This window comes from Salvelinus namaycush, chromosome 30, assembly GCF_016432855.1.
Source record: "Salvelinus namaycush isolate Seneca chromosome 30, SaNama_1.0, whole genome shotgun sequence".
NCBI lineage: Eukaryota > Metazoa > Chordata > Actinopteri > Salmoniformes > Salmonidae > Salvelinus > Salvelinus namaycush.
The window spans coordinates 31,184,086-31,328,264 of NC_052336.1; the positions used below are offsets into that span (position 1 = coordinate 31,184,086).

Below are 144,179 nucleotides of genomic sequence, written 5' to 3' on the forward strand. Positions count from 1 at the left end.
TGATAACTTCATTCATTAACAGATACTGAGAAGATCGATTATGTTACTAGTTATTGGTGTCAGATATTTCCATTTTGGTATAGTTGTCCACTGAATTGCTAGCACTAGTTGCTTACGCTGCTACAGTGGCTGCACTCTGGGGAATGCAAATTAATTTTCACGTGATGCTGCCTTCGAATCGTTGCATGAGATGCATACCCCCCCCCCCCACACACACACACACACACCGTACCCTGTTGCTTTCTGGGACAGTGATTGAGTGTTGGGCTGTCATAAGAGTAGAGTTTTATGATGAGCAGGCAAGAAGAGAACCCTGCCGCTGCCCAAATGTTACCCTAGGACCAGTGTGTGTGTGTCCGTGTGTTTGTGCCTGTTTGTTTTAGTTGGGCCCTTCATGTGCGCATATGGGTTACTCCTCGCCGCTCCAGGCTTGGCTTGACATGAGATGGGTAAATTAGTAGGGGGATGAGAGGGAAGGAGGGAGAGCAGAGAAGATGCGGTATTGGCATCTTTGTTGCAAACCACCGTAACCGGGAGCAACTGTAACCACTGTGACCGTGCCTTGAGAGGTTTTAAGGGCTTCCATATGTGGCGGTTTAGAGAAAGGGGTGTAGCGGAGGGAGAGAGATCGAGAAAGAGAGAGATTTCTAGAGAGATGTGGAGAGGGATAGAGTGAGAGCATAGGACGTATAGTAAACACAAAAACATGACACACAGACCTATCTAGGCCTACCGTTTTCCTACTCTCTATGGCCCTAACAACCAATGGAAAAATGCCACTAAAATACCAAGATGACCATCAGATATGGAGGTGGTAAAATACTGGTGTTGGGGGGAGGTTATGGACACACACAAACCTTTTTAGTCCTGTCTCATTGAACAGCGTTGTGTGACTCTTCTGGGTTTTTAAGAGGGAACATAACTCAGGAAGGATGGTCTGGCCACAACATGCTGAGATGCAGCTGTCCAGCTCTAACAAACACTTTCACAAGCTTTACAGGGTGAGGAAAGAGATGGAGGGGAGAGAAGGATGTATAGAGATAGGAGCTATGGGTGGCATAGTGGAGAAGAAAAGGGAGAGGAATGGACATTGTCAAGATATCTGGAGAGCAACAATGGAAAGACAGGTGAGGGAAGACTGGGAAAGAGAGAGGGAATGTAGGAAAATACATGAGTGCAGGGAAAGTATGTGTGTGTGTGTCCTGTTCCATCTCCCAAATGCAAATCCACACACACACACACACACACACACACACACACACACACACACACACACACACACACACACACACACACACACACACACACACACACACACACACACACACTTGTCTGTGAGCGAGGTGGTTCATTTTCTTCCTATGTTCTGTACCACTATACATTTCGCAGGGTACTGTTTTCTCAGTGACTGAACACACACACACACACATACACACACATACACACACACACACACTGCCCTCCACAGAGTCACTTGGGAGGTCCAGCCCAAATTAACAGTCAACCTTTTGACATTATTCACAAGATGTGACCACCACTCCTGGGGGGTTGGGTTATTGTTTGTGTGTTGACCCTATATTACAATAATTAGCCTTCCAAAGTCCTGTGTGGTTTTTGGTGTGCGGGCGCTGGCTATGCTGTAATTTCCCCATACATGCGCTCATTTATAGTAGTAAATTCGAAAGTAAGTGAGTTAACATTGGGTGCTGGTGAAAGAAAACAGGCGCTAGTGGAAATAACTTTTTTCTTGACTTGCAGTCCCACCATAGATGAAATAGCCTAGCCTGGAATAGCTCACCGTGTGTTAGTAGACTGCTGTAGGTAGTGGTGGATTGTGAGATGGGTTGTGTTTTCCCTGGAGGACCACCTGTCTAGCTCTGGCCATGCCGAGGTTCCTGTGGGGTTCTACACTCATATTCACGCCACGTACAAAGGTGTGGACAAAGCTGTGTGTGGTCAGTGGTCTGTTTTCTCTTTGCAGAAGAGAACACACACACACACACACACACACACACACACACACACACACACACACACACACACCAGTATTTGGCAGCAAAGGTAAAATGTTATACCAGGAAGTAAGTGAGGGTTTGGCTTACCCCCCCCCCCCCCCCCCTCCAGAGGTACCTGGAGAGGTTTCCGTCTTTTTAGCAGTCATCTAGTCTGTTATTTCAGGTATTGACCTTACAATCACCTCTAAAGATGGAGTCCGCATTAGGGGAAACGGCGCCACTGTTCGCCCAGCACCTTTATTTTTGTTTTGTGGGCGAAACAGAGGTGAGGTGTCGAGCAGCGAAAAAAATGTTAAATTGCAGTGTATTTTCTGCTGTTCTATTGTGCGTGCAATGATGTCCGGGAAAAAAAACCATTGTTAATAACGCTGTTGTTGTAATAGCCTATCCCAAACGGATGTGGCAGTTTCCCTATTAAGGATTATAGTTTAGACACTTTTTTTAGTTCGATCCCCCAAAAAAGTATGTTATTGAAGTACAGATAACTGCCCAAATAATGGAAACACTTAAGTAAATGAGGGGGGAAAAAGTCTATTGATAGCAGGTGCTTCCACACAGGCAATTGACTTAAAGATATTGACTTAAAGATATAGATGGCCGTATCATTTCTTACATCCGACAACTTTTGAACATCTGAACATACCGGATTCAACCTCGACTTTGACTCATCTGGCCTTGGCTCTTTCTGTAATTCCGACCCAATTTCCGTGCTACCCAAGACGTTACAGAGGCAAGAGAGGGGGGATCCTATCGAGATTAATGCAAAGGGAGAACTGGCCATTCTCTTCCCTCCATCTTCCCTCCATTCACTTAATAATAAAATGATTGATCGTGAATTTGCTACCAACGGGACTCTCGAAACTTAAATATTCTCTGCTTTTCCGAAACATGGCTCTCGTACAAGATATGCCCCATGGCTATCCAAGTCTATGGACTCTCCATTCACCGTGCCGACAAGACAATGGAGTCAGGGAAATTGAGTGCGCTGACTTCCATGGAAGTATCGACCCATTGTTCATCTGCCTTGAATGCCAACCCTTTTACCTCCCAGTGGAGTTTTCAGCTGTTATTGTTACTCTTTAATAAATTCTACCAGGACTTGAAAAATAACAAGCTGGCACTTAACGAACTGTACGAGGCTATAACCAAGCAGGAAAACTTGCATCCAGAGGCTTCTTTTCTGGTTGCTGGTGATATTAATTCTGCGTCATTAAGACACATGATGCCCGAACTTCCATCAACACGTCTCCCTCGACACTAGGGGCGATAAAGTCCTAGACCTCTGTTATTCTACCCACAAGCAAGCATAAAAGACCTTCCCTCATCCGCCATTCAGCAAATCAGATCAAGACTCCGTACTCCTGCTTCCTGTTTACAATTAGAAGCTCAAACAGAAATTACTCATGACTCGCTTTGTTGAGAAATGGTCTCCAGATCAGAGATTATGCTAAAGGACTGCTTTGTTAGCGCTGATTGGAATATGTTTCGGGACTCCGCAGATAACATCGACAAGCTAACCACCTCAGTCACCAGCTTCATTAGGAATTGCATCGGCGACGTTATCCCCTACGTTAAGGTTTGCTGCTTCCCCAATCAAAAGTCCTGGATTAACACTGAGGTTGGCGCTAAACTAAAGGATATGGCTACCACACACAGGGCTATCATATTACACATGCTCCGATGCCTGCCGCATGTGGCAGGGGCTACAGTCCATTACGGATTACAAAGGAATACCCTGCCATTATCTGCCCAACAATGCCGCTCGACCAGACAAACTCAATGCATTTTATGCACACTTTAAAAATAACGTGCTGGGTGTGAGACCCAGAAGATTGGGTGATCTCGCTCTCCGAGTCCGATGTGAGTAAAGTCTTTAATCAGGTCAACACTTGCATGGCCGTGGGGCCTGATGGTATTCCAGGGTGTGTTCGCAGAGCTTGCGCAGAATAGCTGGCTGGTATATTCACAGTCACGTTCAACCTCTCCTTGTCCCAGTCTGTAATCCCAACATTTTAAGATGACCACCATCATTCCTGTTCCCAAGAACTCTAAAGCTTCATGCCACAATGACTACTGCTCTGGAGCACTCATCTGTAATCATGAAGTGCTTTGAGAGGCTGGTTATGGTACACATTAACTCCACCATCCCAGACACTAGACCCATTACAATTTGCATACCGCCACAACTACGCAATCTCAATTGCACTGCCCTCACCCACCTAGATAAGAGGAATAACTATGCTGCTCATTAACTACAGCTCAGCGTTCAATACCATTGTCCCCTTCAAGCTCGTCACCAAGCTTAGGACCCTGGGACTGAACACCTCCCTCTGCAACTTGATCTAGAGATTGCGCCAGAGGGGATAGCTGCCGTTTTACCAATTGTGCTATTGTGTGTGTTTTTTTGCGTTATTTGTAACTTATTTTTATTTTTTATTTTTTTATTTAACCTTTATTTACAGACATGTCAGTTAAGAACAACTTCTTATTTACACTGACGACGACGCTGGGCCAATTGTGTGCTGCCCTATGGGACTCCCAATCACGGCCGGTTGTGATACAGCCTGGAATCGAACCAGGGTATGTAGTGACGCCTCTAGCACTGAGACGCATTGTGTTAGACCCGAGTGGCGTAATGTTTATGCCACAGTCTCTTATGACCGAAAAGAGCTTCTGGATATCAGGACAGCGATTACTCACCTCGTACTGGACAAAGATTTTTTATTTAACAAGTCTAACGCGAAGGATTTAGTTCAGACACCCGACAAGGCCCAAATCCCTGTCATTTGCATGAAGAAGAGTAAGAGATATCGGGGACGTAGGTCTGGGTGCCTTGTAAGGATCCAACGGCGAGTGAGTAATCCGCCTCTACCATCAGTCCTATTAGCCAACATGCAATCATTGGATAATAAAATGGATGAGCTCCGATCAAGACTATCCTACCAACGGGACATTAAAAACTGTAATATCTCATGTTTCAACGAGTCGTGGCTGAACTACGACATGGATAACATACAGCTGGCTGGGTTTTCGGTCTATCGGCAAGATAGAACAGCTGCTTCCGGGTAAGACAAGGGGTGGCGGTCTGTGTTTATTTGTAAATAACAGCTGGTGCACAAATTATAATATTAAGGAAGTCTCAAGGTTTTTCTCGCCTGAGGTAGGGTATCTCATGATAAGCTGTAGACCACACTATTTACCAAGAGAGTTTTCATCTAGATTTTTTGGAGCTGTCTATTCACCACTGCAAACCGATGCTGGCACGAAGACCGCACTTAACAAGCTGTATAAGGCCATAAGCAAACAGGAAAATTCTCACTCAGAGGCGGCGCTCCTAGTGTCCAGGGTCTTTAATGCAGGGAAAATTAAATCAATTTTACCTCATTTCTACCAGCATGTTACATGTGCAACTAGAGGAAAAAAACTCTAGACCACATTTACTCCACACACAGAGACACGTACAAAGCTCTCCCTCGCCTTCTCTTTGTCAAATCTAAACATAACTCTATCTGCCTGATTCCTGCTTACAAGAAAAAACTAAAGCAGGAAGTACCAGTGACTCACTCAATACGGAAGTGGTCAGATGACGCAGATGCTAAGCTACAGGACTGTTTTGCTAGCACAGACTGGAATATTTTCCGGGATTCTTCCGATGGCATTGAGGAGTACACCACATCAGTCACTGGCTTCATCAATAAGTGCATCGATGACCTCATCCCCACAGTGACCGTACGTACATACCCCAACCAGATCCATGGATTACAGGCAACATCCGCACTGCGCTAAAGGGTAGAGCTACCGCTTTCAAGGAATGGAACTCTAACTCAGACGATTATAAGAAATCCCGCTATGCTTTCCGATGAACCATCAAACAGGCAAAGCGTCAATACAGGACTAAGATTGAATCCAACACTCATCGGATGTGACAGGGCTTGCAAACTATTACGGACTACAAAGGGAAGCACAGCCGCGAGCTGCCTAGTGACACAAGTTTACCAGACGAGCTAAATTACTTCTATGCTTGCTTAGAGAGCACCGGCTGTTCCGGACGACTGTGTGATCACGCTCGCATTAGCCAATGTGAGTAAGACCTTTCAATGCAACCGCTGTGTCAGATTTCAAAAAAGCTTTACGGAAAAAGGACACCATGCAATAATCTGAGTACAGCGCTCAGAGACCAAAACAAGCCATACAGATACCCGCCATGTTGTGGAGTCAACAGAAGTCAGAAATAGCATTATAAATATTCACTTACCTTTGATGATCTTCATCAGAATGCACTCCCAGGAATCCCAGTTCCACCGTAAATGTTTGTTTTGTTCGATAAAGTCCATCATGTACAGTGGGGCAAAAAAGTATTTAGTCAGCCACCAATTGTGCAAGTTCTCCCACTTAACCCTTTCACACGTACCATCACACGGGTGTGATCGTTCTACAGTGGTCCCTGAAGCGTACGATCACACCCGTGTGATTAGAACACTCATTTAGAACGCTCGTTTAGAACGGCCAGTTTCGAATGACGCAACAATCAGCGTTTGAGCTGGCCACACTTTTTTCAGAAACTATTTACACAAACACAGTCCTTACAAAGTTATGTCCAGAATGTGAGCAGTTTATTTTGGGATGCAATGTTCAGATATTCACAGAAGTATATATAGCATAACACAATCATCCTAACCGGAAAAATGTAGGCTACATTTGTCCAAGCGCTAACTGAGGAAAGATTGACCCAACACAAGCAGTAATATTTTCTAACTCTCGGCTGACATAAACTACAATATGAATTAGCTAATAGCAATTATTATGTATAATTAATCACATCACGGGTGAGCTCACCATTGATCGAAATAATTAGGTAAAACACTTTTGAAATCGAAAGTAATCCGACGATTAGTTTCAGCGCGCAGCCATGCATTTGTTCCTCATAGAAACCGAAGATAATAAGAGAAGACAAGATGAGTTTGGTCTGTTTATAGTATGCATGTTGAAGGGGTGTGTCAATCACTGTCGTTCACATCCCACCCTTCATTTCCGGAAGTCCTCAAAAAATGAGTGAACTCTTACTCACCTCCTTTTGTTATAACATCTTTGGTCAAACAGACGAATACGTGAAACCCAGAATGCATTGTATGTCAACAAACATGGCTACACAGCTGGAATTAGCTTAGCTCATCATAATCAGTACAACCTTCAAAAAAGCATTTTACACACATAATATGTGCCCATTACAATCTGTGCAAGAATCGGAATGCATGATTTGTCACATAGAATTGAAAACATGTGAATAAAACAGTAAATACACAAATAATTGCCACACAAAACATTTTCTGATAGTGATTTATTGAGACAAGTGGCGCGTGCCGGCAGTCAACCACGTACCCTCTCACTCTAAACCATTCAGTGTTGTTGTTTATGTATGTAGATAGTGAGCTAAGCTGTAGCATTAGCAATAACTTTCAAAAGGAGACAACTCACAAATGTGGAAATTCTGGAGATTTTGAGTCTGAGTATGAAAGTCAGGAATCAGATTCTGACAGTGAGGAGCTGCCCCCCAACCTTGTAGCCATTGAGAACCCTGAATCTGAGGACCCCTTGTCCACTGACAAAGTCCCAGTTCCATTAGAAGATGCTGGTGGTGATGGTGGCAGACTGACAGTGGATGAAGTACAGGAGTTCTGTGGTAGCTGGAAGGCTGCCAGCCATTTCACCCCTCCTGATTGTGTTGATGAGTTCCAGTCTGGAGTGCAACGCCCCTTGCCATTTCCATCTGAGGCAGAGTGCTTCAAGTTGTTTCTGACAGAGGAGCTGGTGGGAGACATAGTAGAGACCAATCGCTATGCCTTGGAGCTACAGGATAAGAGAGAGCCAGTGTAACGGATGTGAAATGGCTAGCTAGTTAGCGGGTACGCGCTAATAGCGTTTCAATCAGTTACGTCACTTGCTCTGAAACCTTGAAGTAGTGGTTCCCCTTGCTCAGCAAGGGCCGCGGCTTTTGTGGAGCGATGGGTAACAATGCTTCGTCGGTGACTGTTGTTGATGTGTGCAGAGGGTCCCTGGTTCGCGCCCGGGTATGGGCGAGGGGACGGACGTAAAGTTATACTGTTACACCAGGAGTGGGGGGACAACCACAATTAGTGAAATGTATACATTCCTGGTGACAGTAAAGAAGAACTCCCTAAGAGAATACTGGAGCAGAGATCCTATGTTTGCAACTCCCTTCTTTGCCACCCTCTTTTCCCAAGACTGCTTTCTAGTTCTGCTGCTATGACTGCATTTCATAATCAACGCTACTGCCATCCTAAATGACCCGTTATACAAAACAAGAGATGTCAACAGCTGGCAGTAAAGTGCCATGACAAACGAGACGTCCATGTCCTCTCCACTGTCCATACAGCAACCAGGTCGGCCACAGGGAAGGTGAACCACCTGACGGGAGAGAGAAACAAACCAGACAGAGAAACATCAAACCAGACTGCGTGCTTGACTATTACCTCAAAATGGGGGCAGTGGATAAGGCCGACATGATAAACAGCTTTGTGGAATGAATTCAGAAAACGACCAAGTGGTATAAGATATTTTTCCAGGGTAGCGTCAAAATACAACATGCCAATACTTCTGACGCATTTAGCATTGTTTTACAGAGCTAATAGAATAATGTAACTAGCTACATAAGCACGATTGAATATAACATCATAAAAGGTGAGTAACATGAGTAACGTTGTCCGCGGTTATAAGGAATATACACAAATATATTATGCTCTATACACACAGTGAGCTACAGTAGAAACGGTAAAACACGACACAGAAACTATTATAACGTAATTAGGCACTTACTTTGATAGAAACGCAGTCTGGATTTGAAGATGGGTGTCTGTAGTGACGCCTCTAGCACTGAGACGCTGTGCCACTTGGGAGTCAAAAGGCCAGGGTAGCTTCAACATACAACACATGCTAATACATCCGTGACACAATTAGCATTGTTTTCCAGAGCTAATAAGACTGTAGCTAGATACCTAAGCATTGAGTATAACACCATACATGTTATGAAATGAGTAACGTTACATCGCATGTCCGCGGTTATAAGGAATATACACAAAAACATGATGCTACAGTAGAAACGACATAACACGACATGCAGAAACTATTATAACGTAATAAGGCACTTTGATAGAAACGCACTCATTTCCAAAGTTATTATTGGTAACGAAAACAACTTTGATTGCGATGCAGGCGACAGGTGGAAAATATGAACACGTGTATGCAGGACGGCAGATGAGTAAATGTCTGCAGACTTGAACTGCACAAACAATTGAGAAGTGTTTGGGGAATTTTGTCCGGGTCAGAAATGTCAAAAAAATTAATTGGTCCGCAAAAGTAAAAATGACTACTTTTATGTGAATGAATGAGGCGGAACACACCTCATTTCAAACTGTTATTATAAAATAAAAAACTGTTTAGAAAATCATTTAAAATTGACAAATAAAACAGGCGGCGTGCTTTGGTTTGAGGGCAGCGCAGATTAAATGTACTGTTACATAACAATCACATTCTGGAATTGGAGAGAACGTTCTAACATCACGTGCATAAAACAACTCACGCTGGGGCGACCGTTAGAGATATTTGGAACTCACGCATGAAAGGGTTAAATAGAGGAGAGAGGCCTGTAATTTTCATCATAGGTACACTTCAACTATGACAGAAAAAATGAGAAAAAAAATCCAGAAAATCACATTGTAGGATTTTTTATGAATTTATTTGCAAATTATGGTGGAAAATAAGTATTTGGTCAATAACAAAAGTTTATCTCAATACTTTGTTATATACCCTTTGTTGGCAATGACAGAGGTCAAACGTTTTCTGTAAGTCTTCACAAGGTTTTCACACACTGTTGCTGGTATTTTGGCCCATTCCTCCATGCAGATCTCCTCTAGAGCAGTGATGTTTTGGGGCTGTTGCTGGACAACACGGACTTTCAACTCCCTCCAAAGATTTTCTATAGGGTTGAGATCTGGAGACTGGCTAGGCCACTCCAGGACCTTGAAATGCTTCTTACGAAGCCACTCCTTCGTTGCCCGGGCGGTGTGTTTGGGATCATTGTCATGCTGAAAGACCCAGCAACGTTTCATCTTCAATGCCCTTGCTGATGGAAGGAGGTTTTCACTGAAAATCTCACGATACATGGCCACATTCATTCTGTCCTTTACACGGATCAGTCGTCCTGGTCCTTTTGCAGAAAAACAGCCCCAAAGCATGATATTTCCACCCCCATGCTTCACAGTAGGTATGGTGTTCTTTGGATGCAACTCAGCATTCTTTGTCCTCCAAACACGACGAGTTGAGTTTTTATCAAAAAGTTATATTTTGGTTTCATCTGACCATATGACATTCCCCCAATCTTCTTCTGGATCATCCAAATGCTCTCTAGCAAACTTCAGACGGGCCTGGACATGTACTGGCTTAAGCAGGGGGACACGTCTGGCACTGCAGGATTTGAGTCCCTGGCGGCGTAGTGTGTTACTGATGGTAGGCTTTGTTACTTTGGTCCCAGCTGATTTCTTCCCAGTTGATTTCTTCAAACCAAGCTGCTTACCTATTGCAGATGCAGTCTTCCCAGCCTGGTGCAGGTCTACAATTTTGTTTCTGGTGTCCTTTGACAGCTCTTTGGTCTTGGCCATAGTGGAGTTTGGAGTGTGACTGTTTGAGGTTGTGGACAGGTGTCTTTTATACTGATAACAAGTTCAAACAGGTGCCATTAATACAGGTAACGAGTAGAGGACAGAGGAGCCTCTTAAAGAAGAAGTTACAGGTCTGTGAGAGCCAGAAATCTTGCTTGTTTGTAGGTGACCAAATACTTATTTTCCACCATAATTTGCAAATAAATTCATTAAAAATCCTACAATGTGATTTTCTGGATTTTCTTTTCTCATTTTGTCTGTCATAGTTGAAGTGTACCTATGATGAAAATTACAGGCCTCTCTCATCTTTTTAAGTGGGAGAACTTGCACAATTGGTGGCTGACTAAATACTTTTTTGCCCCACTGTATGTCCAAATACCTCCTTTTTGTTCGTGTTTAGTTCACAAATCCAAATTCACACGGCGCAGGCACTTAGTTCAGACGACAGTTCCATTACAGTTCCTATAAACATGTCAAACGATGTATAGAATCAATCTTTAGGATGTTTTTATCATAAATCTTCAATAATATTCCAACCGGACAATGCCTTTGTAAAGGTAAAGGAACGCAGCTAACTCTTATGGGCGCGCGCCTGACTGAGCTCATGGCCTTCTGCCAGACCCCTTAGTCAAACAGCTCTTATTCTCTCCCCCTTAAGGTTCTAAAGACTCTTGACATCTAGTGGAAGCCTTAGGAAGTGTAATCGGACCAAACTTTACACTGTATATTGGATAGGCAAAAACCTACAAACCTCAGATTTCCCACTTCTTGGTTGGATTTTTCTCAGGTTTTTGCCTGCCATATGATTTATGTTATACTCACAGACATCATTCAAACAGTTTTAGAAACTCCAAATATACTAATAATATGCATATCTTAGCTTCTGGGACTGAGTAGTAGGCAGTTTACTCTGGGCACCTTATTCATCCAAGCTACTCAATACTGCCCCCCAGCCATAAGAAGTGTTTTAACAGGTCAACATTCACAAGGCCGCAGGGCCAGACGGATTACCAGGACGACCACTCAGAGCATGCGCTGACCAACTGGCAAGTGTCTTCACTGATATTTTCAACCTGTCCCTGACCAAGTCTGTAATACCAACATGTTTCAAGCAGACCACCCTGTCACCAAGGTAACCTGCCTAAATGACTACCGACCCGTAGCACTCACGTCTGTAGCCATGAAGTGCTTTGAAAGGCTGGTTATGGCTCACATTAACAGCATCCTCCGAGAAACCCTAGACCCACTCCAATTTGCATACCCCCCCAACAGATCCACAGATGACGCAGTCTCTATTGCACTCCACATTGCCCTTTCCCACTTGCACAACTAACTTGAAACATTGAAACAATTAACATTCCATAATGCTTAGAGTCATATAAAAAAAATGCTGGGCAGGCCATTATTTAGTCTAACATGGCTATGCCCCCATAGGATGACAATGCCCCATCCACATGGCACGAGGGGTCACTGAATGGTTTGATGAGTATGAAATTGATGTTGGTGAACCAAATGCCATGGCCGTCTCTGTCACCAGATCTCAACCCAATTGAACACCTATGGGAGATTTTGGAGCAGCGCCTGAGACAGTGATTTAAAATAAACCACCTAATTATGACATTTCTCGTGGAAGAATGGTGTCGCATCCCTCCAATAGAGTTCCAGAGACTTGTAGAATCTATGCCAAGGTGCATTGAAGCTGTTCTGGCACCCTATTAATACACTTTATGTTGGTGTTTTCTTTATTTTGGCAGTTACCTGTGTATCTATCCACAGCTACACGGTTCACTCATATGGTCTCCAGTTTTATGAATTCCCTCAACTTGTGGTTTCATTTTCTGTGTGTGTTTTCGAGTTCACACACACGCATGCGTTTGTGTGTTTTGTATATAACCCTGTCATTTTCTAGGTATTCTCAGTGCAAGTGGCCTGTGCTGTTTAAAGCATGTTTAACAAATGCAGCCTCTCATGTGGCATGACTGCTCTGCCAACTCTAGACACAAGGCTCTAATTTAGTCCAACATAAACCCACACTTAGAAAACCATTCATATAGACCTGCATATACAACCCTGCTCATGGAAACCCATACACACTCATGTAGATTTAGCATATATTCAATTGTTGATCAGCATGCACCAACCCGAATGAACAGTATTAGTTAGCAGTATTAGACCAAGTCTAAGAGGAGTAGTGTCTGTGTGTGTCGTGTGCGCATGTGTGAGTGTGTGCGTGAGCATAAGCGTGCGTGTGTGTGTGTGTGTCTGTATGATGCTACAGATCATTTCTTGTCTGATCTAGATTGTTGGTGGTAAGAAAGGAACAGTGGTTTCAGGCTTTCTGTCTTTGTCATTAGGTCCTTAGTTTTAGCCTGGTCCCTTGTTCTATGTGTCTTAAAGGGACAGGGACTGGCGACACTAAGGAGGGACCACACGCCTCAGGGGAGAGATTAGAAAGAGAAGGAGCAAAAAGGGGAGAAAAATTATGACTGAGCTGGAATTTTTTGGTCTTTGTCGTGTTAGAAGCTTTTGAGAAGAGAGAGCGGGAGAGCAAGGCCAAGAATGAAGGAAAAGAAAACAGAACAGGAGGGTAAGCAAATGAAGGGAAGAGAGAGAGAGAAAAAAAGAAGGAAATGAAAAGAGGCCATTAATTTAGTGCTGTGCTGTGGGAGGTTTCTGAAGGTTAGTGTGTGTTTGGTGCCAGGCACTCCTGGGTTGACTGATGCCTTTGTGAAGAGGCCAGGAACCAACCAACCACATACACAGTCTTTAACTGAGTTGAAAGAGAGCGAGAAATGGGAGGCTTTTTTCACTCCCCGTAATGGACCTGATTTGCTGAGATTCAAATTGGGGTATTTATTTTTTGCTTAATATTGTTTAGTGCAGCCTACAACACACTCTCTCGAAGGATCTCAGTGAAAAACATCTCACACACACACTTCACCCCTTACTCATTGAAGCCGTCAGCCTCTTTCAAAGGGGCTAAATGCATCTGAGTCATCATCGCAGCCTCACTCTTCATGTCCATACGCAAGCATGCGCGCACACACACACACACACACGCACAAAACTGATAGGTACACACTCACTTGCATACAGTGATCCCACTGAACACCTTAACATAATGTAAGCCAGTGAAATTAAGGCCAGATATATTTATAGTACTACTTTAACTGTGGTTCAGCCCCAGCTGAAAACATATCCATCTCGCGCACACACACACACACACACACACACACACACACACACACACACACACACACACACATCCCCCTCTGGTATGCGTAATATCATTATTCGGTGTGTGTTCAGGATAGCCAATCTTGGCTACCAGGCTTATAACATACAGCTCATTGGGTTTATGACAGTCAGACTACATAAGTGGATGAGGCTTTTTCTGTATTTTTATTTAACCTTTATTTAACGAGGCAAGTCAGTTAAGAACAAATTGTTATTTACAATGACGGTCTACCAAAAGGCAAAATGCCTCCTGTGGGGATGGGGGCCTGGGATATTTTTTAAAATAAATAAATATATTGTCACGCCCTGACCTTAGTTCCTTTTTTTATGTCTCTATTTTGGTTTAGTCAGGGCGTGAGTTGGGGTGGGCATTCTATGTTTTGTGTTCTATGTTTTCTATTTCTGTGTGTTTGGCCAGGTGTGGTTCTCAGAGGCAGCTGTCTATCGTTGTCTCTGATTGAGAACCATACTTACGTAGCCTTTTCCCCCTTGTGTTTTGTGGGTAGTTGTTTTCTGTCTTTGTGTCTGTACCAGACAGGACTGTTTCGCTTCGTTTCATTCTCTTTGTTATTTTGTTTAGTGTTCTGTTTTAATAAATTAACATGAACACTTACCACGCTGCGCTTTGGTCCGATGATTCCTCATCTTCAGACGACGATCGTTACATATATACAGTTGAAGTGGAAAGTTTACACCTTAGCTAAATACATTTAAACTCAGTTTTTCACAATTCCTGACATTTAATCCTAGTAAAAATTCCGTCTTAGTATCACCACTTTATTTTAAGAATGTGAAATGTCAGAATAATAGTAGAGGGAATGATTTATTTCAGCTTAAATTTCACATTCCCAGTGGGTCAGAAGTTTACATACACTCAATTAGTATTTGGTAGCATTGCCTTTAAATTGTTTAACTTGGGTCAAACGTTTTGGGTTGCCTTCCACAAGCTTCCCACAATAAGTTGAGTGAATTTCGGCCCATTCCTCCTGACAGAGCTGGTGTAACTGAGTCGGGTTTGTATGCCTCCTTGCTCGCACACGCTTTTTCAGTTCTGCCCACACATTTTCTATAGGATTGAGGTCAGGGCTTTGTGATGGCCACTCCAATACCTTGACTTTGTTGTCCTTAAGCCATTTTGCCACAACTTTGGAAGTATGCTTGGGGTCATTGTCCATTTGGAAGACCCATTTGCGACCAAGCTTTAACTTCCTGACTGATTTCTTGAGATGTTGCTTCAATATATCCACATAATTTTCCTACCTCATGATGCCATCTATTTTGTGAAGTGCACCAGTCCCTCCTGTAGCAAAGCACCCCTACAACATGATGCTTCCACCCCCGTGCTTCATGGTTGGGATGGTGTTCTTCGGCTTGCAAGCCTCCCCCTTTTTCCTCCAAACATAACGATGGTCATCATGGCCAAACAGTTATTTTTTTGTTTCATCAGACCAGAGGACATTTCTCCAAAAAGTATGATCTTTGTCTCTATGTGCAGTTGCAAACCATAGTCTGGCTTTTTTATGGAGGTTTTGGAGCAGTGGCTTCTTCCTTGTTGAGCGGCCTTTCAGGTTATGTCGATATAGGACTCGTTTTACTGTGGATATAGATACTTTTGTACCAGTTTCCTCCAGCATCTTCACAATGTCCTTTGCTGTTGTTCTGGGATTGATTTGCACTTTTCGCACCAAAGTACGTTCATCTCTAGGAGACAGAATGCGTCTCCTTCCTGAGCGGTATCATGGCTGCGTCGTCCCATGGTGTTTATACTTGCGTACTATTGTTTGTACAGATGAACGTGGTACCTTCAGGCATTTGGAAAATGCCCCCAAGGATGAACCAGACTTGTGGAGGTCTACAATTTTCTTTCTGATTTCTTTTGATTTTCCCATGATGTCAAGCAAAGAGGCACTGAGTTTGACGGTAGGTCTTCAAATACATCCACAGGTCCACCTCCAATTGACTCAAATGATGTCAATTAGCCTATCAGAAGCTCCTAAAGCTATGACGTAATTTTCTGACATTTTTCCAAGCTGTTTAAAGGAACAGTCATCTTAGTGTATGTAAACTTCTGACCCACTGGAATTGTGATACAGTGAATTATAAGTGAAATAATCTGTAAACAATTGTTGGAAAAATGACTTGTGTCATGCACAAAGTAGATGTCCTAACCAACTTGCCAAAACTATAGTTTGTTAACAAGAAATGTATGGAGTACAAACTAAGTGTATGTAAACTTCCGACTTCAACTGTAAATAGAAGAGAAAACACACATCACAACAAGAGAGACAACACGACGTAAAGAGAGACCTAAGACAACAACATAGCAAGGCTGCAACGTATGACAACACAGCATGGTAGCAACACAACATGGTAGCAGCACTAAACATGGTACAAACATTATTGGGCACAGACAACAGCACAAAGGGCAAGAAGGTAGAGACAACAATACATCAAGCAAAGCAGCCACAACTGTCAGTAAGAGTGTCCATGATTGAGTCTTTGAATGAAGAGATTGAGATAAAACTATCCAGTTTGAGTATTTGTTGCAGCTTGTTCCAGTTGCTAGCTGCAGCAAACTGAAAAGAGGAGAGACCCAGGGATGTGTGTGCTTTGGGGACATTTAACAAAATGTGTCTGTCAGAACGGGTGTTGTATGTGGAAGATGAGGGCTGCATTAGATATCTCAGATAGGGGGGAGCGAGGCCTAGGAAGATTTTATAAATAAGCATCACTTGCGACGGGTATACAGAGATGACCAGTTTACAGAGAAGTATAGAGTGCAATGATGTGTCCTATAAGGAGCATTGATAGCAAATCTGATGGCTGAATGGTAAAGAACATCTAGCCGCTCGAGAGCACCCTTACCTGCCGATCTGGCATGGGTAGGATGGTCATCTGAAGCAGTGTTAGTTTGGCAGCTGGGGTGAAAGAAGAGTGATTACGATAAAAGAAACCAAGTATAGATTTAACTTTAGCCTGCAGCTTTGATATGTGGTGAGAGAAGGACAGTGCACGGTCTAGACATACTCCCAAGTACTTTTATAAAGTGACTACCTCAAGCTCTAACCCTCAAAGATACTAATAACACCTGTGGGAGGAGGGGCATTCTTCTTACCAAACCACATGACCTTTGTTTTAGAGGTGTTCAGAAAAAGGTTAAGGGTAGAGAAAGCTTGTTGGACACTAAGAAAATGTTTTTGTAGAGCACAAAATCTGGGGAGGGGCCAGCTGAGTATAAGACTGTATCATCAGCAAATAAATGGATGAGAGAGCTTCCTACTGCCTGAGCTATGTTATTTTTGTAAATTGAGAAGAGCGTGGGGCCTAGGATTGAGTCTTGGGGTTCTCCCTTGGAGACAGGCAGTGGCTGAGACAGCAGATTTTCTGACTTTATACACTGTGCTTTTTGAGAGAGGTATTTAGCAAACCAGGCCAAAGACCCGCAGACACACTAATACTCCTTAGCCGGCCCACAAGAATGGAATGGTCCACCGTATCAAAAGCTTTGGCCAAGTCAATAAAAATAGCAGCACAATATTGCTTAGAATCAAGGCCAACGTTGACGTCATTGAGGACCTTTAAGGTTGCAGTGACACATCTATAACCTGAGCGGAAACCAGATTGCATACCAGAGAGAATACTATAGACATCAAGAAACCAGTCAGTTGATTATTCACAAGTTTTTCCAACAATTTTGATAAACAGGGCAAAATATAAATAGTAAAGTAATATACAGATACCCCCCACACACTCTATGGATTACCTAAATACTCATCATAAAACATTTATGAAAAATACATAACTACATTATGATGTTTTTAACACCTATATCGAATAAAATCAGAGCCGGATATATCTAAGGCCTATAACGAGAGCTTTTCAGAATGCCATCTTGAGGTCTGTCTTGCGTCATGACGAACGTTGAAAAGAGTGCACCCCCGGTTCCAAGAGCTTTTATACGGCCTCAGATCTACCTAGCAACCCCATTCCAATTCTCACTGCTTACTGACATCTAGGGGAAATCGTATGCAGTGCATGTCGACTCATAGATTACATGCAAATTAATAAACTGACCCTGGAACAGAGTGCCCGATTTCAGATTTCTCACTTCCTGACAGGAAGTTTGCTGCAACTTGAGTTCTGTTTTACTCACAGATATAATTCAAACGGTTTTAGAAACTAGAGAGTGTTTTCTATCCAATAGTAATAATAATATGCATATTGTACGAGCAAGAATTGAGTACAAGGCAGTTTAATTTGGGAACAAATTTTTACAAAGTGAAAACAGCGCCCCCATATTGACAAGAAGCTAGCTAGCTAAAACATTTACTATAACCCCAATCTAAAAGTGAACAATAATCCCTGCCGGGGCGGCAGGTAGCCTAGTGGTTAGAGCGTTGGACTAGTAACCGAAAGGTTGCAAGATCGAATCCCTGAGCTGACAAGGTGAAAATCTGCCATTCTGCCCCTGAACAAGGCAGTTAACCCGCTGTTCCTAGGCCGTCATTGAAAATAAGAATTTGTTCTTAACTGACTTGCCTAGTTAAATAAAGGTAAAACATATATTTTTTTTATCCATAGAGTAACAATACTAGCAATACAAACCGGTTGTCATAGCTAGCTAAAGTTAACCAAATAGGTTCAATGTTAGCTAGCAAGCCAGCCATCGAACTCCAGCTGGCTATCTAACAGCAAGCTTTAATTTGCAATGAAAACAACTTTCTGACAAAATTAGAAATGTATCATATCTGAAACTGTAGCTAGATTCTTACCCGTAAACATGGATGAAAGCTTCACGGCAGAATGCAACCGTTTTTTATTAAAAAAGACATCCTGTGTCGTTTGCGTTTAGTTTGCACAGCTTATTTGTCCTGTTGTTGTGTTCCACTGATTTCAAAACTCTGTCAACTTTTCCGTGAGAGAGAGTCCGGATGGCACGATACACTGACGATAGCGCCTGATAAATTCAGGGCAGCAATGTTATTGAGAGTAGTAGCAACAAATTTGCAGTCCTCTGGCTAACGTTATGTCTTTCGAAAAAACTGCAGTAGAAAGGATTATCTACGCATAACGAGCAGCTCATTTTATAGACACAAGATGCTACACCGCAGACCAATCTGAAACTCATCTCTCGGCATGACTCATTATCTCAGCCAATCATGGCTAGCGGGAAGGTTCCTGACTTTTTCTTTGGCGAAACCAACTAGGCTCGTAATTGAACAACTGTATTCGTATTTACAGTTGGCATAAACGTTTGTTATTAAGGCACATGAAAGTTCACATGTTCGAGAAGGCATTTCTGCCAAAAAACGCATTTTGATTAAAACAAAATTCAGGTTCAAACGGCTCTCCTGTGAAGTCGTGATTTGCGACATACGCCTAGTTTCCTGAATCAGGTCACATATCTCACAGCTTTGCTATGGCCTAGAGCGAAATGCCTCAAATTAACATTTTCCCCCCTGTATGGGTAGAGATGAGACACGATATATTGTTCTTGATATGGTCTGTGCTCATAGGTGCAGTAGGTAACTGATTTTTTTTATGGCTAAAGCAGGGCTGGGCATACTTTTGGCTCGAGGGCCACATCGGGATTTAGAAATTCAAATTATTTTGGGACCAATTTGTTTGTTAAAATCAATTTGCCGGCCAGAAAAAAAGCAGATAGCTAACATCTCTTAGGGCTGGTTTCTCGGACAAAGATTAAGCCTATTCCCAGACAAAAAAGTTATTTCAATGGAGATTCTCCTTTGAGTATATTTTTTAACCTAGGATTAGGCTTAATCTGTACGTGGGAAACCAGACCTCAGGCAAGGTTACTCATCACAAAAGGATAGTTCAGCAAACCACCTCTGCTATACAAGCATGTTCTCTAAGTGTATTGTTTTAGCATTTTCCTAACCTGGTTTCCTCTTCTCTCTGTCTCTTTCCAGGTGTGTTGGGCAGTGCGGAGTGTTCATGCGGGCGCAGCCACTTCACGTGTGCAGTGAGCGCTTTTGGGGAGTGTACATGTATCCCGGCCCAGTGGCAGTGTGACGGGGACAATGACTGTGGAGATCATAGTGACGAGGATGGATGCAGTGAGTTACACCTAAATATCTCCATTTGTCTCTTTCTCTCTCGCTTGACGTCCGTTACTATATCGGGTACAATATCGAAATGTGCCAGAGTAAATGAAATTTGGTGTCAGCACAGCTAGTACAAGTGGCTATACAGGCCTTATTTAAATTGTATGATTGTCATAGAATAGGCAACTCCAGTGTCAAAGTTTTAAAAGAACAAAGGAACAAGGATTTTTTTGGAGGATTTCATAAATATAAATGTGTTTTGTAAAAGCATATAAATGTTCTATAACTGAATTTTTTTATTTTGGAAGTTGTTCAAAGAAATGCAGCGCTATGTAAACTACAGCAGTATGTGAGCTATCTCCATATTGTACCTTTTATGTTTTGGTTGGTTGTATTTGTATTTGTATTTATTATGGATTCCCATTAGCTGCCAAAGCAGCAGCTACTCTTCCTGGGGTCCAGCAAAATGAAGGCAGTTTATACAATTTTAAAAACATTACAATACATTCCCAGATTTCACAACACACTGTGTGCCCTACTCCACCACTACCATATATCTACAGTACTAAAACTGTGTGTGTGTGTGTGTGTGTGTGTGTGTGTGTGTGTGTGTGTGTGTGTGTGTGTGTGTGTGTGTGTGTGTGTGTGTGTGTGTGTGTGTGTGTGTGTGTGTGCGTGCGTGCGTGCGTGCGTGCGTGCGTGCGTGCGTGCGTGCGTGCGTGCGTGCGTGCGTGCGTGCGTGCGTGCGTGCGTGCGTGCGTGCGTGCGTGCGTGCGTGCGTGCGTGCGTGCGTGCGTGCGTCTGTGCCATTGTTTGTGTTGCTTCACAGTCCCCGCTGTTCCATAAGGTGTTTTTGTATGTTTTTTAAATCAAATTTTACTTCTTGCGTCAGTGAATATACCTCTTGTGGCATGTCTTGTGGGGTATGCATGGGTGTCTGAGCTGTGTGCCAGTCGTTTAGACAGACAGCTCGGTGCATTCAACATGTCAATAACTCTCGAAAATAAAAGTAGTGATGAAGTCAATCTCTAATGCATATTATTAATATGAGCTCTCTGTGTACATCCAAGGGCCAGCCATGCTGCCCTGTTCTGAGCCAATTGCAATTTTCCTAAGTCCTAAGGGGGGCTTTACTATTCTTGGGTAGCGGAATGACTTTAGCTTCCATCCGGGCCTGAGGGCACACGCTCTCTAGTAGGTTTAAATTGAAGATGTGGCAAATAGGAGTGGCAATATTATTTGCTATTATCCTCAGTAATTTTCCATCCAGATTGTCAGACCCTGGGACATTGTTGATAGACAACAATAATTTATTCACCTCTTCCACACTGACTTCATCTGATTCAATGAATGAAGGAGCCAAGTTGGCCTTTTTCCCAAAAATGTAATTTAAGGTGCCCCAAAGCTTTTTACTATCATTCTTTATATCATTTATTTTTGTTTCATAGTGTAGTTTATTTTTATTTAGTTTAGTCACATGATTACTTAATTTGCAGTACGTTTGCCAATCAGTTGGGCCTCCCATTAATCAGACTTAATTGCCATACCTTTTGCGTCATCCCTCTCAACCATACCATTTTTCAATTCCTCATCAATCCAAGGGGATTTAACAGTTTTTACAGTAATTTTCTTAATGGGTTTATGCTTATTAGTAACTGGAATAAGTAGTTTCATAAATGCGTCAAGTGCAGCGTCTGGTTGCTCCTCATTACACACCACAGACCAGCAAATATTCTTTACATCATCAACATATGAATCACTACAAAACTTCTTGTATGAACTCTTATACACTATATTAGGCCCAGCCTTTGGAACTTTGGTTTTCCTAGATATGGCTATTATATTGTGATCACTACATCCTATGGATTTGGATACTGCTTTAAAGCAAATTTCTGCAGCATTAGTAAAGATGTGATAAATACATGTTGATAATTTCATTCCTGTGCTGTTTTTAACTACCCTGGTAGGTTGACTGACAACCTAATCCAGGTTGCAGACACTGGTTAGAGTTTGACATTTTTCCTAATTGGGCAGCTTGATGATAGCCAGTCAATATTTAAATCACCCAGAAAATATACTTCTATGTTGATATCACATACATTATCAAGCATTTCACACACATTATCCAGATACTGACTGTTTGCACTTGGTGGTCTATAGCAGCTTCCCACAAGAATGGGCTTTAGGTGAGGCAGATGAAACTGTAGCCATATTACTTCAACAGTATTTAACATTTAATCGTCTCTAAGCTTTACAGGAATGTGGTTCTGAATATAGACCGCAACACTGCCTCCGTTGGCATTTCAGTCTTTTTGGTAGATGTATTAACCATGTATTGCTACCACTGTATCATCAAAGGTATTATATGTGTGAGTTTCAGAGATAGTCAGAATATGAATGTAATCTGATACTGACTTCATGGACCTTGTTTCTTAGGCTACATAGAATTTTAATATGGGCTTTTTTTTAGCACTTTTCTGGGTTGCTTGATTGTTTTTAATGCTTTACTGGGAAGCTTATCGGAGGTAGACTTACTCATGTTCTTTACATTGGAGCTGATAGTGCAGGGTGAGCTGCATAAAGGGGTCTTCCTACTATTGCACACTGCCTCAGTGCTAACCGTGTAACTCTGGTTTATAGGCTCATGATTACTGCTTACAGTAGCTGTAGGATAAACAGATGTATTCGGTGCAATGTGTGTGCGTGTGTCCAATAGACGTTTCTTATAGTTTGATTGGGATGACTATGATGGCGCCGGAGGAGATGGCTGCCGTTTTACGTGCTCCTAACCAATTGTGCGTGTTTTTTTCACGTTATTTGTAACTTATTTTCTACATAATGTTTCTGCCACTGTCTCTTATGACTGAAAAGAGCTTCTGGATATCAGGACAGCAATTACACACCTCGTACTGATTTTTTATTTAACGAGTCGGATGCGAAGGATTTACTTCAGAACCCGCCGTTCGCATGAAGAAGAGACGGAGATATCGGGGATGTAGGTTGAGTGAGTAATCCCCATCTACCATCAGTCCTATTAGCCAACATGCAATCATTGGATAACATAATGGATGAGATCTGATCAAGACTATCCTACCTACAGGACATTAAAAACTGTAATATCTTATGTTTCACTGAGTCGTGGCTGAAAGACGACATGGATAACATACAGCTGGCTGGGTTTTCGGTCCATCGGCAAGATAGAACAGCTGCTTCCGGGTAAGACAAGGGGTGGCGGTCTGTGTTTATTTGTAAATAACAGCTGGTGCACAAAATCTAATATTCAGGATTTCTCAAGGTTTTTCTTGCCTGAGGTTGAGTATCTTATGATAAGCTGTAGACCACACGATTTACCAAGAGAGTTTTCATGTATATTTTTTGTAGCTGTCTATTTACCACCACAAGCCGATGCTGGCACGAAGACCGCACTCAATGAGCTGTAAAACAAGAAAATGCTCATCCAGAGGTGGCACTCCTAGTGACCTTGCCTTTAATGCAGGGAAACTTAAACCCATTTTACCTCATTTCTACCAGCATATTAAATGTGCCAGAGGAAAAAAAAATCTACACCACCTTTACTCCACACACAGAGACGCGTACAAAGCTTACCCTCCATTCTGATTCCTGCTTACAAGCAAAAACTAAAGCAGGAAGTACCAGGGACTCGCTCAATAAGGAAGTGTTCAGATGACGCAGATGCTAAGCTACAGGACTGTTTTGCTAGCACAGACTGGAATGTTCCGGGATTCTTCCGATGGCATTGAGGAGTACACCATATTAGTCACTGGCTTCATCAATAAGTGCATCGATGACGTCGTCCCCACAGTGACTGTATGTATATACCTCAACCTGAAGCTATGGATTACAGGCAACATCCGCACTGAGCTAAAGGATAGAGGATGCCGCTTTCAAGGAGCGGGACTCTAACCCGGACGCTTATAAGAAATCATGCTATGCCCTCTGACGAACCATCAAACAGTCAAAGCGTCAATACAGGACTAATATTGAATCGTACTACACCAGCTCCGATGCTCGTTGGTTGTGGCAGGGCTTGTAAACTATTACGGACTACAAAGGGAAGCACAGCCATGCGCTGCCCAGTGACACGAGCCTACCAGACGAGCTGATGATGCAATCTCTATTGCACTACACACTGTCCTTGCCCATCTGGACAAAAGGAACACCTATGTGAGATTGCTATTCATTTACTACAGCTCAGCATAGTCGTACTAAATTCGAGAGGACACTATATCCGTACTTTAGGGCCCATAATGTAATTCTTAAGGAAATGGGCGTGGCTTCACATTGTTTTCAGATTTGAAGAAATGGCGGAAAATTTGCAGCCGGAGTACAACGAGATCGGATACAAATTAATTGATTTAACTAATTATGACAAATGTTAAGAAAATATTGAGCAATGTAATAACGTAAAGACTTTTCAAATAAGTTACCTTACACGTTATGTTGGCTATCAATTTGTTAGCTACTCTGTCCTTACGAACCACATAGCATATCATTACAGCAGTATGTTAGCTAGCTACCTAACGTGTTAGTTGGCTACTTATACATCAACCTTGCCAGTATATTAACTATATGCTATCATACGAACTACCCAACGTTTATTGACTTGATTATTCCCGCCATTCTTAGCTTAGCTAAATGGTTTAGTCTTTGTGCGTTCTCAATGGACATTCGGGGGCTTTTGTAAATTCGCTCTGGCTATCTACTCTGATTTCAGAGCACTCTCGTCTTAGTGTACCAGAGTGCAGAATAATGAATTTACGAGCGCTCAACACCCGTTGAATATGACCGGTGTCAGTAAACATCAGCAAAAAAGTGTAATTAAATTGTATTGCTAGCAGTACAGTTACAGTCGCCAATGCTCTGGATAACATGAAAACTGCCTAACCAGCTCTGCTAGGGCAAGTAAAATGGTCAGAGTGGTCTCATTTGTGTCTGGAAGTAGCTAGCAAGCTAGCCAACGTTAGCTTGAGTGCTTTACTGCCGTTGAATGTCCAGAAGGCTCAAATAAACCCTTCTCCTCTGCCTTAGCGTCCAGTGTGTGCTCCGAGAGCGAAACGCTCAATATTTACAAATGGACAATCTGACAACGCTCTGAATTTACGAGCGCACTCTGGCACTACAGATTGAATTTAAGAACACACCCAAAGTTGTAAAATGTGTAACTAGGAATTTGTTATGCTAACTACATAGCAAGAGGTTTCATTGCAACAGCATCAACTTCCGGTAGACAGGCGAAGAGCTAGTACGCTCAACTGAAACGATACCGTTTGTTTACAGTATACTAAAATTAACTAACAGTATATAGTATACAGTATGTTAGAATGGGTATTCGAACACAGCTCTGGACTTCCTGACGGGCCGCCCCCAGGTGGTAAGGGTAGGTAACAACACATCCTCAACACGGGGGCCCCTCAGGGGTGCGTGCTCAGTCCCCTCCTGTACTCACTTTTCACCCATGACTGCACGGCCAAGCACGACTCCCACACCATCATTAAGTTTCCCGACGACACAACAGTGGTAGGCTTGATCACCGACAACGATCAGACAGCCTATAGGGAGGAGGTCAGAGACCTGGCAGTGTTGTGCCAGAATAACAACCTCTCCCTCAACGTGATCAAGACAAAGGAAATTATTGTGGACTACAGAAAAAGGAGGACTGAGCACGGCCCCATTCTCAACAACGGGGCTGTAGTGGAGCAGCACCAATTTCCTTGGTGTCCACATCACCAACAAACTATCATGGTCCAAACACACCAAGACGGTCTTGAAGAGGGCACAACAACGCCTATTCCCCCTCAGGAGACTGAAAAGATTTTGTATGGGTCCTCAGATCCTCAAAAAGTTATACAGGTGCACCATCGAGAGCATCCTGACTGGTTGCATCACCGCCTGGTATGGCAATTGCTCGGCCTCCGACCGCAAGGCACTACAGATGGTAGTGTGTGCAGCCCACTACATCACTGGGGCCAAGCTTCCTGCCGTCCAGGAACTCTATACCAGGCGGTGTCAGAAGAAGGCCCCAAAAAATTGCCAAAGACTCCAGTCACCCTAGTCATAGATTGTGCTCTCTGCTACCGCACGGCAAGTGGTACCAGAGTCTAGGTCCAAAAGGCTCCAGCTTCTACCCTCAAGCCGTAAGACTCCTGAACATCTAATTAAATGGCTACCCAGACTTTTTGCATTGTCCCCACCCCCGCTGCTGCTACTCTCTGTTTATTATCCACTCATAGTCACTTTACGTCTACCTACATGTACATATTACCTCAATTAACTCGACTAACTGGTGCCCCCACACATTGACTCTGTACCGGTACCACACTTATTTTCTTAAAACTGCATTGTTGGTTAAGGGCTTGTAAGTAAGCGTTTCACTGTAAGGTCTACACCTGTTGTATTCGGCATATGTGAGATATACAATTTGATTTGATTTTTATACCTAGCTCTCTGGCAACTCAAGACAGAGAGTAAATAACCCACCCCGGGACTTCCCCATGACCCAACTCCCATGTCATGACTGTGGAGTAGCTCTATTCAACCGCCCCCATTCCTCTGTGTCTCCTATGGGCTTTGAATACTAAGTCCCTGTCGAGATAGGATTCAATATTTTCCATATTTCTCACATTTGAGCTACATTGGGGCATTGGGAAAACAGTAGTTTTTTTACCTGCTACAATGGACGCATGAGACACTTTATCCTATTGTTCTGGTGCGTCGAAATCTTGAAAACCAACCAGGTGAGTAGAGTTCTTAACTAATCAGTGACCTTAATTTAATGGACAAATCAAGTACAAGGGAAGAATGAAAAGCCGCAGACATCCGGTCATCCATGGAATGAGTTTGACACCTGTGCTCTAGTAAAGCCTTGTTCACAGGGCAGGACTTAATGCTCAAATCAGTTTTGTTTTTTGAATCCGTTTTGGACTAATGACTGTCCAAACAGCAAGTTACAAGTGACCAAATGGTATGTGTGTGTGTGTTCAGATACAGTGGTTCCTCCTTTAAGTCCAGCGGTGTAAGCTCGCAACTTTTAGAGGTACCCAGTGTCACGGCTTCATTGCTCCAGACCACCACAAGGGGGAGTTAGAGCACTCATTTTTCATTATGCATTTGGGTCCAGAGGTTTTTATGTGACCAATCATATCGAGTGGTTCTAATGACGAATTTGACGCAAGCCACCTGTCCCTGGTGACTTTCTTCAGCAAAGATGTCTGACAAAAACATTACGGAGGAAGCAAATCTAAGTAGTTATAATGTCATAACGAGTCAAGCAAAAAAATTACAATTGAGAGGAATATCTTAGTTATTGTAGAGACAAACGATTGTCCCAATTTTTTTGTCATAAAGTTAATTTATTAAATTTGCTATTTAGCAAGGTTTTATTCAGTCATATCCAATACCAGGTGTATCAAACTCCATTATTTGAATGATGCTGTTTCTGCATGTATGTATTACATCAATTATTACTCATTGTAACTATGCAAATAACTATGCAATGATTTAAGTAAAGGCTGATTTGTAATTCATATATACAGAATAAAAAACAGTACATCCTGCCACCATGCCCAAAAGCGTGCTGAATGACGAGTGGAAGAGAGCGAGGAACAATCCAGGTTATTTGCTCTGAGACCGGCATAATAATGTAATGAAACAAGCAAGGAGCAGGTTTGGAACCCTCAACATTCTAGCCTGATGTCCAGCACGCTATCAACTGTGCCCAAATCTATTAATTGGGGTTGGGGCCAATTGTGGCTAAAAACATTTTATCAATTGAAATCTTTAACGTGTGGAAAGGGGGAAAAGTATTATTATTAGTTATTCACAAGCGTAGCAGGATGGGCCATTTGCTGAACAATAGACTATTCAACTTTTACTAAAGAATTGTGTAATAGCCGAGCTAGGTGTGAACCCCCCCCCCCCCCCCCCCCCAGCTAAGACCTCAGAAAAAATTGTAGACCTCCACAAGTCTGGTTCATCCTTGGGAGCAATTTCCAAACACTTGAAGGTACCACGTTCATCTGTACAAACAATAGTACCCAAGTATAAACACCATGGGACCACGCAGCCATCATAGCGCTCAGGAAGGAGACGCGTTCTGTCTCCTAGTGATGAATGTACTTTGGTGCGAAAAGTGCAAATCAATCCCAGAACAACAGCAAAGAACCCTGTGAAGATGGAGGAAACAGGTACAAAAGTATCTTTATCCACAGTAAAACAAGTCCTATATCGACATAACCTGAAAGGCCGCTCAGCAAGGAAGAAGCCACTGCTCCAAAACCACCTTCAAAAAGCCAGACTACGGTTTGCAACTGCACATTGGGACAAAGATCATACTTTTTGGAGAAATGTCCTTTTGTCTGATGAAAAAAAAATAGGACTGTTTGGCCATAATGACCATCGTTATGTTTGGAGGAAAAAGGGGGATGCTCTCAAGCCGAAGAACACCATCCCAACCGTGAAGCACGGGGTGGTAGCATCATGGTGTGGGGGTGCTTTTCTGCAGGAGGGACTGGTGCACTTCACAAAATAGATGGCATCATGAGGTAGGAAAATTATGTGGATATATTGAAGCAACATCTCAAGACATCAGTCAGGAAGTTAATGTTTGGTTGCAAATGGGTCTTCCAAATGGACAATGACCCCAAGTATACTTCCAAAGTTGTGGCAAAATGGCTTAAGGACAACAAAGTCAAGGTACTGGAGTGACCATTACAAAGCCCTGACCTCAATCCTATAGAAAATTTGTGAGCAGAACTGAAAAAGAGTGTGCGAGTAAGGAGGCCCACAAACCTGACTCAGTTACACCAGCTCTGTCAGGAGGAATGGGCCAAAATTCACCCAACTTATTGTGGGAAGCTTGTGGAAGGCTACCCGGAATGTTTGACCCACGTTAAACAATTTAAAGGCAATGCTACGAAATACTAATTGAGTGTATGTACATTTCTGACCCACTGGGAATGTGATGAAAGAAATAAAAGCTGAAATAAATCCTTCTCTCTACTATTATTCTGACATTTCACATTCTTTAAATAAGTGGTTATCCTAACTGACCTAAAACAGGGATTTTTTACTGGGATTAAATGTCAGGAATTGTGAAAAACTGAGTTTAAATGTATTTGGCTAAGGTGTATGTGAACTTCCGACTTCAACTGTATGTGCGTGTGTGAGAATGCATACAGGCGTGTGCTTGTGCACGTTTCTTCTCATCTGTCCACTTCTTTTCCAGTAAGGAAGGGGAAGGAGGGGTGCGATCAAAGGTAGGAGGGAAGCAATTGGTGATGCCTTGCCCCAGGCACTAAGAATTATTGATCCCGGGCCAGTAGATTCTGTGTTTATCTGATCGCTACCTATTGATCGCTGGTACTGATATAATTTAAGCAGACACATGTAAGCAGGCAGTAGACATTAGCCTTTTCAATTAGCCCTCTTCAATCCATTAGTCCTGTCTGATCCCAGCCAAATCGCTCATTGTGATCACTTTGTGAGGCTGGCTTGAGGTAAAGCTGCCCATAACCACAGTTCTAGCATAAGTTTACTCCTATCCAACACTGAATCTATGTGCCCCGTTTCTGACAATGCATACAGGAGTTCCTCCTTTTTAAAGTTGCAGCGTACTGCAAAGTTTTTTAAGTGTGAACCACTGGTACCATGAATGCTAGTTAGTGCTAGTTTGACCACCAGCGGGCATCTTTGAGAACCATTTGATAACCTTCAATAATGGCTGTACTAGAGAATGCGGGCATACGGGAGACCGGGGTTCAATCCCCCGACGGGGAGGAAGGAGTAGGCTGTCCTTGTAAATAATAATTAGTTCTTAACTGACTACCCTAGGTAAATAAATGTTACACTAAGAGCATAACATTTCTACACCCTAATTTTCTAATTCTAGTCTAACCAATACCCAAACGGAGAATCAGTGAAAATGAAAATCTCATTGATTTATCAAGACCAGTCTCCATGCTTGTCTCAGAGCAGCCCGAAACGATGCTAAAATAGTTGTAGGCTATTGCTTTAAATCCTATTGTTTCTAACTTCAATATGCTCTTTAAATATATAAGACCTGCACCACTTTTAACAGCACATTACTCAACACTAGTGAGACTCATGTTGCCTACGGTAGGCCTACCGTATATCGAAAAATATGACGTGACTCTCTTCCAATAATTACATATAGAGGATTGGAGGATATTTCTGTAATTCAGTGATATTTATTCCCATTTAAATTCGTAATGGATCCATCACTAAATAAACATCGGCATTTTGAAGGAGTATTTTTATCATTATTTTATTAATGGAAGTATAAAGATGCCATTATTGGTTACATTGTTTTAGTTTGAACATGCAGACTGGCACTAAGAACACTAAATATTTTGGAGATTATTTGGTTCTCAAATAACGTAAAATGAGCGAGAAAAAGGCCATTCTTGAACATGGGGTGAGACATTGTTACTAATTTGTAAAAAAAGCCAGTTTGTTATTTAGAATTATTTATTTCTGTTTTTAGAGGGAGAAAAATCAAAAACCTACAGACTGGGTCTCCCAGTCGAGGCCGGCACGGGTATTGAACCAGCATCTGTAGCAACACAGCTTGCACTGCTATGGAGTGTCTTAGACCATTGCACCACTCAGGCGCTCTACAGCGTGACTGGTCAGGAGTGGCCTACAGTACTCAAGTAAGAGCAAAATAATCCTAACAAAATAAATAATAAAAACCTTTTAATAAGTAATACTGAAGTCTTGCACAATTATCAGTTTCTATGTAGGTTTATGTCGCCAATTCATTGTCATTTAGAGACACAGTAGGACTCAAAAGCATAATCAGTGCTCTAACTCCCCCTTGCGCTGGTCTGGAGCAATGAAGTGGTGACGCAGGGTACCGTACTAAACCACAAATTACCTCTAAGTCCTGCGACGTAAACTAGCAACATTTAAAAGAGTAACCACTGTATCTGTAGCGTTCCAAACTCACCCTAATAAAGTAGGTACTGAAGTTTGTCTTTCACAAACATATAGGGTAAGGTATGTCCCTGTCCAGAAACAACTCCTAGGCATGTGTAGATATGAATTAAATAGATGGGTATACAGTGGGGCAAAAAAGTATTTAGTCAGTCACCAATTGTGCAAGTTCTCCCACTTAAAAAGATGAGAGAGGCCTGTAATTTTCATCATAGGTACACCTCAACTATGACAGACAAAATGAGAAAAAAAAATCCAGAAAATCACATTGTAGGATTTTTAATGATTTTATTTGCAAATTATGGTGGAAAATAAGTATTTGGTCACCTACAAACAAGCAAGATTTCTGGCTCTCACAGACCTGTAACTTCTTCTTTAAGAGGCTCCTCTGTCCTCCACTTGTTACCTGTATTAATGGCACCTGTTTGAACTTGTTATCAGTATAAAAGACACCTGTCCACAACCTCAAACAGTCACAATCCAAACTCCTCTATGGCCAAGATCAAAGAGCTGTCAAAGGACACCAGAAACAAAATTGTATACCTGCACCAGGCTGGGAAGACTGAATCTGCAATAGGTAAGCAGCTTGGTTTGAAGAAATCAACTGTGGAAGCAATTATTAGGACATGGAAGACATACAAGACCACTGATAATCTCCCTCGATCTGGGGCTCCACGCAAGATCTCACCCCGTGGGGTCAAAATGATCACAAGACCGGTGAGCAAAAATCCCAGAACCACACGGGGGGGACCTAGTGAATGACTTGCAGAGAGCTGGGACCAAAGTAACAAACCCTACCAACAGTAACACACTACGCCGCCAGGGACTCAAATCCTGCAGTGCCAGACGTGTCCCCCTGCTTAAGCCAGTACATGTCCAGGCCCGTCTGAAGTTTGCTAGAGAGCATTTGGATGATCCAGAAGAAGATTGGGAGAATGTCATATGGTCAGATGAAACCAAAATATAACTTTTTGGTAAATCTCAACTCGTCGTGTTTGGAGGACAAAGAATGCTGAGTTGCATCCAAAGAACACCATACCTACTGTGAAGCATGGGGGTGGAAACATCATGCTTTGGGGCTGTTTTTCTGCAAAGGGACCAGGACGACTGATCCGTGTAAAGGAAAGAATGAATGGGGCCATGTATCGTGAGATTTTGAGTGAAAACCTCCTTCCATCAGCAAGGGCATTGAAGATGAAACGTGGCTGGGTCTTTCAGCATGACAATGATCCCAAACACACCGCCCGGGCAATGAAGGAGTGGCTTCGTAAGAAGCATTTCAAGGTCCTGGAGTGGCCTAGCCAGTCTCCAGATCTCAACCCCATAGAAAATCTTTGGAGGGAGTTGAAAGTCCGTGTTGCCCAGCAACAGCCCCAAAACATCACTGCCTTAGAGGAGATCTGCATGGAGAAATGGGCCAAAATACCAGCAACAGTGTGTGAAAACCTTGTGAAGACTTACAGAAAACGTTTGACCTCTGTCATTGCCAACAAAGGGTATATAACAAAGTATTGAGATAAACTTTTGTTATTGACCAAATACTTATTTTCCACCATAATTTGCAAATAAATTCATTAAAAATCCTACAATGTGATTTTCTGGATTTTGTTTTCTCATTTTGTCTGTCATAGTTGAAGTGTACCTATGATGAAAATTACAGGCCTCTCTCATCTTAAGTGGGAGAACTTGCACAATTGGTGGCTGACTAAATACTTTTTTGCCCCACTGTATACGCAATATGGAAATAATGCATTAAAAAATACAACTAAAATGCTACAACCACATTGCTTACATTTTCCCATTATCCAAGGAAGTAAGGGCTATGGGTTGTTTCTGGACATGCCAATAATTACAGTACCAGTCAAAGGTTTTCTACGTTGTAGAATAATAGTGAAGACATCAAACTATGAAATAGCACATATGGAATCATGTAGTAACCAAAAAAGTGTTGAAATGAAAATATATTTTATATTTGAGATAATTCAAAGTAACCACCCTTTGCCTTGATGACAGTGTGCACACTCTTGGCATTCTCTCAACCAGCTTCACATGGAATGCTTTTCCAACAGTCTTGAAGGAGTTCCCACATATGCTGAGCACTTGTTTGCTACTTTTCCTTCACTCTGTTGTTTTGTTGTTTTTCCAAAAATCTGAGAAATGTATATTTTTGGTGTAGTAACCCTTTAATTCAGGTGTGCACCAATCAGACTGTTGTGTTTGGCTAGTGGTGTTTCAGTAGCGCACTTGTGATGGAGTTTTCAAAACAAGTTGCCACTGGATTGATGCAAATAATCATGATTCTTATGCCACTTCCAGCATTTCTCTCATGTTCTCTGGCTTTCAAATCAGCTTTCTTTCATTGACCAGTAGCCAAAGGCACAACAGTCATATTAGCAACCCATGCTAGTTGTTGCATCTTTAGATCTCCCCTCTTTCAAAATTTCTACGGGATATTTTCATCTCTCACATGAAACCGCTCGCATTTGTGTGGTGTGCTTTTGAGAACTGTGTTTTTCTGCTAATTGCATTTCGAAACATTTGAGTGTATGGCCTACTGTCGTGTGAGCATTGCTGCCAATATAATGTGAAGAAATAGTTTAGCAACATATTAAGCTAAACCATCTGATCAGTTGCATCAGCCTCATTTGTATTTTTTGGAGGCTAGTGGTTGTATGAATTTGGGATCTATCATCGCACAACTGTACCCAGAGTCTGTTTGTAATATTTATTTCTTGCACAGAACAACAAACTGACAAATAGAATAGGTACACTTTTCTACAATGGGGTATGGTAGATTGACATAAGCTAGTGATTCTGCTGTTCATTACTCATGTTGTTGGCTGAGGAAAAGAAAATGTGGACAGTTCTTCTAACATCTTCAAAGTGCGCCTCGGAATTCGATTAGGGACTCATGTCGTTACATCCCCGATGTGTCTGTCTTCACTTGTACTTCGGACCTGCGAGGCCTGTGAGAAGGACCCGATCACGTGATGGGCATTGGTTAATAAGAATTTAGATATCTGAGAGAGCCATGTGAGTGAGAGATTCTTCGGAGCATGACGATTGGAAGGGAATTTTAATGATTATATTCAGCCCAAGAGCACAACGGCCACAAGTGAAGACAGCCACTTACATAAATGTATATATACACTGCTCAAAAAATAAAGGGAACACTAAAATAACACATCCTAGATCTGAATGAATGAAATATTCTTATTAAATACTTTTTTCTTTACATAGCTGAATGTGCTGACAACAAAATCACACAAAAATTATCAATGGAAATCAAATTTATCAACCCATGGAGGTCTGGATGTCACGATCGTTATAAGACGAATGAGTGGACCAAGGCGCAGCGTGAAAGAAAGACATCTTCTTTTAATGAAGACAAACAAAACACTTATAAACGAACAAAAACAACAAACGTGAAGCTAAAACAAACTACGTGCACACATGCAACATAGACATAGACAATAACCCACAATCACCTAAAGCCTATGGCTGCCTTAAATATGGCTCCCAATCAGAGACAACAATAAACAGCTGTCTCTGATTGAGAACCAAACCAGGCAACCATAGACTTTCCTAAACCTCTCCACTGAACACAATCCCATACACTATACACAAACCCCTAAACAATACACACACCCTAAACTAGACAAAACACACAAACATCCCATGTCACACCCTGACCTAACTAAACTAATAAAGAAAATCAATATAACAGAGGCCAGGGTGTGACACTGGATTTGAAGTCACACTCAAAATTAAAGTGGAAAACCACACTACAGGCTGATCCAACTTTGATGTAATGTCCTTAAAACAAGTCAAAATGAGGCTCAGTAGTGCGTGTGGCCTCCACGTGCCTGTATGACCTCCCTACAACGCCTGGGCATGCTCCTGATGAGGTGGCGGATGGTCTCCTGAGGGATCTCCTCCCAGACCTGGACTAAAGCATCCGCCAACTCCTGGACAGTCTGTGGTGCAACGTGGCGTTGGTGGATGGAGCGAGACATGATGTCCCAGATGTGCTCAATTGGATTCAGGTCTGGGGAACGGGCGGGCCAGTCCATAGCATCAATGCCTTCCTCTTGCAGGAACTGCTGAAACACTCCAGCCACATGAGGTCTAGCATTGTCTTGCATTAGGAGGATCCCAGGGCCAACCGCACCAGCATATGGTCTCACAAGGGGTCTGAGGATCTCATCTCGGTACCTAATGGCAGTCAGGCTACCTCTGGCGAGCACATGGAGGGTTGTGCGGCCCCCCAAAGAAATGCCACCCCACACCATGACTGACCCACCGCCAAACCGGTCATGCTGGAGGATGTTGCAGGCAGCAGAACGTTCTCCACGGCGTCTCCAGACTCTGTCACGTCTGTCACGTGCTCAGTGTGAACCTGCTTTCATCTGTGAAGAGCACAGGGCGCCAGTGGCAAATTTGCCAATCTTGGTGTTCTCTGGCAAATGCCAAACGTCCTGCACAGTGTTGGGCTGTAAGCACAACCCCCACCTGTAGACGTCGGGCCCTCATACCACCCTCATGGAGTCTGTTTCTGACCGTTTGAGCAGACACATGCACATTTGTGGCCTGCTGGAGGTCATTTTGCAGGGCTCTGGCAGTGCTCCTCCTGCTCCTCCTTGCACAAAGGCGGAGGTAGCGGTCCTGCTGCTGGGTTGTTGACCTCCTACGGCCTCCTCCACGTCTCCTGATGTACTGGCCTGTCTCCTGGTAGCGCCTCCATGCTCTGGACACTACGCTGACAGACACAGCAAACCTTTTTGCCACAGCTCGCATTGATGTGCCATCCTGGATGAGCTGCACTACCTGAGCCACTTGTGTGGGTTGTAGACTCCGTCTCATGCTACCACTAGAGTGAAAGCACCGCCAGCATTCAAAAGTGACCAAAACATCAGCCAGGAAGCATAGGAACTGAGAAGTGGTCTGTGGTCACCACCTGCAGAACCACTCCTTTATTGGGGGTGTCTTGCTAATTGCCTATAATTTCCACCTGTTGTCTATTCCATTTGCACAACAGCATGTGAAATGTATTGTCAATCAGTGTTGCTTCCTAAGTGGACAGTTTGATTTCACAGAAGTGTGATTGACTTGGAGTTACATTGTGTTGTTTAAGTGTTTCCTTTATTTTTTTGAGCAGTGTATATTAAATTACAAATACACAGTCATGGGAAGCAAACATAAAACATCACAAATCACCCAGAAAAACAGTTACATTCCTCCTCAAATAAGTCCCCAATCAATACTTTAAATTCCCTGAACATAACATCAAATTTTGTTCCAGAAATACGGTGTATTAAAGCTAAGAGCAAATGTCCCTAGCTCGATGGAGACCGTAGGAACCTGAAGAGTTAACCAATCCTGTGAACAGGTTAGGCAACTAAGGTGTCTATACTTCAACAGCAACGTTAGATAAGATGCAAGTTTATGGAAGTAGGGTCAAAAAGGGAGTAATGTAGAGATCTACCTTTCTTTAGCAAAGTCCAGCCAACCTTTTGATACTATAACGACACAAGGCGAGACCCGGATGCATACACAGGAGGCAGATGGTTTGAGCTCTGATATTTATTATAGTCCAAGGGGTAGGCAAAAGGCAGGCCGGGGACAGGCAGGAGTTCATATCCAGGCCAGAGTCCAAGACGGTACAGGGCGGCAGGCAGGCTCGAGGTCAGGGGCAGGCAGAGTGGTCAGGCAGGCAGGCTCAGAGTCAGGACAGGCAAGGGTCTGAACCAGGAGGACGAGAAAAAGAGAGACTGGGAAAAACAGGAGCTAAGAGAAAAATGCTGGTTGACATGGCAAACAAGACGAACTGGCACAGACAGACAGAAAACACAGGTATAAATACACAGGGGATAATGGGAAAGATGGGCGACACCTGGAGGGGGTAGAGACAAGCACAAGGACAGGTGAAACAGATCAGGGTGTGACAGATACAGGATACAGTATCAAAACTGTCACCTGTAACAAAACGAAGGGTATGTCATAACTGGCCTGCGAGTATCAGGTTACCGTGGATCAACTCTACAGAGCTCTCTCCTGAATATGGGGTTGATGGGTTTTTTATGACACCTCACACACTTCGTGAATTTTAAGGCAGCAGACGAATCCTTTTTCCTTTAGTGTTGGGGATTGGAATGCCTGTGTGGGCCTTATGGAGTCTGCCTCAGAGTTGTAACATGCAATAAATGGACTTTGGGACATAATATTTCACGGTACGGGACGGTAGCGTCCCACCTGGCCAACATCCGCTGAAATTGCAGAGTGCTAAATTCAAAAATACCAAAGTCAAATATTTAACATTCTTGAAAATATATGTGTTATACATCAAAATAAAGCTTAATTTCTTGTTAATCCAGCCGCTGTGTCAGATTTCAAAAAGGCTTTACGGCGAAAGTGAACCATGCAATTATCTGAGGAAAGCGCCCCGCTTACAAACACAATCATATTTCAACCAGGCAGGTGCCCCACAGAAGTCAGAAATAGCGATTTAATTCATGCCTTTGAAGATCTTCTTCTGTTGGCACTCCAAAATGTCCCAGAAACATCACAAATGGTCCTTTTGGTCGACAATGTCCTTCTTTATGTCCCAAACATGTCAGTTTATTTGGCAAGTTTGATTCAGAAATACACCGGTTTCAACTCACCCAACATGCCTACAAAGTATCTAATAAGTTACCTGTAAACTTGGTCCAAACATTTCAAACAACGTTCCTAATCCAACCTCAGGTACCCTAAAACGTAAATAATCGATAAAATATAAGACGGAATAAACTGTTTCCAATACCGGATAAAAACAACACGGATAAAAAGACACTTACAATGAATAGCACTACTTCTTCATTTCTCAAAAGAAAAACATCGAACAATTTCTAAAGACTGTTGACATCTAGTGGAAGCCATATGAACTGCAACCAGGTTCCTAATAATAAGGGTATCCCATAGAAAACAAATGGAAAATCCTATGACCTCAAATTTATTTTTCCCTGGATGGTTTGTCCTCGGGGTTTCGCCTGCCATATCAGTTCTGTTATACTCACAGACATTATTTTAACAGTTTTAGAAGCTTTGGAGTGTTTTCCATCCAAATATACCAAGTATATGCATATCCTAGCTTCTGGGCCTGAGCAACAGGCAGTTTACTTTGGCCACGCTTTTCATCCGGAGGTGAAAATACTGCCCCCTACCCAAGAGAGGTTAACCTCCCCTTCATCTACACTGATTGAATTGGATTAACAGGTGTCATCAATAAGGGATCATAGCTTTCATCTAGATTCACCTGGTTAGTCTATGTCATTGAAAGAGCAGGTGTTCTTAATGTTTTATACACTCAGTTTAGGTGTACACACACGTACCCACACTCCTCATGGGTCTCCATTCTAGTAGCACTTCAATCACACTGTGCTACTTCAAAGCGTATTGAGCATGTCGGCTCGATAGCATTGTTGGCTTATTTACCGTAATGGGGCCGAGGAGGCCAAGAAAGAGCCTATCTGATGGGCCCCACAGCTGCCTCTGTTGCCAAGACAAACTATATTTGCTGCACCACTGCTCTCTGCGGATGGTATGAAATGATGTGCTGGGTCGGAGCCATGCCAAGAATCAGATAAGCCACCTCTGTCGGTATAGGTTATGAAAGGAAAACACAAAACGAGAGATAGAGGGGGGTTTGTGTGTGCGTGTCTGTGTGTATGAGAGAGAGAGTGAGAAAGAGAGCGCAAGAGAGAGAGAAATGGTTATCAAAAAGGAGAGTTAGAGAGTTGGAGAGAGAGAGCTTGTATGTGTGTGAGACAGAGAAAGCGAGAGGGGGAGTTTACATGTTTTTATTTTTTATTTAATGTTTAAAACATACAATATACTTGCAGTGAAGCCACTCAACAACTACATCACATTAGTCATCTAACAGACTCCAATCCAGAGCGACACACAGAAGCAACCAGGGTCAATGCCCTGCTCAAGGGCACGTCGACAGATCTCCCACAAGGTCAAAAAACAGGGATCTGAACCAGCAATCCATCAGCCACCGGCCCAAGCTCCCAACCGCCAGCCCTACAGATCCCCCCCACAGTTGCCCAAGAGCTGCCCCTCAACCATTCAAGACTCCCCAACAGTCCCCCCCCCCAAGATTAAAAAATAAATAATAATAATTACAAAAGATTATTCCATTCCCAACTCCCAAGAACTCCCCCCCAATGCACAAACAACAAAATGAACAAAAAAGAAAAAAGACAAAGGAAAACAGAAAACAACAATGGAAAAAAACAACAAAGACAACAAAAATCATAACAGGAAGGCCAACTGAATATGTTTGAGTGCATGTATGGCACTATTTACCTGTGTGTGTAAACCTCAGGCAAACCGCCATTAGCCTCAGGCAAACCGGCATTAGCCTCAGGCAAACCGGCATTAGCCTCAGGCAAACAGGCATTAGCTATAAAAACACTGCCCCTCAGTGTCATTCAAACTTAATTTAATTTTGACTTATTTTTTTTTACTTTTATCTTTGACCATCATTATATCCCCCACCCAGCAACTGAACTCCCACGTGTCTCCAATTCCACATCCCAACCCTCAGCTTCCCTCAGCCCATCCCACCTATCTCTGCTAGCCACCCCTTTTGGATTTCTACAGACCATATATCTTTCAACTATGCTGTGATGTTTAACATACAATTTCAATCTATCTAAACGAATAGAATCCACAGATTGCAAGTTGAAGATAAATACTTTTACTAAGAGTATTAGTATATTAGTAATTGACTGACCCGGTCTCTCCAGATCTCCCAACAGTACTATTTCTAGGGTCAATTTTACATCAGTGTTGTACGTTTTCAGCATTCCTGAACCTGAGGCCAGAAACAGGCTACCTGATGGCAATACCAAAATAAATGGTCTATTGATTCTCTATCCTCACAACAAAATCTGCAGAGCTTCGATGATTGAATGCCCCAAATATTCAATATTTTGTTGGTGGCAAGAATTCTATATAATAATTTTAGCTGAAAGCACAAACTCTTGAATCTTGCTTCGTTTTATATACAGTAGGTTTAGGTCGGCATTTGTCTGCTGCGGGGAGGGAAGGCATTACATTTTTACCCTTTTTAATGTTAACTTGGGGGGACTTATTTTTATATACTCCTACAGTAGGGTTAGGTCGGCATTTGTACCATGTAATCGGTACATCAGAATCTCTTCCCAAATATTTTGCAATTTGTATGGCACAGTTGTCAACATCCTGGTCCTCAAATGAAACTGGTATACTTTCCTATTTATGCTATTTTTATTCCTCTGCCAGTTTTGATCCTTTATATTGGGCAGACAGACCAGTTCCCTACCTCCTCCCGCTGCCAGCTGCCTCCTCCATTTTTGGGGTAATGCTGTAATCAATTGGATTGAGCAGACCTTCCCATACAATTCTGATATACCATTCCAATTTACAATATAATTTAAGAACAAAATACCCTTTTCAATCATCTTTCCCATAAATACAGGTATTTTATCAACCAGCACATTTGAGTTCAGCCATAATATTTGTTGTAATATTTGTTCTATCTTTTCAGGGGGAGGAAATTGCAATTGTAGCCAGCTCTGCAATGCTTATTCGAAAATGAGACATTGAAAAAATGACATTTTCAAACAATGGATGAGCTTTTCTTCGTAATCTACTTGAGAACCATTTAGGGTTCAAGTAAAACTTTTGAATAATTTAAGCTTTTTGAGAGAGGTTTAGTGGTTTTATATTTAATAATCTCAACCCACCCAATTCATATTCATTATATAGACAGGCACGCTTTATTTTTTCTGGTTTAGCATCCCAGATAAAGCCAAACAGTTTTTGCTCATATGATTTGAAAAACAAATCATCAGGAGTAGGCAGCGCCATAAATAAGTGAGTAAACTGAGATACGACTAAGGAGTTAATCAGGGCAATTTTTCCATAAATAGACAGGTATTTACCTCTCCATGGTTGCAGGATCTATTGAAATTCATTGTGGGGAGCTCATTTATATCTTTTGTGGTATGAATACGAAGTATGCCTACTTCACTGAGAGAGTTTGTTTGAGGAAGAGAGGGAGCAAGTCGGAGGCAAAGAAACTGTCCCTGCAGGTATGCTGAAAGTTCTGAGGTGAGCCAGCAACCATAGATGACCTATAAACCTCTGCTAGAGTGAGTTAATGTTACAGATGTGCCATGTGTGTAAGTGTCCATTACATTCGCCAATACACAAAGTCAATTATGTTCTCTCCATACATAAAATAGGTATAGGTAAATAGTATGGCAGTTACAGCCACATTTTCTTTTAGACACTTACAGTATATTGGTCCCATTAGGGGTACTTGATATAGCTCTGTTCCAGCAAAGGAGAGCCCATTAACTTTGTTCCTTGGAGCCACTTAAAACCTCACACATTCATCTCCATAAAATGGCCCCCTCTTCCTTAGGAAAGAGAACGAGAGACTCTTGTACACACCTTTCCTCTTTATCTACATTATTTCTCTCTCTCGCTCTCTCTCACACTCACACACACCATAAACCAAGTGGCCTGTGTGTTTGCACATGTGTGCGCAAAATGGTGATGGGAATGGCAGGTGTGTGGGAACACTGGATGGAATGTGAGTTGGAATCCTGTGGCTCTGCCAGGAATAGCCTTGGGAAAGGCAAAGTCAGTGTGTGGGTTACACTCACACACACACTGGGAGAGATGGTGAAGTTGAAGCACATTTAGCTTCTTGGACCATGGAGAGAGATGAGCAAAGGTGGATTTGTGTGCATGTGTGTGTGCGCACTTGGAATGCAGTGGGATGAAAGGAGCTGAGGTGGATAATCGTTGATTGTCGTCCGCGGAGAGTAAAGTAACGCTCTATATACTTTCAAGCCTTATTTCTGCAAACGGTGGGTAAACGTTCATGGAAAATTTGAAAATTGCATAAGCACAGTTTGCGTGCATTTACCCTCCACTACAACTGTGTTTGTGTGTGATTGATCATGTACGTGTATGTTTGTGTGAGCACAAATGTTTTTTTTTACCTTAAGGCGGCATTTCTTTGTTTAACTTGTGCTTGTGGGTGTCCTGCCTGCATACGTGTGTATTCACACTGCACTCTCTGTCGCCCAGATCAGTTGAATTATTAAAAGAATGTTACATTGAAAACTTTGAAAAGAGAATTCAGTGTTCGGTGCTAGCTCAAAGACTGTGCTAGACTGCTAATGCACAGAATCTCATGGTAGAAGTTGCCCCTAAACACAGATCTTGGATCAGATTACCCTATACCCAATCCACTAATGGAGGCTAAAAAAGTTCTGTCCCAATATCAAGTTCTACAAACTCTTGCTAAGACACTAACACACAGCTCTTTACTTCTACAGTAACTCTTCGCTGAACTGTGACTGAACTGTATTTCGTTCTCTACGTCACTGATTAAACTCACTGTAATTGGCACTACCACCACTGCACAGATGTGACCACTATTCATCCTATCATTCTGTAGAGACAAGGGATGGTTCTGGGTAGAGGAGGAAAGAGGGTAAATGGATTATTGACTAAATACCATAAAGTGTGTTGCTACCTTCTCATTTTTCCCATGTGATTGATCTGTTGCCTAAGATGTTAGTGGGCTGCATCCCAAATGACACCCTATTCCCTATGTAGTGCACACATTTTGACCAGGGCCCATAGGGCTTAGATCAAAAGTAGTGCATTATTTAGGGAGCCATTTGAGACGCACCCTATGTGTATGATGACGTTGTGCTTCATTCCATCACATGAAAGCTGGTGGCAATGTTGGGGAATACATTTATGTAGGAAATTATTTTATATTTATTGTATTTTTATTTAACTAGGCAAGTCAATTTAGAACAAATTCTTATTTACAATGACGGCCTACCCCGGCCATACCCTAACCCGGACGACGCTGGGCAAATTGTGCACCGCCCTATGGGACTCCCAATCACGGCCAGTTGTGATACAGCCTGGAATCTAACCAGGGTCTGTAGTGACACTTCTAGCACTGAGATGCAGTGCTTTAGACCACTGCGCCACTCGGGATCCCAATATGAGATAAATATGAGTGGGGTCTGTTCTCCTTCTGATGCTGCCTACCTCTCTCTCGCTCTCTTTCTCTGCCTGTCTTTAATCACTGTGTGACGCGCTGCTTCATGACAACCCAGCATCATCCCGCTGTCTCCAATATGTCTCTCTCACTATCTCCCTCACTCTCTCACTGCATGTATCTTTCTCTCCATGTCTCTGTTGTATGTTTTCTGTTTCTCTCTGTTTTTTTCTCTCACTATCTCTTTCTTTTTCTCTCTTTTGCTCTCTTTCTCTCGCTCTCTTTCTTTCTCTCTCTCTCTGTGTTAATAATACAGGACCCATACAAGGATATATGGGTCAGTGGGGCTTTCCTCCCCGTTAGTGTCTCTGTCACACACACACACACACACACACACACACACACACACACACACACACACACACACACACACACACACACACACACACACACACACACACACACACACACACACACACACACACACACACACACACACACACACACATTATTCATTCATAAATCACTCAGTCAGTTCAGACTTCATAGCTGGCTGCCACATGGGCTGCTTTACTCAGTGACATCATACATTTTTCATGTAGTCCCATGTTGGAAGGTCAATATTTCATACTTCCTATCATATATTAGTGGCCTGAAGGCCCACAAGAAAGAGAACTCGTCCGCTTCTTCTACCTCTTCCTCCCCCTCTCCCTGTAGTAATTGAATTATATGTTGATGACAAAGAGCCAGTCATTCTGCGATGGGTACAGCGGACTCAGAGTGGATATGGAATGCGCTGAGTTTTGGACTCAGGAAATGGACACACAGAGTAGGATATGGAGGATAATAAATAACCAACCTCCCCTCCATCCAGTGTATTTCCCTGCCATGACCTTGTCTTTGCTTCTTTCCTGTACTTTCCTTCCTTTCTCATTCTGTCTCTTTGTCTTTTAATTGTGTTGCTATATACACTGACTATACCGAACATTAGGAACACATTCCTAATATTGAGTTGCACCCCCCTATTTTGCCCTCAGAACACCCTCAATTCTTCGGGGCATGGACGCTACAAGGTGTTGTAAGCATTCCACAGGGATGCTGGCCTATGTTGATGCCAATGCTTCCCACCGTTGTGTAAAGTTGGCTGGATGTCCTTTTCTGTGGAGGACCATTCCTGATACACACGGGAAACTGTTGAGCATGAAAAATCCAGCAGCGTTGCAGTTCTTGACAATCCGGTGCGCCTGGCACCTACTACCACACCCCATTCCAAGGCACTTACAGTGGAAGTCGGAAGTTTACATACACTTAGGTTGGAGTCATTAAAATTAGTTTTTCAACCACTCCACAAATTTCTTGTTAACAAACTATAGCTTTGGCAAGTCGGTTAGGACATCTACTTTGTGCATGACGCAAGTAATTTTTCCAACAATTGTTTACAGAGAGATTATTTCACCTATAATGCACTGTATCACAATTCTAGTGGGTCAGAAGTTAACATACACTAAGTTGACTGTGCATTTATACAGTTTGGAAAATTCAAAAAAATGATGTCATGTCTTTAGAAGCTTCTGATAGGCTAATTGACATAATTTGAGTCAATTGGAGGTGGACCTGTGGATGTATTTCAAGGCCTACCTTCAAACTCCGTGCCTCTATGCTTGACATCATGGGAAAATCAAAAGAAATCAGCCAAGACCTCAGAAAAAAAATTGTAGACCTCCACAAGTCTGGTTCATCATTGGGAGCAATTTCCAAACGCCTGAAGGTACCACGTTCATCTGTACAAACAATAGTACGCAAGTATAAACACCAGGGGACCACGCAACCGTCATACCGCTCAGGAAGGAGATGTGTTCTGTCTCCTAGAATGAAGGTACTTTGGTGCAAAAAGTGCAAATCAATCCCAGAACAACAGCAGAGAACATTTTGAAGATGCTGGAGGAAACAGGTACAAAAGTATCTATATCCACAGTAAAACGAGTCCTATATCGACATAACCTGAAAGGCCGCTCAACAAGGAAGAAGCCACTGCTCCAAAACCTCCATAAAAAAGCCAGACTATGGTTTGCAACTGCACATAGAGACAAAGATCATACTTTTTGGAGAAATGTCCTCTGGTCTGATGAAACAAAAAAAGAACTGTTTGGTCATGATGACCATCGTTATGTTTGGAGGAAAAAGGGGGAGGCTTGCAAGCTTTAGAACTGTCACGATCGTCTTCTTTAAAGAGAGTGGACCAAGGCGCAGCGTGTGCAAAATACATCTTCTTTATTTTAAGAAGAGAGAAAAAACAAACAAGAAACGAACAACTAATCACGAACTAACAAAATAACAAAACTGACGACCGTGAAGCTATAAAGACAGATAGTGCTGACAAAAACACTACACATAGACAATTACCCACAAACAGCTAAAGCCTATGGCTGCCTTAAATATGGCTCCCAATCAGAGACAACAATAACCAGCTGTCTCTGATTGAGAACCAATTCAGGCAACCATAGACTTTCCTAGACACCTACACTGAACACTAACCCATCTACTCTACTTAACCCCCTAAACCATACAACACCCGAGACAATACAAAAACACACAAACTTCCCCATGTCACACCCTGACCTAACTAAAATAATAATGAAAACAAAGATAACTAAGGCCAGGGTGTGACATAACCCCCCCCTTAAGGTGCGAACTCTGGGCGCACCAGCATAAAGTCTAGGGGAGGGTCTGGGTGGGCGTCTGTCCACGGTGGCGGCTCTGGCACTGGTCGTGGTCCCCACCCCACCATAGTCACTACCCGCTTTCGTAGCCTCCTCCAAATGACCACCCGCCAACTTAACCCCACTGGAATAAGGGGCAGCACCGGACTAAGTGGCAGCACCGGACTAAGGGGCAGCACCGTACTAAGGGGCAGCACCAGGATAAGGGGCAGCACCAGGATAAGGGGCAGTACCAGGATAAGGGGCAGCACCAGGATAAGGGGCAGCACCAGGATAAGGGGCAGCTCCGGACTGAGGGACGGCAGCTCCGGACTGAGGGACAGCACCGGACTGAGGGGCAGCACCGGACTGAATGGCGGATCCTGGCTGGCTGGCTCTGGCGGATCCTGGCTGGCTGGCGGATCCTGGCTGGCTGGCTCTGGCGGATCCTGGCTGGACGGCTCTGGCGGATCCTGGCTGGACGGCTCTGGCGGATCCTGGCTGGACGGCTCTGGCGGATCCTGGCTGGACGGCTCTGGCGGATCCTGGCTGGACGGCTCATGGCTGGCTGACGGATCTGGCTGCTCATGGCTGGCTGACGGATCTGGCTGCTCATGGCTGGCTGACGGATCTGGCTGCTCATGGCTGGCTGACGGATCTGGCTGCTCATGGCTGGCGGACGGATCTGGCTGCTCATGGCTGGCGGAAGGCTCTGGCTGATCCTGTCTGGCGGAAAGCTCTGGCTGATCCTGTCTGGCGGAAGGCTCTGGCTGATCCTGTCTGGCGGAAGGCTCTGGCTGATCCTGTCTGGCGGAAGGCTCTGGCTGATCCTGTCTGGCGGAAGGCTTTGGCTGCTCCTGTCTGGCGGAAGGCTCTAGCGGCTCCTGTCTGGCGGAAGGCTCTAGCGGCTCCTGTCTGGCGGAAGGCTCTAGCGGCTCCTGTCTGGCGGACGGCTCTGAAGGCTCATGGCAGACGGGCGGCTTTGCAGGCTCAGTACAGACGGGCGGCTTTGAATACTCAGTACAGACGGGCAGTTCATGCGGCGCTTGGCAGACGGACAGTTCAGACGGCGTTGGGCAGACGGGCAGTTCAGACGCCGTTGGGCAGACGGGCAGTTCAGGCGCCGTTGGGCAGACGGGCAGTTCAGGCGCCGTTGGGCAGACGGCAGACTCTGGCCGGCTGAGACGCACTGTAGGCCTGGTGCGTGGTGCCGGAACTGGAGGTACCGGGCTGAGGACACGCATCTCAGGGCTAGTGCGGGGAGAAGGAACAGGGCATGCTGGACCCTGGGAACGCACATTAGGCCTAGTGCGTGGTGCCGGAACTGGTGGTACCGGGCTGAGGACACGCATCTCAGGGCTAGTGCGGGGAGCAGCAACAGGACGCACAGGACTCTGGGGACACACAGGAGGCTTGGTGCGTGGTGTAGGCACTGGTGGTAAAAGGCTGGAGACACGCACCATAGAGCTAGTGCGTGGAGGAGGCACAGGGCTCTGAAGACGCACTGGAAGCCTGGTGCGTGGTGTAGGCACTGGTGGTACTGGGCTGGAGCGGGGAGGTGGCGCCGGAAATACCGGACCGTGCAGGCGTACTGGCTCCCTTGAGCACTGAGCCTGTCCAACCTTACCTGGTTGTATGCTCCCCGTCGCCCGACCAGTGCGGGGAGGTGGAATAACCCGCACCGGGCTATGTAGGCGAACCGGGGACACCATGCGTAAGGCTGGTGCCATGTAAGCCGGCCCGAGGAGACGCACTGGTGGCCAGATGCGTTGGGCCGGCTTCATGACATCCGGCTCAACGCTCAATCTAGCCCGGCCGATACGTGGAGCTGGAATGTACCGAACCGGGCTATGCACGCGTACAGGAGACACCATGCGCTCTACTGCGTAACATGGTGTCTGCCCGTACTCTCGCTCTCCACGGTAAGTACAGGGAGTAGGCGCAGGTCTCCTACCTGACTTCGCCACACTCCCTTTAAGGCCCCCCCCAAGAAATGTTTGGGTTGTACTCACGGGCTTCCAGCCTTGCTTCCGTGCTGCCTCCTCATATCGCCTCCTCTCGGCTTTAGCTGCCTCCAGCTCTTCACGAGGGAGGCGATATTCTCCCGGTTGTGCCCAAGGTCCCTTACCATCCAGTATCTCCTCCCATGTCCATGAATCCTGTGTAGGTGGGTCCTGTTGCCGCTTGACACGCCGCTTGGTCCTAGATTGGTGGGTAATTCTGTCACGATCGTCTTCTTTAAAGAGAGTGGACCAAGGCGCAGCGTGTGCAAAATACATCTTCTTTATTTTAAGAAGAGAGAAAAAACAAACAAGAAACGAACAACTAATCACGAACTAACAAAATAACAAAACTGACGACCGTGAAGCTATAAAGACAGATAGTGCTGACAAAAACACTACACATAGACAATTACCCACAAACAGCTAAAGCCTATGGCTGCCTTAAATATGGCTCCCAATCAGAGACAACAATAACCAGCTGTCTCTGATTGAGAACCAATTCAGGCAACCATAGACTTTCCTAGACACCTACACTGAACACTAACCCATCTACTCTACTTAACCCCCTAAACCATACAACACCCTAGACAATACAAAAACACACAAACTTCCCCATGTCACACCCTGACCTAACTAAAATAATAATGAAAACAAAGATAACTAAGGCCAGGGTGTGACAAGAACACCTTCCCAACCTTGAAGCACAGGGGTGGCAGCATCATGTTGTGGGGGGTGCTTTGCTGCAGGAGGGACTGGTACACTTCACAAAATAGATGGCATCATGAGGTAGGAAAATTATGTGGATATATTGAAGCAACATCTCAAGACATCAGTCAGAAAGTTAAAGCTTGGTCGCAAATGGGTCTTCCAAATGGACAATGACCCCAAGCATACTTCCAAACTTGTGGCAAAATGGCTTAAGGACAACAACGTCAAGGTATTGGAGTGGCCATCACAAAGCCCTGACCTCAATCCTATAGAAAATTTGTGGGCAGTACTGAAAAAGCATGTGCGAGCAAGGAGACCTACATACCTGACTCAGTTACACCAGCTCTGTCAGGAGGTATGGGCCAAATCCAACTTACTGTGGGAAGCGTGTGGAAGGCTACCCAAAACATTTGACCCAATTTAAACAATTTAAAGGCACTGCTACCAAATGCTAATTGAGTGTATGTAAACTACTGACCCACTGGGAATGTGATGAAAGAAATAAAAGCTGAAATAAATCATTCTCTTTACTATTATTCTGACATTTCACATTCTTAAAATAAAGTGGTGATCCTAGCTGACCTAAAACAGGGAATATTTACTGGATTAACTGTCAGCAATTGTGAAAACAACTGTTTAAATGTATTTGGCTAAGGTGTATGTAATCTTCCGACTTCAACTGTATATTCACATGCGCGCCCGCACACATAGCCTAGTTTCAGCGGAATATAATCTGCAGGCAGCAAGAGTGTGCAGCTCTCATCTGGTTTTGGCATGGAGCAGCTCACAGAAGAATGACATTGGTATCCGGCAGGGTATGAAAGACTTTCAACTTATGATATCTAACAGTAATTGCTAACTAAAGCAACAATGGGTATGCAAACCAGGTATTGAAAAAGTTTAGTCCGAAGTGTTGGTTAGTAGGCTATTTGTGATGCGCAATTGCCATCATGCACGGTTTGCATCAGGGGCGTCGACATGAGATTGGCCTGGGTGGCCACAGTCCCACCCACTGGGGAGCCAGGCCCTGACAGGCCCACCCAATCACATTGATGTGGTTTAAACATTGTTGTGGACTTAGACCATTAAATGTGTATTTTTTCCTTTAAAAAAAAGTACATTTCTGACCCAATGGGAATGTGCTGAAATAAATCATTCTCTTTACTTATTATTTTGACATTTCACATTCTTAAAATAAAGTGGTGATCCTAACTGTTCTAAGACAGGGAATTTTTACTAGGATTAAATGTCAGGAATTGTGAAAAACTGAGTTTAAATGTATTTGGCTAAGGTGTATGTAAACTTCCGACTTCAACTGTAAGTCTTTTGTCTTACCCATTCACCCTCAGACTGGCACACATACACAATACATGTCTCATTTGTCTCAATGCTTAAAAATCCTTCTTTAACCTGTCTCCTCCCTTTATCTACACTGATTGAAGTGGATTTAACAAGTGACATCAATAAGGGATCCTAGTCTATGTCATGGAAAGAGCAGGTGTTCTTAATGTTTTTTATACTAGTGTATTGGCTGTGTCCATGGGGCCTTGTTCTCGCGATCATGCATTTGTGTTTATGTATGCCCATACTTTGCTTCAGCTGTGATAATGACTGATCTTTTCCTCTGTAGTGCTGCCCACCTGCTCTCCGCTGGACTTCCACTGTGACAACGGGAAGTGTATCCGCCGCTCCTGGGTGTGTGACGGGGACAACGACTGTGAGGATGACTCCGACGAGCAAGACTGTCGTAAGTCTCACACACACACACACACACAGAAACACGCACGCACAATTTCTGTGAATAGCAAAGTAATATCTTGTCTAAAAAAACATGACAAATCAACAGATTTATCAAGTGCCATGTTCCTGGAGAGCCACAGTATTTGGTTGCGGGGTTTTATTCTATCCCATCTGATTCTACTAATAACAGTTTCAAAAAGGTTCAACCAACGTGTTTATTTATGTACACCATAGCAGAGGTCAAAGCACATGACTTCTGCAGTGTGTGTGCGTGCGTGCGTGCACTGGGCGAAAAGGGTCAATAACAGGGGATATCTTTATCTGTATATTTCCGGATATCAGCCATTTTATTAGATATAAGGAGTAGACAAGCTCCAGATACACGTCCTTAATTTCATAAATGGCGCTAGGATATTATTCGTCATGGGACAGTTTCTACATGCATCCAATCCGGACCTCAGAAATCACCCTGCTACCATGTGAGTGCAGGGAGATATCTGGGGTGAGATATTTTTTAAGACACGCACCTGATGCACGTTGTGGTAAACCGTGGGGTGTTGGGTTGAGCGTGCAGAGGTTAACACAGAGACAGGGAGGTTTTAGTCCGCAAACACAACTTTACTAGGCCGTAAAATAAACATAGCAAAGAAAATCACATACAGTTGATGTCGGAAGTTTACATACACCTTTTTCATTTTCACAATTCCTGACATTTAATCTTAGTAATAAATTCCCTGTCTTAGGTCAGTTAGGATCACCACTTTATTTTAAGAATGTAAAATGTCAGAATAATAGTAGAGAGAATGATATATTTCAGCTTTTATTTCTTTCATCACATTCCCAGGGAGCCAGAAGTTTACATACCCTCAATTAGTATTTTATAGCATTGCCTTTAAATTGTTTAACTTCTCTAGGATAGGGGGCAGCATTTTCACATTTGGATGAAAAGCATACCCAAATTCAACTGCAAGATACTCATCCGCAGAAGATAAGATATGCATATTATTAGTAGATTTGGATAGAAAACACTCGGAAGTTTCTAAAACTGTTTGAATCATGTCTGTGAGTATAACAGAACTTATTTAGCAGGCGAAACCCCGAGGACAAACAATTCAGATTGTATTTTTTTTGAGGTCACTCTCTTTTCAATGGGTTTTCATTGGGAATCCAGATTTCTAATTGACCATCTTGCAGTTCCTACCGCTTCCACTGGATGTCAACAGTCTTTAGAAATTGTTTGAGGTTTTTTCCTTTGTGTAATGAAGAAGTACGGCCATCTTGAACGAGGGTCACTTGAAGTGTACTGTTTGTTAGAGGCGCGTGACCAGAAAGCTAGCTACAGTTTGTTTTAATCCTGTATTGAACACAGATCATCCCGTCTTCAATTTTATCGATTATTTACGTAAAAAAATACCTAAAGTTGTATTACAAAAGTAGTTTGAAATGTGTTTGCAAAGTTTACAGGTAACTTTTGAGATATTTTGTAGTCACGTTGCACAAGTTGGAACCGGTGTTTTTCTGGATCAAACGCACCAAATAAATGGACATTTTGGATATATATCGACGGGAATAATCGAACAAAAGGGCCATTTGCGATGTTTATGGGACATATTGGAGTGCCAACAACAGAAGCTCGTCAAAGGTAAGGCATGAATTATATTTTTATTTCTGCGTTTTGTGTCGCGCCTGCAGGGTTGAAATATGCTTATCTGTCTTGGTTTACTCTGTTGCTATCCTCAGATAATAGCATTGTTTGCTTTCGCCGAAAAGCCTATTTAAATTCTGACACGTTGGCTGGATTCACAACAAGTGTAGCTTGAATTTGGTATCTTTCATGTGTGATTTCATGAAAGTTTGATTTTTATAGTAATTTATTTGAATTTGGCCCTCTGCATTTTTACTGGCTTTTGGCCAAGTGGGACGTTAACTTCTATGGGATATGTGGGACGCTAACTTGGGTCAAATGTGTAAGGTATCCTTCCACAAGCTTCCCACAATAATTGGGTGAATTTTGGCCTATTCCTCACGACAGAGCTGGTGTAACTGAGTCAGGTTTGTAGGCCTCCTTGCGCTTTATCATTTCTGCCCACAAATGTTCTATAGGATTGAGGTCAGGGCTTTGTGATGGTCACTCCAATACCTTGACTTCGTTGTCCTTAAGCCATTTTTCCACAACTTTGGAAGTATGCTTGGGGTCAATGTCGATTTGGAAGACCCATTTGCGACCAATGTTTAACTTCCTGACTGATGTCTTGAGATTTTGCTTCAATATATCCACATGATTTTCAATTCCTCATGAGGCCATCTATTTGGTGAAGTGCACCAGTCCCTCCTGCATCAAAGCACCCCCACAACATGATGCTGATGCTTGATGCTTAAACAATTTAAAGGCAATGCTACCAAATACCAATTCAGTGTATGTAAACTTCTGACTGGGAATGTGATGAAATAAATAAAAGCTGAAATATATCATTCTCTACTATTATTCTGACATTTCACATTCTTAAAATTAAGTGGTGATCCTACCTGACCTAAGACAGGGAATTTTTACGAGGATTAAATGTCAGGAATTGTAAAAAACTGAGTTTAAATGTATTTGGCTAAGGTGTATGTAAACTTCCGACTTCAATTGTATCTTACATTACTCATCTCATATATTTATACTGTCATTGCTCATCCATATATGTATATGTACATTACCGGTTAAAAGTTTTGGAACACCTACACATTTAAGGGTTTTTCTTTATTTTTAGTACTTTGTACATTGTAGAACAATAGCCACCCGTTGCCTTGATTTCAGCTTTGCACACTCTTGGCATTTTCTCAGCCAGCTTCATGAGGTAGTCACCTGGAATGCATTTCAAATAACAGGTGTGCCTTCTTAAAAGTTAATTTGTGGAATTTCTTTCCCTCTAAATGCGTTTGAGACAATTAGTTGTGTTGTGAAAAGGTATGGGGTATACAGAAGATAGCCCTATATGGTAAAAGACCAAGTCCATATTATGGCAAGAACAGCTCAAATAAGCAAAGAGAAACGACAGTCCATCATTACTTTAAGACATGAAGGTCAGTCAATACGGAACATTTCTAGAACTTTGAACGTTTCTTCAAGTGCAGTCGCAAAAACCATCAAGCACTATGATGAAACTGGCTCTCATAAGGACCACCACAGGAAAGGAAGACCCAGAGTTACCTCTGCTGCAGAGGATAAGTTCATTAGAGTTAACTGCACCTCAGATTGCAGCCCAAATAAATGCTTCACAGAGTTCAAGTAACAGACACATCTCAACATCAACTGTTCAGAGGAGACTTTGTGAATCAGGCCTTCATGGTCAAATTGCTGCAAAGAAACCACTACTAAAAGACACCAATAAGAAGAAGAGACTTGCTTGGGCCAAGAAATACGAGTAATGGGCACTAGATCGGTGGAAATCTGTCCTTTGGTCCAAATTGGAGATTTTTGGTTCCAACCAAAAATGATGTGGGGGTGCTTTGCTGGTGACACTGTCTGTGATTTATTTAGAATTCAAGGCACACTTAACCAGCATTGCTACCACAGCATTCTGCAGCGATACGCCATCCCATCTGTTTTGTGCTTAGTGGGACTATCATTTGTTTATCAACAGGACAATGACTCAACATACCTCCAGGCTGTGTCAGGGCTATATTACCAAGAAGGAGAGTGATGTAGTGCTGTATCAGATGGCTTGGCCTCCACAATCCCCCGACCTCAACCTAATTCAGATGGTTTGGGATGAGTTGGACCACAGAGTGAAGGAAAAACAGCCAACAAGTGCTCAGCATACATGGGAACTCCTTCAAGGCGGTTGGAAAAGCATTCCATGTGAAGCTGGTTGAGAGAATGCCAAGAGTGTGCAAAGCTGTCATCAAGGAGAAGGGTGGCTATTTGAAGAATCTCTAATATAAAATGTATTTTGATTTGTTTAACACTTTTTTGGTTACTACATGTGTTATTTCATAGTTGTGATGCCTTCACAATTATTCTACAATGTAGAACACAGTAGAAATAAAGAAAAACCCTTGAATGAGTAGGTTTTCTAAAACTTTTGACCGGTAGTGTATATATGTTCGTATTCCATTCCTTTACTTAGATTTGTGTGTATTGGGTAGTTCTTGTGAAATTGTTAGATATTATTTGTTAGATATTACTGCGCTGTTGGAGCTAGAAACACAAGCATTTCGCTACACCCGCAATAACATCTTCTAAACACGTGTATGTGACCAATACAATTTGATTTGATTTTGATATTCACAACTATCTGTTACAATAAGGTGTCACAATAAGCAGAGGTATCCATGGTACCCGGTGGTTGAGCTAGATTTCAATCCACACACCTCCACACCCATTAAGTCCACAGAGATCACCACACAGATCGGGCTGAGAAACTTGGTATGATTAATTTCCAACCCAATGGATTGAATTTCCTGAATGTTCTGGAGATGGAATTAATTGACTCAAGCTAACCCTGCCAGCTTGTACCTCTATTAATACTTTTTTTCTGAATAATTCTGTAGATAAAAAAAAGTATTTTAAATTTGATGGTGAGCTCTCTCTCTTTCTCAGATTCTCTCGTTCCCTTATTTTTTCCAGATAACTCTGTATGGAGGTGGGCTTTCTTTCCCTCTCTCTTTTCTCTCTCTTTCTTTCTCTCCGATTCTCTTTCTCTGATTTTCTCTCTCTTGCTCCAATTCTCTCATTCCCTGCTTCCCTCTCTCCTGTCTGACCCATATTTCAGGAGCCAGACGTAGAATCCCGTCCTGATGGGGGGTCCGTCTGCCGTCAGCCAGGCATGAATTTTTCATCTTCATGTCCCGTAAATTTCCCCCTCCCTTGCTCCTTGGCCTAGTTATTTTTTCAGGACTTATTTCTCTATGTCTTTCTGTCCTCCCTAGTTTCTTTCCTCCCACTGTTGTTGTTTCATTCCATTATTTAAAGAGAGAAGGGGAAGAGAATGGAGAGAGACGGGGGAGAATCCGTCATGGTCCACTTGAGCTTAGCGACTTGTCAAAGTTTTAGACAACAAAACTGGAAAAAGAGACGTGCGTGTGTGAAAGTGAGTGACAGAGTAAGTGTGCCTGTGTGGATGTGTGTTCCTACGTTCATATTTGTTCAGCAGAACACACATGACTACATATCCACAGTGGTATCACACACACCTACACACACCAGACCTGAGTTCAAATACTATTCAGAGCTTCTGCTCTTTTCTATAATTTGTAGGTAGGTAGAACTGGAGTCTGATGGGATAGTTCTGAGCTTCTGCTCTTTTCTATGTCAACTCGTGGGATGAGAGGAGGATGAAAGGCAGGCAGGGAGCAAGAAGGGAAGGCAAACCCTGAAAGTGCATAGGTAATACTCAAGGAACCATACAACGTGTTTAAAAAGGAATATTTTTTATTTTTTCACACACACAAACACACCTCAATGCATACCCTGGAAATGAATCACTATGACCTTTCATCTCTAACTACTGCCTGCTCTCTGACTGATGATCTGCCTCAGGACACGTGACTTCTGAACTTTCCTCTGTTTGGGTTAGGAACGAGAGGGAGGGAAAGAGAGAGACAGATGAGAGATTCAATGAAATTCTACTTCGTGTGCCAAGTGAGTTTTTGGAATCAGCCATAGAGTTATAGTTTAGAGACTCTCATTCAGGGGGTAGCTTTGTCTTCTGCTCCTGTTCCAGATCCTTCTCCTTCTCTGTTGCATCTGAATAGGAGGGGTAAGAGTACTCTTAAATAAAAATACTAATAAAACTATACTAATAAGTCTCTTCTGTTCTGAGGACTCGGTTGTGTCATAAAGCAAAGGAAACCTGTGTGTGAGAAAACAAAAGGAAGAGATGAGAGGTAGTAGATTTGGGTCACGTTTTGTCGCAATAGTCACTGAGGTAGGAAGTACAAAAATACACATTTTATCCTCAAACATATCTGTGCCCGTCCCTTTTTTCTGTCTCTCTGCTCTTTAACTTGTATTACACTCTGAACTGCCGTCACGTTTCTAAGTGGGTTTCTTTGACTGCGCCTCTGTATGCATTTTATTGGCAGTTCAGGTATAAGAGAGGTAGATTGAACAATTAGTTAATAACCTTCTAAGGCAGCAACCCCCCTTCACACACAAGACACACACGCACACACAACACGCTTTAAATAATACATCACCTCCGGTCTGGGGCCATTCAGGCAGAAATCATGGTACTTCCCTCTGATACTAGCCTGTTCACCTGGCCCTCCTTTAGCCAGGACTATAATTGGCTATCGATCGCTGTGGTTATAACTGTAGTGGCAGGCTGTTGTATTAGTGAAGGAGAGAGAAAGATGGTGGCGGGACTCAGTGCAGGAGAGAAAAGGGAGAGAGACATTGTTGTAGGCCTAATAGCGCTCGTAAGTGGAACTAATGATAACATCAGAGAAATGATTGTAAGTAAGGTGGTTTTTGGGGGGTTGTTGTGCTGGATATGACAGTGTAGTTTAGAGCAGAGGTTAACCATCAGGGTGGATGGGAGGTTGTCGACTGGAGGTTAATAGACAGCTACTTTTCTCTGTGTGAACGTAAGAGAAAGGTCACTAAGCTGTGCAGCGCATGGCGCATGGTGCATGCGTATGAGATTCTTACATCATACAAGCGGCGCATCGGATATTGTTTGTGTGATTTGTCCTTTGATTGACATCCCGTCTCTCTCTCTTTGTCGGTAGCGCCGAGAGAGTGTGAAGAGGATGAGTTCCATTGTCAGAACGGCTACTGCATCCGCAGCCTGTGGCACTGTGATGGGGACAATGACTGTGGTGATAACAGTGACGAGCAGTGTGGTGAGTTACACACACACACACACACATGCACACCACACATTCACTCTTACAGTATACACATACATTCAGAAAGTTGTAGTCTTTGTCACATCTCAATCCGTTGACTTTAACATCTCTATTTTCCTCTTTCTCTTACTTTCTCTCCTCTCCCTCTCTCTCTCTCTCTCTCAGACATGCGAAAGTGTTCCGATAAGGAGTTTCGCTGTACAGATGGGAGCTGCATTGCTGAACACTGGTACTGTGATGGAGATACTGACTGCAAGGACGGATCAGATGAGGAAAACTGCCGTGAGTTGCCCTGTGTGTGTCTGTGTGTGTCTGTGTGTGTGTGTGTGTGTGTGTGTGTGTGTGTGTGTGTGTGTGTGTGTGTGTGTGTGTGTGTGTGTGTGTGTGTGTGTGTGTGTGTGTGTGTGTCCTGTTTCTCACATAAACAAGTGTGTATTATACGCATGTGTCCTGGAAAGAGATGGAGACCCGCACACTGTCTAAAAAGGAATAAATCCTCAACGAAGGCTTCAATGCAAAATAAAGATGTTTATTAAAACACATTGGGGCCAAAAAATCATCAGTGCATAAATTAAAGGTGAAAACAAGTGTAAATTGACGGCACACACGGCATGAGGCCAAAAGGTGTGTGCTTTGTTTTCATCTTTCATTCACTATCCACTTTCTTTCACTATAATTTTTTGGCCATAGTTGTATTCAAGTATCAGTTTTGGATGTATTCCTTTTTTCTACAGTGTGTGGGTCTCCATCTCTTCCACTCTTCTTATTTTGACTCCTACACACCTGGAACAGACACTATTCAGTAGTAAGGACCTTAAAAGAGAGCAGACAGCCTTGTATCATTCATACGCATGTGTGAAATGGAAATGTTTCGTTTTTTTGCATATCCCAACTCCCCCTGAGACACATACTGTATGTGTGTGTGTCCACTCTCTCTCTCTCTATTTTGACTGCCCTAGAGTATAACACACTGAATGTCAGAACCACACACTGTCTTTATAGTTTATGACAGAAAGGTTTTGGGGTGAAAGGGACTGTGTGTTAAATACGTACCCCTCACCCCTATCTCTTTTTCTCCCTTTCTCTCTCCCTCCGTAGCATCTGATGTAATGACAGCCACCTGTAGTGTCGAAGAGTTCCAGTGTGCGTATGGACGCTGTATTCTGGACATTTACCACTGTGACGGAGACGATGATTGTGGAGACTGGTCTGATGAGTCCGACTGCTGTACGTACACACACACACACACGTCTGATTCAGGTGGCTAATCATTGATCTGCAGGCGCCAGCACCATAAATGCTACATCAGAGGCTGCTACACCGCCGGGCAGCAAACCCATACTGTGCCTCAAATTCCTCCGCTACACACACAGAGAGAACCTGCTGTGGCCAGACGACGGGTTGGAATTCTACCCAGAATGCCAAGGACCCTATTTCTCAACTGGGATGTAAACAAAGGGGTCAATAGGTTAGGGGCAGGGAGGATTGCAGGTGGGTTACAACTTTGTCATGATGGACGGAGAGAGTGAAGTTCAGTGTTTGAGAGGAGCCACTGACACCCTGTTGTCTTTTTAAGACCTTGTCAGGTGAAAGCAAAAGTGTGTTAATACTTCCAGTCAAGTGTTCATAAAATAAAAGAGATTAGGATAGGATCGGCTGAGGTTTGACAGATTTGAGACATGTTGGTGATGGCAGGTCCAGCTGTTACCATTGTAGCTATGATTGAGCTTGAGCACTGAGCAGTGACACTGCAGAAATCTGTCTCCCCCACTCATTATGGCTCTCTGAGCGACCCCTAACATAGATTCCTGGAATACCCTGTCCCAATCTCCTTGCTGACAGCTGTCATGCTAGAGTCATGTGTCTTTGTTACGTGTGTGTGTGTGCATGTCTGCGTGCGTTGGAAAACACTTCCCATCTTTTTCTTTCGAACACACATACACGCGAGCTAGCTAGCGTTTCGATTAGCACAGGCTATCACGTTTCTCCTCATCACTCCAGAGAATGTATTCTGTTAGACTACTGCTAAGTCCTTTCTTTCTGTTAATGTATCTCTATGTCAGTCTTTCATGTCTCTCTTTGTACTATCTCTGTCCCACAGTCTCTCTTTCTTTCTCTTTCTCTCAATTCAATTTAAATTTCAGGGCTTTATGGAATGGGAAACATATGTTAACATTGCCAAAGCAAGTGAAGTAGGTAATAAACAAAAGTGAAATAAACAATAAAAATTAACAGTAAACATTACACTCACAGAAATTCCAAGAGAATAGACATTTCAAATGTCATATTATGTCTATATACAGTGTTGTAACGACGTGCAAATAGTTACAGTACAAAAAAGAGAAAAAATAAATATGGGTTGTATTTACAATGGTGTTTGTTCTTAACTGGTTGCCCTATTCTTGTGGCAACAGGTCACAAATATTGCTGCTGTGATGGCACACTGTGGTATTTCACATAGTAGATATGGGAGTTTATCAAAATTGGGATCTGTGTAATCTGAGGGACATATGTGTCTCTAATATGGTCATACATTTGGCAGGAGGTTAGGAAGTGCAGCTCAGTTTCCTCCTCATTTTGTGCACATAACCTGTCTTCTCTTGAGAGCCAGGTCTGCCTACGGCGGCGTTTCTCAAATGCAAGGCTATGCTCACTGAGTCTGTACATAGTCAAAGCTTTCCTTAAGTTTGGGTCAGTCACAGTGGTCAGGTATTCTGCCGCTATACTCTCTGTTTAGGGCCAAATAGCATTCTAGTTTGCTCTGTTCTTTTTTAAATTCTTTCCAATGTGTCAAGTAATTATCTTTTTGTTTTCTCATGATTTGGTTGGGTTTAATTGTGTTGCTGTCCTGGGGCTATGTGGGGTGTGTTTATGAACAGAGCCCCAGGACCAGCTTGCTTAGGGGGCTCTTCTCCAGGTTAATTTCTCTGTAGGTGATGGCTTTGTTATGGAAAGTTTGGGAATCGCTTTCTCTCTTTCTCTCTCTCTCTCTCTCTCACTCTCACTCTCATTCTCACTCTCTCTCTCCCACACTCTCTCACTCACTCACTCACTCTCATTCTCTCTGTCATGGCAGCCCACACAAGTGTATGGGGCTCTGTTAGCATGCATCAGACTAGGGAGTAGGATGAGTGGAGAGTGTGTTAAGAATGGAGAGACGTCTGGGCACACAAGAGCAGATCAAACGATTCTCTGTGTGCTTAGTGGTGTGTGTGTGTGTATGGATATATATCTGTATATGTGGTGTGTGTCTGTATTCTGAGAGTTGGCCACACACAAGCAGATGAAACGGTTCTCTGTGTATGTGGCCGTCAATGTGGATGACAGGGTACCAGCTGATAAGTGGGTTTGAACATGAGAACACTTAGTGTTCATTCCATTGCTCTATCTATCTTTCCTTCTTTTCTTTTCTTATCTTATCTATGTATTTCTCTCTCTCTCACCGCCTGGTGTTTTGATCACACACACAGCACTGCTTCATTCTTCTCTTCTTTTTTCTCTCCCACTTTTCTGTTGGCCATGTTCCCTTCTCTTGTCTAACTGATACCACTGCACATGAATAAAAGTGTATGCTCTCATTTGGTCTTGGATAGATACGTCTGATTCTTTTGCAAACATGCATGCCCTGCCCCAAATGTTCATTTATTTTCTGTCCCTGTTAAAAGCGTCTTTGTATTACCAGGGTCCTTCAGATCAATTGTTTTCCACTGTCAGGGATGATTGAAGATCCAAAAGCGTTTGCATTTTATCTCACGGTAGTGGTCGTGTGTGTCCCGCAGCCTCCCACCAGCCTTGTCGTTCCGTGGAGTTCATGTGCAGCAGTGGGATGTGCATCAACGCTGGCTGGAGGTGTGACGGGGAGTTTGACTGTGATGACCAATCAGATGAGAAGAACTGCAGTAAGTATCTGCTTATGTGTGTGTGTGTGTGTGTGTGTGTGTGTGTGTGTGTGTGTGTGTGTGTGTGTGTGTGTGTGTGTGTGTGTGTGTGTGTGTGTGTGTGTGTGTGTGTGTGTGTGTGTGTGTGTGTGTGTTTGTGTACATAATGGACGTAGATTGTGTGTGTCTAACCAACCTGTCCTCTCCCTCCAGCCTCCTCCATGTGTACTGCGGATCAGTTCCGCTGTGCGTCGGGACGCTGTGTCAGGTTGTCATGGAGATGTGATGGCGAGGATGACTGCTCTGACGGCAGTGATGAAGATGACTGTGAGAAGACTGGTACGTGTGTGGGTGTGTGCACGTGTGCAGATCAGCATCAATCTAAACTAGACAGTACAGAGGAAATAAAAGGATGAAAAGAAAGAGAGCTCTAGGGACTTAGTTCTTATATATGCGGGCTAAACAAACAATGAGCTAAATCTCACATTAAAGAACGGTTACCATTACCCCACAGGCCTTTTGTGTCTATCCTTCAAAAGTCAGAGGCTACCTCCCAAATGGTTCCATATTCCCTATATAGTGCACTACTTTTGACCAGGACCCAAGGCGTGCCATTTGAGACGCAAACAAAGGAGTTTTCAGATGTTGTCCATTGTTCTTCACAGCTTTTTTCAGCCCATTGTAACATTCTCCATCTATCTTCCCACCAGACACCCCTCCATGTGCTCCGGACCAATTCCTGTGTGGTAACGGCCGATGTATTGGCCAGAGGAAGGTCTGTAATGAGGTCAGCGACTGTGGAGATGGGACGGACGAACACCCTCACCAGGACTGCCGTGAGTTATGTCTGACTGTATAAGGGGAAGGGTGTGTGGGTGGGTGGATGTGCCGTGTGTGTGTTTGAGGGCTTATGCGGAAACTTTTGTAAGAATCCACATCATGACGTCTCTCTAACAAGTGTGCGTGTGTGTTTGAGTGTAGGCCCACGGTCCAGCGAGGGCAACTGTAACCTGAATAACGGAGGCTGTTCTCAGAAGTGTCAGATGGCTCGAGGTCTGGTCCAGTGTACCTGTCATACTGGCTACAGACTGATGGAGGATGGCAGGGCCTGCCAGGGTGAGTGTGTGTGTGTGTGTGTGTGTGTGTGTGTGTGTGTGTGTGTGTGTGTGTGTGTGTGTGTGTGTGTGTGTGTGTGTGTGTGTGTGTGTGTGTGTGTGTGTGTGTGTGTGTGTGTGTGTGTGTGTGTGCGATGAGAGTCAGAAAAACTTTAATGTATATGAGTTCTGCTGATTTTATAATGAGTTGATTGAAAATGTATATATTTTAGGTGTTTACTCTTGCAGTATCATCACATATTATTTTACCCCACACCCCACCCACCCACCTGTCTATATGGACCGTTTCCAGATGTGGATGAGTGTGCAGAGGAGGGTTACTGCAGCCAGGGCTGTACCAACACAGAAGGGGGGTTCCAGTGCTGGTGTGTGCAGGGCTACGAGCTGAGGCCTGACAAGCGCAGCTGCAAGGCTCTGGGTGAGTCCACTCACAATCTTTCAATTTAAGACCTTTGGCTTCATGTGGAGGGATTGCGAGCACCTGGGGAAGTTGTTTACCTGAGATGCATCAGGGTTTTGTGTGTCTTAAACATGTTTTGCCTGCATGGAATTAAAACCGTTTCCCTTTCTCTGCCCCGGGTAGTGGGTGATCCATATGCATCATAGTTGTGTTTAAAGCATGCAAGCATGTTTCATCGGCATTTAATTGTAACCGTATCCCTTGCTTAGCTTGGAACAGTTGGACTGTGGCTGAGGTTAGCTGATGGTTTGAGGTCAGAAAAGCGAGTGCTTGGGTGCATCCCAAATGGCACCTTACATCCTATAGTGCACTACTGTACTACAGTAGTTCACTATAAAGCAATAGGGTGCCTTTTGAAACACAGGCCTACATTGCCAATACAGCACCCCACAAATCTGGTGTGTATCACTGATGAACCCCGAACAAACTCCTCTCTCTCTTGCACTCCACACCCTCTTCTCTCTCTCCCTCTTTCTCTCTCACTCTCTTAACCCATCATTTTGCTTCTCACTACCCTCCCTCTTTCCTTTCCCTCCCTGCTCTCTATACCCTCCTCTCTTTACCTTACTCTGTACCCCCCCCCCCCCCCCCCATTAGGTCCCGAGCCAGTGCTGCTGTTCGCTAATCGTATAGACATCCGCCAGGTGTTGCCCCACCGGTCAGAGTACACTCTGCTGTTGAACAACCTGGAAAATGCCATCGCTCTGGACTTCCACCACAACCAGGAGCTGGTCTTCTGGTCCGACGTCACGCTCGACCGCATCATGAAGGCCAACCTGAACGGGAGCAACGTGGAGGAAGTGGTTTCCACTGGCTTAGAGAGTCCAGGTAGGAACATGACCATTTATGGTCAAAACACACGCTATAGGAATTCATAGCACGCGGTTTCCACCGGCATGGATACGATCACAGGTGGACATGCTACATTCTATACACGCACAATTATGTAGAGGAAAGCCCAGAACATGGTTTTACTGCGGTCAGAATATGTATCAACATAGTATGTACAGCACTGCAACAGTCATAATGGTTTAGGACATGCTGAAGAAGACAAAACGGATGGCATTTTCTAATCCAAAAAGGTCAAATAGAGGGGGGCTTATATTTGTTGTAACCTGTACAAGTGTGTGGTGTGAAATGGAAATGTGTTTTAATTGCATAACCCACTCCTCCTGAGACACCCTCAGAGAGTGGGTTCACGGCCAGGGATCAGCTATTATTGACGATCAGCAGATGTTTCTCTTAGTCAGCGCAGGAATTTGAATTTGAATCAGTCTTTCAGTTACTGGCCCAACGCTCTAACCGTTAGGCTGTCTGCCGCCGTCTAATAACAAATGTGATTTTGGCTTCTATACTTTTACCCAATGTTTGCTCCAAACCATAACCCCTAGATAATAACTAGATTGCTCAACAGCTCTGATTCTTCTGCCACATTTTAATATTACCATCTGTTGACTACCTGGGTTGTGTTTATTAGGGCACATAACATGTTTTAAACTTTTGCAATGGAAAAACAAAGCCTGTTTCAGTCTGTTTTCCTCTGTTTGGTCCCTAATGAACATGACCCTGCTCTCTCCCACTAGGTGGTCTGGCTATAGACTGGATCCATGACAAGCTATACTGGACTGACTCAGGGACGTCCCGTATTGAGGTGGCCAATCTGGATGGAACCCACCGCAAGGTCCTCCTATGGCAGAGCATGGAGAAACCCAGAGCCGTTGCACTGCACCCTATAGAGGGGTAAGGAAGAGCTCTCTCTTCTCTATCCCTACCTGCTAACCTGCACGCATTTTGTCTACCATAAACGCACTTTCCAGTCAAAGTACACTGGTACAAAAAATACCCCTAAAATACGCCAAAATAGACTTCTAGTGGGCACATTGTGGTTTTTGACTCAACCTTCTGAAGTTGGAGCAGAACCAATCATAGGACTCGGACTGTAGCTCTCCACTCCGGCCTTCCCCGCCCCCCGTAGTTGTAGTACTATTTTCCTCCTTGCAGCTGGATGGCAGCTCTCCACTTCGTCTGTTGATACCACTGATGTGTGAGGAAAAAGGGTAGGGAAAATGGAGAACGGACTGTTTTCCAAATACATTTTCCAAAATGTTATGTATTAGTCAAGCACATAACCAATATTATTCCTTAGACAGCTTCTTAGCTAAGGCGTCATTACAAAACGTAGTTAGCTACAAATTAAGATGAAGACAGTTTAAATTTCCACAAGTGTTTCCACATTAAGACACCTATGAATTAGAATGATCATTACCTCTAAATTTAACCTAGAAAATGTTTTGTGTCATTGCGACCACCTCAATCTAATTTAGCATCACACACTAGACTACTGTGTTGGCTACATTGTTGGAAATCATTTAAGACTAGGTTTCAGGAAATGGCAGTTACAGGTAAAAGAATAAATAAATAAATGCTCCAATTTTCTTCTTCAACTTCACAACTTCCAGACCTCTCTCCTACTCAACCTTAGGCCTACATCAGCACCACCTAGTCAGAAATGCAAAGTGGCAATATGTAACTTTTTGGGTGACCGAACCAAATTCACATTGAGCTGTGTGTTATAGATCTATCATTTTACTTGATAGCAAGTCTAAGAAGCGGTAGATCTGTTCTATGGGTGCTATTTCTATGCTTCCCGTTCTTAAGTTTTGTTTTTGCATGATTATGGAAAATATATTTCACAGCGGTTTAGATGTGTAACGGCGGCCTTCCCTCTCTTCACTAGAAGAGGGGGTGAAACAGGGATCGGACCAACACGCAGCGTAGCCAGTGCTCAACATGTTTAATTAACAAAAACTACAGTGAACACTAAACAAATACAAAATAACAAAAGTGGCAAACCGATACAGACCTATCTGGTGCAGAATACAAACAGAGACAGGAAACAACCACCCACAATCCCCAACACAAAACAAGCCACCTATATATGATTCTCAATCAGGGACAACGATTGACAGCTGTCTCTGATTGAGAACCATATTAGGCTGAACACAGAAACAGACGAACTAGACACACAACATAGAATTCCCACCCAGCTCACGTCCTGACCAACACTAAACAAGCAAAACACATAAGAACTCTGGTCAGGACGTTACAGTACCCCCCCCCCTGAGGTGCGGACTCCGAACGCACCCCTAAAATACAAGGGGAGGGTCTGGGTGGGCATCTGTCCGCGGTGGCGGCTCCGGCGGTGGACGAGGACACCACTCCACCACTGTCTTTGTCCCCCTCCTTAGCGTCCTTTGAGTGGCGACCCTCGCCCACGACCTTGGCCTAAGAATCCTCCCCAAGGCCCCCACATGATTTAGGAGGTAGCTCAGGACAGAGAGGTAGCTCAGGACAGAGAGGTAGCTCAGGACAGAGAGGTAGCTCAGGACAGAGGGGCAGCTCAGGACGAATGGCAGCTCCGGACTGAGTGGCAGCTCATGACTGAATGGCAGCTCATGACTGAGTGGCAGCTCCGGACTGAGTGGCAGCTCCGGACTGAGTGGCAGCTCATGACTGAGTGGCAGCTCATGACTGAGTGGCAGCTCATGACAGCTCATGACTGAGTGGCAGCTCATGACTGAGTGGCAGCTCATGACTGAGTGGCAGCTCATGACTGGAGGGCAGCTCATGACTGGAGGGCAGCTCATGACTGGAGGGCAGCTCATGACTGGAGTGCAGCTCTGGCAGCTCCTGACTGGCTGGCGGCTCTGGCGGCTCCTGACTGGCTGGCGGCTCTGGCGGCTCCTGACTGGCTGGCGGCTCTGGCGGCTCCTGACTGGCTGGCGGCTCTGGCGGCTCCTGACTGGCTGGCGGCTCTGGCGGCTCCTGACTGGCTGGCGGCTCTGGCGGCTCCTGACTGGCGGACGGCTCTAATGGCTCGGGACAGACGGGCGGCTCTGAAGGCTCGTGGCAGACGGATGGCTCAGATGGCGCTGGGCAGACGGATGGCTCAGATGGCGCTGGGCAGACGGATGGCTCAGATGGCGCTGGGCAGACGGATGGCTCAGATGGCGCTGGGCAGACGGATGGCTCAGATGGCGCTGGGCAGGCAGGCAGCTCAGACGGCGCTGGGCAGACGAGCAGTGCAGGCGGCGTTGGGCAGACGGCCGACTCTGACCTGCTGAGGCGCACAGTAGGCCTGGTGCGTGGTGCCGGAACTGGTGGTACCGGACTGGAGACACGCACCTCAAGGCTAGTGCGGGGAACAGGAACAGGGCACACTGGACTCTCGAGGCGCACTATAGGCCTGGTGCGTGGTACCGGAACTGGAGGTACCGGGCTGAGGGCACGCACCTCAGGGCGAGTGCGGGGAGAAGGAACAGTGCGTACCGGGCTCTGGAGACGCACAGGAGGCTTGGTGCGTGGTGCCAGAACTGGAGGTACTGGGCTGGAGACACGCACCATAGGGAGAGTGCGTGGAGGAGGAACAGGCCTCTGGAGACGCACTGGAAGCCTGGTGCGTGGTGTAGGCACTGGTGGTACTGGGCTGGGGCCACGCACCATAAGGCGAGTGCGGGGTGCTGGAACTGGAGGAAATGGGCTGGGGCGGGAAGGTGGCGCCGGATATACCGGACCGTGCAGGCGTACAGGCTCCCTTGAGCACCGAGCCTGCCCAACCTTACCTGGTTGAATGCTCCCCGTAGCCCGTCCAGTGCGGGGAGGTGGAATAACCCGCACTGGGCTGTGTTGGCGAACCGGGGACACCATGCGTAAGGTTGGTGCCATGTACACCGGCCCGAGGAGACGTACTGGAGGCCAGATATGTAGAGCCGGCTTCATGGCACTTGGCTCAATGCTCAATCTAGCCCGGCCAGTGCGGGGAGGTGGAATAACCCGCACCGGGCTATGCACACGTACAGGAGACACCGTGCGCTCTTCCGCATAACACGGTTCTGCCCGTACTCCCGCTCTCCACGGTAAGCATGGGAAGTGGGCGCAGGTCTCCTACCTGACTTCGCCACACTATCCTTTAGCCTCCCCCCCCCAAGAAATGTTTTGGGTTTCTTCACGGGCTTTTTACCGCGTCGTCGTGCTAACCTCATTCGCCGGTATCCCTCTGCACATTGCTCCATCGAATCCCAGGCGGGCTCCGGCACTCTCCCTGGGTCAACCGACCACCTGTCTATTTCCTCCCAAGTGGTGTAACCCAGATCCGGCTCCTGCTGCCGAGCTAGCTCCTCAAAACGCCGCCTCTCTGCTTTTGCTGCCTCCAGCTCTGCTTTGGGGCGGCGATACTCCTCTGGCTCTGCCCAGGGTCCTTTTCCGTCCAGCTCGTCCTCCCATGTCCATTTCTCCTGGTCCCGCTGCTGCTGCCCGTTGCTACGCTGCTTGGTCCGAGATTGGTGGGTGGTTCTGTAACGGCGGCCTTCCCTCTCTTCACTAGAAGAGGGGGTGAAACAGGGATCGGACCAACACGCAGCGTAGCCAGTGCTCAACATGTTTAATTAACAAAAACTACAGTGAACACTAAACAAATACAAAATAACAAAAGTGGCAAACCGATACAGACCTATCTGGTGCAGAATACAAACAGAGACAGGAAACAACCACCCACAATCCCCAACACAAAACAAGCCACCTATATATGATTCTCAATCAGGGACAACGATTGACAGCTGTCTCTGATTGAGAACCATATTAGGCTGAACACAGAAACAGACGAACTAGACACACAACATAGAATTCCCACCCAGCTCACGTCCTGACCAACACTAAACAAGCAAAACACATAAGAACTCTGGTCAGGACGTTACAGTACCCCCCCCCCTGAGGTGCGGACTCCGAACGCACCCCTAAAATACAAGGGGAGGGTCTGGGTGGGCATCTGTCCGCGGTGGCGGCTCCGGCGGTGGACGAGGACACCACTCCACCACTGTCTTTGTCCCCCTCCTTAGCGTCCTTTGAGTGGCGACCCTCGCCCACGACCTTGGCCTAAGAATCCTCCCCAAGGCCCCCACATGATTTAGGAGGTAGCTCAGGACAGAGAGGTAGCTCAGGACAGAGAGGTAGCTCAGGACAGAGAGGTAGCTCAGGACAGAGAGGTAGCTCAGGACAGAGGGGCAGCTCAGGACGAATGGCAGCTCCGGACTGAGTGGCAGCTCATGACTGAATGGCAGCTCATGACTGAGTGGCAGCTCCGGACTGAGTGGCAGCTCCGGACTGAGTGGCAGCTCCGGACTGAGTGGCAGCTCATGACTGAGTGGCAGCTCATGACTGAGTGGCAGCTCATGACAGCTCATGACTGAGTGGCAGCTCATGACTGAGTGGCAGCTCATGACTGAGTGGCAGCTCATGACTGGAGGGCAGCTCATGACTGGAGGGCAGCTCATGACTGGAGGGCAGCTCATGACTGGAGTGCAGCTCTGGCAGCTCCTGACTGGCTGGCGGCTCTGGCGGCTCCTGACTGGCTGGCGGCTCTGGCGGCTCCTGACTGGCTGGCGGCTCTGGCGGCTCCTGACTGGCTGGCGGCTCTGGCGGCTCCTGACTGGCTGGCGGCTCTGGCGGCTCCTGACTGGCTGGCGGCTCTGGCGGCTCCTGACTGGCGGACGGCTCTAATGGCTCGGGACAGACGGGCGGCTCTGAAGGCTCGTGGCAGACGGATGGCTCAGATGGCGCTGGGCAGACGGATGGCTCAGATGGCGCTGGGCAGACGGATGGCTCAGATGGCGCTGGGCAGACGGATGGCTCAGATGGCGCTGGGCAGGCAGGCAGCTCAGACGGCGCTGGGCAGACGAGCAGTGCAGGCGGCGTTGGGCAGACGGCCGACTCTGACCTGCTGAGGCGCACAGTAGGCCTGGTGCGTGGTGCCGGAACTGGTGGTACCGGACTGGAGACACGCACCTCAAGGCTAGTGCGGGGAACAGGAACAGGGCACACTGGACTCTCGAGGCGCACTATAGGCCTGGTGCGTGGTACCGGAACTGGAGGTACCGGGCTGAGGGCACGCACCTCAGGGCGAGTGCGGGGAGAAGGAACAGTGCGTACCGGGCTCTGGAGACGCACAGGAGGCTTGGTGCGTGGTGCCAGAACTGGAGGTACTGGGCTGGAGACACGCACCATAGGGAGAGTGCGTGGAGGAGGAACAGGCCTCTGGAGACGCACTGGAAGCCTGGTGCGTGGTGTAGGCACTGGTGGTACTGGGCTGGGGCCACGCACCATAAGGCGAGTGCGGGGTGCTGGAACTGGAGGAAATGGGCTGGGGCGGGAAGGTGGCGCCGGATATACCGGACCGTGCAGGCGTACAGGCTCCCTTGAGCACCGAGCCTGCCCAACCTTACCTGGTTGAATGCTCCCCGTAGCCCGTCCAGTGCGGGGAGGTGGAATAACCCGCACTGGGCTGTGTTGGCGAACCGGGGACACCATGCGTAAGGTTGGTGCCATGTACACCGGCCCGAGGAGACGTACTGGAGGCCAGATATGTAGAGCCGGCTTCATGGCACTTGGCTCAATGCTCAATCTAGCCCGGCCAGTGCGGGGAGGTGGAATAACCCGCACCGGGCTATGCACACGTACAGGAGACACCGTGCGCTCTTCCGCATAACACGGTTCTGCCCGTACTCCCGCTCTCCACGGTAAGCATGGGAAGTGGGCGCAGGTCTCCTACCTGACTTCGCCACACTATCCTTTAGCCTCCCCCCCCCAAGAAATGTTTTGGGTTTCTTCACGGGCTTTTTACCGCGTCGTCGTGCTAACCTCATTCGCCGGTATCCCTCTGCACATTGCTCCATCGAATCCCAGGCGGGCTCCGGCACTCTCCCTGGGTCAACCGACCACCTGTCTATTTCCTCCCAAGTGGTGTAACCCAGATCCGGCTCCTGCTGCCGAGCTAGCTCCTCAAAACGCCGCCTCTCTGCTTTTGCTGCCTCCAGCTCTGCTTTGGGGCGGCGATACTCCTCTGGCTCTGCCCAGGGTCCTTTTCCGTCCAGCTCGTCCTCCCATGTCCATTTCTCCTGGTCCCGCTGCTGCTGCCCGTTGCTACGCTGCTTGGTCCGAGATTGGTGGGTGGTTCTGTAACGGCGGCCTTCCCTCTCTTCACTAGAAGAGGGGGTGAAACAGGGATCGGACCAACACGCAGCGTAGCCAGTGCTCAACATGTTTAATTAACAAAAACTACAGTGAACACTAAACAAATACAAAATAACAAAAGTGGCAAACCGATACAGACCTATCTGGTGCAGAATACAAACAGAGACAGGAAACAACCACCCACAATCCCCAACACAAAACAAGCCACCTATATATGATTCTCAATCAGGGACAACGATTGACAGCTGTCTCTGATTGAGAACCATATTAGGCTGAACACAGAAACAGACGAACTAGACACACAACATAGAATTCCCACCCAGCTCACGTCCTGACCAACACTAAACAAGCAAAACACATAAGAACTCTGGTCAGGACGTTACAAGATGGTACAATGATTCTCTACACTATACTAGCTTATTTTGTCACATAAACTGAAATTAGGCAAACTATTAGAGTTTTAGCAACCAGGATATTTATGAGTAGTGCAACTTAGAATGTATTTCTAGATAGCTACTGAAGAGCAGCCAATTACCAAGTACCCATAGCAGTCTATAGCATAACATTCCTACTGAGGCAGTCTTCTGCCAACATCATTATTAGGCTAAAAAAGGTACATGGGGTCCGGGGCTAGGGGTGCGGCGCTAAAGTGAAACTGATAAAAATTCTTCAAGGTTGGCAGGGACTTGATCTTGGCATTAGATGCTAGACTCTGGCACTTTGTATCTGGAGCAACTATTTAACAGAAGGTGGAGCAGATTTCCCTTTTATCTCAGCCTTAAAGTAGCACAAGTGGAAATTCACTTTATTTTCAACAGAAAGAGCTTACCCATGATGTTTCACAACGATTGAAGTCAATATGTCATTGTTTTAATCAAAGTATGATATTGTGGAGGATGCCGTGTGTTTCCCTGATTATATGATGTGCTAATACACCTGGCAAAGTGCTTCCTCTTCGAGTCGCAACTGAGCCAAACAGCTTTTCTCTGTCGCCTGCACTTGAGCCAAGGGGAGCAAATGAAAATTGTCGGTGCAAACTTTTTGTACAACAACTTTTTTTTAACGAAAATTAACAATCCGCTTATTTTGTCAATTTTTCACATATTTCTTTGCTAGTCTGTATATATACAGTACTAGTCAAAACGTTGGACACATCTACTCATTCCAGGGTTTTTCTTTATTTTTTGTATTTTCTACATTGTAGAATAATAGTGAAGACATCAACACTATGAAATAACACATATGGAATCATGTAGTAACCAAAAAAGTGTTAAACGGGGCCCCCGAGTGGCGCAGTGGTCTAAGGCATTGCATGTCAGTGATAGAGGTGTCACTACAGACACCCTGGTTCGAATCCAAGCTGTATCACAACCAGCCGTGAGGCGCACAATTGGCCCAGAGGCGGCCGGTGTAGGCCGTCATTGTAAATAAGAATTTGTTCTTAACTGACTTGTCTGGTTAAATATATATATATTTTTAATCTAAATATATTTTAGATTTGAAATTCTTCAAAATAGCCACCCTTTGCCTTGATGACAGCTTTGCACACTCTTGGCGTTCTCTCAACCTGCTTCATGAACTTTGAAAGTGCAGTCGCAAAAACCATGAAGCGCTATGATGAAACTGGCTCTCCATGAGGACAGCTACAGGAAAGGAAATATTTTTATTTGGGAGAAATGTTGTCAGTAGTTCATTTTACCCAAACACAGACCTATAAATAGTAAAAACCAGAGAAACTGATCATTTTGCAGTTGTCTCTTAATTTTTTCCAGAGCTTTATATGACCATTTTATAAACGGTAAAATTGCGTGATATTATTGCGTTTTGCAACCCTGCTCCCACCGTCGACCCAAGATGAATTGTCTTGACCACTAAAGTCTAGCTTCACTACACGCTTCACTGCTTTGATTGGTGCAGCTAAACCACACGTTTCTGTCCTATAATGAACAGGCACCCGCGAAGGAAAATTCAAGGAACTTATCTATTTTGTTGTGCGTTTGTTACATTTGTATTGGTGTTTCGTGTCCGATACAACGTGCATCATGAGCAAAGTCATTATAGCCTATCATTTAACTTCCCCTGTGAGAACCATGAGCACAAGCTGACTTGGCTTTGCTGTACCGCAGCCAAAGCCTGCATACCAAAGTTTACACTGTGTCTATTACAATGTAGAAAAACGCTTGTCTCTTGTGGAAGATGCCAAAACTTTGGAGATAACAATAGATGGCGAGGTCAAAGATACTGGTTTCCATTTGTGGTGAGTTTGCTCTCAATGCTTATGACAAATCCAGCTCCAGAACTAGCCTAGCCATCTGACTAATCTTTTGAATATGGTGTAGTAAAAACTAACATAAGGCTAGCAATATAGCTAGCTTCACTGACAGCTGTCAGTTCCCTATTTATTGACGTTTCTCCACTCCACATGGAAATCACCACTACGTTTTTCCCCACCCCAATTTGGGAATATATATTTATAAGTAGCCTGTGTCATTCTTCAGAGGTGGAACCTAAACAAGCAATTATGTCAAAATAAGGCCGCAGGGTTCTCTGGTAATTGCATATGGTAATTGAGAGGATGATTGGTAAATTGGATATGAATGCTGACATCAAACAGCTGACATCAGTGGCATCTGATAACACAACTATGAATGACCTCGGTTCAAATAGTATTTTCTTTCTTTTAAATACTTTGAACGTTGTTTGATGAGCCTGCATGGACTGCCAGATGGGCGGGGTTTGCACTTATGGGACTACTGCTTTGGTTCCATTGCGCCAGGAAAACGTGATATAGGCAGCTAAATTATTTTAAAGAAAACAAGTACTATTTGATCCCAGGTCTGAATGGTGCTTGTCCTATGATATGTGACCTAACTTTTTGTTGGACAATGACAACCTAACCCTAAGTTTCCATGACTTTTTCCACCCCCCAAAGCAAGATCTACTGGACGGACTGGGGTAACACTCCTCGTATCGAGTATGCCAACATGGACGGCTCCAACCGCTGCATCATCGCCGACACACACTTGTTCTGGCCCAACGGGCTGACCATCGACTACGCCGGGCACCGCATGTACTGGGTGGACGCCAAGCATCACGTCATCGAAAGAGCTGACCTGGATGGACGGAACCGTAAGGCCGTCATCAGCCAAGGTAAGGACACCAGGGAACCAAACACAGACACACACACACAGGCTATGTTTGAAATTGTTATTGCCAAATTAACCTCTCTAGGGTACGTGAGACGGTAGTGTCCCACCTCTTCAACAGCCAGTGAAACTGCAGGGCGCCAGTTTCAAAACAACAGAAATCCCATAATTAAAATTCCTCAAACATACATGTATTTTACACCATTTTAAAGATACACTTGTTGTAAATCCAGCCACAGTCTCCGATTTCAAAAAGGCTTTACGGCGAAAGCAAACCAAACGATTATGTTAGGTGAGTGCCTATTCACAGAATAACACAGCCATTTTTCCAGCCAAAGAGAGGATTCACAAAAAGCAGAAATATAGATAAAATGTATCACTAACCTTTGATGATCTTCATCAGATGACACTCATAGGACTTCATGTTACACAATACATGTATGTTTTGTTCGATAAAGTGCATATTTATATCCAAAAATCTCATTTTACATTGGTGTGTTATGTTCAGTAGTTCAAAAACATGCTGTGATTTTGCAGAGAGCCACATCTATTCAAAGAAATACTCATTATAAATGTTGATGAAAATTCAAGAGTTATGCATGGAACTTCTCCTTAACGCAACCACTGTGTCAGATTTTTTTAAAACTTTACAGAAAAAGCATAATCTGAGTACGACGCTCAAAGCCCAAACCAGCCAAAAGAAATATCCGCCATGTTGCGCAGTCAACATTAGTCAGAAATAGCATTATAAATATTCACTTACCTTTGATGATCTTCATCAGAATGCACTCCCAGGAATCCAAGTTCCACAATAAATGTTTGATTTGTTCGACAATGTCCATCATTTATGTCCAAATAGCTTCTTTTGTTAGGGAGTTTGGTAAACAAATCCAAACGCGCGTGCAGGTCCAGCCGAACGTCGGACGAAAAGTTCAAAACTTATATTACAGGTCGTAGAAAATTGTCAAACTAAGTATAGAATCAATCTTTAGGATGTTTTTATCAGAAATGTTCAATAATGTTCTAACCGGAGAATTCCATTGTCTGTAGAAAAGCAAAGGAACGGGAGATACCTCTAATGTGAAAGCGCGTGACTGAGATTGAGGCTGCTGCCAGACCTCTGACTCAATCAGCTCTCATTCGGCCCCCCTTCACAGTATAAGCCTGAAACAACGTTCTAAAGACTGTTGACATCTGGTGGAAGCCTTAGGAAGTGCAACATTACCCATATCCCACTGTGTATTCGACAGGGGCTGAGTTCATAAACTACAAACCTCAGATTTCCCACTTCCTGTTTGGATTTTTTCTCAGGTTTTTGCCTACCATATGAGTTACAGTGGGGCAAAAAAAGTATTTAGTCAGCCACCAATTGTGCAAGTTCTCCCAATTAAAAAGATGAGAGAGGCCTGTAATTTTCATCATAGGTACACTTCAACTATGACAGACAAAATGAGAAAAAAAAATCCAGAAAATCACATTGTAGGATTTTTAATGAATTTATTTGCAAATTATGGTGGAAAATAAGTATTTGGTCACCTACAAACAAGCAAGATTTCTGGCTCTCACAGACCTGTAACTTCTTCTTTAAGAGGCTCCTCTGTCCTCCACTCGTTACCTGTATTAACCTCTAATTCCTCCCAAACCCGGATCCGGGAGCACCCCCATCAGTAAAAAAGCTGACTAGCATAGCCTAGCATAGCGTCACAAGTAAATACTAGCATCTAAATATCACAAGTTAAATCACAAGTCCAAGACACCAGATGAAAGATACACATCTTGTGAATCCAGCCATCATTTCTGATTTTTAAAATGTTTTACAGGGAAGACACAATATGTAAATCTATTAGCTAACCACGTTAGCAAAAGACACCACCATCAGTAGCTATCACAAATTCGACCAAATAAAGATATAAATAGCCACTAACCAAGAAACAACTTCATCAGATGACAGTCTGATAACATATTTATTGTATAGCATATGTTTTGTTAGAAAAATGTGCATATTTCAGGTATAAATCATAGTTTACCATTGCAGCCACCATCACAACTCTCACCAAAGCAACTAGAATAACTACAGAGACCATCGTGTATTACCTAAATACTCATCATAAAACATTTCTTAAAAATACACAGCGTACAGCAAATGAAAGACACAGATCTTGTGAATCCAGCCAATATTTCAGATTTTCTAAGTGTTTTACAGCGAAAACACAATATAGCATTATATTAGCTTACCACAATAGCCAGAAACACAACACCATTTACCAGCAGCAAAGGTTAGCGATCGTAACAAACAGGCAAAAGATATATAATTTTTGACTAACCTTGATATTCTTCATCAGATGACAGTCCTGTAACATCATATTACACAATGCATATAGGGTTTGTTCGAAAATGTGCATATTTAGCGGCACAAATCGTGGTTATACAATGTGATTAGTGGCCAAAACTTCAAGCAATCTGTCCGGCGCCATCTTGGAGAGGCACCTATTCTAATCGATAAGTAATCATAAACTTGACTAAAAAAATACAGGTTGGACAGCAAATGAAAGATACATTAGTTCTTAATGCAACCGCTGTGTTAAATTTTTAAAATTAACGTTACTGCGCAATACAGCGTGCGCTAAAGCGAGACCGCACCGAAATTCATGGCGGAATTATTATTTGACATTTGTCAACATAAATACGAATTAACAGCATAAAGACTGCTTACTATTTGCTGAGCTTCCATCAGAATCTTGGGCAAGGTGTCCTTTCTCCAGAACAATCGTCTTTTGGTTGAAAGATGTCCTCTTCTCCTGTCGAAATAGCCGCTAACGTTAGCTATGTGCCGGAAAGGTGTCCAACTCCTGATAGCGCGTCACAAAGAAATCCCAGAAAATCGCAATAAACTGATATAAACTGCTATAAGTCGGTTTAAATTAACTACCTTGTGATGTCTTTAACAACTATAACGAATAAAAACATGACCGGAGATATAGAACTGCTAAAACGAAAGCTTTGCAGGACGCCATTGTGATGTCCCTCTTGCGCCAGGCGCCCCGTTGAAAAGAACGGTACTTCCGTTCCACGGTCTTATATAGGGCCCCAGATGGTGCAATCCACTCCATTCAAATTCTCACCGCTTACTGACATCTAGAGGAAGGCGTATGCAGTGCATGTAGCCCCATAGCTTGCATGGGGACTTATAAACTGACCTCAGAACAGGGACCTCGATTTCAGAAATTTCACTTCCTGACAGGAAATGTGCTGCAGAATGAGTTCTGATTCACTCAGAGAAATAATTCAAACGGTTTTAGAAACTAGAGAGTGTTTTCTATCCAATAGTAATAATAATATGCATATTGTACGAGCAAGAATTGAGTACGAGGCAGTTTAATTTGGGAACAAATTTTTACAAAGTCGAAATGGCGCCCCCCTATTGACAAGATTAATGGCACCTGTTTGAACTTGTTATCAGTATAAAAGACACCTATCCACAACCTCAAACAGTCACACTCCAAACTCTATATAGGGCACCCTAATTCCCCCATAGGGCGCTGGTCAAAAGTATGTAGGGAATAGGGTGCGATTTGGGACACAGCCATGAGCTTCGCCACACCACAATTCCACTCGGTATTACAATCAAACAGTCTTGAAAGCGGTGCAGAGCATCAGTCGGTCGTAACAAAGGGAGACAGGAGTAGAGGTTCTCCTCAGTCTCCATCTAAAAACAGAGGCGATAGATAGGTATTTTCGCTTGTTGTCACAACCTGGTCCTGTCTGGCATGGTTTGAAACGCCCAGGGACTGTTAGTTCGATTCTCGTGGGGTCACCCATACAAAAAGATGTATGCAGGCATGACTGTCAGTTACTTTGGTTAAAAGCATCTGCTAAATGGCATATACACTCACTGGTCAGTTTATTAGGTACAGTGAGTCAGTGTGGCCGTGGCTTGTTCTATAAAGCAGACGGGCATCGAGGCTAGGGCTGACCCCATTTAGTCGACTGGTTAATTGTTTTGTCGATAGGCTGTTTGTCGACCAATATTTTTTTGTCAAGCAGTAGCAAATATATATATATATATATTTGTTATAGCACACAAGACACCCGTCTGATTTACGCATGTCACAGTGGGCTAATCCATGATGGCACACCAGTATCACCAGTAGAACATTTACCGTTAATTCCTATCATTTCTAATCTACAATGTTTTTTGGTTAACAGAAATGACCTTAATGCATTCAATATATTATTATTACAGTCTTTTACCATTCTCATTGTCGGAGTGGACTGCACAACCTAGGCTACACTTGTGAGGAACAAGTTTTGGTTTATTTCATTTCAGAGTTTTCAATTTATTCATTGCATTTTATTTGTAAGGCTCCAGTCAATGTTGAGTAAGGACGCACACCTGATTATGCATAGACGTAGGCCTAGGCTACCTGTCCTGCGCACAAATGTAGGCCTGTAAATGTTCCCATTTGGGGATCTGATAGTATTTCTGATTGTCTTAACTCACCACCACTGTGGAGCTTATCAAAGTAAAAAAAAATCACCTCAAACAGCAAGTAAACGAAGTCTGTTTTTACATCCATTCAGAATTACAATTGTTCCTCAATGTAGCCTATCTTTCCAGATCTCTTTCAATAACCTCTCTACTCGGTGTGGAAGGGGAACATTTTTTCCTGCTCTGATCCGGTAGAAACTTCATAAAATAGGCTTACTACAAAGCTCATCACTAAGCTAAGGACCCTGGGACTAAACACCTCCCTCTGTAACTGGATCCTGGACTTCCTGACAGGCCGCCCCAGGTGGTAAGGGTAGGCAACAACACATCTGCCACGCTGATCCTCAATACTGGGGCCCCTCAGGGGTGCATGCTTAGTCCTCTCCTGTACTCCCTGTTCACCCACGTCTGCGTGGCCAAGCATAATTCCAACAGCATCATTAAGTTTGCTGACGACACAACAGGGGTAGGCCTGATCACTGACAACTCTGAGACAGCCTATAGGGAGGAGGTCAGAGACCTGGCAGTGTGGTGCCAAGACAACAACCTCTCACTCAATGTGAACAAGACAAAGGAGCTGATCATGGACTATAGGAAAAAGAGGGTCGAACAGGCATCGACGGGGCTGAGGTGGAGTGGGTAGAGAGTTTCAAGTTCCTTGGTGTCCACATCACCAACAAACTATCATGGTCCAAACACACCAAGACAATTGTGAAGAGGGCACGACAACACCTTTTCCCCCTGAGGAGACTGAAAAGATTTGTCATGGGTCCACAGATCCTCCAAAATATCTACAGCTGCACCATCGAGAGGATCCTGACCGGTTGGATCACCGCCCGGTATGGCAACTACTCGGCATCTGACCGTAAGGCGCTACAGAGGGTAGTGCGTACGGCCCAGTACATCACTGGGCCAAGCTTCTTGACATCCAGGACCTATATACTAGGCGGTGTCAGAGGAAAGCCCCAAAAATTGTCAAAGACTCCAGTCACCCAAGTCATAGACTGTTCTCTCTGCTACCACACGGCAAGCGGTACTGGAGCGCCAAGTCTAGGACCAAAAGGCTCCTTAACAGCTTCTACCTCCAAGCCATAAGACTACTGAACAGTTAATCAAATGGCCACCCGTACTATTTACACAGCTGCTTGCTGTTTATTATCTATGCATAGTCACTTTACAAATTACCTTGACTAACCTGTACCCCTGCACATTGTTGTATTCAGCGCATGTGACTAATACAATTTGATTTGATTTGATTACTTCTTATCCCTTGCGCAAATAGCCTACAGCTGTGTCTGTCCGGAGCTTACTGGCACACTCTGAGGGCCCAGAATATGTTATACAATGTTGCAAGTTTTCTCATGCAAGCTTCAGGCTGGACCAATTTGATAGTTGATACAATGTTTCAAGTTCCTTTCACACAGGCCATGCGTAGCCAATATAGGATTTATAGGATATTTATTTTTTACAGGATGTTTTCTACCTGCAGGCTGCAATGTTTTTATTTGTTGGCTTTATGTTGGATATTTTCACATAGTTGGCAATGGCAATAGGAGTTACTTTTAGAATTTAGATTAAACACATGATAATGATTTTGAGATACGAAGACTTTGTTATAAATTAAATTAAACTGTTCCGTGCATTTGAAAATCATAACTGGCACGCAGATCGGTAGAAATGGTAAGATAAATTGGCACTCCAAATGGAAAAGGTTACCGACCCCTGGTGTAGCCTATTACCGGCAACTTAATGGCAGAATCTGCGAAGGCCAGCAGTGGCTGGAGGAGGTGGGTCGAGAACGTTTTTTTCCCTTCTGAATAGGCTATCTTGATCTCTGGCTCCCTCTTGAGTCATTTGTCTGTCTTAATTATTTATTCACGTTAGAATGGGCAAAAGTGTGACCTAAGCAACTTTGAGCGTGGTATTATCGGCTGTGCAAGGCGCACTGGATCCAGTATCTCCTCCCCCAAAGAACATCTGTCAAACAGCTTGTTGATGAGAGAGGTCAAAGGAGCTAATCGTGCAAGCTAACAGGCGGGCCACAAACGAACAAATAACGGTGCAGTACAACAGTGGTGTGCAGAACGGCATCACGGAACACACAACTCGTCGATCCTTATCATGGATGGGCTATTGCAGCGGACAACCACACCTGGTTCCACTCCTATCAGCTAAAAACAAGAAGAAGTGGTTCCAGTGGAGGGGAGATGAATAGATGGAAGGGCTTTTAGGAGAGGAAAAGGAGGGTTACCCACTGCCCTGTGTGTTTGATTAGAGGAGGGGTGCATGAGTGGTGAGAGGGGGAAGAGGACAGGGGTGTAGAGGGTACCCATCCAGCCCTGTGTGAGCAGCCCTTATTGATGTGTGCTCTCCGGATAAAAACCTGTAATTGGCCCTGTACCTCCACTAGGCCCTTTGTTTGCTCAGACAACAGGCAGAACAAATGGTGTGTATGTGTGTGTGTGTGTGTGTGTGTGTGTGTGTGTGTGTGTGTGTGTGTGTGTGTGTGTGTGTGTGTGTGTGTGTGTGTGTGTGTGTGTGTGTGTGTGTGTGTGTGTGCACGCATGCCTTTATGTGTGTGTGTGTGTGTGCACATCTGTGTGTGTGTGGTCATTTGAGAAACATTTGGAGGCATGCCAATCCTTTGTCATGGTATCTGGTGAGTGATGTGGGTGAGACCCTTATCCTCTGAGCACACCTGTGCACCTTCAGGGGTGAGGTGGGGGGGACAGTAAAGGAGACAATAGGAGAGGGGGTATAGCAAGGGATGTCGTGGGGACAGGGAGGGACGGAAATGTGGGCTTTTTTGGAGGGTGACAGGGGGTGGTGAAAAGGAGGTAGGGGAGAGACAGAGAAGGACACAATAGAGCGAGTGAGGGAGATGAGGAGAAGAGCGAGGACAGAGAGGGGAGAGGTTACATATGGGTGGAGGGTAGACCGCCATGGAATGTTCCCCGTTGCCTTACAGCTGCTGGCCCAGCTGTCCCTTAGACCAGAGACAGAAAAGAGAGAGTAGGCCCACATACCACCAGTGTTCCTGCTAGATGCCCTTGAAAGAGAGAGGAGAGGGACCTCGTTTTTTTTTCTGAGGGGTATGATACTTTAATGATGTATCTGAGTATTCATTTACAATAAGAGTTAGGTAATATCTTGGAGAAAGAGAAAATTATTGCATCAGTACTCTACTGTCTCTCTTTCACACACTCACACACACACACACACACACACACACACACACACACACACACACACACACACACACACACACACACACACACACACACACACACACACACACACACACAGAGTGACACACACACACATGACACACCCTGGTAAAAAATGCCAGACCTGCGTAAGACCTTTTTGACAAGATCACCACAAACAGTGCACCACCAACAGAAATAAACAAGGGGAAAAACAATGTTTTTCCGTCCATCAGTTGAGCGTATTCAGCACTCTCTGTGGTTCTCTGTGCTTCGTCTAAATGGAGGGACGACGGTATGGAAGTGTTCCACACATGCTCTCCACCAAAGACTGTGGCCTTATTTAAATGACCAAATCATTGTTCCCTTCCTTTCTTTGATCAATCCCTCCCTCCTTGCTTCAAGTAGTCAAACAGGGACTTATTTTCAGAAGAAATCTATAGAGCTAGCACTTAACTGCCAAATCTTATGTCATTAGCGAGTGGCTAATAAGAAAGGCTAACTCCAACCAGCTCTGATTAAGCCTGGATACAATAAGGGACACTGTGACATCTGCCAGAACCACTGCTCTGTTCGGGGGAACTTTTTCAATAGAGGGGGAAAAGACCACAGGCTTAACTCATCCTCATTTGATGGTGTGAGGAATCAGATCTTGTCCAACTTTGTGCTATTTTGCTTTGAAGATAAGTGTTCCTTTACTCCAGATTGGTTTTATTTGGTGTTTTGTCTTAGTTTGCGGAGGAACTGTTTAGTGATTTGTGTGTGGCTGGGTGTTGTTTTAGTTGCTGCTCCAATGGGTGCTTATCGTTTGAAATCATGTAAACCCCCCCCCCCCCCACCCCCTTTCATACCACCTGGTCTAATTCCTTTAAAGGGTCAACGAGAAGGTTCCAATGTTGTTCTTGTGTTTCAGAAATAAAGACAACATACGCTTCTTTCAACACATATCTTTGTCTCGCTATCTCTCTCTCTCTCTCTGTCTTTCTCTCTCTCTCTCTGTCTTACTCTCTCTCCATCCAGGCTTGCCCCATCCATTTGCCATAACAGTATTTGAGGATAGCCTATACTGGACAGACTGGCACACCAAGAGCATCAACAGTGCCAACAAGTTCACGGGCAAGAACCAGGAGATCATCAGAAACAAGCTACATTTCCCCATGGATATACACACACTGCACCCGCAGAGACAGCCCGCAGGTCAGTCCCACACACACACGCGCACACACAATCTAAAACATACACATTCTCTGTCATGCACACACAAACGCACACGCACTCACACACACACGCACACACAAACACACACACACACACACCACCTACAGATAAACTCTGTTCGTCAGTAACACACTTGCACACTCACTCAGTCAGTCAGTCACTCAGTGCTTCTAACCTCTCCCCCCCTCTCTCTTCTCCAGGTGGGCGTAACCGATGTGGGACCAACAACGGGGGCTGCAGCCACCTCTGTCTCCCTGGCAACAAGACCTATACCTGCGACTGCCCCACGGGCTTCAAGAAAGTGGACCAGCATAACTGTGCCCTGAGTGAGTATACTTACTGGCCTACAAGAACACACTTTAGGTAGAATACTATAATGTTTATTATGTGATGATTTAGAGTTGTACATCTTTTCGTGTTCATTTAGTCATTACTTTATTCTAAGTATAAACTCAATGTTTGCTAAGTACATTTTCAGTCCAGTTAGCTGATGTTAAAGAGCAACCACTTTAAACCCCTTTTTCATTATCTTCAGCACAATACCAGTGTGTATACATATGTGAAAATGGCATATTAATGCGTTTTATATATATTTTTAAATACAGTGATTTTTAAAACACTATGAGATTTGCGGTGACGTGGAGAGCAAGGAAATACCCTCCCTCTGGCTGGAAACTCATTCCAGGTTTTGAAAATCACGTTTTTCTTACTTTTAATCCTACCTAAGTCACAGGGGAGCATTTTTTAGCACCTTTCTTCTTGTCTTGCTTCTTATCTCGCTGATTTCACATATGTAGACACCGGTTTGGCGCTGGAGATAATGAATATGAGGTTGAAAGGTGGCGGAATTGCCCTCACTAGAAAGCCAAATACATTGCTTAATTCTAAGGGGTACGCTAGTGTGGACAATTCGAACAGAGCCATTGGTGTATGTTGTTGTGTGTGTTGTGATGACCCCGTTGTTAAACCTAGAGCACTGACAGAAGACCTTTGGTCTTTGATCAGGTCTTGACAAGTTCCTGCTTTTTGCCCGAAGGACGGACATCCGACGAATCAGCTTCGACACCGAGGACATGTCGGATGACGTCATCCCGCTGGCCAACGTACGCAACGCCGTGGCACTGGACTGGCACGCCGAGGAGGGCTTCATCTATTGGACTGACGTCACCACCGACTCCATCAACCGGGCCCAGTGGGACGGCTCAAGGCAGGAGGTCAGTTCTGCCCCATATTATTTTCTTTCTAAGTTAGTCATTTCGCAGATGCTCCTATCCAGAGCCACTTGCTGTACAATGGAAGGTGTGTTCAATTAAAGTAAGTGAGACAACCACCCATTAAGATCATCACAAGTAAAATAGCTAGTAATAGAGAACAAAACAGTTTAGTGTTATAGTGGTGGATGTTTTGTCTAATCCTTGATGAGATACAATTGTTTTGGGGGAATAATTTTAGCTGATGAGATCAGAGTATTGAGAAAAGTCCCTTGCACTTTACTTTTAACCAAATGTCGCCACCTATGAGTGTGGCGACAGCTGTTTGACTTTGTTGCTATGGGGGAGTATTTCATTGAAGTGACTGTACTGTATTGAAATGAATTGTTATTGTGTGTGTCAAGGTGGTGGTGGACACCAGTCTGGAAAGTCCAGCCGGTCTGGCTATTGACTGGGTGACCAACAAACTCTACTGGACCGATGCAGGTAAGGAACGGTGTTCTAGATTTAAATGACTACAGGGTAGTTGTACCACTGTGTATCATGTCAGCTATAGACTACCAGGAAGTCTTTATTGACTAGTCTCTATTGAGTAATTTGTTGTACAAACAATAATTAATTGTGTGTGTGTGTTTGTGTGTGTGTGTGTGTGTGTGTGTGTGTGTGTGTGTGTGCGTGAGATCAGGTACAGATCGTATCGAGGTATCTAATGCAGACGGGAGCATGCGCACTGTCCTGATCTGGGAGAATCTGGACCGACCCAGGGACATCGTGGTTGACCCAATTGGAGGGTGAGTCAGAGGTCAAGGGTTAATAGCAGGCGTCAGATGTCCAATGACACCACTGACAGTAGTTTACAGAGTAGCATGTAAACACACTTTCTTTTTCTCGAGCAGTCCAATAAGTAGGGAAAATACTACTGAAGGAAAAATCAGGTAGAGTCCTCCCAAAAAGTTAGCGCTGCATGGATTTTGTTGTTTACCACAGACACCTAATCTGAACATGCAGTATACAGATTACTTTTGCATACCACAATCATGTACAGTTTACTGATGCATGATTTTCCCTGAGTACCATAGATATATGTACTGGACAGACTGGGGTGTGAGTCCTAAGATAGAGCAGGCAGGGATGGACGCATCCAGCCGTATCGTCATCATCTCTTCCAACCTGACGTGGCCTAACGGACTGGCAATTGACTACCAAACACAGCGCCTGTACTGGGCCGACGCCGGGATGAAGACCATCGAGTTTGGCAACTTTGACGGCTCAGACAGACAGGTGAGGTGGTCTTGAAGGGATAGTCTTTAAATGTTGTAGCTTATTTTCAACATATTTTTATTTGTTGGATGGGTATTTAATCAAGTGAGACTTTTTACTTTGTAAATCAGAATACTGGCTAATATTTTTATTCCCTGTCCCTCTCCCCTCCATTGGTGTCCAGGTGTTGATTGGCAGTCAGTTGCCCCACCCCTTTGGGCTGACTCTGCATGAGGAGAAGCTCTATTGGACAGACTGGCAGACCAAGAGCATCCAGAGTGCCAACAAAATGACTGGCCTGGGTCGACAGACACTCGCCGAGAACCTGGAGAACCTCATGGATATTCACATGTTCCACCGCTACCGCACCACTGGTGTGTGTGTGTGTGTGTGTGTGTGTGTGTGTGTGTGTGTGTGTGTGTGTGTGTGTGTGTGTGTGTGTGTGTGTGTGTGTGTGTGTGTGTGTGTGTGTGTGTGTGTGTGTGTGTGTGTGTGTGTGTGTGTGTGTGTGTGTGTGTGTGTGTGTGTGCGCCCGCGTTAGTGCGTGCCCGTTAGTGCGTGCCCTGTTGGCCCTCTGAGTATTTTGTGACAAGATACTAGACCGCAACACCAGGTCCAGTGACCCTCCCTGTCATTAGGGGCCAGGTAAACTGATCCTATATATGGGGTTCAGAGGGCAAAAAGCACCTGGGGCTCATATCAGGCTGAAGCGGCACTGATCAGAGTAGGGATGTCAAATGTTCAGCCTGCTGCACATACCCCATGGAGGCTCTAGTCTAGAGCGCCCGGTTAAATTGTGTTTGAGATCATTTTTAAACTGTTAAATGAGTGAGAAATATATGTTTGTGAGTGGGCAACATATACCAAATTGTATATTGCGCTCTCTCCCACCTCTGTCCCTCACTCTCTAGTGCGGACCCCCTGTGCGGTGAATAATGGGGGCTGCAGTCACCTGTGTCTGTTGGCCCCATCCCCTAAAGGCTCCAGCTGTACCTGTCCTACTGGCATCAACCTTCAGCTGGATGGAAAGACCTGCGCACACGGTAACATAGCAACAATATCATATTATTATACCACCAGCACCCATTGTACAACAACCCATGGTACATTGGATGTTTTGGTGCCTCTGCAATTTAGACACCTGCTTGAGGACCTTATTACTGATGAATGACCTTGTGTTTCTGCTTGCATTTTGTATTTTCTCAAATTCAGAGCTCTTCTGTAAAAGAGACCTTGGTCTCAGTATGACTACCTGGTAAAAATAAAGGTTTAAAAAAAAATATATATATATATACCACATATCTCATCACACAATTAACTACAGAGATATTGACGTGTGTAAATAAACTACGTCTTCCAAGATACTGCAAGTAGATTGATGACAATGGTTCGTTGATATAACAAAATATTGTCTCATCGTTGGTTTAAAGGAGAGAGAAAAAAAACATAGTTTAGTATTTTGTTCATTAACACGCTGTTGATATGGTCCCAACAACTGTGCATGTCAGAAGTCAAGTTTTCAAGATGGAGCACTTTCAGTAAAAATCTAAAAGTGGGATGATAATGTGTTTTTGCATTATCATCACACTCTTTGCTTTGTACTATATGTGCTCGATCTTGAAAACGTTACTGCTGACATCTATTCATTTACTACCTTCACCGTCAAGGCCCAAGCTGTGATACAGTAGTTGCAGCCCATTGATTCTTAAAGATTATCACTTACCAATGCCTCATAAACTTAGTTCAACTGTATAACCTCATCATAATCCTAAATATAAGGTGGTTTTATGCCATGTCCTGTACTCTCCATACTGATAGTGTTGTGTCTCTTGGTTGTAGGGATGAGTAGTTTCCTGATCTTTGCACGGCGTACCGATATCAGGATGGTCTCTCTGGACATCCCCTACTTTTCTGACGTGGTGCTGGCTGTCAACGGATCCATGAAAAACACCATCGCCATCGGGGTGGACCCCAAAGAGGGTATGTGTGTGCATCTGTGCGTGTGTTTCAGCTTTTCTGTGATATCAGTGTGGTATGAACAGGAAACTGAGGAAGGTCTGCACTTACACTACTGTTCAAAAGTTGGGGTCACTTAGAAATGTCCTTGTTTTTGAAGGAAAAGCACATTTTTTGTCCATTTAAAATAACATCCAATTGATCAGAAATACAGTGTAGACATTGTTAATGTTGTAAATGACTATTGTAGCTGGAAATGGCACATTTTTTATGGAATATCTACATAGGCGTACAGAGGCCCATTATAGGCAACCATCACTCCTGTGTTCCAATGGCACGTTGTGTTAGCTAATCCAAGTTTATCATTTTAAAAGGCTAATTGATCATTAGAAAACCCTTTTGCAATTACGCTAGCACAGTTTTTCCAGCAGCAGACTATGATCAATAATGTCAGAAGCTGTACTGAAGTCTAACAAGACAGCCCCCATAATAATTGAATAATTCATTTCTCTCAGCCAATCATCAGTAATTTGTGTAAGTGCTTTTTGAGTGTCCTTCCCTATAAGCATGCCGAAATTCTGTTGTCAATTTGTTTACTGTAAATTTTTACTAAGGGTTGGTAACAGGTTGATTGGTTGGTTATTTGAGCCAGTAAAAGGGGCTTCACTATTCTTGGGTAGTGGGTAGCACACACTTTCTAGTAGGCTTAAATTGAATATGTGGCAAATAGGAGTGGCAATGTTGTCTGCTGTTATCCTCAGTAATTTTCCATCCAGATTGTCAGACCCCAGTGGCTTGTCATTGTTGACAGACAACAATATTGTTTGCACCTCTTCCACACTGACTTTACTGAATTCAAAAGTACAATTTGTGTCTTTCATAATTTGGTCCGATATACTTAGATGTCTAGTGTTGCTGGCATGTCATCCTTAAGTTTGCTTATCTTGCCAATGAAAAAGTCATGAAAGTAGTTTGCAATATCAGTGGGATTTGTGATGAATGAGCCATTTGATTCAATGAATGATGGAGCCGAGTTGGCATTTTTCCCTAAAATGTCATTTAAGGTGCCCCAAAGCTTTTTACTATGATTCTTTATATCATTTATCTTTGTTTCATAGTGTAGTTTATTTTTATTTAGTTTAGTCACGTGATTTCTTAATTTGTACGTTTGCCAATCAGTTGGGCTGCCAGACTTAATTGCCATACCTTTTGCCTCATCCCTCTCAACCATACAATTTTTCAATTCCTCATCAATCCAAGGGGATTTAACAGTTTTTACAGTCATTTTCTTAATAGGTGTGTGCTTATTAGTAACTGGAAAAAGTATTTTCATAAATGCGTCAAGTGCAATTCCTGTGCTGTTTTTAACTACCCTGGTAGGTTAACTGACAACCTGATCCAGGTTACAGTTTGAAGTTTTTACCTGAGTGGGTAGCTTGATGATAGCCAGTCAATATTTAAATCACCCAGAAAATATACTTTTCTCTGTTGATATCACATACATTATCAAGCATTTCACACATAGTATCCAGATTCTGACTGTTAGCACTTGGTGGTCTATAGCAGCTTCCCACAATAATGGGCTTTATGTGAGGCAGATTAACCTGGAGCCATATTACTTCAACAGTATTTAACATTAGATTGTCTCCAAGCTTTACAGGAATGTGGTTCTGAATATAGTCTGCAACACCGCCTCCGCTGGCATTTCTGTCTTTTCGGTAGACATTATAACCATGTATTGCTACCACTGTATCGCCAAAGGTATTATCTAAGTGAGTTTCAGAGATAGTCAGAATATGAATGTCATCTGTTACAAGCAAGTTATTGAATTCATTGACCTTGTTTCTTAAGTTCTTATGTTAATATGGGCTATTTAGATTTTTTTTAAATGCTTTACTGAGAAGCTTATCAGAGGTAGACTTACTCATGTTCTTTACATTGGAGCTGATAGTGCAGGGTGAGCTGCATAAAGGGGTCTTCCTACTATTGCACACTGCCTCAGTGCTTACCGTGTAACTGGTTTATAGGCTCATGATTACTGCTTACAATAGCTGTAGGATAAACAGATGTATTCGTTGCAATTAGGGGTACATAAATTAAATGACTTACATTGTGTTTGCCAATGCCCCTAAGATCATGTACATTTGATGCAGCATTATGACAACTCATTGTCACAATGGTAGGGATTAACTGAGCTGGTCTTGGATCATTCCTGTCGAGTATCTTCTGTTACCAGAGATATCAATAAATGTGACTTTAGCTAGCCAGATGTGTAATGCCAGCGTCTGCTGAATCTTTCACCTCCAACGATGGTACTGGACATGAAATTATTGGCCGTTTTTTAGAGTCTTTTAATGCTAAAATCAGTTCTTTCAAATCAATTTTCAAATGTTCCGAGCTAGCCCTCCTGATGTCATTTGACCCCACATGGACTATGAGTGTCAGCTCCTGGCATCTGTGGTAGAACAGACGGAAGCAGCCTTGTCCTTATGTCCTGTGCTCGTGCTCCTGGGTAGCACAGGGTTCTTGCCTTGGGGACCGAGATGTTTCTCACCATAGAGCTGCCTATGATGACAGCTGGTGATGTTGAATGGGCCGGTCTCTCAGGCAGCCTCACGGTCTGGTGAGCTCCGAGGATCTGAACCCGAGGTAGAAGCCACCGAAGAGGGAGATCGAACCGAGGATGAAGACGCAGGTGCCTCCAGATCCAGGGAGGCAAAGCTGTTTCTGGTCTGTGTCAGTTCCTTGCTCAACATCTCCATGGAGACCCCCGTTGCCAGAGGATGCCTTCTTCGACTTCCACGGCCAGTGACGTACCTCCATGGCGAGTGACGTACCTCCATGGCTGGTTGGTTGGGCCGAGAACAGCTCCGTTCTCCAGGGAAGGGAGAGACTCCTTTGGGGATGGAATCCTGCACCGGCCAGTCGGCTGTGGAGAGCCGACATGGCAAAGAAACTTCCACCAGACCAGAGCGGCATCCGGCTACTGGGGTGGAAGAAAAATAAAAAGTAGGTGGGCGTGGGTTCCCCAGTAACTTATGTAGGTTTGTTACTTGCTTACTAAGAGTAGCTACTTCGCTCCTGTAGTCCTCCGCGAGCAAGCAGTTGCTACATTGAAATTCAGCGCGGTCCACATTGTCCCGGAACAAAGCAAAGTAAACACAGCTCCTGCAATGCTGGAAACAATAGCGGCCTCCATTTGAGACCACCGAGCTAGGCAGAATCCCTGGACAGATAGCAGCACTCACAGCAATTTAGCCCAATAGCAATTTAGCCCAACAGGATTCAAAATAAAATAAAAGTATATAACAACACTGTCAGCTTTTAAACCGAGGTCTTTAGTTCAGGTTTCGGCGTTCGACAGCGTTCAACAACAACAAACATACGGCGCGCTCTGATGACGTAGTAGTGTCACCTGGATGTTATTTTAATGGACAAAAAAATTGGCTTTTCTCTCAAAAAGAAGGACATTTCTGACCCAAACTTTTGAACGGTAGTGTCGGTTTTACAGTAAAAATAAATAGTAATGTGTTCCATCTTTCAGACCAGACGTGTCCTTTGAGAAAAAAATAATTTATTTTTCATTGTGATCTGAATGTGCACCAGTGGTGGTCAGTGCCATTTAAGATGAGGAAGCACAATTTTAAGCATGGCCTTATTTCTATTACAGCATATTGGATGACTGTCATTCATATTTCATTCACCCAGCTCAATGTAACATCAATATGTTATTAAGGCTACTACGTGATACCTACATTTTCCAAATAACCATCATGAAGTTGCTACATCCTATCCTACGAATTAAAGTTTACCACGTACGTGCACAGGTCAAGAGAAATGTTTTAGTAATCAAGGTGACAGACAGTGAATGACGCATTCAATACAGCCTTGCACACTTTTCCCTACATTTAGCTGATCTAGGGTGTAATCATTAGTCCAGCAGTTGCAAACGAGAGTTTCTATTGGACAAATGCAGGTATGTTGATCCCCATTTTGTAGCGTTTGCTTCCATTTAAGAAACGTTTTTCAACAGAATCGGTGGAATAAACACACCTCTGATCACCCGCACACACAGTTCACATAGCAGCCACAGACAAACAGCATGATCACTTTGCCCGTTGTATAATTATTTCTCGCATATACGCTGTCCTCCTCTCTCCTTTTCCCTTCGCTTGTGGACTTCATTCCACAACCCATTAGCTGTTTGTGACCAGGCGGGGAAAAATGTTCAAACCTTCATACCATAACCACTACACACAGTCTACATTGTTGTCACCATATTTGCTAATGTCATAGTCAACATAGCTAATAGAACTAACATGTTAGTAAACCCACTATAATCATGCAGTGTACAGCAAGCAGTTTAGCAGCTACACCGGCGGACATAGATCCTGTGTTGGATAGCCATAGCCAGCAAGTTAACATAGCATCCCTCTCTGTTTGAGCCAAGTGTTTGAGTAGGCTTAACTAGCTAGCTGCATTCATTAGCTAAGAAAGTTAATATTTTATATATATATATATATATATATATATATATATATATATATATATATATATATATATATATACAGTTGAAGTCGGAAGTTTACATACACCTTAGCCAAATACATTTAATACATTTAATCCTAGTAAAAATTCCCTGTCTTAGGTCAGTCATGATCACCACTTTATTTTAAGAATGTGAAATGTCCGAATAATAGTAGAGAGAATGATTTATTTCAGCTTTCATTTCTTTCATCACATTCCCAGTGGGTCAGAAGTTTACATACACTCAATTAGTATTTGGCAGCGTTGCCTATAATTGTTTAACTTGGGTCAAATGTGTCGGGTAGCCTTCCACAAGCTTACCACAATAAGTTGGGTGAATTTTGGCCCATTCCTCCTGACAGAGCTGATGTAACTGAGTCAGGTTTGTATGCCTCTTTGCTTGCACACGCTTTTTCAATTCTGCCTTCAAATTTTCTATAGGATTGAGGTCAGGGCTTTGTGATGGCCACTCCAATACCTTGACATTGTTGTCCTTAAGCCATTTTGCCACAACTTTGGAAGTTTGCTTGGGGTCATTGTCCATTTGGAAGACCCATTTGCGACCAAGCTTTAACTTCCTGACTGATGTCTTGAGATGTTGCTTCAATATATCCACGTAATTTTCCTACCTCATGAAGCCATCTATGTTGTGAAGTGCACCAGTCCCTAATGCAGCAAAGCTCATGATGCTGCCACCCCCGTGCTTCACGGCTGGGATGGTGTTCTTCGGCTTGCAAGCGTCCCCCTTTTTGCTCCAAAGATAACGAAGGTCATTATGGCCAAACAGTTCTATTTTTGTTTCATCAGACCAGAGGACATTTCTCCAAAAAGTATGATCTTTGTCCCCATGTGCAGTTGCAAACCGTAGTCTGGCTTTTTGTATGGCGGTTTTGGAGCAGTGGCTTCTTCCTTGCTGAGCGGCCTTTCAGGTTATGTCGATATAGGACTCGTTTTACTGTGGATATAGATACTTTTGTACCTGTTTCCTCCAGCATCTCACAAGGTCCTTTGCTGTTGTTCTGGGATTGATTTGCACTTTTCGCACCAAAGTACGTTCATCTCTAGGAGACAGAACATGTCTCCTTCCTGAGCAGTATGACGGCTGCGTGATCCCATGGTGTTTATACTTGCATACAATTGTTTGTACAGATGAATGTGGTACCTTCAGGCATTTAGAAATTGCTCCCAAGGATGAACCAGACTTGTGGAGGTCTACAATTTGTTTTTCTGAGGTCTTGGCTGATTTCTTTTGATTTTCCCATGATTTCAAGCAGAGAGGCACTGAGTTTGAAGGTAGGCCTTGAAATACATCCACAGGTCCACCTCCACAGGTACACCTCCAATTGACTCAAATTATGTCAATTAGCCTATCAGAAGCTTCTAAAGCCATGACATCACAACATGTCAGTTCGTGCTGCAAGAGCTCTGATAGGTTGGTGGACATTCTCCGAAAGTTGTCATAATTACTGTGTAAGTCTGTGGAAGAGGGTGAGAACCATGAGCCTCCTAGATTTTGTATTGAAGTCAAGGTACCCAGAGAAGGACGGAATCTAGCTGGCCTCTGGCTACACCATGGTACTACCCCAGAGAGTGCTGTTGAGGCTACTGTAGACCATTACAAAACTGTGTGTTTTAATTAATTATTTGGTGACGTGAATATAGTTAGTATAGTTGTATCTATAAAGGATACCTTTTTAATGTTTCACTGATGTGCACACGCTGTTCCATTAGCACTCACTAACACTAAACAGTGACTAACAGGATGTCTTTGAAACCTTGCTGAGTGTGTCTACTGCCCCCTTCAGGTAAAGTGTACTGGTCAGACAGCACACTAAAGAAGGTGAGTAGAGCTAACATCAATGGGACGGCTCAGGAGGATATCATCGCTACAGGTGAGGGAAATAATCAATCAAATTTATTTCATAAAGCAAAACATATCTGAATCACATTACAGATAGTACTAGGCTAGTGTCTATTTTGTCTTTCTGCTGTATTACAGAGGAATATTAATCTATATTGTAAAACAAATGATCTGTTGCACTGACATATTTCAACTTCTATACTTCTGCATACCCTTCGTTTCTCACCTTTCTCTGTCACTTCCTCTCATCCTTTCTCTTCTCCTAACTGTATCTCCTTCGCTCCTTTCTTCCACACTTCCTCTTTCTTTTTCTTTCTTTCTTTCTTTGTTTTCCTTCCTTCCTTACTTCCTTCCTTCCGTCTTCCTCTCTCTTTCTCTCGTTCTCCAGGTCTGATAACCACTGATGGTCTGGCGGTGGATGCGGTGGGTCGGAAGATCTACTGGACTGACACCGGAACGAACCGGATCGAGGTGGCCAACCTGGACGGCTCCATGAGGAAGGTTCTGATCTGGCAGAACCTTGACAGCCCACGAGCCATTGCCCTCTACCACGAGATGGGGTAAGGCGTTAGAGTTTGGCTGTCAGTCAATTAAGGTTCACTGTGCACAGCCGTGTGTTTAGCTCCAGGTGCTGATTTTGCACTTGTTTTTCAATTAAAATTGCATTTTTACTATCAATTTACTGAATAACCATATGCAGACTGTTAGTTAGTTGCTGTGAGAGAGTTAGTTCCTGTATGTTTTATTGCAGGGCAATAAAAGTTTACCCGTCGTGAACTACAGCCCAGCTATTTAGATTGGGCAATAGTTAGCCCTCCTTTGTCGGTCTTCTAACGACTTCCTGTGTGACATTCATTTCTCTCTCTCTCTCTCTCTCTCTCTCTCTCTCTCTCTCTCTCTCTCTCTCTCTCTCTCTCTCTCTCTCTCTCTCTCTCTCTCTCTCTCTCTCTCTCATCCAGGTATATGTACTGGACAGACTGGGGGGAACATGCTAAGTTGGAGCGGTCAGCGATGGATGGCTTGGACCGTTTGGTTCTGATCAGTAACAACCTAGGCTGGCCTAACGGACTGGCCATCGACAGTGCCGGCTCACAACTACTGTGGGCCGACGCTCACACAGAGGTCAGTCTCCCTATCCGAAAATCTAAAGCTCCCGAGTGGCGCAGTGGTCTAAGGCACTGAATCTCAGTGCTACAGGTGTCACTACACACCCTGGTTCGATTCCAGGCTGTATCACAACTGGTAGGGATTGGGAGTCCCATAGGGCAGCGCACAATTGGCCCAGCGCCGTCTGGGTTAGGGTTTGGCCGGGGTAGGCCATCATTGTAAATAAGAATTTGTTCTTAACTGACTTGACTGGTAAAATAACATTTTAATAAATAATGCAACCAATCCTGAGAGCTACAGAGTGTGCAGGCTTTTGTTCCAGCCCAGCTCTAACACAGCTGGGTCATGTTTAAAGTAGGACTCACCATAGCAAAATCATTTTGCCACTGAAATGACAAGTATGTGTTCCTATTGGAGAAGAAGAATGGAGAATCTTCATTGAATTTTTTTTTTTATCCAGGACTAGGCTTATTCTGTGTCTGGGAAACCGGCCTATTGAGTCAGTGAATTAACAAAGTTTTACCCTCTCGTAGCGCATCGAGGCGGCAGACCTGAACGGGCTGAACCGCCGAACCCTGGTATCCCCAGTCCAGCACCCGTACGGTCTGACCATACTAGGACCACACATCTACTGGACCGACTGGCAGAGCCGCAGCATCCAGCGGGCTGACAAAACCACCGGCGCCAACACCATCACTGTATGCAGGAACCTGCCCGGGCTCATGGACATACAGGCCGTGGATAGAGAGAAGCCACTGGGTGAGTGTATCAATGGCACACTGGCCTCGGAACAGCAAAGAGGAAGGTGTGGGTAGGGGTTTGCCTTGGTTTAACCTCGTCCCCAGGCTGATGTCCCATAAAAGCCTTGTACATCAACCATTCAAAGTTGGTCTTAGTGGGAGTGACCATAGAACTATATGGGAGCGACCTTACTTGTAATCATTTCATTTTAGAAAATCACACGACTGCAAAAAATCTGGTAAGGTTGTTTGGTTGGTGTGTTTGGAATTGAGTGGCACTTACCCATTTGCTGTCCTCCATTTGTCCCCTGTATTCTCTATTTATTGTTCGTCTTCCCTCTCTCACGTCACTATCAATGGAATCAGTTGGCTGTATGTATTGGGAATGTCTTGAAACCAGTAAATATTCTGCTGCTACCCCTATTTGTGTACCTGCAACAAAAGTCTGACTTGGTTTGCTCCTTCCTCCCCCTCTCCAGGTTTCAATAAGTGTGGTAGAAGGAACGGGGGCTGTAGCCACATGTGTCTGCCCCGCCCCAACGGTACTTCCTGTGCCTGTCCCACCGGCATCCTCCTCAAGGGGGACGCCAGGTCATGTGACGACTCCCCCGAGACCTACCTGCTCTTCTCCAACCGGGTCAGCGTGCGACGCATCTCCCTGGACACAAATGACCACACGGACGTGCATGTGCCCGTGCCCGAGCTGCACAACGTCATCTCGCTGGACTACGACAGCGTGGACGGGAAGCTGTACTACACCGATGTCAGCCTTGATGTTATCAGGCATGCTAAAAAAAGACACGCCCACACAATATACACTGAGTGTACAAAACATTAGAAACGCCCTTCTAATATTGAGCTGCACCTACTTTTGCCCTCAGAACAGCCTCAATTTGTTGGGGCATGGACTCTACAAGGTGTCAAAATGTTCCACAGGGATGCTGGCCCATGTTGAACTCTAATACTTCCCACAGTTGTGTCAAGTTGGCTGGTAGTGGATCTCTAAACCAAATAGATCGTTCCATCTCATCTCACAGATGCTCAGTTGGATTGAGATCTTGTGACTGCGCAGGCCACTGCAGTAAGCGGAATTCACTGTCATGTTTGTGGAACCATTCCTGGACAATCCTAGCCTTGTGACTAGGGGGCATTATCCAGCTGAAAAGAAATATATATTTGCAGATGGATACATAGCTGCCATGAAAGGATGCACCTATTTGGCAATGATGTTTAGATATCCTGTGGCATTCAAACGTAGCTCCACTTTTATCAAGGGACCCAATGTGTGCCATGAAAACACACCCCACACCATCACACCACCACCATCAGCCTGCAATGTTGACACGCAGCATGATGGCTGCATGAACTCATGTGATTTTCTCCATACCCTAGTCCCCCCATCAGCGTGAAATAGCAAGAACCGGGATTCATCAAACCAGGGCAATGTTTTTTTCAATTCTCCAGTTTCCAGTGTTTTCGTTCCTTAGCGCACTGCAACTGCAGTTTCTTGCAGTGCGAAGTGGAACTCTAAGGTCACCAGCTGCCATACCCCATTCGTGTCAAGGTACGACGAGTTGTGCATCATTTGATGGGTCTTTGGGGACCAATGTTGTACTGGACTGTCAGTTGACTAACTGTAGTCTGTCTGTTGCTCTGCACAATTTGTGTCTGCCTCCTTTGTCCTCTTTTATCAATGACCTGATTTCAAACACTGGTCGGCAGTTGGCTCGATTTCCTTTGGGTGGTGGGCTATTCTTGATACACACAGGAAACTGTTGAGTGTGAAAAACCCAGCAGTGTTGCAGTTCTTGACACACTCAAACCGGTGCGCCTGGCACCTACTACCATACCCTGTTCAAATGCACTTGAATCTTTTGTCTTGCCAATTCACCGTCAGAATGACACATACACAATCAATGTCGCAATTGTCTCAAGGCTTAAAAATCCATCTTTAACCTTTCTCCTCCCCTTCATCTACACTGATTGAAGTGGATTTAAAAGGTGACATCAATAAGGGATCGTAGCCTTCAATTGGATTCACCTGGTCAGTCTATGTCATGTAAAGACCAGGTGTTCCTAATGATTGTACACTCAGTGTATACACACACACAATATGTACAGTACACTCTTACTCACACACACGCATGCATGCATTCCAACACAAGGAATTCCTCCTTGTCACTTTTTCTTACTATTTGGGGTTTTAACTCTTTGCTAATGTATTCGAGCAATAGTTATGCACTCTACCAATAAGATGTAATGTAATAATTGATACAATTGATTGATTTGTTGATTCATTGATTCATTGATCGATTTAACTTCTCATGTGCTGGTCAGACGGGCCAACTTGGATGGTACAGGGATGGAGACAGTGATAAGCCAGGGTCTGAAGACCACTGATGGTCTAGCTGTGGACTGGGTGACCAGGAATATGTACTGGACGGACACAGGTCGCAACACCATCGAGGTGGCACGACTGGACGGGACCAGCCGCAAAGTACTAGTCAACAACAGCCTGGATGAACCCAGGGCCATCGCTGTGTTTCCCAGCAAAGGGTGAGAGGAGGAGGAATAGAGGGGGGGAAAGCGTTAAGGTTGAGGGAAGAGGGTGGAAGGGTGTAGTGGAAGAGATTGGTTTTGTGAGTGTTTGTGTGTGTGGGGGGGTGGGAACTGTGTTGTCATTGTTTCATTGGTCTCTCTAGGTACCTGTTCTGGACAGACTGGGGTCACATTGCTAAGATTGAGCGGGCACACCTAGATGGATCAGACCGTAAAGTTCTGATTAACACAGACCTGGGCTGGCCCAACGGACTCACACTGGATTACGACACACGCAGGTTAGAAAGAGAGAGTGGGAGGGAGAGAGTGGAATGGAGGGGGATGGTGACAGGGAGGGAATAAGGGAATGACAGAGAGAGATAAAGAAGAGAGCGGCAGTGGTAGGGAGGGAGGGCGGGAATAAGGGAATGACAGACGGATATACAGGAGGGATTGGTAGGGAGAGAGGGAGGGAATAAGGGAATGACAGACGGAGATGAGAGGGAGTGGTAGGTAGGGAGAGAGAGAGGGAATGAGAGACAGAGATACAGGAGAGAGAAGGAGTGGTAGGTAGGAAGAGAGAGAGGGAAGGAATAAGGTAATGGCAGACAAAGATACAGGAGAGAGAGGGAATGGTAGGGAGAAAGGCAGCACAGGTATAGTTTTTGGTAATAAATCTTGTTCTGGGGGCAGCCTTCCAGAGTGGTCACTAGCTGGCACAGCCACAAAGTCATATAATCTGCCTTAACCACACTGCTAACCCTAATGCCTAACCCTTAACTCTAAATTAAGACCAAAAAGCTAAGTTTTGTTTTCATGAATTTTTACAATATAGCCAATTTTGACTTTGTAGCTGGCCCATCTAGCAAAAATTGCTCAGTTCTGCCTCCAGGACAAGACTCATCCCAATAAATGGCAACCCACAGAGGGAGCGGGACGGAGAGTGTGACAGTCAGAGACAGGAAAAGAGGGAGAGAAAGATTGAAAATATTAGGGCCTAACAGCATACAAAGCAGATCTCAGCCGAGAAAATCTAATTATTTTCTGCAGAACATTCTGTTTTGTGTAGTAAATCAAAGTACAGTACAGGAGTTTTCTGGCCTCTTGATAGGATAGCTTTGATGTCAATTCCTGTTAAATCCCTCTCATCTCAGTCTAATATCTCTGTAAAGTATTTTTGCCTAGTATGTATATGAACTATGAATGTGTGTGTTTGACTCCTCCGTGTGTGTGTGTGTGTAGGATCTTCTGGGTGGATGCTCACTTGGACCGCATTGAGAGTTCCGACCTAAACGGAAAGCTCCGTCAAATCCTCATCAGCCCTGTGTCCCACCCCTTCGCCCTCACACAGGTACCCCCCGAGCTGTCAATCAACCACTTGACCCTTCCCCCTGGCTACCACATCAACTCACTTGCTCTCATTCCTCCTCCACTCACTCGTTTGTTCACTGCCTCACTTGCTCTCCCTCCTCCTCCACTCATACTGAACCATAAAACTGAACCATTCTACTTCCCTTCATCTCTGACCTTCATTTTCTTCCTCCCCCTCTTCTCTTCCTCCTTGTCTGTGTTTCTTTCTCCTCTCTTTTTCTCTACCTTGTTCCCCCAGTTGAAGCCGGTGTCCTCCCCTCTAACCCCTTTCTCCCGACTCTCGCAGCAAGACCGTTGGATCTACTGGACGGACTGGCAGACTAAGTCCATCCAGCGCGTGGACAAACACACTGGCCGCAGCAAGGAGACCGTGCTGGCCAACGTGGAGGGCCTCATGGACATCATCGTAGTCTCACCACAGAGGCAGAGCGGTAAGGGAGCAGGGTGAAGTTGCCCCTAGACGCTGATCTTAAGTCATTTTAGCATTTTCCCGACTTATGGTTAAGGTTAGGTTTGGGGAAACTTTGCCCTTGAGCGAGTGGTAAGTTGCCCCTAACTACTGATACCGGTACAAGTATTTGTTCATCTTCTTATGGCGAAGATTAGCATTGAGGGTAATCTGATCCTCGATTAGATTCAAACACCATTGTGGTGTCGCCACAGTGACTGAGGCATTTCTGGGAGTTACATTTTTTCCCTCTCAAATCAAATCAAAGTTTATTTGTCACATGCGCCGAATACAACAGGTAGACCTTACAGTGAAATGCTTACTTACAGGCTCTAACCAACAGTGCAAAAAAGGTATTAGCTGAACAATAGGTAGGTAAAGAAATAAAAACAACAGTAAAAAAGATAGGCTATATACAGTAGCGAGGCTATAAAAGTAGCGAGGCTACATACAGACACCGGTTAGTCAAGCTGATTGAGGTAGTATGTACATGTAGATATGGTTAAAGTGACTATGCATATATGATAAACAGAGAGTAGCAGTAGTGTAAAAGAGGGGTTGGCGGGTGGTGGGTGGGAGACAATGCAGATAGCTCGGTTAGCCAATGTGCGGGGTCAGTGGTTGGTCGGCCCAATTGAGGTAGTATGTACATGAGTGTATAGTTATAGTGACTATGCATATATGATAAACAGAGAGTAGCAGCAGCGTATTTAAGCTTTCACCTTATACTGTTGGTTACATTCAAGGAAGTGTATGTTATGTAATACAGTGCCTTGCAAAATTATTCATCCCCTTGGCGTTTTTCCTGTAATTACAACCTGTAATTGAAATGGATTTTTATTTGGATTTCATGTAATGGACATACACAAAATAGTCAAATGGTGAAGTGAAAGTAATAAAGTTACTACTTTCAAACAAAAAAAACGGAAAAGTGGTGCGTGCATATGTATTCCCCCCCTTTGCTATGAAGCCCCTAAATAAGATCTGGTGCAACCCATTACCTTCAGAAGTCACATAATTAGTTAAAGTCCACCTGTGTGCAATCTAAGTGTCACATGATATGTCACATGATCTCAGTATATACCTGTTCTGAAAGGCCCCAGAGTCTGCAACACCACTAAGCAAGCAGCACCACCAAGCAAACGGCACCATGAAGACCAAGGAGCTCTCCAAACAGGTCAAGGACAAAGTTGTGGAGAAGTACAGATCAGGGTTGGGTTGTAAAAAAAATATCTGAAACTTTGAACATCACACGGAGCACCATTAAATACATTATTTAAAAAATTGAAAGAATATGGCACTACAACAAACCTGCCAAGAGAGGGCCGCCCACCAAAACTCACGGACCAGGCAAGGAGGGCATTAATCAGAGAGGCAACAAAGAGACCAAAGATAACCCTGAAGGAGCTGCAAAGCTCCACAGCAGAGATAGGAGTATCTGTCCATTGGACCACTAAGCCGTACACTCCACAGAGCTGGACTTTACGGAAGAGTGGCCAGAAAAAAAGCCATTGCTTAAAGACAAAAATAAGCAAACACATTTGGTGTTTGCCAAAAGGCATGTGGGAGACTCCCCAAACATATGAAAGAACGTACTCTGGTCAGATGAGACAAAAATGTGGCTTTTTGGACATCAAGGAAAATGCTTTGTCTGGCGCAAACCCAACACCTCTCATCACCCCAAGAACACATAGTGAAGCATGGTGGTGGCAGCATCATGCTGTGGGGAAGTTTTTCATCTGCAGGGACTGGGAAACTGGTCAGAATTGAAGGAATGATGGATGGCGCTAAATACAGGGAAATTCTTGAGCGAAACCTGTTTCAGTCTTTCAGAGATTTGAGACTGGGACGGAGGTTCACCTTGCAGCAGGACAATGACCCTAAGCATACTGCTAAAGCAACACTCGAGTGGTTTAAGGGGAAACATTTAAATGTCTTGGAATGGCCTAGTCAAAGCCCAGACCTCAATTCAATTGAGAATCTGTGGTATGACTTAAAGATTGCTGTACACCAGCGGAACCCATCCAACTTGAAGGAGCTGTAGCAGTTTTGCCTTGAATAATGGGCATAAATCCCAGTGGCTAGATCTGCCAAGCTTATTGCGACATACCCCAAGAGACTTGCAGCTGTAATTACTGCAAAAGGTGGCTCTACAAAGTATTGGCTTTGGGGGGGTGAATAGTTATGCACGCTCAAGTTTTCAGTTTTTTTGTCTTATTTCTTGTTTGTTTCACAAGAAAAAATATTTGTTATTTTCAAAGTGGTGGGCGTTTTGTGTAAATCAAATGATACAAACCCCCCAAAAATCTATTTTATTTCCAGGTTGTAAGGCAACAAAATAGGAAAAATGTGAAGGGGGGTGAATACTTTCGCAAGCCACTGTACATGCCTTGTTTAGAGCTGAGATTTAAAAAATAAAATAAAAATACTCAACAACAGTAAAAGTGTTCAACATTGTATTGTGAACCTCTACAAACTCTTCTTCATCTGTTGAGTAAACCTTGCATGTATACCTGCAAAAAAATGGCCTTTCAGCTTAAGGGATTTCCATCCCTTTAATTACGGTCCAAAAATACAAAATTACATACCAATCAAAAGCAATTGTATTTTTTTTTATCAACCTCAAATCTTACTGATGGAAATGTCCTAAGCATGCCCCCCTCAACACTCCACATAGCGGTCTTAAGATGAATGCACTCAATGTAAGTCGCTCTGGATAAGAGTGTCTGCTAAATCTGGATAAGAGCATCTGCTAAATGACTAAAATGTTCATAATGGTGATCATAATGCAATGCATTTCTTTCATAATTTATTACCTTGCATGTATCCTCCATTATGTACCATTGCTGTATCTGACTTGTTTACTGTGAGGAAATTGGATGGGAAAATCATTTGGACGTTTCCTCGCCTGTCTGTGGGTTATTTAAAAACAATAACTTGAAAGCCCCAATCGCTAGGGTCATTTTAAGATGTCAGGTGTCAAAATCTGTTCAGTTTTGATACTGAGCTCATTGCCCAACCGGACGCATCTGGTTTCAAGTGGCCAAGAGACCTCATGTGATGTTCAGCTGCTATTTAGCGGACGAACTGGGAATCAGACAGGAAATCGAATTATATTAGTGGAAAGGTAGCAACGTCAGTTTTCTTCTCATATGTATATTATTCCTGTACGTCGAAAAATGGAGCCATTGCACAAACCCTGCTGTTTTCAGATGGCTGTGTTCCTATGGGAATTTATGCATGTTTGTAGTGCCACCATTAGGTAAAAGATTGGACTTGGTTTTTTTTATCCTTTTGGAAGAGTAATTAGTGGTATATTTTATTTCAAACCTAGACTTTCAAAACTATTCTTCTCCTAAAATGTACTGACAATTCTACTTCCCTTTGCCTGCTGTTGCTCTGGCTCTGTAATAGTGACATTGTTGCTGACTATTTGTAATAGTACTAAGCATGTATTGGCTGAAATCTAAATGTCTTTCATGAAACATAAAATATATGGTATCTTCACAGCCGTGTATATTCCCCCTCAAGCCAAAACCACAACGGCCCTCAAGGAACTACACTGGACATTATGCAAACTGGAAACCACATATCCTGAGGCCGCATTTATTGTAGCTGGGGATTTTAACAAAGGACATTTGAGGAAAACGCAACCGAAGTTCTATCAGCACATTGACTGTAGACTGTAGTCGCTTAGGAAAAACACTAGACCACTGCTACTCGCCTTTTTGAGATGCTTATAAGGCCCTCCCCCGCCCTACCATCAGAAAATCAGATCACGACTCCATTTTGCTCCTCCCTTCCTATAGGCAGAAACTCAAACAAGAAGTACCCAAGGTCTATTTATAATAATGTTTCCATACTGCTTTACTCATCTCAGATGCATATACTGTATTCTATTCTGCTGTATTTAGTCAATGCCACTCCGACATTGCTCGTCCTAATATTTAGATATTTCTTAGTTAATTCGTTTACTTTTAGATTTGTGTATTGTTGTGAATTGTTAGATACTACTGCACTGTTGGAGCTAGGAACACAAGCATTTCCCTACACCAGCAATAACATCTGCTAAATATGTGTATGTGACCAATACAATTTGATTAGATATGTGCCATTGTGAAAATGCCACCAAAGGGCGGCAGAGTTTAACAGGTTAAAGTAAGCCTTTTCTCTTCCCTGCAGGCACTAACCACTGTGGGGTGAATAATGGAGGATGTACTCATCTCTGCTTCGCTAAGACAAACAGCTTTGTGTGTGCCTGCCCTGATGAACCAGACAGCAGGCCCTGCTCCACCAGTGAGTTTTTGTGTGTGTGTGTGTGTGTGTGTGTCTGTCTGTCTGTCTGTCTGTCTGTCTGTCTGTCTGTCTGTCTGTCTGTCTGTCTGTCTGTCTGTCTCTGTCTGTCTCTGTCTGTCTCTGTCTGTCTCTGTCTGTCTCTGTCTGTCTGTCTGTCTGTCTGTCTGTGCGTGCACTTGCATGCCTGTGAGTAACAACTTATTTTGATAAACAACATTCCAGCTTTGTGTGTGATCTGTTTATGTATCTTTAAAACACTAATCATTGTTCCTATGTTTAGTCTCAGGTTATGTGCCCACCTCACCAGACATAGAGACAACCAGCACCGCAGCCCCCAACAAGGTCCCCAAAGCCCCCACAGACACGCCTCAACAAGGACCCCCACTGATCAAGTATGTCAACTACAAGCCAGACGTTTTACCTCATCGACCATGACTTGAAGGGATCCTACTGATACATAATGAGGGCTGTCGGATATGAATATTGACTAAATACCTTGTATCACAATGCTTTACTTTTACGTCTTCAGTTTGTGAGAAAGTAAATGCTCAGTTTGATGGTTAATGTTATTTTTTTCGCATCCCGTTTCGTAGCTGCACAGACAAGAGCCTGAGTGTGGAGGGCTGCTTACAGAGCAACGTGGTGACAGCTCCTCACGGTAAGATAAAGTCAGCTTCATCATCAAATTCATCATCATTATCATGATTATTACCCTCAGTAGCATCTTAATCACACTTTGCATCATCATTACTATCATCATCATCATAAATGTGACCCGATTCAGGAAACTATGTCACAAGTCATGACTTCACAGGAGAGCTGTTTGAACGTAAACATATATTTTTTAATCAAAATGCATTTTTTGGCAGAAATGCCTTCTCGAACATGTGAACTTTAATGTGCCTTAATATCAAACTTGTATGCCATCTGTTAATACGAATAAAATGGTCAAATTACGAGCCTAGATGGTTAAGCCACAGAAAAAGTGAGCAATCTTCCAGCTAGCCATGATTGGCTGAGATAATGAGTGGGCTGGACATGCCGAAAGATGAGTTCGGATTGGTCTGCCACATAGCACGCGTCTGTCTATTGGAGCTGGTCAGTAACTCTAGGTAATCGTGTCAAACGCGACCTTTTTTAAATGTATTGCGTAGGAAAACTGCATAAACCTAATGTCAAGTTAAAGTGTACTGTTAGCTAGCTAACGTTATGTGTATGCTCTCCACTTTCTGGAGGACTGAGTTTTTAAATTAGTGGAATTTGAGTATGATAGCTAAGGAGATGGGGAAAACACCAGTCTGAATTACATCGTCAAACTAAGGGCAACCATGCATGGCATCAGACAGGAGACACGTCCAACCATGATGTATACTGGTAAGATAGTCTAGCTAGCTACATTTTCAGATATTACACGTTTCTAATTTTGACAGAAAGGGGTTTCATTTCAAGTGTACTGTTAGATAACTAACGTTAGCTGGCTGCGTAGCTAGCTAATGTTAGCTGGCTGGGTCGCTAGCTAACATTGTGTATGATCTTATTCTTCGTATCTCAGACACATTTGATTGACTAGTTATAGCCATAGAACCTGGTTGGTTAGCTACCTGCAGATTCATGCAGGGTAGTGACGTCATGAGTTGTGATTATGGTCCATTGTTTAGCTAGCTAGCTAGATGTCTTAACAAAAGACTCCATGCAAGTAAGGTTATCCATTTCAATAATGTCACTGCAACTGTTAATAGACGTACTAGATGGAAAATTCGCTCTGGCTATCTACTCCAATTTCAGACCATGGGTAAGATAGTCTAGCTAGCTACATTTTCAGATATTACACGTTTCAAATTGACAGAAAGTGGTTTCATTTCAAGTGTACTGTTAGCTAGCTAGCGTTAGCTGGCTGGGTCGCTAGCTAATGGTATGTGTATGATCTTATTCTTCGTATCTCAGACACATTTACTTGACTAGTTATAGCCATAGAACCTGGTTGGTTAGCTACCTGCAGGGTAGTAATGTTGTGAGTTGTGATTATGGTCCATTGTTTAGCTATCTAGCTAAATGTCTTAACAAAAGACTCCACTCTAATTTTGACAAAGTATTTTTATTTCAAGTTAGCGTACAGTTAGCTAGCTAGCTAACGTTAGCTGGCTGGCTCACTAGCTACATTTCTTAACAAAAGATTCTCATCATAGTGTGCCAGAGCGCAGAATAACTGATGAATTTTTGAACTCTCATCACCCGTTGAATATGTCCGGTGTCAGTAAATTCGGCAACAAAGCGTAATTTAATTGTTGCCAGCAGCACAGTTACAGTCACCAACGCTCTGGATAACATGAAAACTGCCTAATCAGCTCTGCTAGAGTGAGTAAAATGGTCAGAGTGGGGTGTTCTCTCATTATGTGTCTGGAAGTAACTAGCCAATGTTAGCCATGTTGGGTGATTGACTCTCGTTGTGAAGTCAGAGCTTTCGTAACAACCCTACTTATTGGCCAGAGCGTCCTGTGTGCGCTCTGAACGCGAAACGCTCTGAATTTATGAACGGACAATCTGACAGCACAGTTGCAGTCACCAACGCTCTTGATAACATAACAGCCTAACCAGCTCTGCTAATGCGAGTAATGTTCAGTGAGCTGTTCCCTCTCTCTCTTAGATGTCTGGATGTAGCTGGCAAGTTAGTACAGAATGCACGGATCAACCCTTAAAGAGATGGGTGGGGTTAAGGCTTAAGAGGGTGTGAACAATGCTGAATGGGTGTAGACTAAGAAGGGCTGTCCAATAGTAGTACCAAAACATTTAAAGACGGTTTTCTCAAAAGTGAGTTTACAAGTTGATCAACTTTCAAAGCAGAATTACTTTTTCCATTGTTTCCTCAAAGGCGGTGTATGATATACCATTTTGTAGCTCTTATTCTCTACTTTTATCCCATGTAAAAAACAGAAATTCAAATGTTGATACATAAGACCGAATCCAGGTGGTGAGTCACAATAAATGATTCACTTTCAAATGTACAGTGTTGAATTTATAGGCTATATCTAATTGTTTAGATGTCATAGCAGTGTTCTCCACTGTTCATCTACAACGCATCTTTCACAGGGGAGGGGCTTCATATCAGCTATGTGATTGGAGGAGCATTAACCATTCTTGCCATCCTGATAATCATCACTGCCTTCATTATTTACCGGTAAGACCAAGTCCTCTCTAAATACTCAATATTCCGCTCATTTGACATGTACATTTTTGTCATTTAGCAGACGCTCTAATCTCGAGCGATTTACAAGTTAGTACATTCATCTTAAAGTAGCTAGGTTAGACAACCACATCAGTCATAGTAAGTAAAATGTTCCTCAAAGTCATCAACAAAGTCACTGCTAGTAATAAAATAAATATGTCTATGTCTATTCTCCATCCCTTTATCTGTCCAGATCTGAAGTAAGTAATTAGGTTAAAACAAATTGAGCACCAAAAGTCAGGTAACTTATCGTTTCATATCAGTGCAGATGAAGAACACACAAAGGAAGCTACATTAGACCTGTGACATTTGTCTGTCGCGGGAGCTAACCTAGATAGCCACCCAATGGACAGATTTAACCAGTGTGTGTACACCAGTGTGTACAATGTGTTTTCCCATCTTTCTATCCTCAGACACAAAATGTCAAAGTTTGCTGACCCCGGGATGAGCAACCTGACCTACAGTAACCCCTCATACAGGACGTCAACGCAAGAGGTCAAGATCGAGACCTCTCAAAAGCCGCCCATTTACAACCAGCTACGATATAAGAAAGAGGTAAATATTCAGGCCTATTTAGAACACTCTCGTCATTTTCTTGAAATACTAGCTAAGCATTTTTTCACGTGCAGCATTTGCAGTTGTCATCGAGGCAAAGGGTGGTTATTTGAAGAATCTCAAATATAAAATATATTTTGATTTGTTTAACACTTTTTTGGTTACTACATGATTCCATATGTGTTATTTCATAGTTTTTGATGTCTTCACTATTATTCTACAATGTAGAAAATAGTAGAAATAAAGAAAAACCCTTGAATGAGTAGGTGTTCTAAAACTTTTGACCTGTAGTGTATGTTATTCTCATATAATAGCGTGTAACATTTGCACTGGTGCAAATGCTTACTGAATCTGGGCCTTATCTCTCACCTCAGACTTTGATGAAATTAAGTAACTAATGTTTAATAGAGGAATGGATACATTTGATGTGAATCCATTGGGTTTCTTTATGCCTATTATGACTGACGGGTTTCAAATGTTCAAATAGTATGGCTGGAAGTAACCATTGAGACGAATACCAGTTTTCAATGTTTGCCTCTATCTCTTATGCTGTAGATAGATTGCTTTACAGTAGTTTTATTATAGCCAAACAATGAAGAGGCACAAGTTGTGACTGACCCGTCCACTCATCTCTCCTTTTTTCTCTTCCCCCTTCTCCTTCACTGCAGCTCTCTCATCCTTACAACAGCCTCTCTCCTTTATTCTTTTGACCTGTTTTGTCCTGCGGAGAGGTAGTCACACACTGCATGGGGAATCCCTCCAATCAATCAACCTATCGCTCTCTCTTTCACTCCTCCTGTATCTCTCTCACTCCTTTTGTATCTGACTCTCGTCCCCACCCACATGCTCTCTCTCATGTGTCTGCTGTTGTTCCTCTGCTTGGTCATACATGACAACTGACTCTTTCTGATGACTGACTTAACTAATGATTTAACAAATGTAGAGACATACAGTGCCTTCAGAAAGTGTTCATACCCCTTGACTTTTTCCCACGTGTTGTGTTACAGCCTGAATTGAAAGTTTATTAAATTGAGATTGTGCAGGCCAGTGACACACACAATACCCCATAATGTCAGTGGAATTATGTTTTTCTACATTTTTACAAATTAATTTCAAATGAAAAGCTGAAGTGCCTTGAGTCAATAAGTATTTATCTACTTTGTTTTTGGCAAGCCTAAAAATGTACTTAATTCATGTAATAAGTTCCATGGACTCACTCTGTGTGCATTGATAGTGTTTAACTTAATTGTGTAATGACTACCTCATCTCTGTACCCCACACATACAATTAATTATCTGTAGGGTCCCTCAGTCGAACAGTGAATGTAAAACACAGATTCAACCACAAAGATCAGGGAAGTTTTCAAATGGTTCGCAAAGAAAGGAACCTATTGGTAGATTAAAAAATAGAAAGAAGCAGATACTAATTATCCCTTTGAGAATGGTAAAGTTATTAATTACACATTGGATGGTGTATGAATACACCCACTCACTACAAAGATACAGGCGTCCTTCCTAACTCAGTTGCCGGAGGGAAGGAAACCCGCTCAGGGATTTCACTATGACTTTAAAACAGTTACATAGTTTAATGGCTGTGATTGGAGAAAACAGGGGATGGATCAACAACATTATAGTTACTCCACAAAACTAACCTAAATGAGAGATTGAAAAGAAAGCCTGTACAGAATAAAAATATTCAAAAAATGCATCCTGTTTGCAACAAGGTACTAAAGTAATACTGCAAAAAGTTTGGCTAAGAAATTAACTTCATGTCCTAAATACAAATTGTTATGTTTGGGGCAAATCTTACACAACACATCACTGAGTACCACTCTTCATATTTTCAAGCATGGTTGTGGCTGCATCATGTTATGGATATGCTTGTCATCGGCAAGGGAGTTTTTTTAGGATATAAAGAAACGGAATAGAGCTAAGCTCAGGCAAAATCCTAGAGGAAAACCTGGTTCAGTCTGCTTTCCAACAGACACTGGGACACATTCACCGTTCAGCAGGACAATAACCTAAAACACAAGGCCAGATTTACACTGAAGTTGCTTACCAAGACGCCATTGAATGTTCTTGAGTGGCCTAGTTACAGTTTTGACTTAAATTGGCTTGAGAATCTATGGCAAGACTTGAAAATGGCTATCTAGGAATGATCAGCAACCAACTTGACAGAGCTTGAAGAATAAAAAAAATAATTGTGCAAATTGTTTTGGGGCTCCCGAGTGGCGCAGTGGTCTAAGGCACTGCATCTTGGTGCTAGAGGCGTCACTACAGACCCTGGCACAATATGTGGAAAAAGTTGAGGGGTGTGAATACTTTCTGAATGCACTTGATCTCTATCTATGGCTGTGGATGGACCTAATACTATCAAATAATGAGGGTTTGAAAAGTCTGTTCTTTGTTTGACAAACCCTTTCACTTTATGTATGGTGTATCTGTCATTTTACACAGTCTTATTTTGCGGGAATGCACTGCTATCAGATGTAATCCTGAGCCCAACTCTAACCTTTTGATTACCTGGAGCAGTTTCAGTATATTGTTTACCATCCTGTCACAAAAATCGAATACGTTTTTTTTTCCACAAATGCAGTAAAGAAATGACATGTTTGAGATTCCATAGTTTGCCCACTCAACACATGGGCACTAATAACAAAACTAACTGAAAGACCAGAGGACATCTCACTGAAAAACAAACTACTATTGTGCATGGGTAGACATTTATAACAACATCCTGCTCTGGAGTATTTGTAGTTGTTTTCTGATTTAATTATTCCAAAATGGCTGCTGTCTAACCATTGACACAGGCTTAGTTTTCCACTAACTACTTATGCAGGGTCAGATATTCTTCGTCCCCTCAGATGCTTTTGGGGATATGATCATCTGACCCTAGATCTGTGGTTGTGGGTGATGTCTACGTCGTGCGCTAGGCTTACACAGCTAAACCTTCTACTGTGTCTTCTTCCTCCTTCCTACTTCCTCAGGGGGACTGGGACAGCGGCTACACCAAGGAGAAGATCCGGATCGTGGAGGGCGTGTGTCTCCTCTCCAACGAGGAGCTGTACTGGGAGGACCTGAAGCAGCTGAAGCCGTCGCGGGGTGGTCTGCACACGTGCATGCGCACGGACACTGTGTCCCTGCAGGCCAGCAGCGCCTCGCTGGACGACGGCGAGACAGAGCAGTTGCTCCAAGAGGAGAGGTCGGAGTGCTCGTCCATAAACACGCTGACCCCCGCCATCATCACACCCCAATGCCACCCCCAACACAGCCTGACACCGGCTGGACCCCCGCGCGCAAACTCTCCACCGAGAGCGAGGTGTAAGGGAGGGCTCTTGCTTCACTGCCTCCCAACTCCTACTCTTCCCCCTTAGTCCTCCCGACCCTTCAACTACACATCCTTATACACACACACACACACACACACACACACACACACACACACACACACCTGAATACAATATACACATACAGTAAACGAGTACATGGTTTGTACTTGCGCTTCAGGCCACAGCGAGTCATACACTATCTGACACTCACACAGATAGGTGGTACATACAAACACTACAGCCACATACATACTTCATGCTACACACACACATTTATGCATGCATACAAACCTGGCATCTCCTCGGCCCGGTGGACTTTGTCCTACACACACACATCCGCACTCTTACCACTACCCTCTCACAACCACAGACTGACTCACTGCTACCCTCTTCAGGCAACAGACTGAATTACAATTTACAAGCATGCTGGAAGAAAATAAAATACACTTTGAGAAAGGAAATGACAAAGAGAGAATTAAATGACTTCTGGAGCCTTTTTAAAGAATGCAACCCTTCAAGGTGAGGGCCGCTTGGTTGTGTATGACATTGCATTTTTTGACAAAGCTAAAAACAATATACTCCCGCAGGAAACTATGTAACAAACTGCTCTCTCTCTATATTGCAACTCGTCATATACCATGTCCTTATGAACTCTATTTATGAACTTTTTGTTCTTTGACTTGGTTTTTGCTGATTTTAGAGAATGGTGAGAGTGTTGTGTAGAACTGTATTACAGTATGACCCAGTCATTCAAACCTCTATATTTATGACAGTGCCAAAGGGTGGAGCTACGTCTACATCTACACTAGAAGAACATTTTATGGGATATGTGCCACGTAAAGGACGGACAGACGGAGAGTTATCTATGGGAGACAACAGCAATGTTTCAGACATATGTTTCACATTGTATACCTTCTCTTCTTAAACCAACCATGGACTTATCTATCTGGTCTCTCTTAACTGGAACTCTAGACTGGTACTGGAAACTGGTACTCTAGATTTGTACTGGAAATGGGTACTCTAGACTAATACTGGAAACTGGTACTTTAGACTGTTACTGGACACTGCATTAGCAATTGTTGAAAACCATTCATTTAAGAAATCTAAAGTAAACTGCAAGTAAACCATATCTGGTCCTCTGGGAATAGCAGTCTTGATGAAGTATAAGTGCCAAACATTCTTTTCATTTTTTTCTTTCCTCAGTTTTATATTTCTTGGAGGTTGTAAAATGTGCGTGGCATTCTTTAAGCTGTTCTGATTAAAGCAGACCTCTGTCATCTCTGAACCTGTAAAGCACTATGCACGTAGTGCCCACTGTTCTAGTCTAGACTATAGAATAGGCTTCAGTGTATTATGTCATTTGACAAGGTTGGCTTCTGAAGTATTGCACACAATACAGTGCATTCTGAAAGTATTCAGACTCCTTGACCTTTTCCACATTTTGCTACATTACAGCCTTATTCTGAAATGGATTAAATAGGTTTTTTTCCTCATCGATCTACACACAATACCCCATAATGAAAAAGTGAAAACAGGTTTTTAGAATTTTTTTCACATTTATAAAACATAAAAAACAGATACCTTATTTACATAAGTATTTAGACCCTTTGCAATGAGACTCGAAATTGAGCTCAGGTGCATCCTGTTTCCATTAATCATCCTTGAGATGTTTCTACAACTTGATTGGAGTCCACCTGTGGTAAATTCAATTGATTGGACATGATTTAGAAAGGCACACACCTGTCTATATAAGGTCCCACAGTGGACAGTACATGTCAGAGTAAAAAACCAAGCCATGAGGTCGGAAGAATTGTCCGTAGAGCTCAAAGACAGGATTGTGTCGAGGCACAGATCTGAAGAAGGGTGCCAAAATTTCTGCAGCATTGAAGCTTCCCAAGAACACAGTAGCCTCCATCATTCTAAAATAGTATAAGTTTGGAACCACCAAGACTCTTCCTAGAGCTGGCCGCCCAGTCAAACTGAGCAAGGGCCTTGGTCAGGGAGGTGACCAAGAATACGATGGTCACTCTGACAGACCTCCGGAGTTTCTCTGTGGAGATGGGAGAACCTTCCAGAAGGACAACCATCTCTGCAGTATTCCACCAATCAGGGCGTTATGGTAGAGTGGCCAGATGGAAGTCACTCCTCAGTAAAAGGCACATGACAGCCCCCTTGGAATTTGCCAAAAGGCACCTAAAGGCTCTTAGACCATGAGAAACAAGATTCTCTGGTCTGATGAAACCAAGATTGAAGTCTTTGGACTGAATGCCAAACGTCACGTCTGGAGGAAACATGGCACCATCCCTACAGTGAAGCATACTGTGGGGATGTTTTTCAGCGGCAGGAACTGGGATACTAGATAGGATCAAGGGAAAGGTTCACCTTCCATCTGGACAATGACCTTAAGCACAAAGCCAAGACAACACAGGTGTGGCTTCGGGACAAGTCTCTGAATGTCCTTGAGTGGCCCAGCCAGAGCCCGGACTTGAACCCGATCGACAACTCTAGAGAGACCTGAAAATAGCTGTGCAGCAACCTCCCCATTTAACCTAACAGAGCTGGAGAGGATCAGCAGAGAAGAATGGGAGAAACTACCCAAATACAGGTGTGCCAAGCTTGTAGCGTCATACCCAAGAAGACTTGAGGTTGTAATCACTGCCGAAGGTGCTTCAACAAAGTACTGAGTAAAGGGTCTGAATACTTGAAAAGGGTCTGAATAATGTGATATTTCAGTTTTTTTTTTTTTATATAAATTTGCAAATACATTTTTAAACTTTGTTGTCATTATTGGGTATTCTGTGTAGATTGAGGAAAAATAATGATTTAATTTTTTTTAGAATAAGGCTGTAACGTAACAAAATGTGGAAAAAGTCAAGGGGACTCAATACTTTCCGAATGCACTGTACAATATATGAGATTACCCTGAACCATAAATAACGGAGGTGTTACCTTAGACAAAAGAATATACCATTGACAATTTACGGAACCATTCATATTATTCAAATAAAAACAATATATATTACGTTAAGACCTAGATTCAGTCCATAGCATGGAGTCTCTGCGAACGTCAGGACATTGCCTTTCAATTTCAATCCTACTGTAGAGCGGATATTCGGCATTACGGGTGCATCTAGCCCTTACATGCTGACCACACCGCTCGTGTCCCGTGCGCTACGGTTGCAAAATAAATGTACACATACATGTTATTCAGTCATTGCACCAACACTGCTCGCGTGCGCCAACGAGCGTCTGCGTTGCCAAGCTCTAAAATAGAAGTCAGTTCTATTTGTGCCACTGAACGCAGTGCAAGTCAAAATCAATTTGCGCACGATGGGGCACGTGTGCGTCCAGTTTGGGTACGGTTTCAGATTAACATTGTTTTGTACTGTTCTATTTGTCATGGAAATTCAGAGGGTGGGAATAGGAGTGTTGCTGAACAAGATACAAGGTTTTGAGAACTCAAACTGATATCTGTCCAGAGCAACACTCCTATTCCCACCCTCTGCATTTCCATGACAGATAGAACAGTACAAAATAATGTTAATCTGAAACCGTACCCAAACTGGACGCACACGTGCCCCATCGTGCGCAAATTGATTTTGACCCCCCCCACACCAAACACGATCACGACACGCAGGTTGTAATATCAAAACAAACTCTGACCCAATTATATTAATTTACCAGCTCTACCAGTTCAGCAACATGCTGCTAGACAGGAATTTCACAGCACTGATGCCAACGAGAGAAGGTCTTGGCAGCTACTTTACCTGACGTCTCTGATGGTTGGATCACAGATGCATCAATCTGACCAACGCTTCAATCGTTAACTACGCAAACACAGAATCCCACCCACTCAGCAAAGGTTGCTAAACTGTACAGATTTTACCATGCATTTTAAGCAGACAAATTGTCAAAGATATTGTGTTGATTTTGTTGTATAGAGAGTATTTTGTACAAAGGGATTTCATGCTTGTTTTGTCTTGTATTAATATTACTCATTGGAGAAGGACATTTTGTTTTGCTGGACTATTTAACCACTGTGTTTTCAAACATTGTAAATGATAGGGTTGCTGCCAGTTATTTAATAATGCTCTTTTATGTTACGAAATATTGGTCACATATAACTGTTGTAAAGTTAACTAAAATAGATATTTATGATTTCTTTGTTTGGTTGCCACTTAATGTATAAATATGAAAAAGGCTGTATATGTATTTCCTGCAGTACTAACAAGCTGTGTTGTGTGATATCTTTTAATATAAAATTGCATTTGCATTTTAATGGAAATGTGGCACACTTCTTTTGTTGTCTCACAAGTTTGAAGCAATGGATCCTCCTCTCTGCAGATTTTACAGAAGCCCTGAAGTCCAAGGTTAAAAAGAAAGGAAAAAAAAAACACACTGTCATTTGAACGACTTAGTATCTAGTTTGAACGACTTAATTGTTATTTTGTCTCTATTAGGCCTCATCTGTTATGCAGCTTGTCAGACCCTGTAATGGTTGCTGCAGCCATTCATTCACTGATTCCATCCATTGATATGATTATTAATTGACGGTTCTTTAGGCCTATTTGGTTGTAACTATTTAGCCTACCCCACCCATAGTAGCCTATATCTAGTTTATATTAGGCTCCCGAGTGGCGCAGTGATCTAAGACACTGCATCCCAGTGCAAGAGGCAGCACTGCAGTACCTGGTTCAAATCCAGGCTGCATCACATCTGGCCGTGATTGGGAGTCCCGTAGGGCGGTGCACAATTGGCCCAGTGTCGGCCGGGATAGGCCGTCATTGTAAATATGAATTTGTTCTTAACTGACTTGCCTAGTAAAATAAAAAATTATACTTTTTGGGGGGGGATAGAAACACTATAATATAAATCAATTTAATTAAGCTAAAATATCTGAAATAAATCGTAAATAATAAAAGACCGTATCAGTCTCTTTTCATAAATAAAAGGGAATAAATAATCTCAAATAAGAGTGGTTAGATGATTTGTGCACCAAAGCAAGCACCAACAAGCTTGTGCAATGAGCGTGTGAAATGTGCTCTATAAATTTGTTTATTTTAATTATTAGAAAGGCAAAAATTACATGTGTAAAGGCTTAATTTCACAAAGGAAAATTAATGGGAATATAGCCATAATATAAACAAGAGGAAGGAGAATGGAATATATTTGAAAAGTTTAAAATGGAATAATACAGTGCACTCGGACTCCACATTTTCAACATTTTCTTACATTACAGCCTTACTCTAAAGTGTATAAAATGAATGTTTTTCCTCATCAATCTACACACAATACCCCATAATGACAAAGCAAAAACAGGTTATTTTAATTTTAGCAACAAACTAAAAATAAACTACCGTATTAGAAATACTTATTTACATAAGTATTCAGACCCTTTGCTATGAGACTAACTTGAGCTCAGGCACATCCTGCTTCCATTGATCATCCTTGAGATGTTTCTACAACTTGATTGGAGTTCACCTGTGGTAAATTCAATTGATTGGACATGATTTGGAAAGGCACACACCTGTCTATATAAGGTCCTATGGTTGACAGTGCATGTTAGAGCGAAAACCAAACAATGAGGTCAAAGGAATTGTCTGTAAACCCCCGAGACAGGATTGTGTCCAGGCACAGATCTGGGGAAGGGTACCAACAAATGCAGCCTTGAAGGTCCCCAAGAACACAGTGGCCTCCATCATTCTTAAATGGAAGAAGTTTGGAATCACCAAGACTCTTCCTATAGCTGGCCGCCCGGCTAAACTGAGCAATGGACCATGAAAAACAAGATTATTTCGTCTGATAAAACCAAAATGTAACTCTTTGGCCTGAATGCCAATCATCACATCTGGAGGAAACCAGGCACCGCTCATCTCCTGGCCAATACCATCCCTACTGTGAAGCATGGTGGTGGCAGCATCATGCTGTGGGGACTGGGAGACTAGTCAGGATCGAGGGAAAGATGAACGGAGCAAAGTACAGAGATCCTTGATGAAAACCTGCTCCAGGACCTCAGACTGGGGCGAAGGTTCACCTTCCATCAGGATAATGACCCTAAGCACACAGCCAAGACAACGCAGGAGTGGCTTCGGGACAAGTCTCTGAATGTCCTTGAGTGGGCGAGCCAGAGCCCGGACTTGAACCCAATCTAAAATCTCTGGAGAGATCTGAAAATAGATATGGATTAACGCTCCCCATCCAACCTGCAGAGCTTGAAAGGATCAGCAGAGAAGAATGGGTGAATCTCCCAAAATTCAGGTGTGCCAAGCTTGTAGCGTCATACCCAGGAAGACTTGAGGCTGTAATCGCTGCCAAAGGTGCTTCAACAAAGTACTGAGTAAAGGGTCTGAATACTTATGTAAATGTGATATTTCCGTTTTTTATTTTTAATACATCTGCAAAAATGTCCTAAAACTATTTTTGCTTTGTCATTAAGGGGTATTGTGTGTAGACTGATGGGGGGGGCGATTTAATACATTTTAGAATAAGGCTATAACCTAACAAAATGTGGAAAGAAGTGAAGGGGTCTGATGAAGCCGCCCCGGTGTGTGGATGCTTTTTCTCAAAAATCACATATATTTAAGTCGGGACTGGCACAGAGCCCAATAGGACATTGTCACAAAGCTACATAGTCATAGGCCTTCGCTTCACTGCTGGAGGGAATACATGGCCGTCCTTGATTGTTAGCTAGAAATAAATGTTTAATGAAATGTGTGTGGCACGAGGTAAACGGTTTTCGATCATAAGGGAATCGCTCAGACCGCACTTACCAGTAGGACTACTTATCTCACACACTCTGGCAGAGAAGTACCCTATGTGAGCACTTTAACATTAGCCTAAACATACAGTTAAACTATTCGTCATCAATAGATTAATGAACTTCAGAGATGATAGACTAGTTTATGCTGCGAACAACATGCTTTTATTAGCCTACCAGAATTGCCTACAAAAAGGTTTGCTATAGGCCATCAATTGAAAGGTTTAAATTGTTATCACCTACAGTTCACAGCAAGGTTATTTAGTTTTTTTATATCTACTTGTTTGAATATATAAATATCAATGCATTTATGTATATAAATATATATATATTAAAACACATATATATATAAAAACACAAAATTATAACCTGCTGTGTGAATATATATATACAGTGGGGAGAACAAGTATTTGATACACTGCCGATTTTGCAGGTTTTCCTACTTACAAAGCATGTAGAGGTCTGTAATTTTTATCATTGGTACACTTCAACTGTGAGAGATGGAATCTAAAACAAAAATCCAGAAAATCACATTGTATGATTTTTAAGTAATTCATTTGCATTTTATTGCATGACATAAGTATTTGATACATCAGAAAAGCAGAACTTAATATTTGGTACAGAAACCTTTGTTTGCAATTACAGAGATAATATGTTTCCTGTAGTTCTTGACCAGGTTTGCACACACTGCAGCAGGGATTTTGGCCCACCATACAGACCTTCTCCAGATCCTTCAGGTTTCGGGGCTGTCGCTGGGCAATACGGACTGTCAGCTCCCTCCAAAGATTTTCTATTGGGTTCAGGTCTGGAGACTGGCTAGGCCACTCCAGGACCTTGAGATGCTTCTTACGGAGCCACTCCTTAGTTGCCCTGGCTGTGTGTTTCGGGTCGTTGTCATGCTGGAAGACCCAGCCACGACCCATCTTCAATGCTCTTACTGAGGGAAGGAGGTTGTTGGCCAAGATCTCAGGATACATGGCCCCATCCATCCTCCCATCAATATGGTGCAGTCGTCCTGTCCCCTTTGCAGAAAAGCATCCCCAAAGAATGATGTTTCCACCTCCATGCTTCACGGTTGTGATGGTGTTCTTGGGGTTGTACTCATCCTTCTTCTTCCTCCAAACACGGCGAGTGGAGTTTAGACCAAAAAGCTACATTTTTGTCTCATCAGACCACATGACCTTCTTCCATTCCTCCTCTGGATCATCCAGATGGTCATTGGCAAACTTCAGACGGGCCTGGACATGCGCTGGCTTGAGCAGGGGGGGCCTTGCGTGTGCTGCAGGATTTTAATCCATGACGGCGTAGTGTGTTACTAATGGTTTTCTTTGAGACTGTGGTCCCAGCTCTCTTCAGGTCATTGACCAGGTCCTGCCGTGTAGTTCTGGGCTGATCCCTCACCTTCCTCATGATCATTGATGCCCCACGAGGTGAGATCTTGCATGGAGCCCCAGACCGAGGGTGATTGACCGTCATCTTGAACTTCTTCCATTTTCTAATAATTGCGCCAACAGTTGTTGCCTTCTCACCAAGCTGCTTGCCTATTGTCCTGTAGCCCATCCCAGCCTTGTGCAGGTCTACAATTTTATCCCTCATGTCCTTACACAGCTCTCTGGTCATGGCCATTGTGGAGAGGTTGGAGTCTGTTTGATTGAGTGTGTGGACAGGTGTCTAGTATACAGGTAACGAGTTCAAACAGGTGCAGTTAATACAGGTAATGAGTGGAGAACAGGAGGGCTTCTTAACTGCCTTGTTCAGGGGCAGGACAACAGATTTTTAACTTGTCAGCTCAGGGATTTGATCCAGCAACCTTTTGGTTACTGGCCCAACGGTCTAAACACAAGGCTACCTGCCGCCCCAACCTTGTGCTATCTTAAGTCTGCACAGACAACTAATGACCTTTTACACACTATCTGCTGACTTCCACGTATACAAAAAGGATGTGCTTCTCTATAAAATCTTTGAACCGGCACTGTTTGTTGATGTCACGCCCTGACCATAGAGAGCTGCTTATTCTCTGTGTTGGTTGGGGCGTGACAGTGACTAGGGTGGGTCATCTAGGTGTTTAATGATCTATGTTGGCCTGGTATGGTTCCCAATCAGAGGCAGCTGTTTATCGTTGTCTCTGATTGGGGATCCTATTTAGTCAGCAATTTCCCCATTGTGCTTTGTGGGATCTTGACTATGGATAGTTGCATGTTAGCACTATTGTTAGCTTCACGTTTTGTTTTTCTTCTGTTCTGTTTGGTGAGTTTATTATTTATTAAACATGTGGAATTCTACACACGCTGCGCCTTGGTCCAATCATTAAAACGATCGTGACGGTTGAGCTTTTCGAAAATGCACCGTTGAGTGGAGAGTTTATTTTCCATTTTTGAAAATCTTATAATAAAGTGTAGTTTGAAAGAATCTGCAGTCTCTCTTCCCTTTCATTAGATATTACACGACAACACCTTCTCATTCAAGGGTTTTTCATAATTTTTACAATTTTCTGTAGAATAATAGTGAAGACATCAAAACTATGAAATAAGACATGGAATCATGTAGTAACCAAAAAGTGTTAAACAAATCAAAATTATTTTATATTTGAGATTCTTCAAAGTAGCCACCCTTTGCCTTGATGACAGCTTTGCACACTTGGCATTCTCTCAACCAGCTTCTTGAGGTAGTCACCTGGAATGCATTTCAATTAAGAGGTGTGCCTTGTCAAAGTTCAAGGAATTTCTTTCCTTCTGAATGCGTTTGGGCCAATCAGGCCAATACCCTAGATAGAGTTGCACCCCTAAAAACTAAAAACATTTGTCATAAGAAACTAGCTCCCTGGTATACAGAAAATACCCGAGCTCTGAAGCAAGCTTCCAGATAATTGGAACGGAAATGGCGCCACACCAAACTGTAAGTCTTCCGACTAGCTTGGAAAGACAGTACCGTGCAGTATCGAAGAGCCCTCTGCTGCTCGATCATCCTATTTTTCCAACTTGAGGAAAATAAGAACAATCCGAAATGTATTTTTGATACTGTCGCAAAGCTAATTAAAAAGCAGCATTCCCCAAGAGAGGATGGCTTTCACTTCAGCAGTAATAAATTCAACTTCTTTGAGGAAAATATTTAAATCTGCGTATTCCTCCAAAGCTCAGTTGTCCTGAGTCTGCACAACTCTGCCAGGACCTAGGATCAAGAGAGACACTCAAGTGTTTTAGTACTATATCTCTTGACACAATGATGAAAATAATCATGGCCTCTAAACCTTCAAGCTGCATACTGGACCCTATTCCAACTAAACTACTAAAAGAGCTGCTTCCTGTGCTCGGCCCTCCTATGTTGAACATAATAAACGGCTCTCTATCCACCGGATGTGTACCAAACTCACTAAAAGTGGCAGTAATAAAGCCTCTCTTGAAAAAGCCAAACCTTGACCCAGAAAAGATAAAATACTATCGGCCTATATCGAATCTTCCATTGCGCTCAAAAATCTTTGAAAAAGCTGTTGCACAGCAACTCACTGCCTTCCTGGAAACAAACAATGTATACGAAATGCTTCAGTCTGGTTTTAGACCCCATCATAGCACTGAGACTGCACTTGTGAAGGTGGTAAATTACCTTTTAATGGCGTCAGACCAAGGCTCTGCATCTGTCCTCGTGCTCCTAGACCTTAGTGCTGCTTTTGATACCATCGATCACCACATTCTTTTGGAGAGATTGGAAACCCAAATTGGTCTACACGGACAAGATCTGGCCTGGTTTAGATCTTATCTCTCGGGAAGATTTCAGTTTGTCTCTGTGAATGGTTTGTTCTCTGACAAATCAACTGTAAATTTCGGTGTTCCTCAAGGTTCCGTTTTAGGACCACTATTCTTTTCACTATATATTTTACCTCTTGGGGATGTCATTCGAAAACATAATGTTAACTTTCACTGCTATGCGGATGACACACAGCTGTACATTTCAATGAAACATGGTGAAGCCCCAAAATTGCCCTCTAGAAGCCTGTGTTTCAGACATAAGGAAGTGGATGACTGCAAACGTTCTACTTTTAAACTCGGACAAACAGAGATCCTTGTTCTATGTCTCAAGTAACAAAGAGATCTTCTGTTGAATCTGACAATTAATCTTGATGGTTGTACAGTCGTCTCAAATAAAACTGTTTAGGACCTCGGCGTTACTCTGGACCCTGATCTCTCTTTTTTAACGAACATATCAAGACTGTTTCAAGGACAGCTTTTTTCCATCTATGTAACATTGCAAAAATCAGAAACTTTCTGTCCAAAAATGATGCAGAAAAATTAATCCATGCTTTTGTTACTTCTAGGTTAGACTACTGCAATGCTATACTTTCCAGCTACCCGGATAAAGCACTAAATAAACTTCAGTTAGTGCTAAATACAGCTGCTAGAATCCTGACTAGAACAAAAAAAAATTGATCATATTACTCCAGTGCTAGCCTCCCTACACTGATTTCCTGTTAAGGCAAGGGTGATTTCAAGGTTTTACTGGTAACCTACAAAGCATTACATGGGCTTGCTCCTACCTATCTTTCCGATTTGGTCCTGCCGTACATACCTACACGTACGCTACAGTCACAAGACGCAGACCTCCTAATTGTCCCTAGAATTTCTAAGCAAACAGCTGGAGGCAGGGCTTTCTCCTATAGAGCTCCATTTTTATGGAATGGTCTGCCTACCCATGTGAGAGACGCAGACTCGGTCTCAACTTTTAAGTCTTTACTGAAGACATATCTTCAGTGGGTCATATGATTGAGTGTAGTCTGGCCCAGGAGTGTGAAGGTGAACGGAAAGGCTCTGGAGCAACGAACCACCCTTGCTGTCTCTGCCTGGCCGGTTCCCCTCTCTCCACTGGGATTCTCTGCCTCTAACCCTATTACAGGGGCTGAGTCACTGGCTTACTGGTGCTCTTTCATGCCGTCCCTAGGAGGGGTGCGTCACTTGAGTGGGTTGAGTCACTGACGTGGTCTTCCTGTCTGGGTTGGCGCCCCCCCTTGGGTTGTGCCGTGGCGGAGATCTTTGTGGGCTATATCCTTGTCTCAGGATGGTAAGTTGGTGGTTGAAGATACCCCTCTAGTGGTGTGGGGGCTGTGCATTGGCAAAGTGGGTGGGGTTATATCCTGCCTGTTTGGCCCTGTCCGGGTGTATCATCAGATGGGGCCACAGTGTCTCCTGACCCCTCCTGTCTCAGCCTCCAGTATTTATGCTGCAGTAGTTTATGTGTCGGGGGGCTAGGGTCAGTCTGTTATATCTGGAGTACTTCTCCTGTCTTATCCGGTGTCCTGTGTGAATTTCAGTATGCTCTCTCTAATTCTCTCTTTCTTTCTCTCTCTCGGACCACCATACCTCAGGACTACCTGGCATGATGACTCCTTGCTGTCCCCAGTCCACCTGGCCGTGCTGGTGCTCCAGTTTCAACTGTTCTGCCTGCGGCTATGGAACCCTGACCTGTTTACCGGACGTGCTACCTGTCCCAGACCTGCTGTTTTCAACTCTCTAGAGACAGCAGGAGCGGTAGAGATACTCTTAATGATCGGCTATGAAAAGCCAACTGACATTTTCTCCTGAGGTGCTGACTTGTTGCACCCTCGGCAACTATTGTGATTATTATTATTTGACCATGCTGGTCATTCATGAACATTTGAACATCTTGGCCATGTTCTGTTATAATCTCCACCCGGCACAGTCAGAAGCGGACTGGCCACCCCTCATAGCCTGGTTCCCCTAGGTTTCTTCCTAGGTTTTGGCCTTTCTATGGAGTTTTTCCTAGCCACCGTGCTTCTACACCTGCATTGCTTGCTGTTTGGGATTTTAGGCTGGGTTTCTGTACAGCACTTTGAGATATCAGCTGATGTGAGAAGGGCTATATAAATACATTTGATTTGATTTGAAAAAGGACACTGACATCCTGAGGACAACCAGAGAGTTGCACCAGAGAAGTGTGTCATTGAGAAGCCTAAACGGTCCACGCGGAGACTCCTCGGAGACCTTCAAAACGTAATTACATCATTATATTCTGACCGATAAGAGCGGCAGTTCGGGGCAAGGTTAGGGTTAAAATAAGCATAGCTGACAAATGCACCCAAATGTATATTTCTCTCGTGTACTTTCTCTTTTTCGCTCTCTTTCAAATCCCCATTTTGGGTAACACGCGTCATAGTGTGTTGGCCCGTTGTACTAAGTTCTAATCAATAGCCTAGACTGTGTTTTGTGTATGTGTATCTTTTATTATCAGTTTAGCTTTCTAGTAAATAAATAATCAACTAAAATTGGTGTGGTACGAACTCATTGGTGGGACTCGGATGTGTGCAGATTCCCGGATTATGCGACGTTCAGAATGAGACTGTAGAGAATTGATTAATTAGTGACTGTTGTAAAATCGATATTCTTTGAGTTAATTTTCCCATGGTGCCCCAGGTTAATGAGTTAATAATTGCCTGATTCATTTAATCACGCAATTATAAACCGTTAATCATTCGATGAGCAGCAGTTGTCACATTAACTAATACAACGTCACGACAGCAGTATGGGGATGGCTCCACCTAGCCTTCCAGTGAACTTAGGGTATAATTCTGGTTCCATCAGAATCTACAAGCAACAAATGGGTAGGGGCGATTGGCTGATTTCAGACCAGGCCATTGTTTCCAGAAACAATCAACTGGCCATGGGTTGGCCATTTTGAGGTGAGGTCCTATCTTATTTTGTTGAACCTTGATCTAGTCCTACTTTACTCTTGTCTTACTATCTCAACACACACAGGAGATCTCCTCCACAAAAACAGCCTGTTCTCAACCTTTCCTATCAACACACCATGTGGTATATCTAAATGATATAGCAATAACCACAATGATCCTTCAAAGAGGCACTACTTGAAAAAGACACCAGTCTCCCCCTGCCTTGTACTTCCTAGTCAGAGCACTTCTGTAATAGACTGAGGCTTTCCTTTAAAACTACATCTCCCATCATCCATTTCCTAGACATCATCCTATTTCCTACAAACCTTTCATGTCCTTTTTGTGAGGGACAGAGGTAATTCCCTTGTATGTTACCGGGGTAACAGCTTGAGTAAGCGTCCTTATCTTATACCCATTTATCTGAATAGCAACCCCATCTGAACTCTCAATATGAACTCTAATTTCGTTTTGAAACGGAGCATGAGAAGAACTATGAGGCAGTCCACAGTGACCCTTCCTTCCTGCAAATTAGAAGGCTAAAACATATTTAAAAGCAAGCCAAAGCGGTTGACTGGAAACTGTGGTCCATCTCTTTGTTTCTGGTCATGGAATTACAATACTGTACTTCAATGAAGGAGTGTACCCTTCATGATTTATCAAGAATCTGTCTTCCCACAAATAAAATAATAACTAGGGTCATGTTCAGCACAAACAAACGGAAGCATTTTCAAACAGAAAACAGCGTGAGCACTTTTATTGGTAGGAATCTCCGTTTTATAAATGTTCTCTTGATTCCTTAATGTGAATATATTTTTAATGGTTCTGACAATGTACCCGAGATAATACCAAAGGCTTTGCAGCATATTAAAGACACTATTCCTGGTCAATAGTGTGACCCTAATGCTTACTTGTTTACCACAGGACTCTCCAGTGAGGCCTTATCACCCTCTCCAAACACACTGCACCATTAGCTCATGCAGAATCACTGTTTCCCTCACACAATGTATCACACCACAATTAGAGATACCATAGAATTAGAATACTCACATACTAGTAATTTAATAGGATCTTTATGGCAGGTTCATTACTTTATTGATTTATTTTCCCTGACCTCCATTTGCTGTTACCTTAGTGACTACTGGTTTTTCTGGGGTTCACCAAGTACACAAAGCCCAGTGTTCTACCTGGGATTCAAGCTCCAAGTCTACAAAGCCCAGCGTTCTACCTGGGATTCAAGGTCCAAGTTCACAAAGCCCAGTGTTCTACCTGGGATTCAAGGTCCAAGTTCACAAAGCTCAGTGTTCTACCTGGGATTCAAGCTCCAAGTCCACAAAGCCCAGTGTTCTACCTGGGATTCAAGCTCTAAATCCACAAAGATTAGTCTCAGACTACTCCAGTCCAGGTCACTATGATTTGAGCACTGTGCTTTGAGTGGACAGCCTGAGGACACCATAGGCACATTAACTTCCTCATCAGTGACTCCATTTTGCATATTTTGCGACCCTCTCTTCAACATCTCCACTATGTTTGGATAAATTACTTGTTCAATCTTCATACTGTTTGATATATTTGGATAAACAGTAGACACCAATACCTCTCCTTCTTTCTCTCTCTCCATCTTTTTGTCAAATGTATTAGTTCATATTTGTTAGAAATGTTTTCTCCGTCATGCAACTTTATGTCATGATAAACTGTAATGTACAGGGTTGTGGTGGAAGTCGGGGCGGGTGCTATTCCAGGTAAATATCCTCTGTCGGACAGGAGTAATCTACAAATTCCTTATAGTACAACTGGAAGGCTTTCCTGTAGAAGAGACAAGAGGGGAGAACAGATCGGGGGGGGGGGGGGGGGGGGGGGTAGATAAAAAGAAAGGTTATTCAATTACTCAGTTCCTTACCTGACAGGTATGACAACTCTCTACAGAAACATACACTCAGTGGTCAGTTTATTAGGTACACCCATCCTCCACCGGGTCAGAGCCCCCTTTGCCTCCAGAACAGCCTTAATTCTTTGTGGCATGGAAACGTATCTCAATTGGTATCAAAAGACCTAACGTGTGCCACGAAAACATTTCACACACCATTGCACCACCGCTACCAGCCTGTACCGTTGACACCAGGCAGGATGGTGCCATGGACTCATGCTACTTAAGTCCTGACACTGCCCACAGCATGATGCAACAGGAAGCGGGATTCATTGCACCAGGTGATGTTTTTCCACTCCTCAATTGTCCAGTGTTGGTGATCGCGTGCCCACTGGTGCCACCTCTTGTTTTTAGCTGATTGGAGTGGAACCCGATGTGGTGTGGTTGTCTGCTGCAATAGCCCATCCGTGACAAGGACTGACGATTTGTTTGTACCGAGATGCCGTTCTGAACACCACTGTTGTACTGTGCTGTTATTTGCCTTTGGCCCACATGTTAGCTTGCACGATTCTTGCCATTCTCCTTCGACCTCTCTCATCAACGAGGAGTTTTCGCCCACAGCACTGCCGCTAACTGGATGTTTTTACTTGGTCGCATCATTCTCGGTAAACTATGGACACTGTTGTGTGTGAAAAGCCCAGGAGGCCTGCTGTTTCTTAGATAACGGAACCGGCGCGCCTGACACCGACAATCATACTATGCTCAAGGTCGCTTAGGTCACTCGTTTTGCCCATTCTAACATTCAATCAAACAGTAACTGAATGACTCAATGCTTGTCTGACTGCATTATATAGCAAGCCATGTGACTCAGTGTCTAGGAGCAAACCATTTTTGTGAACGGGAAGGTGTACCTAATAAACTGGCCTCTGAGTGTACTGGGTCAACTGCAACCAACAGGCAGAATTTAGCCCTGGATTTCTTAAAACGCTACTAACAGGAGATTACATGTTAAAACATTTGCTTGCAACCAAAAACCCACTAGCAGATCAGTTGATGTCATGTTGTCACTGTTTCACAAGAGTCAGATGCCAGACAGCTGCGTCTAGGTTCTCTACTCTTGGCCAAATGAAGTATTGGGAACATTGAAAATAGCAAGGCTGGTAATTAATAACACATATTTATTGTTAGAATATAGACCCAATGGATTTTAAGAAACTTGAGTACAGTAAACTCGAGCAGTGTATAGTTCAGTACAGTAGAAAATAGTTCAGTACCTTATAGTTCAGTAGAGTATAGTTCAGTACTGTATTGAAGTGAACTATTCTCTATTGTACTGTACTCTACTTTCCTGTACTGTACTGAACTATACTTTACTCGAGTTTACTGTAGAGTATGATAGTGTATAGTTCAGTACAGTAGAGTACAATGCAATATAGTTCAGTACAGTAGAGTTCAGTACAGTAGAGTATAGTTCACTTCAGTACCGTACTCTACTGAACTATACTCTACTGAACTATACTGCACTGAACTATTTTGTACTGTACTGAACTATACTCTAGAGCATACAGTATGGTATAGTACAGTAGAGTACAGACTGTACTGAACTCCACTCTACTGAACTCTGCTCTACTTTTCTATACTGTACTGAACTATACTCTAATCAAGTTTATTGTACAGTAGAGTACAGTACAGTAATGTGCAAGACAGTACATTATAAATACCTATGTTTGGGCCACAGAATATCATTTGTAATTTGACACCTTGATTATACTATAATTAATACACATATAGATTATATTAACTCAATCATGAATGGCTTGATTAAGTTACTAATTTTAGATGTAGGCAGTTCAGGAATACTTTATTTTCTCCTTTTAATAAGAAATGACCATACTGTATTAAGACGTCTTTATTAATGGATAAAATAAATTTGAAATGAAAAGTAAACTCACACAAGCTTTACATTAGTAAAATTAGTAGAGTAAAGATATTAGGTTTAATTTATACCGATGACAATACCCACCAGAGGGCTAAATAGTCTAGAACAATGTTGGAAGCAAACAGGACTTAAACTTCTTATGGCTGCAAGCCCGACGTCGGTACACTTATGACAACAGCCAGCTCAAAGTGCAGGGCGCGAAATTCAAAATATATATTTTTTAAATATTTAACTTTCACACATTAACAAGTCCAATACAGCATATGAAAGGTACACATCTTGTGAATCCAGCCAACATGTCCGATTTTTAAAATGTTTTACAGGGAAGACACAATATGTAAATCTATTAGCTAACCACGTTAGCAAAAGACACCACTTTTTTTACTCCACCAGTTTTTTACTCCATCAGTAGCTATCACAAATTCGACCAAATAAAGATATAAATAGCCACTAACCAAGAAACAACTTCATCAGATGACAGTCTGATAACATATTTATTGTATAGCATATGTTTTGTTAGAAAAATGTGCATATTTCAGGTATAAATCATAGTTTACATTGCAGCTACAATCAGAAATTGCACCGAAAGCAGCCATAATATTTACAGACACCAACGTCAAATACCTAATTACTCATCATAAAACATTTCTGAAAAATACATAGTGTACAGCAAATGAAAGACAGGCATCTTGTGATTCCAGACAATATTTCCGATTTATTAAGTGTTTTACAGCGAAAACAAAATGTAGCGTTATATTAGCGTAGCCACAATAGCCAGAAACACTTGGGCGCCGACGACTAGTTCACATGCACGACAGATATATGAAATAGCATCATAAAATGTTTCTTACTTTTGCTGATCTTTCATCAGAATGTTGGACAAGGTGTCCTTTGTCCAGAACAGTCGTTGTTTGGATTTAGAACGGCAACTTTCCCTCTTCAATTAGCATGCACACTAGCCAAGTGGCGCGAATCTCTCCATGTCAACAAACGGAAGAGAACGGAACACGGCAAAACTCCCGAAAAATTTTCAATAATCTGATGAAACTATATTGAAAAAACATACTTTACGATGATATGGTGACATGTATCAAATAAAATCAAAGCCGGAGATATTAGTCACCTATTACGGCAGCTAAAGAGAAGGCAATCCCACTGTCCACGTCGCGCTCTTCAGAGTACCGAAAATGGGGGACACGTCATTCCAAGATGATGTGTTCCATCTCAGACCAAGATAATCACCTCATTTCTTCTCTCACAGCCTCTTGACATCCAGGGGAAGGTCTATGAAGTGCACGTAGACTCTTACGTATCATGCCCATGTATAGGCAGGAAGTAGAACAGAGCATCGATTTCAGACTTTCCACTTCCTGGTCAGGAAGTTTGTGCCAAATGAGTTCTGTTTGACTCACAGATATAATTCAAACGGTTTTAGAAACTAGAGAGTGTTTTCTATCCAATAGTAATAATAATATGCATATTGTACGAGCAAGAATTGAGTACGAGGCCGTTTGAAATGGGCACCTTTAATCAGAGCTACTCAATACTGCCCCTGCAGCCATAAAAAGTTAAAGGTCAACTGCCCATTAGAACCACACTTCTCTGGGTTTAAACGGCTTGTGTGGCATAAATATGAGTTAGAAACATTAATTACAGTGTCAAAATTGGCTACAAAGTGTAAATAGGATAATTTTGGTCATAAAGTCAGTCTCGTCCAAAACGGAGTTTTGTAAGTTAGTTTGTTACGACTTACTGAAGGGTTGGGTATGGCATACTTACATGCCCACTTTTGCCAATGATGGCCAATTGCCCAGAAACAACACGTTGTGGTCCGCACCCAGCTATCATATGGACATTTGCTGTTAAGTCAAAGTGCAACGCAAGCACATTTAGCTCGGCAAATAGGAGTTAAAATGGGCTTCCATAAAGTTGGTCCAAACCTTCAATGCATTTCAACAATATGATAGATTTGATCCGACACGGTCACTTCTGCTGTTAGCAAGATAGGCCAGCTACGATACCACATATTAAAGGGGAATGATACTATACCTAGCTAAATACAGTGCCTTAAGAAAGGATTCACACAACTTGACATTTACCAAATTATGTTATGCTAGTGCCTGATTAAAAAATGTATTCAATTGAGATTTTAGGTCCCTGGCCTACACAAAATAGCCCATAATGTCAAAGTGCAAAATTTTACATTTAAAAAAAACTAATTAATAAAACATTTAAAGCTGAAAGAAGTCAGTAAGTATTCAAACCCTTTGTTATGGCAAGCCTAAGTACAGGATAAAAAAAAATCCTTAACAAGTCACATAAGTTACATGGACTTTTGTGCAATAATAGTGTTTAACATGATTTTTGAAGGAGTATCTCATCTTTGTATCCCACACATAAAGTTACCTAGTTATCTAAGTTATCTATCTTAGTCGAGCAATGAATTTAGAACACAGATTCAACCTCAAAGACCAGGGAGGTTTTCCAATGCCTCACAAAGAAGAGCACATATTGGTAGATCATTTTTTAAAAAGCAGACATTGAATATCCTTTTGAGCATGGTATTAATTACACTTTGGATTGTGCATTAATACACCCAGTCACTACAAAGATACAGGCGTCATTCCTAACTCAGTTGCTGGAGAGGAAGGAAACCGCATATGGATTTCACCATGAGTCCAATGGTGACTTAAAAACAGTTACAGAGTTTAATGGCTGTGATAGAAAACTGAGGATGGATCGACAACATTGCACTTACTCCACAATACTAGCTAATTGACAGAGGGAAAATAAAACTGTACATAATTAAAATATTCCAAAACATGCATCCTGTTTGCAAGAATGCACTAAAATAATACTGCAAGAATTAAGGCAAAGCAATTCACTTTTTGTCTTAAATACAAAGTGTTATGTTTGGAAACTCCAATACAACACATTACTGCGTACCACTCACCATATTTTCAAGTGTAGTGGTGGCTGCATCATGTTATGGGTATGCTTGTAATCGTTAAGGAGTGGGGTGTTTTTTCATGATTAAAAATTAAACGGAATGGAGCTAAGCACAGCCAAAATCCTAGAGGAAAACCTGTTTCATACTGCTCTCCATCAGACACTGGGGGATGAATTCACCTTTCAGCAGTACAAAAAAGGCCAAATATACACTGGAGTTGCTTACAAAGAAGACAGTGAATAGTCCTGAGTAGCCGAGCTACAGTTTTGGCTGAAAAACGCCTTGAAAATCGATGGCAAGATTTGAAAATGCTTTCTAGCAATGATCAACAACCAAGTTGACAGAGCTTGAACAATTTTGAAAAGAATAATGGACAAATATTGTCCTATCTAGGTGTGTAAAGCCCTTAGAGACTTACAGAGAAATAATCACAGCTGTAATCACTGCCCAGGGTGATTATAACATGTATTGACTCAGGGTGTGAATACTTATGTAACTAAGATGTCTTTGTACTCCATTTTCAATACATTTGAAAAAATGTCAAAAAAACATGTTTTAATTTTGTCATTATAGGGTATTGTGTGTGAATGGGTAAGAAAAATATATATTTGTTCAAGGCATAACACAATACAATGTGGAATAAGTCAAGGGGTATGAATACTTTCTGAAGGCACTGAACAAACAAATGTGTAATGTGCATGTAAGAGGAAGATATGTATATCTCACATTAGCTAGCTTTAACTGTAGCCCATTTGGAATGTAGGGTCAATACAGGGCAGGCACTTGGATACTAGCTTGCTATTTAATCATAGGATGTAGCTAGCTAGCCAACTCATTTCAATCCGTAAAAATATATAACCAAAACCTGAATTTGCAAGTTAGGTAGCTGGCTAACATTTGGGGGCTTCGTCTGCTAACCCGAAACAACATGCCTGTTCTCCTAAAAATGTATTGTGTATTTTCTAGGGCAAAAATAAATGAAGGATGGTACTTGTCTACTACAAACATAGCTATGGCTCCTACAGTAAATAGCAGAAGGTATCAGCAAGCACTCGGGGCTCTCGAGTGGTACCTTCAGGCATTTGGAAATTGCTCCCAATGATGAACCAGACTTTTTTTCAGAGGTCTTTGCTGATTTCTTTTGATTTGCCCATGATATCAAGCAAAGAGGCACTGAGTTTGAAGGTAGGCCTTGAAATACATCCACAGGTACACCTCCAATTGACTCAAATGATGTCAATTAGCCTATCAGAAGCTTCTAAAGCCATGACATCATTTTTTGGAATATTCCAAGCTGTTTAAAGGCACAGTCAACTTAGTGTATGTAAACTTCTGACCCACTGGAATTGATACAGTGAAATATAATTGAAATAATCTCTCTGTAAACAATTGTTAGAAAAATGTATTGTGTCATGCACAAAGTACATGTCCTAACCGACTTGCCAAAACTGTAAGTATTGCTATGACACGTGTTTCTACACCTTGATTACACCACCAGGTAAATTCAATTGATTGGACATGATTTGGAAAGGCACAGACCTGTCTATATAAGATCCCACAGTTGACAGTAACCAAGCCATGAGGTCAAAGGAATTGTCTGTAGAACTCTGAAACAGGATTGTGCCGAAGCACAGGGTACCAGGTTTGAGGGATAGATGAACGGAGCAAAGTACAGGACCTCAGACTGGGGCGAAGGTTCACCTTCCAATAGCACAATGACCCTAAGTACACAGCCAAGACAATGCAGGAGTGGCTTCGGGACGTGTCTCTGAATGTCCTTGAGTGGCCCAGCCAGAGCCTGGACTTGAACCTGGTCGAACATCTCTGAAAATAGCTGTGCAGTGACACTCCCAATCCAACCTGACTGATCTTGAGAGGATCTGCAGAGAAGAATGGGAGAAACTACCCAAATACAGGTGTGCCAAGCTTGTAGCTCCATACCCAAGAATACTCAAGGCTGTAATTGTTGCCGAAGGTGCTTCAACAAAGTACTTACTGATGTAAATGTGATATTTCATTTTTTCATTAACATTATATATATATATTTTACCTATTTTTGCTTTGTCATTATAGGGTATTGTGTGTAGATGTTAATTTTTTAATACATTTTAGAATAAGGCTGTAACAAAATGTGGAAAAAGTCAAGGGATCTGAATACTTTCCGAACGGACTGTACATACATAATTATATTCCGGACTCTGACCTTGCTCGTTATAATATTTCTTAATTCCTTCCTTCTTCTGGTTTGGTTTTGTTAGGTATTACTGCACTCTTGGAGCTACGAACATAAGCATTTCGCTACACCCGCAATAAACCTCTGCAAAATATGTGTATGCGACCAATACAATTTATTTTGAAGTCCACAACTTCAAAACATTGTTCTCTCCATAGCAAAGCTACCTTACTCGCTGTACTCATTACTCCACCCAAGAAACACCCACATCAAACCACACCCCCAAGATAACTCTTGTACGCCTTCCGCATTTCTTAATGGGCATTGATGAAAAAACGCGGCCAAATCACAAAGTGCAGTCGCCCTTTAAACACTGACATTAGCTTAAAGGGAGCGATAATATGAAGGCCAATAGAACTTAGCGCATATTGGTGGTTTAACGAGAAATCACCTCGTGTTGAGACATCGTTCAATGTTGGTTGTAATTGACCCACTATGGCTAAGAACCTCTTGAATCCTCTGACAATATAAGAGGGACAAAGAGCAAAAGAGTGACATGATATGTATATTTTTTAAGCCAGAAACAAACAAGTCCTTGAACCTCACCCAACAGACTCTGCCAGGGGTTTAGTAGAATCTTCAGACACAAACACATGGCAGGCAAATCTCTGGTCAGCTGGGTGTTTTGTGATGAAGCCAAAGTACCTAAGGGGATACCATACAAGCCACACATGGGTAAAAAAATAAGAAGAAAATACAGGGGTCAGAGGAGCGAAACCCCAGAGGGAACCAGGTTCCGGGAGTAAAATAATTTTGACATGTAAAAATGCAGATTTTACAATGGAAGGTACCCAGAGTGATTATTTTTCTCCATTTCCTCCACTGCTTGCGATATGACTCTCCCAAAAAGCACATTTTTATTTGAATACAGTGAGCATGACTGACAAAATGTAATCCAGGTCCAGGTACTTACTTGCTGTTCTTAGGGTGATAGCCACAGAAGGAAACATTCTTCAACTGGAAGAAGTGGCTGCACTGGTTACTCTGTGATGACAGACAGACACACATACACACATCTATATTATAAACTAGTGGTGGATTTGCGTACTTAAATTTTGGACAGACTTTCTACATTTTGGGCTCAAAATAAGTGCATCGTCTGGGACCATGGGGGGGTAACAATGGGAAACTGTGATGTCACAAGGCAATGCACACTACATATGAACGCAACATAATTCTTTGGTACAAACCTCATTGACCAAATTCTATGGCTCTGAAAAACAGGTGTTGGGGGTAAAAAGTATCCACCCTCCATGTCAACGACTGCATTTCTCATGGAATTTGCTATCTGCTTACACCACATCATCTGTAGGAGCTGTAGCTAGTGAACCTTATGATTGGCAAATTAGATTAGCTATTAAAACAAATCATAGCCTTAATGTCAACAAAGAACCCACTGATGGTTACATAGCTTTACTTCAGCTTAGGTGGGCACCGCTGTTGCCAGATGAAATTCTCACTTGCTTCTATACAATACAACTGGATTAAGATGTGTGGACTGCTATACCCTGTAGTGCCCACACTGAGGCGTTATCAACCTTCTTTACTGGGAATATTTCCCTCAGTGTGATCTTGCTAGTCAGAGGTTTGGATAAAACATCTCTTTGTATCTAGTCTTGCAAGCCAGACGCAAAGTTTTGTAGTTGTACTTTGGTCCAAACTAAACTGCAGTCTTTCTAACATGCGCTGAAGGTGTGCCTTAAGAAGTGTGTGTGTGTGTGTGTGATGCAAATGCATGTGTTGAGTGTGTACGTGTGTGTGCATAAATCTGAGTATGTCTGTCTGTGTACCTGTCCTGTGTGCGTGTGTGTGCGCACGTGTGTGTGTGTATGTGTGCATGTGCAGGTGCGCGTGGATGTTTACAATGTGTGTGCATTTGAGTGTGGAAGCTCTTACTCTGTCAGAGGCATGGTAGTCATCCTGGACGAGGAGCTTCACACCTTTCACGTTGATCTCAAGGATACAAGACGAAGGTGGGTTATACTGCACTGTCATCCTCCTATTGGTGGCAATCTGGTGACAATCAAAACAGCATCAGCATCCCTTGAGAAAAGCAGCAGCTGAAACTTCAGGCCCGGTTTAGATATTGAATTTATATGTAAAAAAAAAAAAAAAAAAAAAAATCTTGTGCACCCTTATTCTATTTAATTGGAATTTAGAACATGAACAGGGAAAGAGGTGGGTTATTGGTCTTAAAATTCTAGTGGCATCTCAGCTAGAAATGCACACTATATATACAAAAGTATGTGGACACCCCTTCAAATTAGTGGATTCAGCTATTTGAGCCACACCCATTGCTGACCGGTGTATAAAATCGAACACACAAAAAGTCAATCTCCATAGACAAACATTGGCAGTAGAATGGCCTTACTGAAGAGCTCAGTGACTAGAGCTGCCCCGGTCAACTGTAGGTGCTGTTATTGTGAAGTGGGAACATCTAGGAACAAACATGACTCAGCAAGTGGTAAGCCACACAAGCTCACAGAACGGGACCGCTGAAGTGTGTAGCGTGTAAAAATTGTCTGTCCTCTGGAAGCAACGCCAAGCAGCCACACACAAGCCTAAGATCACCATGCACCGTGCTCGTCGCCATTAGACTCTGGAGCAGTGGAAACGTGTTGGAGTGATGAATCACACTTCACCATCTGGCAGTCCGACAGACGAATCTGGGTTGGCGTATGCCAGGAGAACGCTACCTGCCCCAATGCATAGTGCCAACTGTAAAGTTTTGTGGAGGAGGAATAATGATCTGGGGCTGTTTTCATGGTTCAGGCTAGGCCCCACAGTTCCAGTGAAGGGAAATCTTAACGCTACAGCATACAATGACATTCTAGACAATTCTGTGCTTCCAACTTTGTGGCAACAGTTTGGAGAAGGCACTTTCCTGTTTCAGCATGACAATGCCCCTGTGCCCAAAGCAAGGTCCATACAGAAATGAAATGGTTTGTCGAGATCGGTGTGGAAGAACTTGACTGGCCTTCACAGAGACCTGACTTCAACCCCATCGAACACAATTGGGAAGAATTGGAACGCCGACTACAAGCCAGGCCTTATCGCCCAACATCACTGCCTGACGTCACTAATGCCAAGTTAAATAAAGGTTAAATAAATAAAAATGAATATTGCTCGTGGCTGAATGGAAGCAAGTCCCCACAGCAATGTTCCAGCATCTAGTGGAAAGCCTTCCCAGAAGAGTGGAGGCTGTTATAGCAGCCAAGGTGGGACCAACTCCATATTAATGCCCATGATTTTGGAATGAGATGTTCGACGTACAGGTGTACACATACTTTTGGCCCTGTAGTGTAGCTTTTGAGCAATGGCCAATACCTCTTTTCAACCTGCCTCTGCCGCTGTCCTCTTTTCTTTTCTATTATGTTTTAATGATTTCCTGTCTTAAAACCTGTTGATGACAGGGGGCGCTATTTACACTTTGGGGGAAAATCGTTCCCAATTTAAACGACCTCATACTCAATTCTTGCTCGTACAATATGCATATTATTATTACTATTGGATAGAAAACACTCTCTAGTTTCTAAAACCGTTTGAATTATTTCTCTGAGTGAAACAGAACTCATTCTGCAGCACTTTTCCTGTCAGGGAGTGAGATTTCAGAAATCCAGGTCCCTGTTCTGAGATCAGTTTATAAGTCCCCATGCAAGCTATGAGGGTACATGCACTGCATACGCCTTCCTCTAGATGTCAGTAAGCGGTGAGACTTTGAATGGAGTCGATTGCGCAATCTGGGACCTTATATTAGACTGTGGAACAGGAAGTACCGTTCTTTTCAACAGTGCGCTTGACGCATGAAGACATCAGAATGGCGTCCTGCAAACGCTTTCGTTTTAGTATTTCTATATCTCCGGTCATGTTTTTATTCGTTATAGGTGTTAAAGACATCATAAGGTAGTTAATTTAAACCGACTTATAGCAGTTTATTGCGATTTTCTGGGATTTCTTTGCCACGCGCTTCCATTTGTTGGGCACCTCTCCAGTGGGTGGCTAACGTTTAGCGGCTAATTCGACTGGACAAGAGGACATCTTTCAGCCAAAAGACGATTGTTTTGAAGAAAGGACACCTTGCCCAAGATTCTGATTGAAGCTCAGCTAATAGTAAGCAGTCTTTATGCTTTTAATTAATTGTTCTGTTGTTAAAAGTAAAATGCATGAGACGCCATTTCTTGCAGTATAGCATTGCGTTATCGCAGCCTGTATTGCGCAGTAACGATAATTTTAAAAATGTAATTCAGCTTTTGCATTAAGAACTAATTTGTCTTTCAATTGCTGTCCAACCTGTATTTTTTAGTCAAGTTTTGGAATAGTTACTGATTAGATTAGGTGCCTCTTCAAAGATTTCTCCTGTCATTTTCCTGGCAGCTTTGCTACTTTTCTCATTGTATAACACGATTTGTGCCGCTAAATATGCACATTTTCGAACAAACTCTATATGCATTGTGTAATATGATGTTACAGGACTGTCATCTGAAGAATTCTGAGAAGGTTAGTGAAAAAATTAATATATTTGGTGGTTTATACGTTATTGCTATGTTTGGCTTGAATCAATGCTGTTGTAATGTTTGCTATTGTGCTAAGCTAATATAACGCTATATTGTGTTTTCGCTGTAAAACACTTAGAACATCTGAAATATTGTCTGGATTCACAAGATCTGTGTCTTTCATTTGCTGTACGCTGTGTATTTTTAAGAAATGTTTTATGATGAGTATTTGGTTATTCCACGTTGGTCTCTATAATTGCTCTGGCTGCTTCGGTGCTATTTTTGACGGTAGCTGTGATGGTAGCTGCAATGTAAAACTGATTTATACCTCAAATATGCACATTTTTCGAACAAAACATAGATTTATTGTGTAACATGTTATATGACTGTCATCTGATGAAGTTGTTTCTTGGTTAGTTTGGTTGGTTCTTGGTTAGTTAGGTTGGCTTTGTGCATGCTACCTGTGCTGTGAAAAATGTCTGTCCTTCTTTGTATTTGGTGGTGAGCTAACATAAATATACGTGCTGTTTTCGCTGTAAAACATTTAAAAAATCGGACATGTTGGCTGGATTCACAAGATGTGTACCTTTCATTTGCTGTATTGGACTTGTTAATGTGTGAAAGTTAAATATTTCTAAAAAATATATTTTGAATTTCGCGCTCTGCCTTTTCAGTGGAATGTGGGAGGAGTTCCGCTAGCGGAACGCCTGGGCTAGACAGGTAAACCTTTCTAATTTGTGATCTAAGATTATTCTGCTGTCAATGCTTGTTTGTGTGATACAGGGTTGCGGTCAATTCTGAAATGAGTTGCGAATTCTATTCTTAAATTTGAATTGAATTTGAATTGCCCACACCCCACAGGAAACAGACTTTGAAATTGAATTCAAATAGCTTATTTATTCTACACATTACTACACAAATAAATACAAAATTGTAACCAATACTATGTATAAGAATCAAACTATGTGGTTGAATCAAAGGAATGACACTCATGTCTTATTTGAACGGCTTTGAATTAATTTACTTCCTTTAATTAAAATGAAATGACAATTTTTCTGCCTTAGGGATGTGTCCAATTCCAATTAGAATATTAAATGAATGCGTTGAATTAAATTCTGAATTCTGACCCCAACCATGGTGTAATACCATACTATTTTCATAGAGAATATACTATAGTGTTTACCTCTCCCACTTTCTACCCCATTATTTCCCATCTTCCTACTCAATCCATCTGTCTCTTCAACCATATCTGTCTCTTCCTCCTCCTCTCTCTCAGTTAATGATTATGGTTTTCATTGGTAAAGTGCCAGTTGACATCTCTCTCACACTCTTTCTATCTTCTCACTCTTTCTACCCTCTCACTCTTTCTTTCACAAGCACACACACAGCACATCCCATACCTTCTGCATAGCTGCACACAGAACATCGTTGCCTTTGTGGTAGGGCACTTGGACTGAGCCCAGGAATTTCATGTGGTATCTGTCTACCCATTCACTGCTCTTCACTGTGGGAGAGAGAGATAGAGAAAGATACAAAATATAAACTCTAGATGCTCAGTACATTTAACGGTGCAATATGTAGAAATAGCTCTGCCATTTCCTGGTTTCTAATGACAAAAGCAAAATATAACATAGAGAATAATTGTACCCTCAATAACTGTCATGGACCGCATAAAGATTTACCCTCACCTGTTTTCGTATATTGCAGCATAGTAACTAGTAACCACTTAACTATCCTCGAGGTAAGCAACATTCCATCCTTCACAATACTGTAAATAATAATTCGACATCTGTAAGTATTCATATTCAAATCAAATAAAACTTAATTTGTCTCATGCGCCGAATACAACAAGTGTAGACTTTATTGTGAAATGCTTACTAACAATCCCTTAACCAACAGTGCAGTTCAAAAAGAATTAAGAAAATATTTACCAAGTAGACTAAAATAAAAGTAACACAATAAGAGGCTATATACAGGGGGCACCGGTACCGAGTCAGTGTGTGCGGGTACAGGTTAGTTGAAGTAATTTCTACATGTAGGTGGGTGTGAAGGGACTATGCATAGATAATAAACAGTGAGTAGCAGCAGCGTACAAAAGGGAGGAGGGTCAATGTAAATTGTCTGATGCCGATTTTATTGATTGTTCAGCAGTCTTATGGCTTGGGGGTAGACTTGGCGCTCCGGTACCGCTTGCTGTGCGGTAGCAGAGAAAACAGTCTATAACTTGGGTGTCTGGAGTTTCTGACAATTTTATGGGTTTTCCTCTGACACTGACTATTATATAGGTCCTGGATGGCAAGAAGCTTGGCCCCAATGATGTACTGGGCCGTTCGCACTACCCTCTGTAGCGCCTTATGGTCAGATGCCGAGCAGTTGCCATAGCAGGCAGTGATGCAACCAGTCAGGATGCTCTCGATGGTGCAGCTGTAGAAACTTTTGAGGATCTGGGGACCCATGCCAAATCTTTTCAGTCTCCTGAGGGGGAAAAAGTTTTGTCGTGCCCTCGTCACGACTGTCTTGATATGTTTGGACCACGATAGTTTGTTGGTGATGTGGACACCAAGGAACTTGAAACTCTCGAGCCGCTCCACTACAGTCCCATTGATGTTAATGGGGGCCTGTTCGGCCCGCCTTTTCCTGTAGTCCACGATCAGCTCCTTTGTCTTGCTCACATTGAGGGAGAGGTTGTTGTCCTGTCACCACACTGCCAGTTCTCTGACCTCCTCCCTATAGGCCGTCTCATCGTTGTCAGTGATCAGGCCTACCACTGTTGTGTTGTCAGCAAACTTAATGATAGTGTTGGAGTTGTGTTTGGCCACGCAGTCGTGGGTGAACCGGGAATACAGGAAGGGACTAAGTACATACCCCTGAGGGGCCCCAGTGTTAACCTGTTTGGGCTAGGGGGCAGCATTTTCACATTTGGATGAAAAGCGTGCCAAGAGTAAACTGCCTGCTACTCAGTCCCAGTTGCTAATATATGCATATTATTAGTAGATTTGGATAGAAAACACTGAAGTTTCTAAAACTGTTTGAATGATGTTTGTGAGTATAACAGAACTCATATGGCAGGCGAAAATCTGAGAAAAATCCAACCAGGAAGTGGGAAATCTCAGGTTTGTAGTTTTTCAACTCTTGGCCCATCGAATACACAGTGTCTATGTGGTCATATTGCACTTCCTAAGGCTTCCACTAGATGTCAACAGTCTTTCTGTGCTTCTACTGTGAAGTGGGGGCGAATGAGAGGGGATTGAATAAGGTCTCTCCCAGAGAGCCACGAGCTGACCATGCACGTTCACGTGAGAGCGAGCTCTGTTCCATTGCATTTCTGAAGACAAAGGAATTCTCCGGTTGGAACATTATTGAAGATTTAGGTTAAAAACATCCTAAAGATTGATTCTATACTTCGTTTGACATGTTTCTACGGACTGTAAAGGAAATTTTTGACTTTTCGTTTGCTCCTAGTGATTGCGCGTCATAAATTTGGAATACTGGGCTAAACACGCTAACAAAAAGGAGATATTTGGACATAAATGATGAACTTCATCGAACAAATCAAACATGTATTGTGGAACTGGGATTGCTGGGAGTGCATTCTGATGAAGATCATCAAAAGGTAAGTGAATATTTATAATGCTATTTCTGACTTATGTTGACTCCAACATGGCGGATATCTTTGTGGGTTGTGTTGGTCTCTGAGCACCGTACTCAGATTATTGCATGGTTTGCTTTTTCCGTAAAGTTTTTTTTAAATCTGACACAGCGGTTGCATTAAGGAGAAGTATATCTTTAATTCTGTGAATAACACTTGTATCTTTTATCAATGTTTATTATGAGTATTTCTGTAAATAGATGTGGCTCTGTGCAAATTCACACAATGTTTTGGAGGCAAAGCCAAATGTAAACTGAGATTTTTTGATATAAATATGAACTTGATCGAACAAAACATACATGTATTGTGTAACATGTTGTCCCGGGAGTGATATTAAAGGTTATTGATTCATTTTATCTCTATTTCTGCTTTTTGTGACTCCTCTCTTTGGTTGGAAAATCACTGTATGCTTTCTGTGACTAGTTGCTGACCTAACATAATGATATGTTCTGCTTTCACCGAAAAGCTATTTTTGAAGTCGGACACTGTGGTTGGATTAACGCGAATTGTGTCTTTAAAATGGTGTCTAATACTTGTATGTTTGAGAAATTTGAATTATGAGATTTCTGTTGATTGAATTTGGCGTCCTGCAATTTCCTCGGCTGTTGGCAAGGGGTGGAACCCCATTCCTAGACAGGTTAAAGATCAGCATGGCAGACGTGTTGTTGCCTACTCTTACCACCTGGGGGCGGCCTGTCAGGAAGTCCAGGATCCAGTTGCAGAGGGGGGTGTTTAGTCCCAGAGTCCTTAGCTTAGTGATGAGCTTCGTGGGCACTATGGTGTTGAACGCTGAGCTGTAGTCAATGAACGGCATTCTCACATAAGTGATCCTTTTGTCCAGGTGAGAAAGGGCAGTGTGGAGTGCGATTGAGATTGCCTCATCTGTGGATCTGTTGGGGCAGTATGTGAATTGGAGTGGGTCTAGGGTGTCCGGGAGGATGCTGTTGATTTGAGCCATGACCAGCATTTTAATGCACTTCATGGCTACCGGCGGTAATCATTTAGGCAGGTTACCTTTGCTTCCTTGGGCACAGGTAGGTCTGTGGTCTGCTTGAAAAATGTAGGTATTACAGACTCGGTCAGGGAGAGGTTGAAAATGTCAGTGAAGACAGTTGACGGTTGGTCCGCACATGCTTTGAGTACACGTCCTGATCATCTGTCTGGCCCAGCGGCTTTGCGAATGTTGACCTGTTTAAAGGTTTTGTAATTCCTTGTTAATGTGTGTTCATGTACTTCTCATTATTACACCATTTATTGCTTTAATGATGTTAAAAAAGATAGCTAGATAAAACGGGATTAGCCGACCCCATTGAAATGTATGGTGTTTAGCTTGGCAGTTAGCTAGCCCCATTGCTATTAATGTTTCTCTCTTTAATTGTCATGCTAACTAATTAGCATGGATGTGTGTGTACGCAAATGTATATCTGTGTATATCTGTGTTAGTATACTCACCTGTGTCCTACCTGTTTAGTCTATTTTGGTTCATCCTGGATGTTCACCTCCATGTAAAATGCCCTATCTACAAAGGACTATTGTAGCCTTTATCTATCTTGTGAGACCTGTAAATCCTTATTCTCTCCAAACATGTTATGTGTTACTGTTTAGCTTTGATACATCCAATTCTACATGTATCTATATATATACACTACTCAGTCAAGGGTTTTTCTTTATTTGTACTATTTTCTACATTGTAGAAAAATAGTGAAGACACCAGAACTATGAAATAACACATATGGATTCATGTAGTAAACCAAAAAGTGTTTAACAAATCAAAATATATTTTATATTCGAGATTCTTCAAATAGACACCCTTTGCCTCGATGATAGCTCTGCACACTCTTGACATTCTCTCAACCAGCTTCATGATGTAGTCACTTGAAATGCATTTCAATTAACAGGTGTGCCTTCTTAAAAGTTAATTTGTGGAATTTCTTTCCTTCTTAATGCATTTCAGCCAATCAGTTGTGTTGTGACAAGGTAGGGGAGGTATACAGAAGATAGCCCTATTTGGTAAAAGTTGAAGTCCATGTTATGGCAAGAACAGCTCAAATAAGCAAAGAGAAACGACAGTCCATCATTACTTTTTGACATGAAGTTCAGTCAATACAGAAAATTTCAATAACTTTGAAAGTGCAATCGCAAAAACCATCAAGCGCTGTGATGAAACTGGCTCTCATGAGGACCGCCACAGGAATGGAAGACCCATAGTTACCAGGATAAGTTAATTAGAGTTACCAGCCTCAGAAATTGCAGCCCAAATAAATGCTTCACAAAGTTCAAGTGACAGACACATCTCAACATCAACTGTTCAGAGGAGACTGTGAATCAGGCCTTCGTGTTCGAATTGCTGCAAAGAAACCACTACTAAAGGACACCAACATGAAGAAGAGACTTGCTTGGGCCAAGAAACACGAGCAATGGAGATTAGACCAGTGGAAATTTGTCCTTTGTTCTGATGAGTCCAAATTGGATAATTTTGGTTCCAACCGCCATGTCTTTGTTAGACGCGATGTGGGTGAACGGATGATCTCCGCATGTGTATTTCCCACCGTAAAGCATTGAGGAGAAGGTGTGATTGTGTGGGGGTGCTTTGCTGGTGACACTGTCTGTGGTTTACTTAGAATTCAAGGCATACTTAACCAG

General features: G+C 43.2%; 1 protein-coding gene across 1 annotated transcript; it reads left to right on the forward strand.

Annotated features, from left to right (window-relative positions):
* Positions 1-13,249: 13,249 nt before the first annotated feature.
* Positions 13,250-112,456, forward strand: LOC120025095 (low-density lipoprotein receptor-related protein 4-like). The gene is made up of 38 exons (XM_038969528.1): positions 13,250-13,277; positions 19,858-20,004; positions 50,071-50,187; positions 56,898-57,011; positions 57,183-57,299; positions 58,116-58,244; positions 60,797-60,916; positions 61,109-61,234; positions 61,606-61,731; positions 61,877-62,011; positions 62,303-62,428; positions 63,068-63,298; positions 64,054-64,210; positions 73,428-73,645; positions 82,357-82,533; positions 82,755-82,880; positions 83,560-83,768; positions 84,170-84,251; positions 84,451-84,556; positions 84,845-85,046; positions 85,210-85,399; positions 85,937-86,068; positions 86,865-87,005; positions 93,314-93,400; positions 93,758-93,929; positions 94,329-94,491; positions 95,010-95,235; positions 95,696-95,999; positions 97,554-97,772; positions 97,919-98,053; positions 98,997-99,105; positions 99,412-99,556; positions 103,756-103,869; positions 104,150-104,261; positions 104,463-104,527; positions 106,957-107,044; positions 107,506-107,647; positions 110,634-112,456. The coding sequence occupies exons 1-38, from the start codon at positions 13,250-13,252 to the stop codon at positions 111,018-111,020; spliced, it is 5,724 nt and encodes a 1,907-aa protein (XP_038825456.1). The 3' UTR covers positions 111,021-112,456.
* The last annotated feature ends 31,723 nt before the right edge of the window (positions 112,457-144,179 follow it).

Coding starts and splice junctions, on each gene's coding strand:
- LOC120025095 (XM_038969528.1), top strand. CDS start 13,250: ATGAAGGAAAAGAAAACAGAACAGGAGG. Junction 50,188..56,897: donor CTCCGACGAGCAAGACTGTC/GTAAGTCTCACA, acceptor CTTTGTCGGTAG/CGCCGAGAGAGTGTGAAGAG. Junction 103,870..104,149: donor CAGCAGGCCCTGCTCCACCA/GTGAGTTTTTGT, acceptor TCCTATGTTTAG/TCTCAGGTTATGTGCCCACC.